Here is a 135,083-nt window from a genome sequence, read left to right as displayed (position 1 = left end):
GTTTCAGCTATTAATTATGAGAGCGGTGGATGTTGATGCCAACGGACTGCACATAAAAGTGGACATACCTTCCATTATGTCCTTTTTCTAAAGAAACTGCTGATGATGCTTGTAATTCCTGGGTAAAGCATGTGCAGAGGATAGGTGACAGCACTCTTTAGTTTAAAGCAGCACAATATTCATTTTAATTCATTTTTTTCATCCTAGTGAGGCTGATGGGTTGAGATGGGTGTCTACAGAGATTTTTACAATAAATACACTGTAGCCGAAGCTCAGAGTGGTGAAACAATCCGCTATCATCTATAGAACAATGCTGCTAGCATAGCTAAAAACAAATAAACTGGCTTCTATTTATCAGGTGAAAGCACAACTTGCTTTTTAGTCCCCTCGTGGGGAAAAACAGCCCATCTCAGCTGACCACAGCCATGAAATCCTTGATAAAGTCAAAATTTGTCTTTTCACAGTCACAGATAAAAGCAGGTTTATTTTCCCATGGACCCCCCTATGATGTTTATCAGTCTGTGGACTCCAATTTAAAAACTCAAGCTGAATATCCTTCCCAAACCTTCCTTATCAGACTCCTCCTGCACAGCTCAGTCGCACAAACACACACCGGACCTCTTAATTCCACAGGGAAATATGTGTGCATCCACCTGAAAACACATAATAGGAAAAATAAAACACTGCCTTTTAAAATATCAATAACTCCTATATAAGTCAATCTCTCACTGTTCTACTCTGATGTTATAAGGCATACATGATGCTGGTCCCAGGTGACAATTCACCCAGATAAAGACATGCACACACAAACCAACAAACTATATGAACGCTCACACATTTTAATTAGCAGCAGAAAGCACTAAACCGTAGGCTAATTAATCTGCACGGTCTGTGTTTTCATTGCTGAAGCACCTCAGGGAGGGGTCCAGGTTGGTCTCTACATTGTGGGGTTTATCTGCTGGGAAACAGGAAAACAATAATGTTGAGAATCTTAAGCAGTGTCAGGAGAAAAGAGGTCAGATTAATATGCTGTTGAAGACTTTTGCTTATGCAGTACACTGATGGTCAATTCCTGCTCCATGAATGTGGAATGCCAACAATCTCTGTTGGCTTCCTGTGTGTGTGTGTGAATGCAATTTGTGTGTGTTTAGCTTGGTCACACACCGCCTCTCATTACAAATCCTCTCATGACTGTATGCAATTTGCTGCTGTGCTCTGTAGCCTTTTGTTAGCAGGCAGGCCAAGTACCATCTTTCCGTCTCTCTCTGTCTCCATCACCCCTCTCTGTCAATCGCTTCGTCTCCCTCCCTCTACCATTTCTTTGGACATCTGCAAATTGTATTAATTAGCCAAGAACATCTATAATCATGCATTTCCTGTGCAGATGACGTCGGCTCTGGCCGTTCGAGGATAAGATGACTGGGCTCTCTGTTCTTGTCAGAGCTGCTTGGAATAGCAGAGAAGAGAAGAGAAACTCAAGAATGCAGAATCAGAGCGTGAACCCACAAAGGTACTTCTAATCCTCCTGGCGTCTCGGCAGTAAAGGGCAAATGGCTGATCAGATTGCTGAAATTGAGGCTAGACATCCTGCAATAATAAACCAGCCTGTGAGTGGGAGTAGATTGTCGAGATAAACTCCGATTCCAGTCTCATTTCACAAACAAAGCTGCAGCTGATTTGTCTTCATCGCATCTGGCTGCATTATTTGATGGATATGCAGGCTGATGGGGGAAGGCAGGGGAGTGCAATAGAGATGATGCTGTCCACTGCCCCTCATGTGGAACACACACACACACATAAACTGGCACCATAAGACTAATCCTCTTAAGTGTCACTCTGAACTGTAGGGGCACAGCAGGTCTTGCGCCCCCACTGCTCATTTCCTGCCCTGGGCAGCACCTCCTGTGTAGCTCCTGTGTCCGTCCAAAAATTCCACACCTCTCTTTTACTGCTCTGTTATCTACTATCATATCATACCTTGTAGGCCTGAAAAAGTTTGGAGCAAACTTTTTTTTGCAACAGCATGTTCAAAATAATTGCAAAAGATTCCAGTGTGAAGTGTCAAACTATTGATCCAGATCTCTAGGTTTCATTTCTCATACAGAGATTATTGTGCCAAAACTTTAGAAATAGTGTCAATTTGATGATTAATTTACAGTGTAGCAGGCCACAAAACACTATCCTTGTGAACCTTAGCTAAGTGGGTTGCACCAGTGTCATCTATCATCCTATAATTAGCTCTAAAGCTGCAACAGTTAGTCAGTGCATGAGAGTTTGGAACCATTTTTCCACTGGTTTGTCTTTTTCATTGATCAGTTATGGGCAACCAGTCAACAATGCAAGCAATCATGAGATTTAGAAGTGAGTTGCAATAAGATTTCACACCTTAAGAACTAAAAATTCTTAAGGTGTCTATTTACTTTTGGTTATATTGTGTATCCTGAAAGAAAAGTATTTTTTTTCCTTCCTTTTTCTTGTATTCTCCATCTGAGTTTGTTCTTCTCTTCATCCATCATCTTAACTCATCTATGTCGTTGGTGTTATGTCAAACAGTAGCGATGTTTTCACACATCACTGACAGTTATAAAGGTAAAGCTGCTTTGGCATAGAGCAGACAAGCTTATCAACGGCACCTTAAATGCTGTCAGGGTGTAGCAGAATGCCAAGCTCAAAGCAGTTTAGACAGAAAGCGCTGCTGCCTGTGAGGAACTGTCTGCACAGTGAGACTGACCAGTGGACTGTTTTTTATAGTAAATAACTCTGGAGTCCTGCTGGACAGCAAAATTGCTCTCTGGCCATTAAAGAGCTCACGTAGCATCTCTCCTAAAGCTACTGAAACAGTATGGAGTTAGTAATTTCATTTTCAGTGTTGCTGCTGTTGCTGCAGTGCAGTTCAATTTAGCTTTTGCCAGCTGCATAGTGTGCACATTACCTTGAAAGATTGACCTGTTCCTCAGGCTGCAGTGACTTGCAAGAAAGCACAAAGGTTGAGATAATACAACAAAAAATGGGCAGGTATAATTTAGCCTGAAGCAAGCACATGAAATTTACACTTGCTCAATCACTCTTGACATCTCATTTGAAGTGAATATATATAATTTTGAAACCAAAGATCAGGATTTTCTTATACGATCAAGCTGTTGCTTTATTTTAGAGTTTAGTGAAGTACAACAAAATAGCCCTAACATTTTACCACTTTATATTTTACACAAAGAAACGTCTTTAGAATCGCAACAACAGCAGTAATTTCAGTGACACAACTGGAGCTGATGAGAAAATAGTGTTAAATGAGCAAAATAAAATCATATATATTGTGACTTTTTTTCCTCTAAAAATGCACTTGCGGTAGTAATGCTCACACACACCTTCACGATATTCTAGTCTGCCTCGCAAAATCTCATTTCCAGCTCTTAATGAGCAACAAATCATCTAGTATCCCTTTTCAGCATTACTGTACATACAGGTTTTTTCCTTTCAAATATGGCTACAGGAAGAAGCTTCAGACAGTGCAGCCAGACAATTAGTCCTCATGTCTGCTAATCAACACTATCTTTTAAAATCAAGTTTCATCTCCAGACATCCTGCCTCAATGTGGCTCGGCTCGATTGAATGGCCTCCATCGCCGCGCTGCCGTGCCATCCTCTTATTAGAGCAGTTTCAGGAAATTAATTCCACTCGAATTCCGGGTGGCACTTCCCGCTGTCACAGCTTCCCCGTGTCCAGAAGGTTAGTCCAATTTGCCATCATTTCAAAACAACACATCTATGTAAACAACTTTAAAATATGCACACAAAAAAAAATCCAAAGCATTTGTTTCCACAGTGCAGTGTTCTTTTCTTGCCCTTTCTGCAGTGCAAAAAAATGAAAATACAAAGAAAAAACATCACATAATAATAAATAACTTCCTCTTTTATATATTTCTGTTTTTATGTATATACATATATATATATTTATATTTATAGGTCTCTACATGAGCACACAGCTCTTGGCCCGGTCCTTCCTCATGGCCGGGGCCTCGTCCATTTGCTCAGTCCGACCCGGCAGAGGTGGCAGGGGGAGCTGCGACACTCGCTTCAGGCCTCTGCGGGAACTGCTCCGTTTTATCTGTGGCTTCAGCGGCCGCTGTACCGATGCTAAGGTGGTGACATGGAACACGTCCCGAACGCTGTTCTCTGAAACCTTGGAGGTGCACTCTATGTAGGCCACGGCCCCTATCTGTCGAGCTATCGTGCTGCCCTGGAACACAGAGAGAGGCAATTAGAAATGTAATAGCATTTTTTAAATTAAAAGCTTCAAATTGATTGATTGTAACAATGATTTTCTAATTTAGGTCTCAGACCCTAAGGGACTCCCCCACTGTCACCATGTTGGAGAGCATCTTAGGCCACCTAAACTGCCAGTACACAGCACATAGCTGGCCCATGCCCATAATTATGCAAAAGTTAAATATAATTGAAACGAGTGACTTATGTTAAAAATTCACCCTATGACACGAAGCCGTGTTTGTACCAGGTTGTAAACATCTCTGCTTTTACTGTGAAGTTGACCATTATAATATGGCAGATCGGGTGGGATTGTGTCACTTTTGGTGCCAGCCACCAAGAGGCCATGGAGGGAACTGCAGCTCCTCATAACCATCATGTTATCCATGTTTATGTCTGCTATGTTAGCAAGGGAGCCAGGTAGCTGTAGATTGTCAGTATATATAGAGATTAATGGCACAATGTTGTTGGCCTGCGCCCATTATTATCTAGCTCATTGTCTCCTTCCAGTGTTTTTCAGTTATTTGCTTCTTTGGTAACAGACATCATGACTATGACACAACAATCTAAGTCTGTGTTTTCTCTTGTATTCTTGGGCTTTGTGTTAGGCATCTTTCACATCAAAGTGCTGCTGAAGTTGTACCAGATGCATTCCATCTTTCATTGTACCCTGACAGGAGCCTGACTGTATCCCACGAGCAGAAAACCGAATGTCCCCCTCAAAGAGGCGGCAGTTGATCCAAACCATAGACTGAATGTCAATGATCTAAACATGTCTGGAGACAAATGAAGCTCTTCCATCTGAGGCATGAATAATGTAGATGCTGACTCCTCAGTCTGTGGTAAAAGAGAAGGATCAGAGCAGCACAGAGCCCAGTGGGCCCGTGTTGACATGGTCTCTGCAGCTATTTAAAAAGATGAGACTAAACTCTGAACAGCACTGAAGCTTCCTCCTGAGTAATGTTACAATATACCCAGTTAATTAAGACTGCAAATTGTTTGCTTGAGATCAAATCAGAGACAAATTTAATTTTAAAATCCCTCGGCCCTTGTCTTTGCTACAGTACAGCGCCTCGCCTCTTGTTTCATGATCATCCTTTCAATCTACACTCACAAGAGATCAACACATGCAAAAGGTTGTAACACATGAGACGGGACCGCATTTCCCATGACCTTGAAATGACATGCTCTCCAAAACAGAGAGCACTTTTCATCCCCGTGTGGCTGAGGTTTGATTTTTATCACAGCCGTGCACTGAGGTCCGTATAAGAAGCAATGAAGCCTTCATTAGGTGGAACAGCAGATTTAGATTCAGGGGTGGCTGCTGTGAGTGGGTGGTGGTGATGAGGGGAAGGGGGGAGGGGGGGGTAGAGATTGTCGTGATCAAATCTCAGGCAGATTAGTGCGGAAATGTCTGGAGTTCACCCAGTGGTCACTCTCGCCGGCAACTCCTTCAGCTCTGTTGGAATTCAATTTAAGATCAACAACAGGATAACGGCACAGGCGATTGGATTAGAGCACCCAAATGTTTATTGTGTGCAGCTTGGGCATCTGTTGTGTGACACATATTTTCTGGGTATATTAGACAAACAGACGGTAGCTGCCTCAAACCAAAAATTTATACTGAGAAGGAGGAAAAACAATAGCTTAGTGTAGGCTTGGCCATAAATGGTCCCCAGCTATTTTACATTAGCTCAATGGTTTTTCACTCTATCTTTTGTTTACGTACATGAACTGTCTGTTTTTCAGTGCAGCAGCATGCAGCTCTCAGACAGTAGCGGGGGTGTGGGGTGGGGTGGGGGGGGGGTGCTCCTTTGTTTTTAAGGGCTTTTGTGTGGTGGTGAAAAAGCCCCTCCACTTTGTGTATGTCCAACACGGGGGTGGCACAAAATGAACACAGTGAAAGCTGATTAAATTTCACAGATTTACAGAACAGTTTATCATCCCCCCCTCTCCCTCCAACTTCCCCTTGGCTTAGAGGTCATGGCAGCATACGAAAAAATGGCTCACTCATTTATCAATGTCCATTTTTATTCATCCTGCGCTTTAAAAAATCCCTAAATCTGCATGAATATTTCATTTCAGATAAAAAAAAAATGGTGTCCCTCGACATAGACTCCGCTAAATGCTTGTGCCTCTCCTGCAGCCCTTGCCAAAAGCAACCTTTACATCGCTTGTCAGCAAATTTCGGTCAAAATGCCGACCCCAGCAACATGTCCCTGAGGGATTTTACACGCTGCTCTTGTAGTGGTTGTGCGCCATTTGATTATATTGCGTGAGCTTTCTCTCACACTCCTGTGGGTTTTCAGACTGAAAGGAAAACAACATTGCCGATCCAAGACGGGGGGAACAAAAAACAATTATTGCTGGATTGCTTTTTCTAATTTCTTTTTGTCGTTGTTTTCCAATCTGTCTTTCTTCCCAAGACACCATCCCAAGTCTCTGTTTCATTATTCATCCCAACCCGTTCTTCCACATCCATCACCTTCCAGCTCTCACCTGCTCGTGTGTGACAGGGATGAGGCGCTGTTTGGAGAGTTCCCTCAGGGTGTTGACGTCCGTCCTCATGTCCAGCTTGCAGCCCACCAGCACCACCTTGGCATTCGGGCAGAATTCTTGCGTCTCTCCCTGCCACTAATAGAGAACACACATGGCATGCATGAGCTGGAGCGATGACAAAACAAAAGGTTAATGCTCAAAGCTTTTAAAAGTTTGGCCTAACTTATAGCAGCATATTTTGTATTTCATATTTTATATTCACTTGTCAAAAGAAAGGACATCACTTTTTTAATTAGAATTGACAGAGAGAATAATTAAAATACACAGTTATACAGTTATACACAGTTATTTTCACTGGGGAATAATCTAGTAATTATTTTCCCAATTAACTGTTTGGTCATTACATTGTCACAGCATAGTAAATAATCATTGTTGTCTTGCCAGCAATCCAAAAAGCAAAGATATCGAATTTACTTTCAAAGAGAAATAAATAAAAAGAAGTTGCACATCTGATTAACAGATCATTAAAATAGTAGCCAATTAGCTTTCTGTCAAACTCACAGGATTAATCTGCTAATTATTTCAGCTCCAAGCAACAGCATGACACCCCCCCCCCCATGTTCGCTATAGAAACGTATTATTTTTATGCCAGCTTGGTTCTGCACTACCTGAAGTTTACCTGCTTCAACAAATCTATTTCTGCACAGAAAAGGTTGAGCAGTCGTCCTTCTGAAATTAAATGTCACTTCTTAAACTCTAAACCAACACGGTCTCTCCTCCGTGCGACACAAATACACGACAACCCTGAAATGTTCCGCACGCCGTGTGCAGAATGTCAAGGCTTGTCCTCCACGCTGACGATGTCCTTTGACCTTTGTGGAGCCTGTCTCCACACTGCCAACAACATCCAATCAGAAGCTTTGATTGTTTAACCCTCTCTCCTCCCCCCAGCTGTCATCTTGTGACCTTGGTGACCTTCTCGTTCTTGGAGGTCAAGAGTCTAATTTGGGATGGTGATTGTGCAACAGGTTTTCCATGTGCCCCCGAATTGCAGGGATTACCAGGATGACAACTAGAGGCCAGGGGTCATGGCTGCCCCCTGCCAAGAGATGCATGGGAAAAGCTAAAGGTAGATGCTCACCCCCCTTCACCCAAATGTTGACAGCGTCCACTGAGGCTTTTGGGATATTTGTAGGGTTAAAAAAATGGTGTCGGGTTAGAGCTACCAAGTCTGTAAGGGCATTTTAGCTGCTCCCTTTAGACCGCTAAACACGTCAACAGGCCAGCCGTGGGAACTGTCTTTGTGTGCAGTTCAAAGTCGAACACACGTACACACACATGGCTTCAAGATGAGAGACTACTGAAAGGACTGTTTTACATGACACACATGCAAAGAAACCATATAAATACCACAAATATTTCACTCTGTGTGGGCACACGGTCTGCCACTGGCTGTAAAAACACATCCAAGACCACATTTTAAAAACTCCACCCGACTTGCTACACCCAACTTTGACTGCCTCAGCATTTTAAATTCCAAATGCCTACAGAAAGTTAATTTCTCTTGGGCAGGCTCTTGCAGCAGCTACTCTGGTGTTGCGGGTGTGGCGAATATGCGTATCTGATGTTCCTCTTGAACCCACCCGGCAGCGCAGCCTCTCCTCTAATTCTTCACCGTGACCTTTCATTCCATCATGAAACGAGGGTCAAGTATCCACGGACGTTTTGATGAGATAAAGGAATGGGAGGCTTTAACCTCTGTGCTGATTTGCTCTATTGTTGAGGCATGAAAAAGCTGCACGCTGACACAGAAATCTGAGTCCATACAAGATGCTGATCAAGAAAAAGTAAATGGTTTTCTGGTTGGTGCTCCAGTACCACAGCAGATATTTAATGCTGATTCAAAGTGTTGAGAGCGGGAAAGAAAGGAAAAAAAACACACTGACCTTTTTTATGACACTGTCCAGAGTTTCTGGGCGGCTGATGTCGAAACAGATTAGAACCGCATCTGAATCTGGATATGCCAGTGGCCTCACATTGTCGTAATAGGAGGAACCTGTGGACGCACAATAACATATGGCATAAGGTCATGGTGTCTTCTAAGCAATTCCTGTGTGCACTTCTTATTAACCTGATTTAACCCCATGAGAGTCTTTACCCCATCCATATGGCTTCTCCTGTCAATTAGAAACACCCTGCGCATCCCAGGAAGGTGATCTAAAGGTCATTAATACATGGATAGCACATTAAATCAGGCACTGTGACATGCATTTGGACATGCTGCAGCTTTAACGCTTATGCAAATGAGTTTTGATCTCAACAGATATGTGTGCATATTTGCCTATTTTTTTCCACCTGGGATTCCACACAGCTGTGGCCTCCCTTTATCACAGTGTTTCATGAGGGGCAAACACACACACTTGGAAGTGAATTATAGTGGTCTGAGGACCAGAGGACCAGAGCACGCAATCCATAATCGTCTTGGTACGACAGCGAATGCCAGCACAAAGGCCAAACCAAAGGTTGAACCCCTTAATTCTCTCCACTCGTCGCTCTTTTTTGCCTCTGTTGCAAGTGGCTCTTGTTTTAAAATCTTCCATTTTCTTTGTAACATATGTGATTCGTGGACCTCTACTTGCACTTGCTTTTCATTTTTGCACCTTGATCAAATTTGAAGGCTGAGTGGCGCCTCTGTACTTCCACAAGCCGTTCAGTTACACGGCTCCTGCTCTCCTACAGCTCTCATTAGGAGGCTTGTAAAAATATCTGGGCTCTCTGGGAAATGTGGCTGTGGCCGTGGGCACCCTCCCTCCCTCCTGCCTGCCTGCACACGGAGCTGCTGTGGACCTGATCTGCACACTGCCTGCATAAATTTAGTCATGAAAACTCACAGGTTCTCTGACAAATTGGCTGCTAGTGACTAGTGAATCCCTGCATATTGTAAATAAGTGATCCACATTTTGGTATATTTATCATCACCGATGTTACATTTAAGGTAGTTTAACCTGACTGCAATTGCTAGATTATATTTACATGTGGTGTAGTTGTGCTTTATACCAGACCTGACACAATGAACAGCCTGTTAAAGTGCTGCATGCCTTTGTCTGGTGGGCAAATGGAGTCTGCACAATAGCACTACAGCCTGTTTTAGCATCACTATGTTCTCTTTGTTAATGATGGAATGAGACCATGACAATAGCTGCACGCGGCCCGTAGCCCCCGTCATTCAGCTTGCCGACCTATGGTGACCTGCTCCCTCTCCACTGAGAACAATGCAACAGGCTGCGTGTCGTGGCATCACAGCCAGCACATTAAAGACGGGTGCGGTCTGTGCCTCCAAGGGAGTTGTTTACATCTCACCAAAATGCACTTTGTCGTCAACAAAAATCGGAATGTCTGCTCAGTCTTTAAACACACATTGTTTACTTTGGCTTCAGACTTTTATTCATATCACACATCATTGCCCTCTGCAGCCTGCAGATATATGCATCACTCCTTCCTTATTGTGTGGAAAAATCTTTGCTGATTTTTATGAATCATTTTTTATAATGGGTATTATGTGTAAATGTGCAATGTTTCCCTCTCCCTAGGCTTATGGCTCCCAGAGCTGCTCATTCGCTTACCAGCCACTTACAGTAGTGACCTCTCAGTTGTTCCAATCAATGTTTGCTTTAAAATGATTCATACTTGAGAAGACATGGAGACAGGATTGATCACAATCCAGCAGCAAATGATGTGTCAACATTTACATTACACTATAGCTGCAGCATCAGACAGCAGTCTGACCCTTCAGGGCCCTATAGCCAGGCTGGAGTGTCCATGTTATCATTACACTGTACTAACAGCTACTAATAAATATTGACTATACCAGCAATTGTATTCACTGATGGCCAAAAGTTAGCTTATCGACAAAACGACCAAAGTGTTTCTCCAAAGGCGTATGCCAAAATTTAAAGCTTAATTCTGGACTTTATAGGCTGCTTATAGAAGAAGACAACAATGCAGGGGATTAAGGCATATGGACAAGAAAGAGGCCAACAAATCATAAATCGCCACAGATGAGAATCCCTGGCTGCCAATTTGTGTTAGGAGCTTAATGGTACCAGGCAGGGACAGCTGGCGGAATCATCATCTGCAATGGCCAGTTTCTTTAGGCATTAATAGGAAAGCTTGGCGCATCATGTAAATAGGGAAAATGCTAAATATAAATGTTAGGATCCTGACAAAGAAAAGTAAAGAATACACAACTCAGTCTAGCAGGGAAAATGAATGCAGCACTTAGAGCCTTAGGATTCATGACAAACTCATCTTTTGTGAAGTGTCACTTTAGGGTGACTGTAGTAAACAATTGCATATTTGTACATTATACATGATGCAGATTCTGCACAAACTCTTCAGTTAGATTAAAAAGATTGTGATACAATACCCTAGTTCCAAAAGAAAAAGTAGCCTCTTCATCCTTACACATGATTAGAACTGTTCTGTTCTCCTGATAGTGTAAGACTAACACACACTCTCACACATACTCCAAAAAAATGCCCAATCACACGGGATGCCAAGTCCGGCAGCCAGCAAAGCTCACATTGTACGACAGCTAGCTCTGATTGGTAGCGGTCACACATGAGGTGCTGTGGCTGCTGGAGTTGGTCTTTAGTATGTATCACAGTGCAGCAGACCTGTGCTAAGGTTAGAGCTGGAGAAGAAAAGAGACAGAGCATGGTGTGGTGGAGGTGGAGGACAAAAAAGATTTAATGACTTTGACGGTAGGGTGAGGGTAAAGCGTGGGAGCTGGCGATGAGGAGAATTAAAGCAGGATCCAGATGAAGGGGTTGAGATGTCATGGCAGTTTAGACAATGGTACCTATTTGGCTTAAGATGTAATTAGACACAGAGATGAGGCTGTTGGGATCAATTTGTCAATCTTAAAGATCACAATGATTGGCAAGTCACGGTCAGCGTCAGCCCTTGTCACAGCACGATTCAGAGCACTTTGGCTTTGAGTGACAGGGACGCTGCCTCAGCATTTTCTCAAAGTTAGACAAAATGTCCTCTGAGAGAGAAGAGAAAAGCGCTGTGTTTGAATCAAGCGAGCATGCACAAATAAAAGCCGATCGCTGTAGCAATCTAGAACATAAGGAGGAAGAGGAGACAAAAGGGAACGAGGTGAAAGCAAAACAAAACCAAAGAGGATGTAGCTGTAGCACGGTGGTGGGAGGGTGGGTGTTTGGGCAGGTAATGAAAGCACAGGACAGATCAAATAAAGAGGTATGAGAGCTCTGGGTTGGCTATTGGTAGAGCTGGCCTGTGCCCATTCACTGTGAGGTGGAACAAAAGGTCAATTGAATTTTAGACAGCGGCAGGGTGAGATGGATGGGGCAGGAGGGTGAGGGAGGGGAGCGCAGCCTGGCAGAAACCACTAAACGCCATCGCTCCTGGCAAAGAGCGGGACCCGGCCACGCCGTGCCAAGGACGGGCATAAAACACGGCTCACAAAAACATCCTTGAGCATTAGCATTAGCCTGATTTAGCGCTTGCCATCCCTTACAGAGGAAAGTGGATTTTTGTCTTTATTTCCACAGGGCTAATTAGTGCTAAGCCACACTGCAGCACCACGCAGCTGAGCAGAGGTGACAGAGGTGGGAGGAAAAAGTTCCTCGCCAGCCATCAGTTGAGCTTCATCAAAGGCCAGAAATATCCCAGAGGATGTTGAGGCGGACAGGAACTTAGTGGAGCACTAATGTACAGTAATAAGGCTTGAAGGTGTTGTGGTATGACTTCATTTGTGCATCCCGTCCCCTGACACATCAACTCCTCCATGGGGACAACCTGTCTGAAGCATGACAGCTCTCAATCTGCTCTTTTAATTAGAGAACAGACAGAAACTACACAAACAGTGCAGTGTGATGGAGAGGATTCTTCAGGAATCTTGTGAAACTGAGTGTCTTCCAGCCTCCCAGTATTCACTGCATTAATCCTTACCATCACAGCAGGAATGTTCTTCTTCTCTCTCTGTTTGTTGCATACTCATTGCAGGCATAGTTAAAAAAGCAAACCATTATGAGTGAGGGGAGAAGAATAGTCTGCGCCTCGAGGCTCTCTGATGTGTTCATGCACATATGGCAGGGAGTCAACAGCAACTAACAGCCTCATTAGGCCATAGACTCTCTGAAAAACACCCGTGCACACAAAAGCACAGTAACAAACACCCTCTCAAATGTCACCAAATCACCAAATTAGCAAAAACGGTTAGCGTCTGTGTCTTTTTCTTTTCTTCTGCAGCTGTTTTCCTCTTAAATGCACCTTCATAGTAAAGGCAAAACATTTCAAGTTGGGGTGGCAGAGTATCGTAGCAACCTGGAGGGATGCAAATGGCTTCATTGTGAAGCCCTGAAAAGAAGCAAGGAGGAAGAGAGCAGGCGAGTGCGAGGGTTGTGGAGGCACTTTGGCGCATTGATGATTAGAGGTGACTAAAAGGAGGCGAAGAGGGTTAGTGCTCCATCCTTTAAGAGGGGGAGCAGACTTTACGTCGGGTTTCTGCGCTGTGTTAACACAAGATGCTGTAAAAAAAAACAGAGAGGTGGTGGACATGCTTTATTGCATCAGACAACACTTCACGTTCAGACACTCGTATAGTCCAAAACAAGAGCAACTCGCACTCCAGATGACCTGATAGATTAGCATAAAGGGAGAGTTGTACGTAAAGTGCTATACTATAGCATCAGCTGGCCCACGCAGCAGGTTTAAAAGGTTTAGCTTCAAACCATGTTTATCTAATAATTTCTGCAGGCAGTCATTTGTTCCCATTCATTTTCTTATGATGTGATGGCAAATGTTAGCATCACTCCCTTTTTTCCTATTCCTCCAGAGTCAGAGTCGGGGACACAGAGGCGTGCATTTTCCTATAGTTGTTCTTTATGAGATAAGCTGTGGGTATTTCTTCCTTTGGGCAGCACATCATGTCTATCATGCCTTTAAATCTAAATTAGACCTGACACATATACGCAATTAAAACACTCAGATTGTCTTTAATGACATAAGATCTTGGCCTGATATTGTGCAATATGTCAAAGCTTTATATAAGGAGCTGAAGGCAATGAATCTGTAAGTGAGAAATAAACTCCATTCAGTGAAACGGGCCATTAATAAGACTGCAATGAAGCAACCGCAGCTGGCCTCAGCTTTATGCTGTAGTGGTGTGTATACCACACACACTCATATGTACATGTACACACAGATAGAGCTGTTGATCTGTAATAGAGATGGCAGTGTTAAGTTTTCAAAAGCATTAGCACAGAGCCGGGACAGTGGAGGTGACACTGGGTTAAATGGCCATTAACCTTCCATGTCTGCAGCCTTAAAACGGGAGATATTGATCAAAGCCCCCCTGCACGTTCCCTCTGGAGGAAGTGCTGCCTTTCAAAGGCTTCGATCACCTTCAGCGGCTCAGCTGCTGAGGAGTTAACGCCCACGTATGTCGACTTAGCACTGGTTGAAAAGCAGGGCAGGGGCCGCGGCACAGGCAGGGGGCATTACAGCCTGTCTCTCGGTCGCCCCGGGGATATAATGATGGAGTCTGCTTTCAGTTTCTCCTCTCAGCCTCATCTCACACGCAGACACGCACACTCACATTCCGCCAGAGTAAGAGCAATGCATTTCATCTCCTGTCGTTTGATGTCTGTCTAACACTCTGCTTCATTCTGTGCTTTTTAAAAATCACTCTGCCTCTTTGTCCCTCACTTCTGCTGTTGATCTGTGTGTTCCCTGTCTAGCCGCCGTGTCTGTACTTTGGTTTTTTTCCCCTGTGAACTGTGTGAGAAAAGTCTTCAGACTCATGTGGCAGTCTACATTGTGACAGTCTTGCTTCTTTGGGGATATTGTTGCGTGTGGATGCCATGACACAAACACTAGCCAGCCATTGTTTGTGTGAAGAAGTCAGGTAGCTGTGAACAGCTGATGGCTCTACACAGGGAGCATATACACAAACGGCAGACTGCTTGGACAAGATCAACAAAGAAAACATACAAGAGTTACATTATTAGTGTTTTTGTACAACTTCTTTCACTGCTGAGACCAATCAGCGTTGGTCCCCGTCTGTCTTGTTTTGTTTTTGTCTGGCTGCTCAACTTGAACATGTAGAAAGACGAGCGTCTCAGAGGAGGGCTGGGTCAGTTTTAGATGAGCCCTTCCTTGAAGAGGACATCAAGATAAATTAAACATCAGTACAGTTGGTGATGACCAAAGCATTACACTGGCTTTGGCACTGCTGCAGTGTCTGTCCAAAAATACTGTACATGAAAGTAGAAAGACTGAAACATCTTTTCAATAACTGGGAGGGTTTAAGGTCATGCACTAGCATTGCATTAGCATTGAATCAAAGATACAACCCATTTATTAATCAGTGCCCTAACGAGTTCATCCTACAAGGAAGTATGTTAGATTGGAGCTAAATGTATCTGTGTAATTTCTGTCTCCTTTATATTTTCCATTATAATTTTACAGTTTAAAAGTGTGTTCAGCTAAAATCATAGTAGTAGTGGGTTGCGGAGCCTGCAGCTTCCTAACGCTTCCTAACACCGTTTCCAGTTGTTTGAAGTCACCTGCCAACATTGCCACTCATTCCCCAATTCTTTAAGAAGTTGTGATTGCTCTGTCACAATGAATCCTGCTCTGAAAAGCCCTGCTCAAGATCACCTCACACACACAGTATTCAAATTCCTCTCATCACATTCGTTTTCACCCCTGAGGAGGACGAGATCCTTTATTACCCCTTCATCTTTCAGTCTCATGCACTCCTTTCAAAACTTGTACCCCACTTGAAGATTTCCATTAAAACTTGTAATAACACTGACTGCTGCTTGTCAGTCCTCGGCTGTCTGTCTGGAAATGAAAGGAGGGCTGAGAGTATTTGGTTCGGTTCTCAGCTACTCAGACATTTGAAAGGGAAAGTTGTGAGTGGAAAAGGACATCCTCTGCTCCATCGGCTCCACTTCCTCCGGTGCATATCCATCCAAACACAACCCTATCATGGTGCTATCTATACCCCAACCCACTCTGCGACCCCCAAGGGAGGTCACCAGGGACACATGGCAAGTACACTTTCACTTCTACAAAAGCAGCAGCAGTGAGAAAGAGAGCGCCCTGGATCTTGTTTATAAATAAAGTCATCCATAAATGATGGGATCTGTCGAGTGTGTGGAAGCGAGGTGCAGGTGGGGGGGTGACGGATAGAGGTGAAATACGGCCTCTCTTCCTGTATCCCCTTACGCTCGGATGGGTTGCAGACGGATGCTGAGAAGGGTTTTTTTTGTGTGTGCTCCTGTGGAGGTGGGTGGCCAGAGGGACTGAGCAGTAGCTTTGGGAGCAGCAGAGCCAGTCAGTGTGTCTGTTTGAAGTGAGCTGATCAAAGCTGGCGCTGCATCGGGTAGTGTTGCACTCGGCAGAGGGAGTGGACTGGGAGAAAACACACAGTGCCACAGCTCCCCGGGTGGGTTTCCTATCTGCCTGGATGACTGAGGCATTCACTGTTGCTGCTGCTGCTGCTGTAGCTGCTGAACAGGAACAAATGCCTGGTTTAGTGTCAGGGTGGATTACTTTGTGTCTCTTGTTAAATTGCGTGAACAGTGCTGGGGGGTGGTGTTACTGTAATCCAATTACTGCTCCAAGTATCACAGTAGTTTGTTTTTTTAGTTTAGTGATTACATTCCTGAAAAGTGTGTTTTATGGCAATAATGGTAGCATTTCATTGGAAATCTGTTCCGACACACTAAATTAGGACCTGCATGAGTATCTCAAATATAATGAATGCTCACAGCAACAAATCACGTTGAAATAGAACCGTAATTTGTTGTGTATTTGTTTGGGAAAATGATGAAGTTGCTGTATTCGAGCGCATTTAAGCAGCAGCCTCTCCATTGCTTGATGAAAAAGTAGAGAGAGCTGGATGTTTTGACAAGCAATTATAAGAATAAGAGGAGAAATACACAACCATCAAGATAGTGGCTGTTAATCTTTCTAAAGGAACAAAGCCTAATGTGGTCACACAGATGTGCCCTTCCTTCTGTATCAATGACTTCCTTTGCATTGCACCATAGATAGATAGTGTTACTGTGGGTCAATGACAACAGGCTGCATAATTGAAGCACACTTCCTCCTTTCTTAGTGCATTAGACAAAGCGGTGCATTAAATCCTCAATGACTGTTTTATATTGCTACATATATGTAGCTAAGCGTATAACAAGAGGCTGCAGAAAAATGTGACACAGGTGGCGTTTGTGTACGTGTTTTCCCAAAAGACCAGAGTGGGTCAGGTCCCAAGGGTGCCACCGACAACTCTTACTCACAACACAAAGCCTCGGAGGGTGGGGTGGTGGCATGGGGGTGGGAAAAGCACAGATGCACACTTCTCCTTCTGTGTACTCCTTCTGTTCCCCCTTTTTTTTCAATCTAGTGCTCTTCTGACATGTTCTTAGGGCAGCTTGCTACCCGTATTCTTGGGTGGGGGAAGCAGATGTGCTTTCCTTCCTCATTGTGCCCCAGCTCCCACCCCGGCACCCTCTCTCAACAGCCCAACATTACGCCTCCGGTCAGCTGAGAAACAATAGTAGAGGTCACAGGCTCAGAGCTGTAGGAATTCCCATACATTCTCCCATACACGTACATGCATGTACTCACACACATCCATCACAACTGTTGTTTGTATTTGTCTTTTGCTTTTAACCATGGGAGATTTGAGAGCTTAATCTGTTATGATTAATGATTTTATAGTAAACATACAAATGAGCAAGATTTACATCATTGTCCACTTTTGTTGTTGAGCAGAAATGCTGCTCAGCACCGACCAGTTAGCAACTGGCTAACTATGAGCTAAAGAAACAGATGTTTCCTATGGATGTTGCAGAGGCCTAGAAAAGTGATCTCAAGAGATCAAATTTTAGACTTTAAAGCACATTTCAGCCTGGTAAGACAGCTAGCGGTACACCCACCTGTCACTCAGGCAGGCTGCCCCTCCACGTCTGCATTGATTTCATTTTGCTGCTTGTATCAGATTGAGGGTAACCATGGAGAAGCAGTTAGATCTACATTCAGAGATCACAGTTATGTCAAAAACTATAATGTATTCCTAGCCTACTTTTTATGTTGGCCAACAAAACAGTACAAATATTAATTGTATCCGTTTATTCCCTGTCATTGTAATGACTCTCTGTTTGTACTGTGAAATGACAGGGCTTGTAATCTGAGTCAGTGTGAGTGAATCAGAAGTCCTCTTTTTCCTTTTACAATGTACCCAAAGACTCCTTTTTAACTCTGTCCATTTAATGTTCAGTCCTTAATAACTTATCACTTTGATTTGTACAATAGCACATTAACTAAGTAAAAGCTCAAACAAGAGCTATCAGCAGCGTGCAGCGCTGTTCTGCCATAGACATGCTATTTAAGCAGATTATACACTTTTGCCTGGTGCTTAGCATTAAGCTGACAGTGTAAGGAGGCTAAAATGTGGTGAAGGATTGTGTGGCTGTATCCACGGACAACATTTACAGGCTCCTCTGACTTAAATAAGAGGTCAGAGGGATGGGGGAGCCACAGTCTATGCTCTGGGGCCTCTCAGGAGTGCTTGTTTTATTGTTTATGGGCCGGTGGACATGTGGGATAAGCGTCTAAAAAAAAGTGGATGTGTATAGGTGTCTGCGTGCAAGTGCGTGTGCTTGACTGTGTCACTGAGGAGAGCAGATAGTCTGTGTCGTAATTACAGCCTCTGTGTTCTGTCAGTGTGTCTGGCTGGCTTTCATGCAGCACTTCTGCCCACCCCCCCTGCTTAACACGGCCCCTGACTGCTACTGACCTCCACACAGCGCCGCTGCATCAGCTGCCTTGACTAATGGGCTATCAGGGATGGAGAACAAGGGAATAGGAAGAGGGGAGGGTAAATAGCACAGAGAAAAAGATACCTGACAATCCACCTTCAAATGAGTCACATTTAACCCCTCGTGTTCTCTTTTTTTCTTTGGAAACACCATTATTATTCATGATATTTTACAGTGCTTCTTGCCACCAAGGAAAAAACCCAAAACATTTAGCCTGTTAGCCAGAACTGTCAGCTGTCTTCCAGCATTTCCATAATGCAACACTCAAACAGTCATGAGATCATTTTTCAGGAAAGGGCGAGGGATCATTTGCAAATAGGAAACATAGATTCCTCTTTGAAATGTCAAAAGGTACTCATGAATCTTTATTTCTGAAGGTACCATTTCATCATTTGCAGGTTGATTTCTCTGCACCCGCTTTAATCCCAGAGATTATACGGTGCAGCCTGCCAGAAAGTCTGCGGGCTCGCCTCAGACCTGATGCTACAGGGATGACAGGAAGGGGGCCGGAAGATATTACTCTGGTATTCTACTATCAATAAGTCCACAGGGACAGAATGGTAGCCCCCTTCCGTCCAAAAATACGCTCACAAGCATTCCAGTATCTGTCTATGTAGACTGGAGTCCTGGTACACAGACCTACATTTATTGCTAAACTTGTTAAACTAAGTACACTATGCTGTAGCCAGTGTGCAGCTGCTCTTATGTTCACACTTCAGCTAACAAATAGGGAACAGAAACTTTCATTAAATTTGTATAAAGGGTTCAGAATGATACACCTTACATGGTTTTTCATGCTTCAGCAGCCACAGCAAATGATTTACCCACATAACCAGTCAATACTGAATATCATTGGTGGGCGACGGGATGGGACACAGCAACTAAGAGTCCCCAAGATGGTTCATGGCTAATTAGCGTGTGTTTAATCACCATAAACTGTGTTCACATGCTTTATTTCTTTATATATATGCATATACACATTTACATTTCATTAGTTAGAGGCAGTAATGTTGCAGTTAGTAGCCAGTGTGGCAGCTAAGGTAAGCAAAAAGTCAATAGAGGGGTGTGATTGGGCAGAACAGCGACAATGTGGTTTTACCTCTCAACCTCTATTTCACATACTCTGGTTCTAAGATGGCGATGGCATCTTTTTCCAAGATGGCTGTGTCCTTAAGCAAGGTATTCAAGCCTATGTTTTGTACAATGTTGGAAGGCAGAACCGCGTCATCCTGCTTCAACACTTCCTGGTTGTATTTTATTATACAAATGCATCCTTTTGAAACTTGAAATACGGCATATCTGCAGCGTTAACTAAGGTGTGTTCTGAAATCGTCCATGGCAAAATAGTTTGATTTTAATCTGTAATATTTTGGGTGAACTAGGGAGGATAGGGAAACTTCCTTCATTTAATGTGTTTAATTGGAGACAAACAGCTGTGTTAACCTACAGTATTTCACCAAGCTTGCACTATCCTCTGTTTACTCATTACCAGAAACTGTCATGCAGTGACTGTTCCCCGGTGTAGGGGAGTGCCTTCCAGCCTCCTATGCATCATCAAAACAGGTTTGGATTAGGCAGTTATTGCCCTGGGCTGGTTAGGCAAAGAGAAAGAACAACTTTCAGCTTAGAGCATGCTTGTGAACACTAGTTGAAAGGATGTTGTCATCCATCCTTCTCATCAGGATGTTGAAAACAATCAACATAAAGTTATATTTACAAGAGTGGATCTCCTGTGAGTTCAACCACTTGAAGTGCAGCTATAATTTGACCTTATTCAGAGAAAAAGGGAGGATCTTCAATCATTCAGTGTTACAGTACTGATTCAACAACACCAAACACAGCAAGCTGAGAGCAGAAACAGTTATCTCCTGTGATCAGGATACTCGGATCATATCGCTTTCAGCTCCAGCAAACTGCGGGCAGAGGGGTGGAGGAGGAGGGTCTGTTGATTTTCTTTCTGGCCTGCGCTGTTGCTGTAGTTCACTCACTGTCCATTAAAGATTAATCAAGTGGAAAGTGTTGAGGAACAAAAAAGCCCGCTGAACTAGTGTGTGTTTTTATAGGCCGCTGGACGCCCTGCCGCTCTACTGCGCAGAGAATGTGAAGTTTAAAGAGCATAAAGGCACCAGGAATGTTGGAAAGTCAAGTATGAGGGGAGGGGAGACGGCCAGACTGCGACTCTGGAGAGCGGCGTTACGCGCTTGTAGCGTCTTGTTAAAAATGATCACACCTCTCACTGTAAAAAATACGAGGACGCTCTCAAAATAACAACAAATACTAGGGAAGAATTATGTTGATTTTTTTTGCTGATATGTGATATGCTAATATTTTTCAAGTTCTTTGAGTTGGCTACTGATATATTCACATAGTTTCCTACTTTATTAGAAAGAACATCCAGCATTTCCTATAAAGGAATTACCACATTAAGAATTTGTAGTGTTGAAGACATGCCAGCTGGCTCTTCCTCATATGACCAATACTGAGCTATCACTGCACATATCTCTCCCCCAACTAATAATGCCACACACTGAATATTAGACAATGTCAACATCTCTGCTGGAACAGTATCGCTCTTGCAGACTGATTTCACTTCAGGGCCTGTAGCTGCTGATAACAATGTCTTGCCGATAACATCCCTAACAAAACCCACTTTAACTGACTCAGCAGAGACAAGAGGTTCTTTAGAACTCGTCATAGGAGTGACAGACACAAAGTTGGAATGACAAGTGAGGATACTGCACCCCAATGTGAGCGATTAGTGTCAAAGATGGCAGCCAAAAAAGCAAGATGATGCCTGTAGATTCTGACTTGAAAGCACACTGAGGCATGACTAAACAGAAAGCAAGATTTCCATGCGAGTGCTAACTCCTATTTCAGAGACCCTTATCTCAGTCTAGAGCAATAATCTGTGACATTTTCAGACTAAAATGTTTCCATCACTGTCAGCTGTAGCCAGTTCAAGACAGCTTTTATGTTTTATTTTTTTGTGTGTGTTGTTGTGAACACCCGGTGCCAGGCAGGAGTGTTGCAGGAATAAAAAAAAATTAAAAAAAACCTCCACAGCACAGCAAGTGATGTGCTTCATGTTCCCAGCAGCAACAGCACTTTGTTTAGGGGGAAAAAGTAGACGTTAGGATTGTGGAGGTAATAGCTAACATTGCAGATCAGGGGGAAAAGGTCAACAGAAATTAAAGTGATACAAGCTACAGCACATTAGATGTCATTAGATGTCAGCAAAATAAGAAAGATTCTTGTGGACTGGTTCCTGAAAGCAGCATGACTAAACATAAAGCAAGATTTTCATGTGAGAATCAGGTCAGGCATAAGAGAGGCAGCTGAGAACAGAAAGAGAAAGAGACGTGAACGAACTGCTGTAGGAGCTTTGGGGAAACCCAGCCTGTCATGACTTGGACTTGTAAGAAACAGCATGCACACCTCTTAGTGGGGTATTAGTTTCAGGCCAAGCCTGCAGGGAATCTTTCCCAGGCACCCTTACCATATTGGGAAGAGAGTGCATTAATGCCTCAGGCTCGGTAAAAAACCCAGACTGGCTGACTACCAAAGGGTCCCGTGAGCACCGACAGTAATCGTTAATGGCCCTTAGACAAGTTATCACCCAGCCACATTGACATTTTGACCACTTGACAGCTTGACTTGTTTTAAAAGTCAATTAAGACGCGGACACACAGTGGTGAAACAGACCACACCATCTATCATTATGTGGCTGCTTACTTGTTTAACATAGATACATAAATAGACTGTGTGTTTTTTTCCTTCTCAATCACCTTCTAATTTATTTAATTCTCCAGATGGTCCTAGAGCTGAGTGTGAAGCAGAATACAAAGCACAGCTGAAAGTTGCCCTCCAAGTGCCAGAAGTCATAAGACCTCCCTGTTTCTTTTTAGTGTCTCTTAAAATACCCATTTGTTTAGGAAGTGTAGCCAAAACACACACATGCACAAACATACAGATTTATACCCTGTAATGACCTCAATTAGATCAACGGCTCATCCCTGTTGTCTTCCATCCTGCAAGGACTAGACCCCGTGGAAGAACCAGAATTAATGAGACCAAACAAATCGATATTTGACTTCCATGCAGCAACAATGGAGCATTTTTTAAATGGAAATGCACAATTTAGCCTATGCTGGAGAAATGTGAACCAAGTTGTTTAAATAGCCTGGCCTCCACTGCCGATCAATAATGTTTTGTGAACATTGCAAGAACCGCAGCAGGCAGACTTCACCAGCAATTAAAAGGGAGACAATACTCCCATGTGGAAGCAAGAAAACAGCGGTGTGTACGAGGTGAAAAGGGCTGTGGCTTGAAGAGCAAGTGGGAGATTGACTGATACAAATGTCAGGTCACAATAATAAAAACAAAAAGTGTGGGTTTTTGTCGTACAACTGGGGCAAACAAATAGGAGATACAGGAAGAGCGGGTAGCATCACTCCTCATATAAGTAGGGAGTCTCCTGTTCCCTCAAAGGTCAGCGCTGTCATGACTGCTTAGGGGCAACACAAAGCGAACCCGATGTTTAACACACTTTCATGTAGATTGTGCATGAAATCATCTGATGACATGATCCTATAGACAGAATTCAAAGGCTTGATACCTTTAATGTCTTCAGACAACATGAGACTAACAACAACAAAGTGGTATTGGACTAGCTGATTAGCATTTTTGCAATAACCCTTTTGAACTAATGATCCAGCAAATTTTGCTCTTGAGTCTCAAAAAACTTTTAATACTAGCGGGTTCACATGTAATTGCAGTTGGGGGAAATTTTTTTCTGATCTTTTTGGCTTGTGTTTGCACTTATCTCCTTGTTTACATTTCTTTTTACAGCGGCGGATATGGCCTAATCAGTTCTAACTTTGCTTATAAGACTTGTTTTCCCATAATGTAGCATCGCTCTTTGACTTCTCTCTCAGAAAGACTCCTGCTGCATAATCCCGACACGCCAGCCCGCCAGCCAGCAGGCTGATTGGACAACATGGCTTTAGGGTTAGGGTGATGTCAGCGTCTGTTAGCTTGGCATGCTCTTGATAGCTTCACAATGCTTGTGTCTGGTATTTATTTGAGCATGGAGGGGAAAAACCATGAATTAAAACATACCTTTAAACACAGCCTGAACCCCACCTGAACTGGTTGTGATGCTGATAGTGTGTATGAAAGAAAAATAGTAGGGGAGCTGAAGGAGGTTTTGGGTGAAGCAATAAAAACGGATTGTAGAAGAGGAATGATAGGAGACGTGCTATTTTCTTCAGATGAAAGCCTTTTTTCATCTAAGTGTGAGCCAATTATTTTTCTTGTTGAGAGAAATATGAACATCTGTGTTTGCTGTGAATCAGTGAATAATGGCACGCCACACAAGGACCTCTGAGCGCGCACACAGACAAACACACACACACATTTGCTTTGAGGGTTGGGTGACGTCATGTTTGCTGTGGTGTGGGCAGCTCCAGGCTTAAGATTAAAGTCTAAAACTGCCAAAGGTGGTTTAGGGTTTTTAAAGATGGACAGAAGCGCAGCATTCCCACTGCATCATTAGGCTCTTACAGAGATAAGCAACTCTTCTAAGTTGCGGCCTCTGGCCCCAGAGGACCCTGACCCCCTGACTGACAGGCTCAGGCAGATTTACTCCCCGGGTCGACGTAAGGTCCAAGAAAAAACAACATTCTTTCTCCAAGTGACTGTGCATATGAAAATACTCCCATCATCTTTCCCGGAAGATACTTTTAGCTTTTGGGAATGTTTACGGGAAAAGATTCCCTCTGGGAGGCTCCCATATTCTATGCCTCAATCTGACCAGCCATGTCGCCGGTCAGATGGCTGGCAGCATGACATGCGGAATCCCATAGCAGTAAATCCAACCAGACTGACAAGACCGGGTTGGAGCCTGGCTTTACACGCAAGGGGGGCTCACTGATGCCACTCTCTGCCTGATTTCCACAGCAGCGACTTAGCACAGTCCTCCAGAGAAGGTCTGATGGCACAACAATCCTGACACGGTTTCCTTACTGTGAAACAACAATGTTTTTACGCTGACGTCACCAGCAGTTCTTATTCAGAAACCTGTTTAACCTTTTCAATGCCTTACTCATAGCGGGAAAGCCCCTTTGTGTGACATTTATAGAGTTGCAACTCGTGATGAACGAAACCACATAATAAAAGCTGACATTAAAAAAATTTGGCAACTCAATCAGAACAGCAGACAGCAGGTCAAACATGTGACCTGACATCCATCTTAATCTGAAGAAAACACTTATAGTTAAAGCAGTCCCTGGTCCCTCAGGCCCATTCTGTGTGAATTATCCATGCCCTCCCCCTCTTTCTCCACCCCACAGTTGTCTGACCCCAGGCCGGAGCATGGGAAGGGCCATCCACACACACATACACACACACATATATACAGTGGACTACACTGGAAGGAATGCAAACCAGCTAGAGACAAGACTGGCACTGACGTTTTCAGCAAAGACAACAAAAAATAGCTGAGCTAAAAACAAAGAGCTGGCTAGGTCAGAGCAATTTATCAGTGAGGTGGCTACAAAAAAGTTAGAGAGGGGAGTCGGAGGCAGTCCTCCCACCATGGTCACAGCCAGGGACAGGCACCGAGCAGATTGATATGATGTGTCAAACATCTAGTGGCATTGTCTTACCTGATGTGTCCCACATGTTCAGCTCAATCCTGTGCTTGTCTATCTCAAAACTGGCTGTGTAGTTTTCAAACACTGTGGGCACATAGTTCTGGAAAAAAGGAGATTTATATTAGTCATCCAATTAATGATGTACACAGCCACAGTGAGCAGACCAGAGGGGAGATCACACCAGAAAAGATGAGGCTTACAAATTACAATGATGGCATACACAGTTCAGAGCTTAAGTACATTTCTTTGGTGATACCATAAAAGGCCAATTTAGTCATTGTCTCTCTCTCTCTCTCTCTCTCTCTCTCTTGTTTTTAATCTTACAGACAGGTGCACGCCGCCACCGGAACTGGAGTTCTATAGTGTTCTATTTCCATTCAAGTGCTTCTTCCTTCTTCACAGAAGAAAAAAAAGCTCAAGTTAAGACTTTTACCTCTGGAAAGCAGTCCTTGGCAAAAACATGCAGGAGCGCCGTTTTCCCACATTGCGTGTCTCCGACCACCACAATCTTACAACGGCTGACTAGACTGTCCATGGTTTGTCCGTCAGACATGTATTCTTGACACGGGGATGGGTTGCATCCAGCATCCGATAAGAGACGCGGCGGAATTTGGAAAGAAAAAGGAGTAAAAACATGCGCCGAGCCGGTGCGCTCTATCCAGATTCTCCTGTCCCGACGCGCAGCGCAGCCCCTGGTCCCGCGGACAGACTCTCTCTCTCTCTCTTTCTCTCTCTCTCTCTCTCTCTCTGTCTGACTGGTCGACTACCAAAAACCACAAGCGCGCAGCTTTCGCTGGAAACTCCGGTTTGATGACTGGCCACGCCTTCCTAATATCCACGTAGAGTCACATCACCTTAATGTAATAGGCTGCTCTAATAGGGAATGAAAGGTCAATGGGAGCAATGCTTTGGCTTGACCTTATCCTGTAATCTTTTTTATGATATTTCCAGGATATTAAGTGACTCGTGAAGTTATTATTCTGCAGTTTGAGGGACAGTATTTGAGAATAGAAAGTACATATTTTAATCTTTACAAATTATATTACAAGCCTATTGGAGCTTCTAGAGCGTGATGAAATGAGAATATCTGGTCACGTTTTCTATTTCTACCCAGTCTTATTAAGTCTATAATAATGCAGCTCCCATTTTCAAAGAGAATTTTCAATCAGTCGTGGATCTTTTATATTTCTATTTTCATGATTAACTTGGTGTTAAATTGGTTCATGCAGTCTTTCACTTGTTGGGCTGTTTGGTGCATCTGGAATGGTTGTTTTTATTTGTGGAAATCAAAAGGTCAAGTTTTACACTTCTCGGTGGGCAGACAAGTTTAAGTATTTTTGAATCTTTTTAATCATTTTAAGAGCGATTTAGTCTAATATTAATAATCACATGCTGCTTGAATGAGCCACTCTCTCCCTCCCTGCTGGCACAGCAGCAGATATGCTCAGCACATTACACCTCCTGAGTTAATGCCAGCGTGACCTTTTAATGGAGATACAATAAATGCAGCATAGCCAGATAAAATAGTCCATCAAATTAAACAGTAAGAGATGACTGCAGGCTTTATGGGTCTCATTTAGTTGTTGATATTTGATATTCTTCGGAGGTGCTCAACAGAGGAGTTATTTTTTTATTTTTTTTGTGAATGAGACGATGAAATGACGCTACACCATGTGCGACGACAGGCCAGCACCCAATCCTTATGTCCTCTGTTATTGTTTGAAGAGCGGCACTGCCTCCTGCTGGACATAAATGGTATCAAATAGAATGTAGAACAATAACTACTGGCTGCAACTATGCTGTGATTTTAAAGGTAAAGAAACATTTAGTGAAATATTACAAATATGAAACATAAAGCTGCAGGGTTATCACACCACATCACAGCTAAAGCAATAGTTAAAAAAAAAGTTTTTAATGCAGTTTTAATAATGAAATTACCTTACACACCTGTGTTCATAATACACACTGATTAGCCATAATATGATGCTCACTGACAGGTGAAGTGAGTAACACTGATTATCTGGTTGCCATGGTAGCCGTCAGTGGGATATATGACGGTGGACAGTGGATAAATATGCTGAGTGAGAACCCACAGATGAATGAGGCAGCAGAACCTGGGTGCAAAGCAGAGCATTTTATTACTTTCCTGGCTTTCTTTTCCTTTTTGTATATTTATTTATTGTCTTATATATGGTTAAAGATCTGCCATGAAACCAAAGAAAAAAAAATTAATTGCACGAATATTTCATCCACGTGTTGAAGGTAACAAAATGCTAAACATAAGTTACAAAATGTTGAAGTAATGAATAAATTCTAAACTTACATCACACACACTAATGGCTAGTGTAAAAAGACAGAACAACGGTTGTTTCAGGTAAAAGCTGCTGCAAACAGGAGCATTTTATTTTTACACTGACAAGTCATGTGACCCTTGGTGGAGAATTCTGACACTTCCATTGTAAAGAGGAAAGAAAAAAAGTGGTGATACTGGTCCTAAAACGTGTTGAAGGTTGCAGTAGGTGACAAAATATGACAGATTCGAATTTTGGTGAACTGTCCCTTTTAAGTAAATCCTCTATTGTGGATTCAAGAGAAGAGCAGGAGGCAGCTTTCAGTAGTAGAACAGGCTTTTGTATAGCCCAAACCTTGTGGGACACATATTACATTATCATTCTTCACAAGTAAATTGAATAAAAAAAGTATAGAAAAATGTTCTTTTATGATTCTCTTTTACAATGCCTGTGTCAAGCTACCTCTGGTGGGTTTTCTTGTATAATTCAAATAGCTGAACATTAAGGAAAAAATATTCCTTATTTCATGTAAGACGAAGAGACTCCAGGCATGGTTACAAAAGCATGTGTGTACATAAATGGATCAGTCTTTACAATAAACAGTGGGTGAATGACAGACACTCTCATGCTGACTATTCGGTCCAGTGTGCTCCAGCTGCCAGCAGGTGGGTGTAGTGTTCTGTATTACTGCTGCCTGTGCTGACGGCTGCCTTGTGCTAAGAGAGGCTCTGATGGACATTTTACTCAGCATTAATAGAGCAGAGATGCCAGCATCAGATCACTCAATGACAATAAGCAGCGGCTGAACCGATGAGGGTAGAATTGATTGAAGGTGCAGACTTCACTATGAAATGATTACATCCTCTATTTTAGAGTTTTAGCAATCAGTTTCTTTCTTTACTCTTTTTTTTTTACTCAGTAATACTTCCCCATTTTTTTCTTATCTGGAGAATTGTAGACCAGTGATTTAGCAAGAGAGCAGCACTGAAGGTGATTTAGCATCTTGGATACTGTAATAAAACCTGAAAGATTGATATTTACCTTTGTGTGTTAAAAAGTAACCGGGCTAAATATAGGCACCTTCACACTGTGGGTAATAAGCTCTACAGCCACCTGAAGGTATTCACATTCACAACATTAGCAGTAATAATTCATGCTGGGAGCCTTGTCCCCCACAAAGGGGAAAGAATGACTTCTCGTGTATTTTTACTTTAAATAAATGTGTTGTAAATCCATGTATTTTAATGCAAATATAAATGTGTGTGTTTCAGACATCATCCAGACTCCCTGCAGTCAGTTTCCCTGGCAGTGGTGACACAGTACTTTATCCAGGCCAAATTACACCACTGAGCAACACTAAGCGCGCAGTAACCTACTTAGACAATAGAGGACGTCTCTAAATTACACCAGGTGTCCCAGGCTGTACTGTACTCCTTGTTTTCTTTTAACTCTAGCCACTTCCTGTCATGGACAAATTTTTAAAACTGGTTTAGCATTTGCATTTTCTTCTCATGCTTTTCCCAGACTCCAAGCTGCAGCCCAAAGCTGACGTCCTCCTGACATGCTGGCCCTGTCAGAGAGAGAATGTGAAGAAGAGTTGCAGCATAGTGACGTAGAACGGCTCAGTGCGGTCCGTGGAGGAGAACAGACATCTGCCTTGTAACGTTTTGTCTGTGTCAAAGCGGCTGATCAATAATGCCTGCATCCTACATCATTAAGCCCCCCTGTGGGATATCGATTGGGACTTTGCTGACTTTGGCCTCAGAAGTGCTGAGTGGCACTTTACGGCCACAAGGTGTCTCACCACTCCTCTTGTGGTCACAGCTCTCTGAAAGAAGAATGCACACTGGGCCTCAGCTCTGATACTCTGTGCTGGTTAAATAGAAAAGTACTCTTACGTCTTTTTCTGAGAAATATGGATCAGGATCATAATAAAAACAATAAAGCTGTGTAAGTTTGCTATTGATGGAGAGGTCACCCTGCTCTGTGGCTCTGGATCCTCCTTACTGTCGCTGAATAATAGAACACAGATTATATTGATACTGAAAAAAAAACAGAAAGAAAAGAGAAAAAAAAAGTTGGCATGACCTCAACACAAGCTCATATTTTTCTGAGCTGCCTTCGCAGGGAAGTTACAACAATGAGCCATACGCAGGCCCAAAGTTCCTGCAAATCCTATTGTAGAATAGGCAGCATAAACAGACATTTCCTCCAGCTCCTAGAGGTCCACAAACCTAACCATGCTGCAGTAAACAGCCAAAGAAATATTCATATATTATGTAAGTCTGGGAGCAGCACAAAAACATTTTTTACAGTGACATATGTGTCCCCCAGGGGCCCAATGATCATCTTTATAGTTGTATTTGCTGTGTTTCTGTAGCTTTAATCTTCATGTTGTTGAGATTTCCAGAAATCAACATTTTTTGAGGGGGGGTTTAACTTTATTTGCCTCTCAGCCTTTTTGCAAATCACCTCTCTGCTTGATGCAATATAGGCTTATTTTATAGCCCTACCCAAACAGCCAAACCAAACCCACCCAATCACACAAGCCAATCCCTGGGTTTCATCAGCACTCCGTGTTTTCCACTCTGCCTCCGTCTCGTCCCACTCACACTCTGTCAGAGCGCGGCGTTGACAGCCACTGGCCACTGATCAGCCCACTTTGTCGGGGTTTGCGTCTCCATGCAAGACTGCTGAAAATAAAATAAAAAAGCTCTGACTCTCACATTTTCTTTCTTTTTTTTGCAAGGCAAGCGTTCACGCAGCAAGAAACCAACAAGCCTCTCCACGGCAGCAAAAGCACAAGAAGAAGTCAAAAAAGCCTCTTAAGTCGTTTTCTAGACTCATCACTGTCTCGCAGCCCCCTGCACAATGTCTGGAGAGGACGCACCTGCCCAGCAGCAAAACGCCGTGGACCAGAAGCAGGAGACCAAACCCGCCGAGGAGCCCAAAGCCGAGCCGCCCAAGACGGAGCCTGCACCTGAAGGTGCCGCAGAGGCAGCGGCCACCCCCGCGGCTGCCACCGAGAAGGTCCCTGAAGAGGAGACTTTTACCTACCGCGCTCTGGTGCTCACTGGCTACGGGGGTTATGATAAAGTCAAGCTGCAGGTGAAGAAGGGGAAGCCGGCTCTTAAGGCTGGCGAGGTCCTGGTGAGGGTCAAGGCTTGCGGGCTGAACTTCGCCGACTTGATGGCCAGACAGGGTCTGTACGACCGGCTGCCGTCCCCGCCGGTCACCCCGGGAATGGAGTGCTCCGGGGTGGTGGAGGCTGTGGGGGAAGAAGTAACAGACAGAAAAGTAAGAACACATGGCACTCAGTTTTTCCACTGATCACATGAATTTGCACGTTGTTTCATTGTTTAAATCTTGAATATTGTCATTTTTGGTGCTAAACAGCTACATCTGGATATGGGCGTGTCAGGCTCTGCTCGCCGCTCAGGCTGAGGTGGTAGCGCTGAAATAGTGTATCAGACAGTTTAAAGATTTCATTAATCAAAGGTAAATAAGTCAAAGGTTGAGATCGAAGACATAAAAAATAATAAAAATCGGCCTATGACTTATGATGGAGGTTATTCATCCATCCATTCATTCATTCATCTGTGCGCACAAAGGAGACGGCACTTGTTGTCTGGAAGTTGAAAGCAATGAAACCTGTTAGCGTGTCCATGTTGTATTTTATCTCTGTAGAAGAAGAAGGAAAAAGTGTGTAGTGTAAATGACACAAGTTGAGTACAATGCAGCCAGCAGCAGGCGTCGCCCCTCTTGTCTCCCTGCTTTTCAGATTGCGCCGCCGGTGCGCACTTTTTGATTGAGCAACTTCAAGTGAGGCTGCCACATAGCTGCTGAAGTGCTGATGGATTCATTGTTAACGCCATACGTGGGTGTGGAAAGTCTAAATCTGAATAAGCACATGTTAATCTGCGGGACGCCTTCCATCCTCGCTGCTGCACCTACGCTCTATACTGCGCTTTGATGTGCGCCACGGTGCCGAGCGTTTGCGTGAAGCCGGCCATAATCGCTTGTGATGAGACCGGAAGTGAGACCATTATGCTTTCAGAATTAAAGCTGTGAGAGTTTGGTTAAACAAAAGACTCAATAAGGGAGATATGTGGAAAATATGAGAAGCAGGACGCACAAAGAGCAATAAAATCAGCATTTAGGATAAAAAGGTGCTACTGTGGGTGCTGCAAGTACCTCCAAAAACTTGCTTGCAGAATGTTAATGAAAATGGACTTTTATTTTGAAAGCTATGGACAGGTGCCATGGTAATTAGTATGACTTGACACCGGTGGCGGAGACCGGAGTCACCGACGCCTTTTGTTACCGGTGGCGCACAGAACGCACCGAAAGGAAAGGGCGAGGCGCGACACAACAGACGGCGTGGGGTGAGAAACGGTTTCACACGCCCTCTTCGTCACGTCGCCACTTTCCGTTGTGCAGAAAATATTTACAGTCATAAATATAACCACGATTAAAGTTCAAACCAGTGCGCTGGGAAACAATGAAGTGAAGAGATTTAAAGAATCACAATGAAATCTTTAATCTTAAACAAGGAAGAATGATGCGCGGGATTGCTGGAGAATTACTGGTGTCTTTCTAACATTGCATGATGAGTCACAGTCCTCATGTCTGTGTCCTGGTCGCATGGCATCACCACGGTAACGCCTTTGAAAGGCAATTAAACTACAAAACCCAAATGTTACACACACCATCTAGCGATGACTCACGCTGTTTGTTGTACGAGTACCACATTTTCTCACATCGTCCACTCAATATCTGTGGATAACACAGAATCACGGCGATCAGACGTGTGATGCAAGTGCAGAGTCAGTGCATCTGGCTGGGAGTGGCACATATGTCTGTAAAGTGTGTCTGGATGGGAAATCTGTGGAAGGTGACAGGAATATAATAAATCAAATGACTGGTGATGGGTCAGTTAACAGTAGCACATCACAGAAGGTTAAGACTCTTGTGTTTCCACAATACTTTATTGCTTCTTTCCACATTGTCAGTAATGTTGATTGGATTTAAAGGTCACAAACTCTACACACACACACAAACACACACTGCTTGTCATCGCACTCCCACGTACCCCTGTGTGCAGTCTTTAGCTTATAGAATTAGGAGGCAATCTCCGTAATGGATGGAGATCTCTGAGATCTTTTGGCAGCTAGCTCAGAGAGAATGTGCTGACCCTGATGGCACAGACTTTTTTTTAAGGGTGGAGGTGGAGGGGGGGGAGGTCATCACTCACTGCTGCTCTATCTCTGTGCCTCTCAAAAACACATATGCACACAAAGAGGTACAATAGAGGGTGTGTCTGATTGTCTGCTTTCTATACAGCGTGCACAGGTATGAACACACAATGCCATTAACTTAATAATGTAACATCACCATTAGTGATATATATTTTCCAATGGACAAATAAGATCAGGGAGTTTCATATTTCTCATAATATAACACAAGGAGCAAAGGTGATATCAGTGAAGGCAGCTTTGTTCTCCACTGCATGCCTGGTGTTGCATCTCAATAACAGTTAGCAACAAGCTTCCCTTCAAGGGACAATAAAAGTGAGTGAGGTAATACTACAGTGAACTCACCCCAACTGACCTAAGAGCGAGTGTGGGGAACAGTGAGTAAGCGAAGGGAGAGCGGAAATATCACAAATCACGCTGATGCTCCCCTGACACCAAACATCAGCACTTTTTTTTGTTTCTTACAGAAAAACTCATGATGTCCTTTGGTGAGTTTTGGTAGAATCTGGCCCATATGTTCTCAATTATCTCCCTCTGGCGCACATTGTCACTCTGGTATTTCCTCCATTAATCCTTCCCTTCTCCCTATCTTATAGCTTTGCTCCTTTGTATAATCTCTTCCTTCGACGTTCACTGAATTCTTTTATTTAGTTTGAGTAAATGTGGATGCATTTTGTGATAGTGTGTTGACATAAAAACAGATATCTGTGTTAGTTCCTTTGCTCAGATTCCATAAATGTATGAAATACTTTTTGAGGTCAGCATGATGAAGCTAAATGCAGCTAAAGACCCTTCTGCCCAAGTTGGGTGTGGCCTTTATCCTAACATCATATAGATATTGTGTTTCATTTGATTACATTTACAGGAGCCTCGTGAGCTGCGTGGGTGTTAGTTAACCTTCATCTTTTGCCCCAATGAATCAGAAATTTAGCTCAGCTTTTTTTTTTGCCTGATTATTTTTTGCTGAGATCATCAAACCTCCAAGCCACAAAGCAGCTGACTTGGAGGCCTGCATGCCCTTAAAAATTGAATCACCATCTGATTAAGTCCATTCATATACAGCTAACTGGAAGTGTCTTTGTTCGGTGCCCCTGCTGTCATGACCCCGACTGTGAATACGTTTGATGCAGTACGAAAAGCTGAGAAATGAAAGCGCCGGCATGTGTGTGGCTTTTGTGTCTCACTGTAAAGATGTTGTAACAGAAGTGTCACAAGGCTTGTTTGGGCGGTCTTGAATGTTCCTAACCAGCTTCTGTGTGACTGACAGTAAGTCACATTTTCAACATGGGCACAGAGGAAGAGCTGCAGATGCACTTCAATGCTCGAGTCATGTTTGTTTCCTGTAAACTCCCCCGCGTATCGATTTGTACCACACTGTACCCCCAATTAAAGCAGTGAGGTTGATTGAGTTTGAAAGGGAAGAATGGAGATGCAATGACGCTAGTCGCCGTGAATAACAAAGAGAAGTACAGTGAAAAAGTGAAAGTTTGAAATAAACCAAATGACTCGGCCTCAGATAGAAAGATGAGGTTATGAAAAGAGAAAGAAAGAGAGAGAGAGAGAGGGAGATCTCTCTAATTGGAGTGGATAGACAGCGAGGCGCATGGCTCCCTCCAGACCATTAGAGAGGCCCGGGTGGAGAGGGTTTGTTCCCAGGAGGGGAGAGCTTGTCTTATGCTCAGCCATGGGGAAGAATCTGGCAGGGACTCTGATGAGTGGAGAGAAGCCAGGGGAGAAGATGGGCCCCATTGTCCTGTCTCACTGATGAGAAAGCGAGAATACAGGACACTCGTCATGAAAGAAAGAAGAAAAAAGACAGAATGAGACATCAGATGATGAAGAAGTGGGGAGGAAAGAAGACGCAGACAGGATGAGACGGGGAAGGAAGACGGGGGAGGATTGGAGAAGGGGAAGGAAGACGTTCTAAAGTTGTAAGAGGAAAAGGAGTCAGGAAGTGAAAGAGAAAGAAGGGAAGAGAAAAAAGTGAGTAGAAAGAGGGTGGGAGGGGGAGCTGTGGATAAGGGGGGAGGAAGAAAACAGGAAGAGGGTTATAATGCTACAGTCGTCTCTGTTTCCTGTGTCCCTCGATTGAGTTGTCCTGATTGGTTAGTTGGGGCGCTGGGAGGGGGGAAGTTTATATCATGGCTCATTCTTCTGGAGAGAGACAGTTGTGAATCGGAGGATCCTGCTTTGATAAGGAGGGACTGAGTGCAGATGAGGACAGGAGGTTGATCAGGCCATACAGGACGTTGCAACGTGTAGAACAGAGGGTCCACAATCTCAATCTTAATCACATATTGTATCATATTAAGAAGGTCTTGGATTACCCCGGTATCCATGTCTTCGACAGAGATGGCACAGCTTTGGTTACTCCCCTTATTCTGTCACTTTTTCTTGTTTGCTTGCGCCCTTTGAAATTCTTTGAGGTTAAGTGGACGAGGTGGTTACGTGTTTGTGTGGCTGTTGTTGTTGTGAAACAATAAATCTCAGTTGTGCTATTCCTGTAATCACACTGCACCAAAGAAAATCTAAGCTTCAGATAGCAGGACTGAATCCTGTTGCTCCCATTGATCCATATACTGTAATTTGTCTACTTTACTATAATACTGTCATTGTGTAGTGGATATTAAAGCCTTGGCTTGACAATATGCAGCTTAGAGGCCAGTTGCATAATAATCAGATACCTTGCTGCTTAGTGCATTATGGTGTTACCGCCCAACCATCTAATCGGCGGTGTAGCATTATGGGATAAGCTCAGCATCCCTGAACTGATGATACCCATCAAATAAATACACATTTAAATTGACTTTAAATAGCACATGAGGTAACTATAAAGCCATTAAAGCCATACATATGTTGATGCTTTAGTTCCAGTTACAGACTGAGAGCTGTGTCTTCTGCTGCTTTCTGTTTCAGGTTGGTGATAAGGTGATGGTGCTGAACCGCTTTGGGCTGTGGCAGGAGGTGGCGGTGGTACCAGCCAACCACACTTTTCTTATCCCAGAGGGGATGAGTTTTGAGGAGGCGGCGGCCCTTCCTGTCAACTACATCACTGCCTACATGATGCTGTTTGACTTCGGCAACCTGCGGCCCAACCAGAGCGTCCTCGTCCACTCGGCTGCAGGTATGAAGGGGGGAAGAACACACAGACCTCTTCCTCTCTGTTGGTCTTAAGCTGAAAATAGCTCCATGCATCATCATAGTCATAGATTTCAAAGGATTGTGTAATTTAATATTATAGGATTAATCATTAATTCGCTATGGCTATGGCTTTAAATGTGTTTCACTATAAGATAGTGTAGTAATCCTACAAGCACGGTTAATTATTGAACTAACAGCTCTGTAATTAGCAGCCTTACAACTGAATTTAGCATTATAACACCAACATGGTGATGAGAGCTATATAAAAACACACTTGAATATTTACATACTATTTTTTCCCTCTCTGCACTTCTTGTTTATGCTTTTCTTGTCTTTATAAATCATGGCTGTTAGAGACAGTCCCACAATGTTCATTTGTGTGAGATACGGCTGCAGTGTGTCTCCAAAATTGCATTAATACTGAAGCACCTGCCACCTGGAGTGTGAGGTCAAAGTTGAGAGTGAGTGGGTGGGAGAAGGATGGGGATTTGAGGGAGTAAAAGCACCTGTTTTGGGGCGTGATGCACCAGAGCCTGAGAGCATTTGATTTTGCTGTGTTTACACGATGAGGCCAGCTGGAGGGGATGGGAGAGAAGTAGCCAAAAGAAATTGTTCTCCCTCTCCCTATCTGCGGGTGTGCAGCTCTCACATTCCCGCTCATTCCCACTTTTGTTGTGCAGAGGGAAACCAGAAAGGGATCCCTGGACATTTGGGACAGCTTGTGGGCGTATGTGGCTCTGAGAATTATGCACATAATGAAACCTGGGCCTATGTTTCTCTCTGGGAGACAAAGAAATGACAAAGAGCTCTGGGATGCTGCCAGCACAGGTGGATCTATCCCTTGATATTAACACTGTGAAAGAAAGAATTTGGAAGATTAACAATAACTGTTTGCACTGGAGCTCATAGTTGTGGGTTTGGTGGTCTACAGAGGAATCCCAAATGTTTGTGTTCATCATAACATCCAGCTGATGTCACTCATATGTGAACATTTCCAGAGGTTTTGTATGTTTGCTATAGGAGGAATGCAGTGGAAGTATGCTGTAAGATGCTTTTCCCTGCTGGTTTGGTCGAGGAGGCGTCTCTGGTTTCTCAGGGCGGACTGCCAGTCTTGGCTCGCCAGCTGTCCGGACATCAGGATTGTAAAAAGCACATTACTGAGCCTATGAAAAAAAAAAACATTTGCTGAACCAGTCTCTTGCCTCCACTCTGTCATTCCTCACATGTGTAAATAATTATCTTACTGTACAACACGACTCTGCTGAGACCTTTCAAGTTTGGCTAATAGCCGTGTACATTTGTCAAGAAGGTGTTACCAGCATGAGAGATGTGCACATCCTCCCGTTGCATGACTCCCAGTGTGCGGAATGATGTGTGTGTATATGTAAGTGTGTGTGTGTGTGTGTCTGTCAAAAATTGTTCCTGATGTTCTCTGATTAGAGAGATCAAAGGTATCTGCTGTGACAGGGCCAGAGAGAGAGAGAGAGAGGGAGAGGTGGGAAGCAGGACTAGATTGTGTCTGTGCTGCTCTTTCCAGTCTGATATCTTTTCATATTATAAAGGAAACTACGGCCAGGGTTGCATACATTTACAATATTCCATATAAATGTACAAGAGGCATCATTGTGGAAAAACATATTTCTCAGCTGTACTTTACATGCATGCCCAGAATTATTCACGCCATTCTTAATAATCAATAGAAAAGCCTTTATTGGCTATTACAGCAATCAAAGGCTTCCTAAAATTGCTGGCCAGCTTTTTGCATGTCTCCACTGGTATTTTCTCCCATTTGTTGTAAGTGATGAGCTCAGCTCTTTCGGGTTGAAGGGTCTACTTGCTCACTCACCCTGATCTTTAGCTCCCTCCACTGCAAAACGTGAATCGTCTGCTAGTCATGTCTTCGACACTCTTGCTGTGTGTTTTGGGTCTGTGTCTGCAGACTACCTGATGTTGTGGTTGAGAATCCTGATGTGTTGCTCTTTTTTTCACAATGCTGTGTACTTAGGTTCTCTGGTCCACCTCCAAAGCATTAAGTTCCCATCACCATGTTTGACAGTGGGGATGGTGTTCTTAGGGTTGACGGCTTCTCCTTTTTTTTTACGCCAAATAAAGGATACATCATTGTGGCCAAACAATTTAATTTGTGTTTGATCAGACCATGAAATAGAAGAGCAGAAGTCTTCTTCTTTGTCCAGATGAGCATTTGCAAAGGCCAAGCAAGCTTTTAAATGCCTTATCTGGTTAAGCGGTGTCCTCCTTGGTCTGTGGAACCCAGCGGTGTGCAGTGTCTGTTGGACTGTCTGTATTGAGATGTCACCTCCAGCAGAGCCCAGATTCACCAGGACGGCCCTGGTGGTGATCCTTGGAAGTTGTTTCACCTCTCTCACAATCCTCCTGGCCAGCAGGTGTCACTTTTGGCTTCCGACCACATCCTCTAAGAACTTTGGATTCTCCCATAGATAACAGCTGAGAAATATTTATTCCCACAATGATGCCTTTTGTACATCATCTTGTTATCTCTGGCTCTGACCATCGCTATCACTCCAGGTAATCTAAATATGATGGTGGAGCATGAAGCTGATCTGAGCAAAGGCTTTAGCTGCGCTCTATATTACACTTACTCTAAGATCACTACCTCTTGTTTCACAGCATTAGACATCATGTAATGATTCTTAGTTACCAATTAAAATAGATTGTTTAACTTCCCTTCCAAAACCTGACCTCATTTTCACATACAAAATAAGTTCTAACATGCCTGTTGTGTGGGAATACCTCAGTTATGAAACAAGTGCAACAACCGTTACAACTCAGCCCTGTTTCAGTGTACACCTCGCTAAACCACATGCAGAATGTGGCTAAATAACTTCACCTCATTGGGCTTTGCAAGTGACAATCACATGTATATATACCAAACAACAGAGATTTTGTGTGCCAGGCATGCCTGCACAACTCTGCATTCCTGTCCACTTTATGTTGAGCAAAGATAAAATAGTAAGATTTTACATGAGATTAACTGAGCCTATTTGTGCAGCTGAGGAGCAGAAAGACAGGCAGTGCTTTGCTTGTCACACAGTATGGTTGTAATAATGATTCAAACCACATTTTTATTAGAGGCCTTGATCAACAGCTTCTTATCACAGCAGCCATACTGCTTTTGATGAGTCATTTTCTTCTTCTACTGTCATAAATCTTCTCACACTTTGCCTAGTAAATGCTTGAGGGGTTCACCCTCCCCTGACCTTTCTCATGGCTGACCTGTTTACTTTCGTAATAAGAATTTAATCAGCTGATTTAATTACTTTTGGAAAATAACCAGCTCTGTTTCAATTGCTTTTAGATTTCTGGGTGCTTGAGGTCCCGGGGGTTGCAGTTAAACAGATAATTTATTATAATAGTATTTGTGAATGAAATGAAAATCACCTTCATAGGCATTGCAGTCTTTGTACACAGTAGGCCCCAATAAATTGACTATAAAACTTCCACACCACCTATCAGGAGACAGGAGGTCTGTGTGTTTGCTTATGCAGCAAGTATAGTGATTAGTATAGCTTAATCAAGAATAATCTCAAATAATTTGCTTAACTGTCTTGGAGTGATATTTTGGTACCTTTGGCTAAGTTAACTGCTGGTTTCAGCTACATATTTACTATAATATTTAAAAAAAACATAAATGTGCAAATTTCTGTTAAAGGTAGATGCTAACCTGTTGAACTCTGCAGTGAAGGTGTTTACAGAGGGATGATGAGCAGACCCTGTCTTGCCATTTGGCTCATTGTTCCATAAAGGAATCAGAACATCTTAGGAATGCCTGCCTGGTGTTTTGGGCTCCATCAGTCAGTCATGCCTTTATGTCTGTATAAGTAAACTCATGGTGAATAGTCCTCAGCTGCCTCACTCGTGGGTACGCTCCTGTCCTTTCTCTCCAAACAATAGCTTGTTGTATTTCCTCCCATCGTGCCTCTCTTCTCCACCGCGCCGCACATCTGCATCCTCCACTGTCCTCCTCCCCCCCTAGGCCCTCCGCATGCTCCGATCCCGCTGCATGACCTCGCTACATCCGCGCTCTAAGTCCTTGTCATCGGGGGGAACGTGTGCACGTTTTGTTTTCCCCAGAGGGCCTGGGTGGGGAGGGAAGTCCAGCGACATTTGGATGTATCTCGTGGGTCTTCCAATGCACCCGGCCAAGTGCCTTTCCTCTAACCTCTCCATGAACTGGTCCTGATGTTTATGAACCATAGCCAGCCACCCCACCACCACACCCACTCTACACATTCCTGCATACATATGGGGCTCCACAGCTTCCAATGATGACGTCTACTTCTGTTTTATTTATGAGCTCTGGCATGACTGCAGGCCAGTATTAAGTGTCACGCTTTGTGTCGCAGATGTGGAATGCATGATATAAATTTGTTGTATATTGCATAGATTTATCAGTTTTTTTGCTTCTGGGTATTATTCAACTCCCTCAACATGACTTTGTGACAATTCTGTTCTGCCATCTGTTTCACAAATAACACTGTAAGGTGCTTTGGACTGCTTAATAACATGTGCTATCAATCAGCTTCTCATAAACTTCCTCAGTAGTGTGTTTGAGGTCTAGATTTTATTTTTCCCACCAGCCAATTACAGTGGCTTCCATACTTCTTGCAGCTGCTCCTTCCTGGAGTGTCTGCACATTGGATAGAGTTACACCAGGTTACACTAAGGATTAGGGTTGAAGTGAGAGGATTCCAGCTGTTGCATGTGGTTGCAGTGCGTCCTTGAAAGTGATGGACGAAGGCAGTCACAGCTGAGCAGTTAAATCCTTGTTAATGGTAATCCACAGAGCTGAGCCACTGGTTTTTGGAAGTCATTTTTTTTTACTCTTGTAAATTCTTGTTTGAAAGTTTTCTTTTAATCCTCATTGTTCAAAGCCTGACACTGAGAGGATGCACTCTTGTGGTTGGCTTGGAAGGCAGCTGGAGATTTGTATGATAACACCAAGTGTTACCTTTCCAGACTCGGGGCTCGTACTGTAGTGGGGAGCTTTCCTATTCTAGCAAGGCTTGTAGATAACTTCTTACTTTCTGGCTCAATCTCCATAGTGAAAAGGAAAGACAAAACAAAACACTGTTCTTGCTTACAGGTGTACAGCAACTGTCAGCAGTAGACACAGCTAACGGCATAGCTCACACACCTGGAAGGACCGCCATGGTTTCCATGTAACTCAATCTTCGAGCTGGATTTTCCTGTTTTACAGAAATATAACTCAAACAGTCTAAAAAAAGGAAATTGATTTATGCTTGTTTTTGCAAATCAAAATGTGAAATTAATCACATTTGAGGTGTCCAGAGGCTGAGTGGATATGTGCTAATAGTGGGGGTTTCGATGTGAAAATAGGTTTATATCCATTATTCTTATTACTGTTCAGCTACGAGAGTGATAACAGCTTGTTTTTAAGACAAGCATAGACATATGCTGCCATATATCTAATTGCCTTGCTGTATTGTTTTGAAAGAGTTCCAGTGGTTTAAAGGGTTGTCAACCAATCAAAAGGTTCAATCCCTGGCCCCTCCACGTACCAGTGTGCCCCTGCATGAACGTATGAGTGATTGAGTGCGCGACTGGGTGAACGTGAAGAACTCTGAGTACCACTCAAAGGACTATATACACCATTTGCCATTTCAGTTTCCACAGGTATCTCTAGGATTTTTCATGAAACGACTAGATGCATGTTTTAAGTTCTCATATTCTGTAAAATAATAATCAGACGTGCAAAATGATGATCTGAATATTTGTGCTGTCATGCTCTTCTGGGTTTGGTGAATATGACCACATCCTGGTGTAGATCTTCATGACTGCTGTCAAACCTGCAGGCAGAGCCTTAGGCATTATGAGCCCTCAGTGCACAGTGGGTTGTAGATTGGATTGAAACATGACAAAAATTATATATGAAAAAAGTTTTGATGTTAGATGATAGAAAGAAATGTCTGATCTATAAGGATAGAAAAACAATATTTCTCCCAGGACTGCCTCCCATATTACTGTTCTCATCCATTATTTACCAGCTAACAAAGTCCCTTGCTGTTTAAGCATCAGCTCATGTATTCTTGCATATCTCTTGCTTTAATAGATCAGTTGTTCCTGGGAGCCATGATAAAATGTTTCCCCTCCACCACACCACCCCTCGAGTCTGTCTGCTCGGGAGGTCTTACCCTAGTTTAGAGAATGTTAATTCACTGTGACCACTAAGCGGGAGTCTGGGCTGCGTGGTTGAACCGTCTCTGCGTTCCCCAGGCCTGGCATCGCCGGCGGCAGATCAGCTAAACTGATAGGAGAGGGAAACCAGGGCAACCTCCAACCTAACCCGCCAATCGCATTCGTTTGTTCGCACTCTGCAGCCGTTGACAAATGACCCCACCTTACCCCCCTACCTCATCCTAACCACCACAAACAGTCACAGGTGTACGTAAGACCTCCGTCAGGACACCTGTTTGTACGTCTATTTATACATATATGTGCATATGGCGTTGCAAGATGATTGTGCAAACAGATTGTGTTTCATTTTGCAACCAATGGGAAATGTTTTGTCTGTACATGTAGCTGCATAATTATGTTATGCTCTGCGTGTGTGTGAACCCTTACTCAGGAAATCACACACACACACACACACACTCAAGGAAAGGATGTTTTTTTTCTAATTCACTCACCCACTAAACTAAAAATGGGCTTCCTCTATGCAACAAAAAATCTCCATCAGAGAGAGAGAGAGAGCACATTAAACTGCTCTTCAAGCCCACAGTGCACACACACACACACACTTCAACAGCCATCCCAGAAAAAAACACCAAGGTTACATAATGCAGCGTAATACCTCAAGAGTTCAGAAACAGCCAACCACAGCTCCTATTGTCGTATCTGAACTCAAAGGGTAGCAATAAAACGTTCATTTATTTAGTCCAGCTTGTTGGTGTTGTAACACTGCCACAGCGAATTTGGGTTAAAAAAGAAATGCTTGTATTTCATTCTTTGTTAACCACTACCACCACAGGCTAATGATAGGTTAAGAAAGACACTAGTCCTTGAGGAAATCACAGAAAAAAAACACATCATTGAGCTCAGAGACAAGAGACCAATCCTGTCATGGTGCTGACAGCAACCATGTGTCCACCATCAGTCCCCCTGAGCAACACCTGAGATCACAGCCTGGCTCATGCCCTGATCATCATGTAGAAGAGGTGTATAAATAAAGAGGACATCCTGTTAAATCTGTAAAACATTTCTAAATGTCCCCACCCCGCCCCTGCTGTTGAACTCTGGGTGTGGAGAAATAATAGTGGCCTCAGTGTCAGCCTGGATTCCTCTGTGTTTTGGGGAAAATTCCTCTTCGCTCCTAACAGTCATGTCATGGAAGCCGAGTGCAATTTGTGCCAGAATGTAAAGATTCAGGGAAAGACAAAACCCTACTGTGTATCTCCAGAGACAGAGAGAGAGACAGAGAGAGGAAAACAGAATAGAGAGGTGGATGTTTTTTGACATTCCCTAATTTCCAAGTGTAAACAGTTCAATTGAATCTCGAGCAGAACAAATGCAATTAGCAGCAAGAATTTGCTTAAGCTGCTTTTTCTTCCCCAGGCAATGGATAAGTGTTTCTGGCTGGTCTTAAATTACACTCTACTCTTACTGAGGCACAGTCCTAAAGATATAGAGAAAGAAAAATGAAAAAAAAAACACAGGGACTAAAACACTCACTAATGAGAGGTTAATGTTTTAATCTTTGAATATTTGTGCAGATTAGCAGATACCAGGAGCCATTTAGGTCTGTTCAAGGCTGTGGCCCCGCTCCTCTCCCCTTTGTGATCTGTGTATGTATGGATGTGTGTGTGGGTGTGTGTGTATTTGTGAAGTGAGGTGAGGAGCGGTAAGGGGTTCTTGGCACAGCTAAGCAGTCTTGTGATGGGAGATCAGCAGTTTGTTCTCATGGGATTCAGAAACAGGTACCTTCTTCCTCTTTGGCCCAGATATGTATTTTAGTAAAAGAAAATGTCTAAATAATATAAAATAATTTGTTTTGTCATCACTAAAAGGACCTTTTGTGATAAATAAAGCCTGATTTTCTGCTGTTTCCTTAGCTACAACAGAAGGGGAGTCTGTTTATAACAGCAGCTTTAGTTAAATATTAATATGTGTCAGCCTGCCTGTAAGTATGTAGGCTTAATGGATGGGTGCTTTTTAACACCTGTACGAGAAGGTTGCTACTACAGAGCCATTAAGTATAAACAGTGCTTAAACCTCCCACTGAGATGGTGCATATTCAACATTTTCTCGCTGTAAAACTCGTATCAGATGCACACAGACACACATTTTCTGGTAGCGTTTGCATATTTTTGACGAATGGAGACACCAACCTAAATAAATAAAAATATCACACACTGTCCAAAGCGTGGTGTCTACAAAGAGGAAGTGATCTGATGACCAACTTCTCCATCGCCATTGAGTGACTCTTTCATGTCCAAAAGGAAGAGCAGTCAATGAAACAAAATGGCTCCCTTTGCTCAGTCATTGCCGGCAATTTGGCTGAGGTTTCCTTGGCAACGCAAACTTGGTTTCTCACTGAGTACAAGGGGAGATGGTGCTGTTATAAAGCAGCCGTGACAGCGCTCACATCCAACAGCAACAGCCTTGATTTTGTTTTCTCATCAGATCCACCCTTGGTGTCAGCAGGCATGATTATAGCAATGCAGAGGGGTCTATTCAGCTCAATCTGTTGTACACTTAATATGTTTTTTAAATAACAAAATAAAGAAACCTGTTTCCCAGTCAGAGGTTATTTGAATTGGCCTTGTTTTTATCATTAGAGCTCATGCTTTTGGCGGGTTTTATGTAATAGTGCAGCATCAGAGAAGATATTGTTGGGTATGTTGTGGTATTAGACTGGTTTATGTTTAAATGAAGGATCCAGAAGTGCATCAGTAACAGACACAGCTCACAAGTTGTGCAAAACACATTGATACAATGTTCTAGGCAAAAAAAATCTCACCAATCCTCACACTCGTTCTACACTCTATTCTAATGCTTGATTTCCTTTTTTCTGATTACCACAGTGTGCAAGCTCATTACTTTCGTGTTACTTCGGTCAGCTCAGGCACGCCTTTCAAAATGTATGTTATTTGTACCCATGTGTTGCTTTATTCTCAGCTATCAGATAAGATGTACTCTTTATGCAGTCAGGCATGAATGACCTTTATGGAAACCTTTCAGTTCAAGTCCTCAAGTCAGCCTCCATTTCAAACAAACCACTGCTTATCAGTAACCTATTACTTGGTGCACTGGCTGCCTCAGCAAACATTGGCTGAGGCATTTGCCACAACTATGTACACATTCTCAAATACAGTGGACAAAAACACAGATATCCCAAACATCCACTGACTTTAAAGTCTTGGACAATGCAGCAGGTCTTGTTTGGGTTGGTTGTAATTTGCAATAGAATGTTATCCAGCTCTCCTTTCCTAACAAAACAGATACATTTCTGACATTTTGTCCTGTGGAATTTTAGGCAGGTTGTTTTGAAGAGAACCAAAAAATTAGATGTGTCATTTGAGCCACAATGGCTATTTTCTCCAGTCTAATGTGTATGTGTGTGTGCATCTGTGTGTGGGTGTCTATTCTCTCTGGGTAATGAAATTGCGTTTAATGCGCTCCTTACATATCCCTGAGCAAAACACATTTACCTTGTTATAGCTTGTTTTGGACATAATGCACATCATATTTACCTGCCACTGAAAACATAGATATATGTCTTGAATTGTGTGTGTGTCTAATATATGTATTAAAGCCGGTCTGTTCATCCCTCAGGTGGTGTTGGCATTGCAGCCACTCAGATGTGCAAGACGGTGAAGGACGTGATCGTGTTCGGCACTGCGTCGGCCAGCAAGCACGAGACCATCACCCAGGGTGGAGTCACACACGCCATTGACTATCGCACCAAGGACTACGTGGAGGAAGTCCGCAAGATCAGTCCAAAAGGTGAGAAATGTTGCCATCTGCTGCATCTCTCATAGGGCTCTAAATTTGGATTTTGGCCACACAGGGATGAACATTGCATTTATAGTTCATAGTATTATGTTCTCTGGTGAGAATGTCTCATAAATAGTCCAAATCGATATATTCCCACTGGCACAAAGCAATACTGTGTGACTGTACCAGTGTTAAACAAACTGCAGACAGTGAGATGATACATTTTCATTCACTTTGTTTTTTTTTCTCAGTAGTGCTGGCTGCCATGTGCACTAGACTGACAGTATGTAGAGTCATTTGCCCTCCAAAGCAAATTCATTTAGTTAAAAGGAGACATTCGCTGCCAACCAGTAGTGTACCCAGAGTTTCATAGAGATGCACAAAAGCTGCTCCTTTTTCTGAGAAATGAAACAATGTCCGGTTACTGTTTATCATCCTACCTATTGCTGTGTTCCAAAGGCTCATTTCATAGTCCACCCTCTACCCCTCCTCTGCTCCTTATAGCATGGAGTGAGGCAGACAGACATTACAGAGACAGATAAGAAGACAGCAGGAACTGACACTTTAGACAGAATGTATCTAATTAGAAGCCCAGATCAATGTGCAGCTCTGCTTACTACCTTTGCCTCTGCCTTCGGCTCTCTGTCAATTCATCTGTGCTGTGGTCAAGGCAGAGTCCTGCTGTGAGCCTCCCAGAATCAATAGAGCCAGGGTTTAACAAAGTAAGGAGGGGTAGCCCAATTTGAGGAGTCCCCTCTGGCACAAAGGAGCATCATTAAAGCAGAGCCTAGTACATGCTCAGACATTAATAAGCCACAATGAAACTGTCATTGTTATGTTGCCATGCCCCAGCATCTGTTCAGAGGTTGGTTTGTTGTGAGAGAGGCATTTCATCCCTCTTGTCTTATCAGTGACAAGACTGAAAAAAACACAAACCTCCTCTCCCGTCTCTGAATACGTATGGGCTCCTCTTGGTGTAAACATGGCACACTTGCTGCTCCTAGTGAACTCATGCAGAGTGCAGGCGTGCTGAGGTGAATTGGCACACTGAATTCACACCAGCAATAACTGTCTCCTTTTCCTCTATTCCGCTTCAGGCTTGGACATAATCCTGGACCCTCTTGGAGGATCAGACACCCATAAGGCCTACAACCTGCTGAAGCCTATGGGAAAACTTATTACCTATGGTGAGTAAAAATCAGCTGCACCTGAGAGTCAGTTATTAGTTCGAGAAATGAATACATGCAGTACTGGGTATTGAACTACCAACCTTTGGAATAATTGGGAATTACATCATCTTGGTAGAAAGCTCTACCCTAATTTTCAATAATCCTCAGATTTACTGCAAAATATCATTACATTTCATACTTGTCACAGAATAAAGCTGCTTTCTAATGAGCTGTGTGGCCTCCCTGCAGAGGTCCGTGTCCTCAGTGCGCTGCGTATCACCCGTGGGAAGCCTTTTAGCCTCGCTCTGTTGCGGTGCCAGTCTGGAACTGGCTTACATGCAGTGGGCAGGGTTGGCATCCATGGAGAACAGGGCCTTGCCTTTGCATGTTGCTCAGAAACGTACTACCCAATAGAGTGCCCTCCACCCTCACCCATTCACCCCGCACCACCTCACCCTCCTGGTCCCTCTGTGCGGGCTTGCTTCTCTTCCAGCTTATCAGAAGTATGCCTGATGGAACAATGGACGTTCTATCCACACGAAACCTGGAATGTGTCTGAATGTAGCAGCCTGGATCCCTCTCTTCTCTCTGAGAATGCTTTGTGTCCCCTGTTTCCCCCTGAGAGAGAAAGACAGACAGTGAGAGCATGAAAGGAAGGGGGATAGCGAGGCGATGTGGTGACAGTGACAGCTCAAGTGCTAAAGAGGTTTTTAGAGTGAAAGATATAGGTGGGAGTGTGAGTAGACAGAGACAGAGGTGCAAGAAACAAATAGAACAGAAATAACAAGTGGAGGTACTTGACATAACTTAAAGGTACAATAGTGTGATATCTCACCCAAGAGAGATTTGCAAATGCTGTCATATTTTCATTAGTTTGTACGACACATCAAGGTGGTTTTAGGTATCAACTCCAGTGCTTAGCATGGTAAATAAGCATGGATGTCTTCAATCTAAAGATGCTATTCTTTGCAATGCGTTTAATTATTTCTTATAATTATTGGATGTCTTTCTCTTCCAGTAGTGATTTAGACTCTTTCTGTCCTTTCGCTTTCCTGCCCTACCAGGCGCGGCTAACATGCTGGCAGGCCAGAAGAAGAACCTGCTCGCTGTGGCCAAGAACTGGTACCACCAGTTTTCCATCCACACGCTCAGCTTGATCCAGGGCAACAAGTCTGTGTGCGGCTTCCACCTGGGGTACCTGGACGGGGAGACGGAGCTCATCACCCAGGCCATGGACACCATTCTGGATCTCTACAAGCAGGGCAAGATCAAGCCACGCATTGACTCCACCTGGCACCTCGAGCAGGTTTGTGTCTGTCTGGTTTGCTTTCTATGCTTGGAATATGTCCAGGTTGACCAACAGATGGCTTGTGTTCCGGTCAAAACATTCATTTGACCTGCATCAAATTGCACATGCTATTGTTAATTAATGTTGTTTCTGGCTGAAAAGAGAGTTTCCAGTAAACAACCTCTGTATTTGCAGTCAGGTCCATTTTACCCTGGTTGATAGTGTGACTAATTCCACCTTAGTTTAACTGACTGCATGATTCATTGTGACATGAGTGCATTTACACCTGAATTACGTGCATTTTCGCTCTCCAACACATTCACCCAGAATGCATGCGAATGCCAGGTGGGTCTGTGTCAGTTCATGTGGTATCTGCAGGGTGTGGCCTTAACTCAATAAGCCTCACATTCAACAGGCGAAGTTTGTCCACAAGAATCACTTGTGTGTCTTCTAGCATCAGCCAGACAGACTCGGATTGTTACTGACAACATTAACACTGCTAACAGATATGAATAGAGAGAGTGTGACACACACAGATAGATAGAGAGAGTCAGAGGCTGACATCTTCTGTTGTCAAAGTCAGAGCTGGTCAGTATTTCGGCTGTGGTCAGAGAGAAACACCCGCTGTCTTTCTCCGCCATCTGACGCTCTTTCCCTGCCTCTCCATCTGTCCGCTCGCAACATCAGATTCTTTTTCTCTGTCTTTAGGTAATTGACTTCCCTCTCTGTCTCTCTCCATCTCGCTGTATTCTCTCCTTCTCCTTCCTCACAGTGTATCTTTTTTGCTCTTTCTCTCTTGTTGCTATGGTGACATCCTTTAGTCAGCATGTGCGTCTGTCTTAGGGAGGGGCCCTGATGTATGAGAAAGAGACATGGACAGGAAACAGAGAAGATAACAGAAGGTACATCTCAGTCTGACTGAAGGATTTTTTTTTGTTCCTGCTGCTGCTTATAGTGGCATCAAAGACCAAACAGCTTTTGGGTGGTGGTTCATTCAAGCAGCTGATCGATTATTACAACCAGAGTACAAAAACCACACCCTGACCCCATTCATCATTCTCCCACCCCCACTGTCCCTCCACGTTTTTGCTCCAGTAATCAATAAACATGCTTGACCAATATTCAGAAATTAGCATGAATGTTTCCTCCTGTGGTTTCTCATGATTTATTATCTACATCTGCCGATAACCAAGAAGATAATGGGCGTGCTACAAATAGCCACACTCTTGTCTGATGATGCCCAGCAGCCAGAGAGGCTGTCACATCGTAAAGAGTGAAGGGTGGAAGTGGGTGGAGTTGCCAAAAGAGCCTCATTCGCTCTTACTGTGACTTTCATTCACATTGAAGATGATTCTCATAATTCCTGGACTCACCCCTCCCTCCCTTCCTCCCTCCCTCTTAGTGCATGTTCTCTATGTGAGGGATACCAGTTGCTCTCTCCTCCCCCCCTCCTCCGCTGCAGACTCCCACACTCACTCTCCTCCCCTCCGCTCTTTCCCATGTGTCTGAGTCGTCAGGACCACGTTTCAGCCAGGCTTTACGTTGCTAGGAGATGGCCCTGTTGCCGTGGCATTGGTCGTTAGGTGGTCTGCCTGCCTCACACAAACGGGGGCAGTGGAGGAAGGAGGGGAGTGGGAAGTGATGGAGACAGGAACAGACACTGGACAGAGCACAGTGGTCAAGAGGAGGGTGGGGCAGATCTGGCTGGGATTCTCCACTCATCATTATGATGGAAAAGCAGTTGGAACAAGTGGCTTGATCCATAACTGCGAAGGGAGTTGTTCATCACAGGAATGTCTGTCCCCAAGAGGAAAATGCTTGGATGAAAAATGTTTGACTTTAGGCAGTGATCTGCTGTGATTCCGTCCAGATGAGCCACAATGGAGGCTCTCTTTATAAACATATATTTAATGGATAAGTTCACATCATGAACGCATAAAGATGGATGAATCCTTTGTGACATCACTCCAAGGCTTGACTCCTACCTGTCAGTCAGAGTGCCTAATTATTCACAGGCATTTCTTTAAGTCTATCTTTAAACAAGACTAACATGTCCATCGCCGTGTTTTTTTAATCATTCTAATCCTGTTCATACTCTGAAGTAATTCCTTCTGAAAGCCATTTCAATGACTATGCATCAACCCAATATCAATAGAAGATATAGAACAATAAATTCTTAAGTTTATTTTCTATGCTTCAGCTATAACAAAAGGTTAAGTAAACTGTGAAGGAAAGAAAAAAAACATAATATTGTTATTGTTGATTCAGAAAACATTGAATTTCTGTCCTTTAAAATATACTGTTTAATATAGACGTGATATATTTTTCCAATAACCTCTGTGTTGTTAAGCAGCTTTTGGGACATGTTTTCTTATAATTTAAAAACATTTTATTACATTTATGCTGATGTTGAAAATATCCGTGTGTGTTTTTTTGTGCTGCTGCTACAGTTTCATTTCCCCTTGAAGGTTATTAAAGTTTCATCTAAACAGTGTAATTTCTCACACACTGCATATTAAAATATGACGCGTAGATTTGTTTCTAAGCTGTGCTGTCAAAAAAGATTAGAGTGCATCGAAGCAGAAAAGAAACATGCTACTACTCCTCGGCCTTCATAGATATTTCCTTCTTCTCTGCTCCTTCTTCTTCTTCTTCTTTCCTTCATCTTGTATTAAATAATTGCAACACTTGCTTTCTTCCAGGTGGGTGATGCCATGAGAAAGATGCAGGAGAGGAACAATATCGGCAAAGTGATCCTTACCACGGAGCCCATGCCCGAGGAGGAGAAGAAGGAGGAGACCAAGAAGGAGGACAAGAAAGAGGACAAGAAGAAAGAGGACAAGAAGAAGGATGACAAGAAGAAGGACGATGGAAAGAAGGAGGAGAAGAAGGATGACAAGAAGAAGGAGGAGGCCAAGAAGGAAGAGAAGAAGGAGGAGGAGAAGAAGGAAGAAGCTAAGAAGGAGGAGAAGTGAGAGGGAGGGATGGAGAGTCAAGCAGACCAGCAGGGAGTTTGTGTCCTGGGAGCAGGGGGCATGGTGTGAGATGGAGGGGTGGGGGTAAAGATGGAGGTGGTGATGTAGATGGTCAGGTTGGGGGTGGGGTGGGGTGGGGGTCAGCAGGGGTGGGAAGAAGTTGGAATAGAAAATGATCATGCCATTGTCAGTCTTTCACCTCCCCTCTGCCTCATCTCTAAAGTCCACCGTGGCAGTAATTACCCAAGGCCTGGCTCCGCCCACTTCCACCTTCCTTGTCCTTTCTTACATTTATGTCTAAAAACCACCATCTAAGCTCCACCTTTATCTCCATCCCCCAGAATATTGAGCCACACTACTTTAAAGATTTTTTTTCCTATTGGGAGTGACAGAGACAGGAAAGCCTCGGAGGATCGTGGGTATGGTCCAGGCCTCGGGCAAATTGCCGTTTCCTTGACAACCGTAATCCCCGGTTGCTCGCACTCTGGCCCCGCCCCTCGACACCCGTGCCCCTCCGCACCTCAACTCCCACTGTGCTATATTGTTCTGCTTTGACTTCCACCTGCCACCTCCACTTCCCCCCTCACTGTGCTGAGTCCCCTCCCCAACCTTTCCACCTCCCACACCACCCACTCCCACACCACCCACCCACGGGCCCGGACCCACAGACAGGCACAAAGACAGGCAGGGAAACAAAAAACCACACCCACCCACACGTTGCTCTCTCGGTGCCCAACACTTTTAGTTATGTCACAGAGGATGAGTCAGAGATGCTTGTGATTGGCTAATGCACCACTGGAGATGTTTGCATCGTGGTTGTGAACATGATGTTTGACTGTGTGAGACAAAGCCAGACATCCTCAATCACTCATGCAGTCTTAACCTGGATGAAGCTTGTTCTAGTCTCAATCCCAGGCAAGGGAAACCATAATCCATGTGTTCCCACCAAATTTCACTCAAGTCAGTCTAGCGGCTGCAGTTTAGCACTTGCTTGAATATGAATAACTCCATAATGAGCCTTTATGTGCAGTGTTGAATAGGGAGGCAGAAATCATTGCTCAGCTTCCTTCTCCTTAGTTACAGATTTTTCTAGCTGACCAACTGTTGGCAAGAAGAGCACAGTGCCAATTAAGAGAGTATTTGTTTCTGTTCGCACACACACACACACAAACATACACACTCTGAATGTGATGAAAGAGGCACTGTCATGCTGAGACAGTGAAGCTCCTGAAATGAGCAAGTTAAGAAGGTGAATTCCAGCTCTTTTTCCCTGTGTATCAAGCTTCCTTCCTCCCCAAACCTCCTCGAGGCATTCCATGGCATTCTGCTCCTTTCACAGTGAACATTTGCCTGTCGATCACCCTGACCTGAGAGAGAGAGAGAGAGCGAGAGAATTCAGTTCAAGCTGGCTTCCATACTTCGCCTCCCCTCCTCTCTTTTTTTTTTCTTTGCTCTCTCCCTCCTCTTTCCACTTCCCTCTCTATGGTCGGCATAGCAACAGGCGTCAGGCTCGTCAGAGATGGCACTGTGGTCTGTTTCTCTGACTCCCTCTCCCCGCGTCTCTCTCTTTTTTTTTCTGCTTTCCTAACTCTGCAATTGCCAACAGTCGGTGCTGTCGAACAGTATTTAAACAGGTGTAAAATGTGGGAATACCTGATGATAAAAATGAAGGAGATGAAGCAAACTGTTGCTTCAAGAAATTTCAAATTAAATACTGACAATGTGTGCTGTTAGCCGTACACTGGCTATAGTAGTGCACCGCTCCCCCTAATGGACAGTATGAATTTTGTCATATCTGTAAGGATAATCCTTAATGTGTCTTACCAATCCACTTTAAGCATTAGATATTCACCCCTCTCTGCCTGCCTCGCTGCCTGTCCGTGAGTCCGGCCTAAGTGTTGAGACTCAGATGGTGACTAGTGACTTTGTAAAAAACGAAAACAAAATGTTTAAAAAAAAACAAAAAAAAAGGAAAGAAAAATGTTGTTGTGTTAGCATGAGTGGCCTCCCTCATGTGCTGTGTGTGGTGTGCCATTGTGTGTGAAGATGTGTGTGTCCTCAGGTCGTTTGTCAGGTTTTAAAAGCATCCTTCTCTCCTGTCACATTTCCTCCCCCTCCTTTACACTACTCAGCTACAGTATGATGTAGCTCCCCTCTCACTCTATCTCTCCCTCCTGTCTGATAAGAGGCCTGTGTTATGAGGACAGTTGATATTAGTATTTTGCACTCTGCTCGCTGATCTTAATGCACTTGCAGGCATGGCAGTCGCACTCCGGTCCCAAACAGGCTTTGATTTTGCTCCAGGTTTGCAGCCTGTTCCCCATCATCAATCCAATAGTATCTGCTAAAGCACAGGTGGCACACACACACACACACGCACACACATATAGAAACACACACTCATGTTAAAAGGTCCGCTCATTTTCAGCCTGCCAGTCCATGCCCGGGCCAACTTCTCCTGGGTGGCAGCTAAAATCAAAGTATTCATCCATCCTTGACTGTGGGAAGTAAAACGTGGAGCAGCAGGGCGGAGCGATCCGGGCTGGAGTGCGACCGCCACACTGGTGTGGGGAGTGATTGTGTCCTGTCAGCCTCTGGTTAGTGTTCTGTTCTAATCTGCTGGGCTCCCTTTGTGAACCTGTGGATGGTGCTTCTGTTCCGAGTGCCATGTGAGAAACAAACGCTTCAAGTGAAAAAAAAAATGTTATTTTAATTTACCTTTATATATATATTTTTTTGTTTGTTTGTTTGTTTTGTTATCCAAGGGTTTAAAAGTTCAAAGCTCATACTCTTTTTATGTGGGGACCTGCCAACCTGCACTCCTTAAATGTGACAAAGTCTTTCTGTTGGTCCAAACCATGTGTGCCAAAATTGTATGTATATTCCTCTGTCTATGCTTTGAATATTAACAGTGCATAAAAAAATATATATAAAGAAAATTCTGTTCTTGGATGCATTGCCGTCAACCTTGAAGAAAAAAAAATGAAAACACAAATGATTTGTGTCAGTTTTGTATCCCAAATGGGTGCTGACAGAATTTTTTGCTGCAGTTTACAAAAAAGGTTTAACACAATTTGTAGTTCTGCTTGCGCATAGGCCCGCACTGTGCCTGTCTCCTTGCACACACCTTACCTCAATCTGAGGCCCTTTGTCCTGTATTTGCAGCGTGTCCTTTTCACTGTGTTTTACCAGCTCTCACACAGGTTGATTCCTCATATGTGTTTACAAGAATATCACAGTGAAAAGTGACTCCACCAAAAAAAAACATACAGAATAGAAATCTCCAAATCCAAAGCTCTATGGTATCCCTCTATGGATTTTTCTGTGTTTTTTTATCCATATAACAAGCGAGTGTGCAGATGTTTTCACACAGCTGTGCAAAGATGCCAACACTTGTAACACAGCTGAACAAAATCCCTTCCGTTCATTGGCTGAACGTATCTCAGCCCTGGCCTGTCCCAGACACAACATTTCCGCTTTACAGCTGATCTCGGTTCACTCAAGGATTGTTAGTCGTTCCCTCTTTTCCTGTCCTGCATCTGCAAGAGCCTCTTGGCCCGGTGCAGCAATGCAGCAGCTAAAGCCAAAACTCCTCTTCCATTATCAGCCCCTGTTCCCATTCTGCACACACATTCATAGAAAATAAAACGTCACTTTGACATCTGGAATTTGAAATTGCATGCATTCATCTGCATGTGGAAAACACATTACTTTTTTCTTTTTTTTCAACATTTTCCCCCTCGGTTTCTTTGAGCTAAGATGCCTTTGAGATGAACTCAATCAAGTGGGGCGGGTGTTTCATGTCTGGGGGTTGGGGTTTATGGGGTTTATGTGGATCTGTTGGTTAAACTGCAGCCCACCCCTTCCTACTTTCGCCCTGCTGTCTGAATGCTTTTCCACCGTGGAGAAGCTAAATCTTGAAATGGTTTCCCAGTCATTCCAGACACTTATGCAAGAGTACTTAGCAACTCTAGGGGAAGAAAAAAAACAGTGTTTCAAAGTAAAACGAAATTTTCTGAGCATTTGCAGTCTTAGATTTAATAGCACATGAGTGTAGTATTTCCAGTAGCTTCTGTCTGTCTGTCTTGACTTGTAGTGGCTCACAGGCACCCACCGTTCAGCTTTTATATGGTTTCTCAGGTCATTCCAAACAGCAGTTTTTCCTCATGTAAGAAACCACTATACTTTTGCATTTACTAACGTCATTGTTTCACTGCGCAAACACACAGATTTTCCTTCGCACCATGTTTGATGTAAGCTTTAGAGTCAAAAAAAAAAAAAAGGAGAGGATCTGTCCTCACTGAGAACCCAAACTACCGCATCCTCAGCAGTCACTGCAGAGATGCCACAGAAGTACAACCTGGCTGGGCTTGTCATGTACAGAACTAGGATGCATGTTTTAGTTGAACAGAAAATAAGGCATGTGCGTATGTACAGCTCACTGTCTCTTAGTTTAGAAGTCATGTAGTGGTGTGGTGTGAGGGAGGAGAATTCCAGTCTGCTGCCTGCCCTCCTGAGTCCCTGTCCTCACTGTCACCATGGGCACCGTCACGGCCAGCTGGTTCCTTAATCTTTACCTATCTCTGGGAATGCTTCACTCACATCCATCCCACCACACATACACACACATACACACCTCCTGTAAGAGTTGAGTCACCACTGGAGATTTTCTACAAGGCATACCCAACAGGTTGATTTCTAGGCCTTCTTTACTCTGTCCTTCCTTCCTGGTGTTCTTTCTTTTTTTTATTCCCGGTTGCAAACACACTTCTCGTCTCGACTTTGTTTTTTAAACCCTTTGAATTGATGCTGCTTCTGTGCTTGACTCTGGGTTTACTGCGTGGTGCCATGTTGTCCACATGGCCTTTAGAGCTTGTAACGCTTCAGTGTGTAATGTTACCATATGCCTTACATGTTTTCCAGGACTAATAAAAAAGCATAACAAAAAAAGACAGATAATGTTTTTTTATTTCTGTGCCTATTCTAAAAAAATGCAAAATTATTCATTTATGGTCCAATAGTATACAAATACATTCTATGTTTTCAACTGCTACAAAACATTTCTATATGTGCATACTACAGAATGAGATGCATTTCTGAAACGGTAAAAACAAAATGACATAAAATGGTGGCTAACATTCTGCACCTAACCCTAATATCTGGAGTAAAGAACTCTATCACCTGATGCTTGAACTGCAAACACAGTGCAAATATGTATTTATTTATGTATTTATTTATATATAAAACCATCTCTGCAAGATGTTATTATTGAGGCCTGGCTGGCTGCTCCTCAATCCCATGCGAGGACAAGATTTGAGATAACCGCGTCAGGTAAGAGGAATCTGGGTAACCGTTCCTGAGAAAAACAAAAGGAAGATATTTCATCTCCAGTGCATGTGACCTTTAATTGTGCAGCTCTCTGAGACCTCCTCACTCACCCTGATTTTCCTCCCTGCAAGCTGGTCTTGTGTGGGATGCAGTCCCAGGTGACCCTGGCCTCTTCCTCTTTGCCCGTCACTGTGAAGGTGAGTCCGCACCTGAAGGCTTTCTCCAGCCTGGGCAGCAGCTTCCTCGCCATCTCACAGTCAGGGAGGAAAGCTTCGAATTTCCCACCGTGAAATGGTTGTCCGGGAGATGGGTGACCCTCCTGGTAAGGTAGAATAGTCATGATTATATGTCAAACATTAGCACAACAGCAGTCTGTTTTACTTTTGGTCTTACTGAGTGGTTGCTGAACAACTAGCTCCTACGCTAATGTAGCTAAAATATGTGATAAGCATCAGTAACATGATGGTTATTTAAGTAGCGTACATATATGCTGAGCTGTACACTCGGCTTTGAGGTTCTGATGAAGCTGCAGTCGAGCTGCTGTCCTGGCCTCATTTGTTGTCTCTCCTGAGATTAAAGCCTGATAGGCACTCCAGTAGATTAAGTAAAAGGCTTCTATCAGATTCAACAGTTATCAGTGAGAATATGTTTTAAGTAAGCCACTTACCCCTTGAATACCATCAGGAATGCAGTAAGTTATCTTGATAACACCGGCCTTGCTGTGACCTGGCACGCTCATGTGTAGTTTAGATTTGTTGATTTTGCCCTGGATGCCTCGTGGCATCTGCTCCGTTTCATGGCAAACTCTGCAATGGGAATGCACTGTATCCAGGCACTTTGAACACATGGTAACCCCACATTTGGTTCTCAACCTCCCACTCTCCCCACATATGCAGATGCACCCCTGGTCCCCCTGGTCTGACTTGGAATCCTCTGGTTTGTTCTGAATCTCTGCTTGTTCTTGCTCTTTACTTTCTATTGGGGTAGAATGTGCAGATCCGCCTTGCTCAGTGTAATTTGTCGCTGACCCAACACCATTCACATGTGACTCCGTTTTCTGTGCGTCCGTCTCCACTGCATCTGTAATCTTCAATTTCTCCTTGATGACATGGTCTTTCTTCACTGGTTGGCTCATGGATCCGTTCACAACCTCTTTCCCACCAAAGTCAGTGCTATAGGTTGTCCTCCATTCCTGACTCCTGCTAGTCCCATCAGCTTTTCCAGTTTGGCTCTGTAGCATCATCAGAGAATTACCGTAACTGCTGCCTTGGTCCTCATTCTTTTGTAAAGAGCTCCACATAGAAGGGTTAGCTGTGTGCTGTTGCTCAAGTTGTTTTGTCAAATTTCCAGAAAATACCTCCCGCAGTGTGGCATCAACCTGAGAACACAACTGTTGTGTACCTAAAAGATATATACTCTTCTTCACTATGTGGATGTTGACCTTCTTGAAGCGGCTCCGCACCTCAGAACAACAAGCCTGTAAGGTTTCATCTGTTTCAGTGACACCCAGCTCTGACAGGGGCAGCTCCAGAACAGAGAAGTTCGAACTGACTGAGTCAACCAGCTTCTGTAAACCGAGCTGACATGAACTCACACTGGATGAGTCTGCCCCTCTTAAGGTAAGAGTCAGATCCCTCTTCTCCTTCGAGCGGCTCTCTTTCATCTGTACTTCAGAAGTCAGGTCCTCCACTTTGGTGCCGTATGCTTCTTTTATATACTGCCACATCACAAATGGAACTGTAATCTCTGCTTCAGAGACTTCCAGTTTGTCACTTTCTGTTTGGATACTGAAGCTGGAAGACCTGCCCCTGGCCCTGACTGCCGTGGACTCGTCTTGACTCTTCTGACTCATCACTTGAGCCTTCTGCTGAGGCATTCCTGAGAAACTACTGGCTCGCTTCAAGGTGGATCCTGACCCAGCAGGTGGAGGTGCAGAGCTTCCTGACTTAGAAGTGCCAAAGGGGGATATTGAACTCCTGGGTCGAGATTCCGTTAAATCTGGGGTTAAAGAGATTTTATCCTCCAGAGATCCAGATGAAGGCGAAGCAGTCTTAAACAGAATGTCCCCTCCAGTGTTCTGAGCAGCTTGAGCAGAAATGCCAGCCCTTTCTGACAGTACATCATGCCCTAACATTGGTCCAGGGCGTGTTTGCTTACTGGGAGATGGGTTGGCTCGTAAGGTGAAGTCATTTCGAAGGCCTAATGGAGTCAGACCTGAATCCTTAAACCGAGCAGCTAGTTTATACCTTCTGGCTCCTTCAGCTCTACTTCCGTCTTCCTCTGACCTCAGCATCTGATCTACACTGTCATCCAGATACCCTGCAGGAGAGGACGTAGTTATGGGGATTTTATCCTCTTCTGAATTGTATGACGGGCGTTGAAGAAGACTGGCTACATCCTCCCTTTTATCTCTCTCTTTATAGTTGTCCAGGAGAAAAAAAGTCTTAGCCTCAGACACGTCACTACTGCTACCAATGATGTAAACATTTTGCTCATCTTCCATCAAAAGAAGCTTAGGAAGTCTGGTACTTATAATGTCCATTGCCTTTTTCAGTCCGTCCCTAGGAGTCAGGATAGACTTGGGGAGCTGGGATCGACGGACTTTGGCCTCATTCTCCTGGTAGAGCCTGCTTATTGCTTTGTTTGCCTTTTTTAAGCGCTCCTGCTCTCGGCCGCCTTGTCTCGATGCTGCTGCAACCTGCAGGTACAAAGTTGTCAAACCGTGATTCGTCATATCCACCGCTTCAACACCATAGTGACTGAGGATGTTCTGGTATTCCTCTCTGCAGTGTTTCTGCAGATACAGGAACATGTCCGCATCCAGAATGAGAGAATAGTCCTCTACTGATGTGGGTGGAAGCTGCAGAGCTGCACCATCTGTTTGGCTGGTATCCTCCCAACCATAACTACCAGGAGGTCCATCTGTATTTGAACTTGAGTTAAACTTATCTTTCTTAATATTCATTTTTCTTCTCTGTTCTTCTGGCTCTTGATTGTGATACTTCTGGGCTGTTTGATCAGACCTGGAGCCACTGGGCGCAGGTAGACCTGAGAAGTTGTTTTCTGCTGACTGTGAGCTTACAGACTGATCAAGCAGTTGCTCCAAGGCAGCCTGCACTTTGGAGTAGTCACCATACACTGTACAGTATCCCACAGTATCAGTGTAGTTTATCTGCACATCAGGGTGGCTCTTTCGAAGGCTTGCTAATGCCATGACTCCCTTAGGAAGCTGGCCGTAGTCAACAGTTGCTGCTAAACTTAAGATGACCTGTGATGATGGAGAAAGAGAGAATAGTGAACTGTACTGAATATTTAAAATGTTGATTGTGGTCAGAGCTGAATATACCTGATCTGGGTTTAAGGTGTCACGGTGCTCAGTTGCAGTGAGTGTATATTTCTTCCCGTCCACTTCCAGAATGTGCCGTCTGCGTTGAATAACTCTCTGTGCCACTGTGGGAGAGGGGTCAGCAAAGGGAAATCAATCACAGTCTATGGAGCAGCCTGACTAAGCGTTTTTTTTACCATTGACTTGCATGCCAACCTTCCAGCTCAGTGTAAATCATGCGCAGAGCAATAGCTTACTAATACTTCGTAAATGATTGCATGAGTTTTCATAGTGAAAGTTAAAGATGTATTGTGCAGCCAGTGTTATTAGAAACGCAGTTAGATGAACACATCGTGACCCCCCCCCCCCTGACCTTTGCTGTCCTCGAAGGTGATCAGGGCAGAGGCAGGCGTCGCCTTGACAATGATGACAGAGTCTATTTCCCCTCCTCCATTGCTGGCTCTCAGGAAGTGGATGAATAGCTTGTCTTTCAGCCTGTCATCCTCAATGTCTGTGGGCAGACCCCTCACCCTCACAGCCCTGCCTGGCTCTGCCATCTGCTGGAGGAAACACAATCAAGACAAACTGCCTAGGTGAGACACAAGACACAAAAGAAATGTTGTGATTCAGCAAAAGGGCTTAAAAAAACTGACATGAAGATAATAAGAAAACAACAAAACCCTATTTAGGAAGCTGTTAGTGTTTTTTTGAGGCAACCATGCAAAGACCCCACCCTTGTAAATAGGAAGATAGCCATCTTTGATTATCTAACACCCTCTATTGGGCGTTACTGGGACACTACATCAACATACTGAAAACTTTCCATTACATTTAACATGGAGACATTTAGAGAGATTTATTATTATTATTATTATTATTATTATTATTATTATTATTATTCATATGGAGCTAGTTATTTTAAACAATAAATGTCTAGGCTATAACACCAAAGTCATAGCAATGAGATTGGCTCTTTGAAGGAAAGCCACTTTTTGATGGGAATGTGACAATGTTAAGAATATATCGATGGTCAATGCACCTCTTCTTCCGACTTTAAAACTACTTCGATTGTACGACTAAATAAAGTCAAAACATACACAGTAGCAACAGGGAAGCCACATTGCCCAGTCAAGGAAGTAACAAAAAAATCAAACACATCTGAACTGACAATCTGCTTATCGCACCCTCGATGGATCTTGCTTGCGGCGCCACAAAAAGCCACAAATTACATTAGGTCTGAATAGATCTGAATTCTAATCATAACTGACCTTACATGTGTTTCACTGCAGTTTCTATCAAAGATCGTCACTCTTTACATGCCGTGGAAGTGAAAAGTGAAACTACTCGACTATTATGTGATTCGTTTTCTTCCCACCGGGGGGAGACCAAAAGCAGATGCGTAGATGTATTAGATGTAAGCAGATGCCCCGTCTGGTTCTAAATAATAAGAACCAAGAATTTGTGGATGATACAAGTTAAATACGGCACAAATAATCTTCTGCATTATGAGGGCGACGCGATGGTCGAACTCAGTAGGCTTACTGGCCATGATTGAATAACCTGCTGAGAAAAGTCTCTGACCCGTCCTAATAGTCGCAGAATCAGTTGAATATATCTGATAGATCTATGTATACATCTATAGATAGCTAGATTAATTTAAATTAAATTATTTAAAAACCGAAAAATAATAAATCCAAAAACAAACCAATTGATCCTAAAACGGCTGTTGTTTATGGGTACATCCAAACACTGGGTGGCAGTTAGAAGTCGCTAAATGTAATTCCTGTCGTAGAAGAAGAAGTCTGACTCTTTGTCCAATCAGAATCTACGTTGCCGAAGCCAGCGCGCATGCGCAGTGAAGCTGGTATTTCATGTGTTGTGCGTCGTGTCCGGTGGAGGTCACAGAAATCTGAGGAAACTAAGGTGAGTTATGACATACAGCGTGTTCGTGACATTTAAAATGCGTAATTGTTTTGCTACACGTTAGTAAAGCAATTATACCACGGTTATTTCGAGAGTAATCAGATGTATCGTCGTTAATTCAGGAGTCTTTAGTAAGACCAACCACGAAACTACACTTTGCACGTCCATCAGCCTCAGACAACATGCGTACAGTCAGCCGGTGTGTTAGTGGCACTTTACCTCCACAAACTCGTTTATACTTTTAAGACATCTCTGCTGCTTTATTCGTATTCTTGTACATATCATAAACCCCAAGCTAGAGTGCACAGTTTAGATTAGCTTAGTTTAGTTTAACAACTATCAGACTTTACAGATAATAGATAAGCTAATGCTAGCTAGCTTCATTAGCTAACACCCACAGCCTTGGCATCACTCAACCAAAGGCCAAGGCCAACTGTTGTTGGAAAAAGGGGATTTATTTTGGCATTCCAAGGACCGTCACAAACATTTAAGAGGTTTACTTTGCGTGGGAGTTAAGTTGGGGGTGTGTTTGACGGATTTCACTGTCTCACTGCTCTTTTCCATTACCTGTAGGTTGCTGTCATGGCCAAGCTATTTGAGTCTATTGGAAAATTGGGGCTCGCCCTCGCTATTGGTGGAGGTGTTGTGAACTCTGCCCTTTTTAATGGTGAGTGCTGGTCAGACACACAAACTTACAACATTGCACTCTTTTGTTTCACAGCTTAATGTAAATGAGATACTGACTGTCTTTTTTATATGCAGTTGATGCAGGTCATGGGGCTGTAATATTTGACAGGTTCCGAGGTGTACAAGACGCAGTTGTTGGTGAAGGTACCCACTTCCTTATTCCCTGGGTTCAGAAGCCTATTCTCTTCGATTGCCGCTCCCGTCCACGCAATGTGCCTGTCATCACGGGCAGCAAAGGTACATGAATAAAAAAGCATGCTAAATGTCTCTTAAATATAACTAAGTTATACATACATTATACATTACATTACATACATTTATGTGGCTCCTTCATTAAGAATGAATTCAATTTTCTATTTTTTTGCTTTTGTAACAATAAATAATGCTTAAGACTTAAGAAACCTTTATTAGTCCCACAATGGGGAAATTGCTGATTGTATTTCTTCACATGCTATAAGCTATTCAAACATTACTTGGGTGGGATCTTGTAATGTACATAAGAGGTTTTAAACTAAAACTAGAAAAGGGCATTTCCTGAAGAAAATGCAAGTTTTATTGCTGCAGCTGAAGGATTGCTCTGAAGGATTTTTGTATGCCTCTGTGTGTCAGCCTGTCACCATGGTAACAGCAGAGGAGACCTCAAAAACCACTCCAACTTTGAGAGCCTAGTGTGTGGAAACAATTAGGAATTAGAAAATTCTGAATACAAGTTTAATAGAGCAGCATCTAATGAGCGTTTTAAGACTAAAATGGAGTCTGTAGCTTGAAATTTGTAGGAGGAGATACATTTGGCAGATGACCCTTGTTGAAGGGCTCTCCCATAGACTCCCATGATAAAACTGACACCGAAATTGCTTAGTATTTGAAAAGGTGTAATTTTTTTTTAAAGTTGCCCCAGAATGTCCTCTGTGAGATGAACATTTTGATAGTTGAATGGCTGAAGTCAGTCAATGTATGCTGAAGATACGCTGCACCAAAAAACGTACGGAAGAATAAGAAAGAAAGATAGAAGAAAGAGGGTGAAGAACAAGCTAACTAATAATTTTCCACAATTCAGTATGAGTTACATTTGAACCCTTCAATCCATAGATCTGCAGAATGTCAACATCACATTGCGTATCCTCTTCCGGCCAATGTCGAGCCAGCTGCCACGCATCTTCACCAGTATTGGTGAGGACTATGACGAAAGGGTGCTACCATCCATCACCACAGAGGTCTTAAAGTCTGTAGTGGTGAGCATCACCCATCATACAGAATCATGTCATGTCATAAATAATGAACTGACTCGTAATCTACTGCATGTCTCTGCCTTGTAGGCCAGGTTTGATGCTGGTGAGCTCATTACTCAGAGAGAGCTAGTGTCTCGGCAGGTCAGTGAGGACCTCACAGAAAGAGCCTCCACCTTTGGCCTCATTTTGGATGATGTTTCACTGGTATGAAGCGTCTGGAAAAGTTTGCAACATTTTCTATGTTATCTCTAGGGTTGTATCTTAATGTGCACTTGTTTTTTTAGACACACTTGACTTTTGGCAAAGAATTCACAGAGGCTGTGGAGATGAAACAAGTGGCCCAGCAGGAGGCAGAGAGGGCCCGCTTTGTTGTAGAAAAGGTATTACTTTTAACATGCATTTCCTTCCTATTATCCTTGTGCATTTAAAAGCTTGTATAGAAAATTGAATTCAATGTTCTATTTCTACTTATAGGCAGAGCAGCAGAAGCAGGCAGCCATCATTTCAGCAGAGGGAGACTCCCAGGCTGCCTTGCTCATTGCCAACTCCCTGATGGAGGCTGGCGATGGTCTGGTTGAGCTCCGTAAACTGGAGGCAGCTGAGGACATTGCCCTCCAGCTCTCACGCTCCCGCAATGTCACTTACCTGCCCTCAGGACAGGGTACACTACTCCAGTTGCCCCAGTGATAGCATCTCACCATCATGAATACCCTCTCTCCCTCTCCCATCAGCTGTTGTGTGGGCCATGGAAGAGGCTGCAGGAGGATTCAACACAGGAATTCTCCCAACTTTACATACATTCCTCCCACTCTTTCTCTAACCAACTCTGGACTGGGCTCTGCTAATAGCAGCATGGTGGGAGACAAAGTGAGAGGTCTGCAATTATGAAGTCCACCCTAGTATAAAGAAGTGAGGGGGTTAACTACTCTGTCTGTGGTAACCTATACAAATATAACTTTGTTTTGCGAAGAACTGCCAATGCAGTAAATTCTCTGAAATTCATGTTTCCAAATGATAGCGCTGCATGTGTGGAAAACACCAGTTATTTTACAAAATAATAATTGAAATGTCTAATTCCTCTAAATATAAGACCATAAAATTGTGAATGATAAATGCCATTGTTCTGTTGTTGTGTGAAAGCCAGTCATTCAGATTTGCTCTTACTTAAGATGGGTTATTCATTCTGACCTGTTAGATTCATTTTCTGGAAGACATCTACATTCTGGCAAATTATTTCTTGATAATGTGCCTAATGGTCAGTAGAGAATGACCCTTCATTCTTTACAAGTTGTTGCTGTATGTTTAGTGGAGGAAGTATATGCCCCATGTTTCAGAAGTGGCTGAATATTAAAAAAAACATTTGTACCTCTGAGCTGTCGATTTGTTGGTTAAATTCATAGAATGTCCAGTCATATATATACTAATCGGTAATTTATAAATATGTTTCCTAAAATATTGCATTAATTGCTGTGTGTCAAATAACATTATTTGAATAGGCAGTGTAGTGACATGAGAAATAAAAACTACTACCAAAGGATGAAGGTATAGACAAGGCAGTGGTAATCTCAGTTTAATTAGGTGAATTTTAGAAGTAGGGATGATTAAATTGCTGCATTTTGGCAATCGGCGTCTTATATCCATTATCACATGGACAGTACATCAAAATCCTCAAATTTAAGAGTTGTATTATTAAAGATTGAGCGCTGATGATAAATTTATGATTTAATCGGTTTTAGAATTTAGTCCTATGAGGGGGTAAAATGATCCTCTGGGTCTTCTCATTATGATTTAATCAATCAAGGGTTTGAGCTCAGCGTGTGCGCGCCCCGTGCCCTGTCTGCTTTGGAGGGGAGACGAAAAAGGATCCAGACCCAGACACGCTGCCGCGCGCCTGCCCAGACAGCGGCCTGAATGCCTGGGATGAGCGCGGGACGGTGGTGGTGGTACGCGCGAGAGCTTGGCTGGGCCACGTAGCGCGGCTGAGGACGCCGGTGCGCAGGTATCTCCGTAAAACCCCATAACGCGCATCAACAAATAATCTCCCACATTTTGCACACAAAGACCACTGGCGCTGTCTTTTCTAAATGTACATCCGCGAATGTAGAGGGAGGGCGAGCGAGAGAAGTGCGCGTGCAACCCTGAATCTGTGCAACTCTGATTGCACGAACGCAAGAGGGAGGTCGCTGTCGACGGAGGTAAGCCAGCAAACCGACAACAAAATGTCGCTGTATTAGTTAATTCTATGCACTTACACGTATGACAGGCATGACAGCTACCGGGGAAAAGAACACGCGGGTCGCCGGTAGCCGGTGTCCGAAGCTACGGTGAGAATCGTCCGTAAGCTCAGCTAGCAGGGAGTTTGTGACAGTGTCGAGTTCAGTGGGTTTGCCTGAACAGCAGTCTGGGTTTTGTTAGGAAAGCGGCGCTTTTCATCTTGCACGACAAGAGAGATACATTGATAACAAAGCATGACATCGGCTTTTCACACGGCTTCATGTGGGTCCGATAACTGTCACACTTTCGCTTCAAAGAGCAGCATCGAGATTGCAATGTAACATTAATGCTAAATATCTGACGTTAATGTTAGCTTTAAGCTAACTAGCCCCAATCTGGGCGGTTTTGGGTTAAAAAAAGTGAGAGTACTATATCTGTCGGTAGCTAATGCATGTCAACAATTGCTAGCCTTTAGATAGTACAGCCCGTGCAACGGTAGTGTTCACTGTTCTTCAGACAGAGCACCTCTAACTGCACTAAACATCTAATGGCTGCACCTTTAGCTAATGTAGCCAAGTTAGCTTGTCATGTGTGTGCAGGTTAGTACCTATGGACTACTGCTAGCTTGCTAAGTAGCCTAAGTTGGCCAGGCCTGCACAACGTTACAGCTCTTCGTTGTACAGTGTTGCCTTTTTGTTTTAACCCTTTCTTTGCTTCATACACACTGTAGCGCCAATTCCATGTCTTGTAGCTGAGAAGGTGGCATTCAGCGTGATGAAATACTAACATGATCTATTGTGTACTTGTAACGTAATTGATCAAAAATAGGAAGCAGATTGGAGGCAGTGCTTTAATTTGTATTTTGATCACTCTTCAGTTAAAATCGGATTTCATGTAATTGTCACAATTGCTTTCATGTTATTTCAAGTTAAGTTAAAAATAGATATATCCCACTAAGCATATGGAGACAATTTTCTACTGTCCTGACACCTTTCTATGATGCCTACGATGACTTGTTCCAGACCAAAAAACTTTGGTATTGCTCTATGACCTGATTATGGGCTTGAGGGTCAAATACCTACAGAAGCATGTAGTGCACCACACAGTGAGCTGGTTAAGGTCTTATGAGTTTGGACTGAGTGAGGAATGTGAACCCTCACACAGTCCACTACAAGCTGCAAAAGGAAAAGCTCATTAAAGTCTAGACTTTAGAGGGTGCATGGATTTTAAGGTGCATAATAAAAGGTAAATGTGATGCATTTTGACTTCAGAGGTCTCATCTTTATTGTCAGCTGAGTACCTGTTAATAACATAACCTCCACAAAAGCAGCATTTAGTGCTGTTGCTGGAGCACATTTGCAATAAGCCTTCCATCCTGTGTCATACAAACCTTTAGCCCCAGTAGCACCTATCCGTTATATGGATGGTTTTGTGGTTTAGGCTATATGAATTAGTTTTGCTTTCTCGTCATGCATCTGAAGCATGACTGAGTAAGGCAGTGTATAGGAAACCGTGATTTCTCTGAAAGTTTTGCTGTGCATTAGTAATATCGTTACAGGGCTGCAGAAATGGGCTGTTGAAGAGACTCATTGGTGTATGTTTTGCATCAGGGTGCAAAGGTCACATTTGAAAGCTGGTCGAGCTATTATAACAGGCAGTCAGCAGTGATCATCATTCCAATCGATTTGACGTTCCTGATCTGACAAGGGGATTGTGTTTGCTAATTACCAGTGATATTGAGAAGTGTGAGCTCTACTTCATTCCCACATCAAAGGACTGCATTATTTCACAGTGAGCGAAACCCCAAAATGACTCATCACTGATAATGATAAGTGTGGGTAAGAATTATACATAGTATCCAAGGCACATCAACTGTGTGTTTGCTTTTTATTGGTTTTAATGTTTGTGAGTTTTACAGTGCTTTGAAGAATAAATTAATGCATTCTGTTTGATTTTCTCTTCACTACTCAAATTTGTATTTTAATAACTTTACAGAGAATAAAACAAACCCACTGCATGTGGAACAAGCCGATTGCATGTGAAGTCAGGTTCAGGCTGTGGTTTCTCATGCAGTTTATATTGCTCTGTCATCTAGACACGGGATAATCTATTAGGCTTTGTGTCTAGGACAACCATGTGAGTTGAGTTGCTCTGTCAGTGCTGAGTTCACCCTCCCCTTGAGGTCTTAATGCTCTCAGAGCTGCTGTCCAATTCTTAGAACGGATCAGAGTCAGCATGCACAGGAAGACAGGTGTGTCATATATGTGTGAATAGTCAAAGTATAGATAAACAGCTTTTATTTGTGCTTGCATATTAAGCTAGAACTGATTGATGCACAGTATATTTACACCTTTTGTTCCATTTTCAGCTGCATGTATTGTGGTTGGATAACTCAGAATCAGTTTTAATAGATGCATGATTGGGATAGAACTGATGTTTTCACCATAATATATTTTTATTTGAGTTATATTTAGCTTTTAAATTCAGTTCTGTCATTTGAGATTTTTATCATATTGTTTAGCTTTGGCAGTATTTTTCGGTGGCAGTAGTGATTGGAACAAAGTAAAAAGAGAAGGTTCATGTCATTATATAAATTATTACAATGACAGTTCTTAAAATAATCAGTTTTATCCGGTTTGCTTTAATTACCATAGCTCTTCACTCATCGCATTGCATTTAATCTCCTTCAGATACTTAGGCAGGCACTCTGTGCCCTTCATGTTAATCATGAATATAAATCATTAGAACAAAGTATCTTTATGGGCATTTGAATTTCTTAATAGACTGTGGAGTGTCAGTAGTTAAAAAGTAAAGAAGCAGGTGTTTGTGATGAGGTGAGGATGTTTGCTGTCTCCCTCCAAAAAAGGAAATGTGTTTTTGTTTATCGCTCAGGGAGGTTTTCTCGTGAGCAAACCGCCCTGGTGCACAAACAAAATAGCTAGTTGGGTGCAAGGTTGTTTCAGGTCATTTAGCTGTTACCCGAGGATGCTCCAGCATAGATATACAGTAAGGATTAAAGAAATGCATTAAAACACATTAATGTGTTTTAATGCATTTCTTCTTTTAAAGTTGTCTTTAACCAAAATAAACATGATGATATTACTGTAGGTTTTAAAGAGCATGGCACTATGGCTTTACTAAGAACTTGAAATACAGTTTCCTGTGGTTATATTTGCAATACACGCTCCTAAACTGTGGTTACACTATACAAGCAGTCAATGAGAGGTGTTAAAGACAAAGGCAGTCTTGTGTTGAATCTGTGCTTCACCATCAGTTTGGTCTAAGTTCTTTATTTCCAGACAGTATACAAACTGTTGTAAATGATTCCTGAAGTTACACTTTTAAAACTTGAAAGATAACTGAGTGAGTAAAACGTGACCATTATTTGAAGAATCAGATAATAGATGACAATACAGTGATTGCATCGATGTTTGTGCATAGTTCATTGCAAATGCTACCTGCACTCATTCTTTTTCTGTTTTTGAGACGTAGGTATGCTTTTTTATCTCTGGATTATTTTATGAGGCGTTTCAGTTGTGGTCTAGAAATATTTAGACTGCTCAGTTGGTGAAATTGAGTTCACTCACATTCATTTGTGAAAGCTGTGGTTTCAACTCCTACGTATGACACTGAAACGTTTGTGGGTAAATGTGGCACTCGTTGTTATAAACTTGACAATGTGTCTGTAGTTTCAGGTCACCAGCTCTCTAGTGACAGCAGAGGAGCACATTTTCTAATCGACAGTTTATTTCTTTTCTGTGTCTTCTGTCTGTCTCTTAGGTAATGCACGGTAAATGGCTGTTGAAGAAAGACGCAGAGGTCCTTACAGCAGTTCAGTGTCTGGCATTCAGCTCATCTTTTCCTGCTCTGCAGTCTGAAGACCCTGGTATTTGAAAGCACTGTGGAATTCGCTCGATAGTTGGAGGGGAATTTGGCTTCAATGTTCAGCATCGACGATACTGTGCCTGGGATTTTGCAGTGTGATTTTTAAACACATGGAAGAGAATTCAGAGCAGATTATATGTCTTTCCAACTGCAGTTCTTACCTCAGACAGCATGGATGCTCTGTTTGAATCAGGTTGACTGTCTCTCGCCGCATCCCCTCCTTCCTGTCTCTCCACTAGAAGGAGGGTGGGGGATTGGTGTAGCATCCCCTGCCTCTCCTCCTAGAGCAGGCTAGGCATTATAGCAGTTACTTTTGCATTGCCTTGTTTCCTCCTTAACTCCATCCTTCTCCCATACAAGCTCCCTTATGAAATCCTGCCAGAGCCTCAAGGAAGAGGTTTCCGTCCCTAGCCTTGGCGGGATGTCACAGGAGGAAGGACGTAGGGTTCCCGTGTCCCAGTCCTATTTTAACTCTCCTAACCCAGATCTGGACCTGACAGGAAAGCTTTTTAAGAGAGAAGTTGGTGGTAAGCCTTACTCTGTGTTAGTGGACAGCAAAATGGCAGCCAAGACATCCATTGGAGATCAGAACATTGGCCAGCTGCCCAGTCAACACGTGACTCCACAGCAGCATCAGCAGTATTTCAGAGAGGGAGTAGCTGGGCAGGAGGTTGGCACACAGGGTTCCCAGGCAGGTAATGAAGAAACCACTGATGACAGTGAAGACGATGATGACGATGATGAGGAAGAGGAGGGTGAGGATGTTGAAGACGGCTTCAAGCGTGAGCAGATCATTGTGGAGGTTAACCTGAACAACCAGACGCTTCATGTATCCAAGGGAGACAACAAAACTGGTACCACAGCCGATGACTCTGACAGAGGTGGAAGTGATGATGAAGAGGATGACGAGGATGAAGAGGAGGAGGAGGAAGAAGAAGAGGATGAAGAAAGCCCTGATGAAGAAGAAGAGGAGGAAGAAGAGGAAGATGAGATTGAAAGTCAAAGAACACGTTCAAAGAGAAGTCGTCGAGGTGCTAGTAGCATCGCAACTCCAAGCCAGCCACGGAGGAAAAGTCTCAGAACAGCCCTGAGCACTGCCACTGCTGGGATGACCACCAGAGGAAGGCGGAAGCGCTTGGAGCCTCCAAAGAGCAAGCGCAGGTCAGCCAGGTCAGCAGCTCCCTCCGCTGCTGGTACCACAACAACAGGAGGGAAAGCTGAGGTGGAAGAGAAGGAGATGCTGGCATGTGAAAAGTGCCCTCGAGTGTTCAACACCCGCTGGTACTTGGAGAAGCACATGAATGTCACACACAGACGGATGCAGATTTGTGACAAGTGTGGCAAGAAATTTGTTTTGGAGAGTGAGCTAGCCTTGCACCAGCAAACTGATTGTGAAAAGAACATTCAGGTAAAATAAAACCCTATTACATTATATCTGTATAATCAATCCTCGAAAAAGTTTTAAATAGAGGAATGTAGTCTAATGTCCTCTGCTAGAATGTTAATATTTCAGTATAGTGGTTTTAGTTCTCTAAAATTTAAGCACATCAATCCCCATGGGTCATGCAGCCAGTTTGAATAGCTTAATTTAGCCCATTTTGCAGAGCTTCATTTGCAGAAGAAAATATTGTTTAAGCTGCTGCTTGCTCCAGCTGCTCAGTTTAGCAGAGGCCGGTTCAGGCTGTGAGGAAACAAGTTCTTTTGTAAATATTTTTGTGTCAATGAGACAAAAATAGCATTTATGTTGTCCAGGAGGCACTACTCGAATGAAAGGCCTTTTTCCGTTATGAAACACACAGTAGCTGTCAGCATTTGTTACAATAGGAGACATACATAAATAGACTGTCCAGAGTGCAGTGAGTTTATTTAACAATGGGTGAAAAAAACAAAAATATTCTAGCAAGGTGTAAATCTGTCTGACTTCAGAAACTGAAAGTCTGTTTTCTAAAAGTACACATGAGGCCACCAACAAGCCAGTGGCAGCTGTGAAGGAGCTCCAGGGTCCATGGCTTAGATACAAGACAAGGGTTACACAACTGGTTCCACTGTACTTGTAAGTTTAATGGAAGTGAAAAAGGGAGATGCTGTTCAAAAACTGCTCACATGATAACTTGATTAACATTTGCCAGAAGGCCTGTGGGACATTCTGAATCAAAAGGGGTCTAATTCTGTTCAACCTGACTAAAATCAAGCTTTCTGGCAATGCTAAGAACTGCTTTGGTATTTTTGCTATTGTGCATGCACTTCTCTGCAGTGACCAAGATAATTACCATCACACAACTAGATTATTTTCCAGAAATTGCAGAATATTTGTTTTATTATTTCTGTCATTCAATTCCATAAAAACAGAATGACAAGGTCTGAGTAATAGTGAGGACTTACCATTATAGTTTACATGACTATATAACTTATTGAAAATACAAAAAAAAACAATTTCATCTGTTTGTTCATCACAAGTTTCAAAGAGATTTGCGCAGTTTCCCCAACAGGGGGCGCTGTAGTATAATAAAACTCTCCAAGTAACTGAGAAATGCAGCATATTGGCAGCAATCAAATATAATATATAATATTTAAATATGCTTTGTCTTGTTTTATATGTTTTACAGTGTGTCTCCTGCAACAAGTCCTTTAAGAAGCTGTGGTCACTGCATGAGCACATAAAGATTGTTCATGGCTATGCAGAGAAGAAATTCTCATGTGAAATCTGTGAGAAGAAATTCTACACTATGGCTCATGTCCGTAAGCACATGGTTGGTAAGTTGAGGAGGTTCCCGTTGCCTTTTTTTGCCATTTCACACAACACACAGCTTTCAGTTCAATATAATTGAACTACAGAATATTAATACAGACAATACACAGCTGTCCTCAGGCAGTGAATAAACAAGCAAAAGTGAACATGAGGAGTGACAATATGCAAACTAAAATGTCTAAAACTATAGATAACATAAGTAGAAAAAGGAAAAGACAGTAGGCAGTATGTTAGACATGTATAAATTATAGATATGCGCTCCTTATCATTCACTGTTTTTTCTTTATCTTGATCTGAGTTGCCTGATCACTTGTGTCTGTGTTGTTTTTCCCTCTCTGATTCATCCAGCTCATACAAAGGACATGCCATTCACCTGTGAGACTTGTGGGAAGTCATTTAAACGCAGCATGTCCTTAAAAGTTCACTCTCTCCAGCATTCTGGAGAAAAACCTTTCCGTTGTGAGGTAAGATGCACATATTGTAGTGCTGCGGTTGTGGCGTGAGATCTGTAGTGTGTATTTCACATGCTGCTGCTGCTGGTGAAATGGTTGGTCTCCAAGATTTTTAAGAATGACAGTTCACAATCAGTACAGTAAATTCCACTGTAGAATAAAAGCTTTGTACTCTGTGACTACACCACAGCTTAGTCATGAGTATGTTGGAAAGTTTGGCATAAATGCACACCTACAGCTAATTACATTATTTTGATTTCTTTTGCCTTATATTTGTGATGAGTCAACTTCAATACGGAGGAGTGATTGGATGTTTTTAACAGATTAACTGGGGGTTACAGGCTTTTTTCCGTTTTGCCTCAAAAGCAGCCTCAGGTTAGTTTTTGCTCATCAGGTAGCACATCATTGCCATGCAGTGCATGACTTGAGTTGGTGTCTTTCAGAGTGTTAAAGTTTAAAGAGAGACCACACATACAGAAGAACAAGTAGAATTAATTTAGCTTCTGTCAAAGTTTATTTCAGCTCGAAGTGTTTGTTGCAGTTGATTTTCTCTGACTCATTAATTTAGAGGGAGCAGACAAACGGGTACATCCACCCAAGGTCTTTTTTCATGTCAAGCCACTTAAATGTATGGCACAGGGAACATGTGTATGGGTGGAGTTGCTTTAATGAAATGTCTGAAGTTATCCTACAATGCAGTGTGTAATTATATGCTTATTAAGTGTATATAATATGTAGGCCATTTTCCTTTGTACTTGTAAGTGCCATATGGAGACTGCTGGTTTTCCCCCCGCAGACCTTTATTTGTTCAAGTGGTGCCTTTAGCATTACAAATACCTCACCCCTGGAAATGACTGGACCAAGAGAGCCTCATAGTGCAAATTTACAGTACAGTGGTACATGCACATAAATAATCTGGTAATTTTAGCTTGTTTATTTAACATTGTCTATTTACAAAAAACAAAGAAGCTTCTTGTGCAAAGAATTTCATTCAGTCAAATAATCTGTTGTATGTTCTTAGTTAAGTGAAAATCTGACGAATAGTTTCTCAGGTGGACCAAATAAGTCAACTGAAAGAATTTTAGTGCAGCAGAAGTTGACATTAGAACCTGTAATGATTGGTGTATAAAAAAAAAAAAAAAAAAAAAACTTCCCTTTAAATTTTTTTTAGAATTAGGCGTGTGTGACAGATGTTTAGTCTGAAGGTTTCTGTCTGTCTGCACGGTAATGTTTTTGTGTGCATACCTCTGTACTGGCCTGATATGTACGTGTTGTCTAAATGTCTCTGTGGCAGAACTGTGATGAACGGTTCCAATACAAGTACCAGCTGCGCTCCCACATGAGCATTCACATCGGACACAAGCAGTTCATGTGCCAATGGTGTGGCAAAGACTTCAACATGAAACAGTATTTTGATGAGCACATGAAGACACACACAGGTGAGAAATGTGCCGATTGTGCTGTGTTATTTGGGTCAGTTACATCCCTCACAGGCTTCTGCAGGAGCTTTAGTGGGAAATGAAGGGGGGAAAAAATTAGGTTAAGTTCCTCACTTACGACCAAGACTCCTGAAATTCTAGTTTTAAAGCCTCTTTTGATTGCAAAAGCTTTAAAGGGAATGAGAGACTTGTGCTAGGTTATATTGTAGTTCCCAGTTAGAGAATGAAGTTCAGAATTGAGTTTTGAGTAAATACGCCTTAAGATTGATGCCTTTTTGGAGAATTTGGTGCCAGTTGTTCCTAAAAATAGACGCAGACTTATGTAGGCACATTCATTTCTTGTAATGGCTTCCGTTGTGATGGGCTTCCCTTTTATTATAGCATGTTTCAGCTTCTATTTAAATACCGTCAGAAAAATATTCCAGTTCATTCTTTTATCAGTCAGTACATTTGAATCACTTTCTAGAGATCATGTCCCTGTTTTCCAAGTCAGTCCACACACTTCATTCTGTGCAGCTTAGTGAAGAATACTGGAATGTTTTTTTCTGCCTGTTACAGAAACCTTAAATATCTGTAATGTTCAGGGCTCGTTCAACCGACCAGTCACCATACGCTTCCTAAAAAAGGAAAGAAATGGGGTGTTCCAAGATGAACATTATAGCGGTAGGAGCTGGAGACTTCGCCCAGTTTTTGTAATGAGAGGGATGTTTTACATCAGAGACCAGCCTTGCATATATTGCGGCTTATAATGACTACCTAGAAACATGCTGTAAAACATCCCTCTGATTTTCTGTCCCTGTTGCAGGGCTGTTTCTAAGACTGAAACTGAGCTGTGATGCCTGTGTGTCCTTCACTGTTTTTCTCAAGTGGTGCCTGTCGTGGGTGGACAGACCGCACTACGTCGGCTCTCACAGTTCTATTTGTGATGTGTAATTATGCTACGTTCTCCTCTCCCTGCTGCTACCAACCAATTTAGCCTCATCCAAGAGTAGGCACACCCAGCCATGCTCTGCAATAGGCAGTACACATGATAAACACTCCAAAGTTTGGTTCTGTGTGCGCACAGATTTTTCACGAATTCTGTTGAGTGAATGTAATGTAACAGTTACAAAAGACTAGCACATTAGCTGTCACCTTTTGATATTCATTTAGTGTGGTGAAGCTTCACACATAACATGCCAGAATACGGCATTTAGAGAGCCCTTCAGCAGCCTGTTAATAGATGGCTGTGTGGGTGGTAGCAGGCACATTCAGTGGCTCCATGGAGGGAGGTTAATGAGAGCGGCATTCCAACGGAGCTGCTGTTCACTTTCACATCTCTCCTCCAAGTGTGAATTGTAATAGCTTCCTGTGGAGTGGGTGGGTTGACAGCAAAGACCCTCAATTCAAGATGGCAACTTATTTGCATTTTTAAAAGAAAACTGTTGCTCACTGCAGAGAGAAATGGTTAAAGGGAAAGTTAACTTTGTTGTATGGAGAGCTTTAATCTGTAGATTATTGAAAACGGACATCATTTGCTAATTGATAGTCTGTCTTCCTCACATATTGGTCTTTTATTATGTGAATCTGTGCAGGAGAGAAGCCTTTCATTTGTGAGATCTGTGGGAAGAGCTTCACCAGCCGACCCAACATGAAACGCCACCGCCGCACCCACACAGGAGAGAAGCCCTACCCCTGTGAGGTGTGTGGCCAGCGCTTCCGCTTCTCCAACATGCTCAAAGCACACAAAGAGAAGTGTTTCCGGGTCACCAGCCCTGTTGTTCTGCAGACTAGTGGCCCGGCTGTGCCTGTCCGCATATTTGCCAACACCTTCTCCTCCTCATCTTCCACCTCTGGTCCCGGACCTTCAGCCGCCACCCCAGCCACCACAGCGTCCTCCCTCGGCCTCAACACGACAGCAGGGTCCATTCCTCCACAAGCCCCCCTGGGACACACTTTCACCCACGTGCAGCTCCACTCAACACCCTCTCACCATCATACCCACCCCTCAACAACCCAGCAGCACCTCTCAAACACACAGCAACATGGCCCACCTAACGCCCACCACCACTTGGCTGTGCCCCCGGTCTCCCACCTTCCCCCTCCCCCAGCACTTTTCAAGAGCGAGCCCCTGAACCACTGTGGGCATGAAGACAGCAGCTTCCTGCACCACATGGCCCCATCTGACAAGGCCCACGGACCCTCCCAGCACCACTGAACTGTGCTCGAGGTCTGCAGGCCAGCACCAAACCGCGCCTTGTTCCTTGTCTTCTCATAGTCCTGCCTCAGTTTCTTAGTTGCAAAGCCCCTAAAGCCGTGTCTACAGAGAAGGCACAGAAGCAGGTTAGCTGCCAGTACTCACTCTGTGTCTGCACATGAGGCTTTCAGAGTCCATACCTCCCAATATGAGGCTAATGGTTGTCATTGGCCCCTTATGGAAAAGTCTGTTTCAACAAGTAGGGGCTGAAATTCTGTCAGCGCAACTGAAGTGAGATTTGTCTGGATTTGCACGCCAGGAAAAAGTACAACAATATATAGCAAAGGTTAAGCAGCTGAATGTGTTTTGTGCAGAGAGTATGAGGTGGACAACACAGCTAAAGTGCTTTCTTTGTAGGCATGTCAAAATACAGGGGTGCTTCTGTCAAACAGGTTTAAATATTTTAAGCTAAGCATACCTACCGTAGATGTGTGAAAGGTTCAGACTATGGCATCCTCAGTGCACACACGATTTAAACAAGACTCAACTGACAGATTTTACAACCTCTATAGAAAACAATTTGTGCAGGTTCTCCATGTGTACATTGATGGGTGTAAACTATCTCATTTTCATCAAAAGCTGCTGATGGAAGTCAACATGTGATAGCTGGCTTCAGAGATCAGTGTCATTGAACGTTCCTCTTTGTCAAGTTGACTTAAAAGTCACACGTTGGTCAGGACTTGAGGTGGTTCTGTGCAGGTCCTCCCCATAGCAATACACCACCTGTCCTCCTAGTTGTACTGCAGAGCCTCGGGCAACACGGAAACATTTAATGAATGTTGTAACTGGTTCTACCTGAGCCTTTCTCTGCCCTAAGGCCAAGACTGAGGCTTTCTGTCAGAGGGGCAACAGCAGTAATACATGATGCAGTGCCATAGGTCACAGTAAGAATAAGGGGAGGAGTTTTTTGTAAAGGACTGTAGACAAAAAAAAAAGATTTTGTAAATGGTTAGTTGAATCTAGGCGTAGTCTAAGATTCCTATCATGGTAAAATGGTGCTTTCCATTCCAGTACATAAATATTTCTTAATTTTAGTTTTGATTTTCCGAAGTATGGAATACAAACGTATTGTGTCATACAGGGCATGTCTTGCCAGCCTGGCTTTTCTACAGTGGATTTGAGGTTTGATTTGACATTTTGTGATCAAGACAACTCAAGTTATGCAGGACATGCCTTAGGCACCCTCACATGTATTCAAGCACACACACACACACACACAAGACAAAGACCACATGGTCACTGATTTACTTACTACGATCAGTGCCACCTCAGCTTTCAGTACTGTTGGTCAACAGATGCTTTTAGATAATGGATGACTGTCAAATACTGCCACTGTGAGGGGCCAGACACATGGCCCCATCAGGATTTACCCCCCACCTCCCTTCGCTGCTGTTGAAACGATACGGGTTACCATGTTAAAGGTCATTTGACACAAACAGTATACACAACTGGGACCTTTTTCATCAGGTCTCTTAGCAGGAAAATATGCATATTCCTCTCAGCCTATATTCCACGGTTTGGTGTGAGGTGTTGTTGTAATGTAAAGGTTTGTTTTTGACATTCATCGTACTGACATACTTTGATCCACACAGGCGAGAGCATATCTAAACCTGTTGAATGTTGCCTACGCAGAATGGTGGCTGGTGAGTCATTCATGTATTTTTTTTTGTGTTCTCTGATAATTTGCTCAGTTTTAAGCTAATGAATGATTCTGTCATGTAGATAAACTGTTAGCACATGATAGGAAGGGTCAGGATAAGAGGCAGTGGTCATACAACTTCTAATACTTCTTGTATAGATAGACATATGTGTGATCAAAACAGCGCAAGAAATTACATTTATTAATGCAATAGCCAATAGTGTGAATGTTATTTGTTTACGCAGAAATGGTTTGGCATGGATTTGGGTTGCTAGGTTGTTACCTCTTTACCCAGTCTGCTGGTGTGTTTAGGGGGGAGTGTGTGAATGCGTGCATGCATTAGTCTCTACCAGTCTGTCTGTCTGGCTGTCCCCAGTGCTCTTGTACCAAAAGCTGCTTTTACACAGTGTGCCCCAAAAGATGTGTGTTTGGGGATACCTGAGATGGACAGTAGCAGTAAATTGAACCTGACTCTCTCTTACCACTAACGGTATTCACTCTGAAGTGGGTAAACTCAGTAGTATAGTCCCTTTTTTTTTGGATTTGAAACCTTCGATTATCCTGCCATTTCTGTGGATCTTCATACTGCTGCGATGTTTGCTTCTCATCCTGTCCCCTCGGGTTCACTGCTGTGATTCAGCATTTTGCAGTCTGGACTTTTGTTGTCTCTCTTTTTTTAAGCCTTTTATTTGTGTGTATTCTCTGCACTTTACTGCTGCGTGGGTGAGGCGCAGGGAAAGATGGGGGACTGACAATGCATTGTGGAACAGAGTGCAGTTGTAACTGCATGAGAACGGGGTGGAGGTTATTACTCTGAGTGGATGTTTTTTAGGCAAGGAAAGGAGGAGAATCCCGGGTGGAGGCGGGTAGTGTGGAAGGGACCATCGCAAGGAAAGGACATTTCTTTTCGCGCGTGCTTCAATTTTAATTTCCTACCTTTTTTCCATGAAATTTCAGAAATACAATTTTGCTCCAATATGGACCTCCTTCTAAGTGAAAGCGATGTTCCTCCTGCTTTGGCAACTTCACACTAGCCTCTCCACACACTGTCTGACATACATTCTTCATTCATGTCTGTATTCTTCCCTCTGTCATGTCCTGTTTCTTTTCCAGATTCTCCTCCTCCTTTCTTTGTTATATAGAATGCACTTTCTACTAAATTTCTTGGGTAGTTAATAAAAATAACATTGTATATTCTTTAAAGATGTTTTAAAAAAAATCAATATACTTTTCCCCTTTGTATTTTTAACCACTTAATGTAGCATTGCGTATTTTATTATTGTATCTGGTACAAAATGTGCAGCTTTATGTCCTGGTTTGTCCTTTTTTGTATGTTATCTGGAGACTGAGGAGAAGTGGAAAAAGTTGGGCCTTTTTTGATAATGTACATTTAACTGACTGCTAACTTTGAGAAGTAAAAACAAGTAGCCATGATTACCGCATTTTTGGAGTGTTTTCTGTTCAATCTTCAATTCCAATACTGAGGACAGTGACGTGGGTCCAATTGAAGCCACTGAGCTCTGCTGATAAATGTAGATCCTGGCTGATTGTTACAGAGACAAGAGATGGAGTGAGTGCTGTTCTGCTGTTTTAGGGTCACTGGGTTGTTGGCAGCATCTTACCTAACAATGTCTGCTGGCTATGACAACAACAGCTTTGCTTTTCAGATCTTTGACAAGGGAAGATTTAGATCTTATTCTTTGACCACTTCCTGATGTAATTGTGAAAACCAGCGTCTACACTACAGGGATTTTATAAATACCGTAGGTGAAGCCTCCAGTCTTAAGTCTGTGGATTCTACAAGGTGACATGTATATTCTTATGCATCTGCTGTTTCTATTCAACCAGAATTATTTATCAAACTGTGCCTCCTCTAAGGAAAAACTTCAGACATTTTCTGTTCCTCGAATGCTTCCTGAAATGCCATGTGCCCTCCACCACCATTGGTGGGTTTAAGTGGCGCACCATTGAGTCACATAGTCCTGTAAAGTACAGCAGAGCAGCAAAGTGTGTGTGTGTGTGTGTGTGTGTGTGTGTGTGTGTGTGTGTGTGTGTGTGTGTGTGTGTGTGTGTGTGTGTGTGTGTGTGTGTGTGTGTGTGTGTGTGTGTGTGTGTGTGTGTGTGTGTGTGTGTGTGTGTGTGTGTGTGTGTGTGTGTGTGTGTGTGTGTGTGTGTGTGTGTGTGTGTGTGTGTGTGTGTGTGTGTGTGTGTGTGTGTGTGTGTGTGTGTGTGTGTGTGTGTGTGTGTGTGTGTGTGTGACTCACTGTTGGTGAGTGGGTGGTCAGGTACCAAAGCTCACTTCATGAGCAGAGGAGATAATAACACACCATCTGTACATCTCCATCCCCATTTGGGATTGAAAATAGTCAGCCACCCCAGCTGTTAGTCATTACGCCTTGTGGTGTAGAGGAGGGAGGGAGGGAGGAAGGAGGCTGCGTCTGTCAGCGGGCAGATAAAGAGAGGAGGGCTTCATGTCGTGTTCTTCAGCAATGTGTTCATTGCTGTGAAAGTTGCGGTGCGCCTCATTAATCACAGCGTACTTGCAGGGTTTTATCTAGACCTCTGTCTTGTGGAGAAACAAGAAAGTACCTCACTGTGAAGTTAATGTTTCAATGTAGTTAATACAAATGTTCAGATAATTAGAACATATTGCAATCACTCCATAAGTGACATGTGAATCACTTTTATTCCTATTGGCAGTATAACAGCAGAAACCTGAGGTCTGTTCCTGTCACACTGACCTAAACGCAGACCTTCCTGTTTGAGACAGTGTCAGGAAACTGCAAAATCACATGGTGAAGGCTTCAGGCTACAGCTGACCGTGTCTGGGTTATGACTTTGTAATTTGCCTTGAGACACAGTAGCCCACTTCACAAACATACTTTTCAGGCTGCAGGAAAGGAGATATGTACTCTCAGCAGTCGTTTCTTTTTTTTTCTTTCCTCCCACAGCTCTCTCTGTGCCCTTTTTTCTTGAAAGTGTCGTGAACGCGCACAGTGTAGCCTGCTATTAAAGGGGCGGGTTTAGAGGCGCGGTCACGTCCTCGGCAGCTCCGGTGGTTTGTGCGCTGCACATAAAAGTGCACGAACCGCCGGCCGACCGGCGGAACTCTGCCTCTACTCTCTGAGAGACCGGATCGGACGCGGCTGACACACCGGGGATCAGAACCAGCGCCGGTGACACATTTATGCTTTTATTTTAAAAGCTCAGGTTTTACTGCATGTCGGTGCTTTGTTCTCGATTGTTTTCGGTATGAGGAACGGGTTAGTGTGGGAATATAGACGGCTTCCTGGCAGCTTGACAAGTTGTTTTAACCTGATAACCAATCAGCATTGGACATTTATCTCTATAACCTAGAAATAAACCAAATCATGTGTTTCTAGGGAAACGCGTTTTATAACCTGGTGGCTTTAGACGTGCCATTTTTTAAGTAGTGCTCAGGGACTGCCACAATTACGCACGACGCTTTTACGCACGGCTCTCTCACGCAGCTCCTCATTCATTACCCCCGTACAGGTACGATCAGCAGCTCGAAGGCGCCTGGCTGGTTCGGGATACTCGGACATCCACTCCCGGCCTAAACAACAATCGGAGGTATGCAGGTATTCTGTAAAGGTGTAAAGGGCATTTCTTGTCCACTTGTGTTGATAAGGCTGCTCGCCTGCTTGCTCTGCATGGAGCCGTGATAGTATGAGTCCACATAATAAACACGTACTCAGCAGGAGCAGCTTCTTGTTTTCCACTTGTAAAAAAAAAAAAAAAAAAAAGTAGACTTGTTTTTCAGAGACCGCACTGCTGGCGGATGCTGCCAACTCATGGGCAGAAAACGCTGCTGGTTGGCTGCTTTGCTTTCTTTGTTCCATTTATTTAGACCATATCGCCACTGTGTAAATGTCTGTAGTTGTCTCTGGGTTTGGTACATCTTCAATGTATCCATTGATGTTTCCCAGAACGCCTCCACCTCCGTGGGATGACTGAGAGTAGAAGAACAGGCGTGGAGATTTGATGCCACTTGGCAACATTAAGTGGTGTGACACAGTCAATCATGGGGGAATCAGTCTTCAACTGCTGTTATGTCCCACCTCCTCCCCCAGGCGAGGAGGATCCCCGCATCTCCAGGCGCACAGAGATCATGGCCTCCCACTCAGCTCAGATCTCACCGGACAAGCGCTTCATCATCTTCTTCGACTTTGACGAGACCATCGTGGATGAAACCAGCGATGACATGGTGGTGCAGGCGGCCCCGGGTCAGCACCTGCCCGGCTGGCTGAAGGACACCTACCAGCCCGGCCGCTACAACGAGTACATGCAGCGGGTGTTGGCCTACCTGGCAGAGCAAGGCGTCACGGAGAGCGACATACGAGGCGTCATGGAGAAGATACCGGCCACCCCCGGCATGCTCACCCTCCTCCAGTTCCTCCGCACCCGGCCCGTGCATGATTTTGAGGTGGTGCTGGTGTCTGACGCAAACGCCTTCTTCATCGAGTCGTGGCTCAGACGCACAGGGTCCCGCCAGCTCTTCCACCGGATCTTCACCAACCCGGCCACGTTCAACAGAGATGGCCGCCTGGTGATGAGGCCCTTCCACTCCCACGACTGCCCGCGGTGTCCCGACAACATGTGCAAGCAGGTGATCGTCAGGGACTATGTGAGCCGCAGAACGCAGGAGCGGGGCCGCCCATACCAGAGGGTCTTCTACGTAGGGGACGGAGCGAACGACTTTTGCCCGGCACTCTCTCTTGGTCCTCAGGATGTGGCCTTCCCGCGACGGGACTTCCCCATGCACCGGCTGATCACCGAGACCCACGAAGCCATGCCAGGGGAGTTCAAGGCGGTCACAGTGCCTTGGGTCAGTGCGGAGGAGGTGGTGCAGAGGCTGAGGAAACTGGTGGCAGAATAGGGGGAAAGGGGGACACGGAGGGGGCCATGAGGGGGAAAGCTGACACTTAAAGTCATGCTCAGGTGAAATAGTAATGTTCAAGGCAATAACAGTGTCTGCAGTGTCTGTCAAAACAAGGTCATTTGTGTCTGTGACGATGTGTCTGCACGCCCCAGAGGTCACTGAGAAACAAGGGGCCCACTTTACGCTCAGCAGGTTAATGATTATCTGGACTTCAGCTGTCAACAAAAGTGAAAAGTGATGATAAATGTCACACCAACTCATGTTAGTATTTGCATCATGAAACATGAAGGAGTGGCATTTTATGTGTGTGTATTCACTCCAGCAATAGGCCTGCATAGGCTGCCATTGTTCTGGTGGCTCTTGATTAACAATAAGTGTGTTTTCTTACAACGTGAACTTTTTGAATATGATATATTAAACAATAATTGGAGTCAGAGTAATACTGCCATCTGATGGTTATACGGGCATTGAAGAAGACCAAAATGTTATTTTTATCAACGTGTTTCTCAAGAGTTTAATTTACAAATATATGATTATATGTTGAAGCTGTGTCTATTTGTTTACTTTGTTGTTCTGTCTTTACTGTGTAGGCTTGGCCTACAAAAATATTATTATCACCAGCAGGAATAAAGCCATCAACTGAAACTGAGCGTGTCTGAGTGTAACTTTAAACCATCAACACCTATTGTTAAAAAAACAATACAATAAGGGCGCTAGACAATTAAACAATCAATTATAAATCTAAAACAATGGATGAAAATAAAAAGCATTTATATTTAGAACAGTGGCTTAAAAGCCAGCAATCATGGGGTTAAGATTAATAGACCAGTTTGAAAAGGTGAGTCTTGAGACCTGATTTGAAAATGAGGAGGGAGTCAATGGTCTGGAGGTTTTAGAGCGGCTGAATGCTCTATAGAGGACATAGGGCATGAGAGGTGGGGAGGAGGAGGGCTGAGGAAGATCTGAGATGCTGGAAAGGTTTGGAGATCCTAGGTTATGGAGGGCCTTGTAGGTGAGAAGTAGAGTTTTGAAATCGGGTGCCAGTGGAGCTGCTTGAGGATGGGAGTGATGTACTCAGATGAGGAGGTTCTGGTGATGATACGGGCAGCAGAGTTCTGAACCAGCTGTAGTCTATTTATAACTGATCCAAAGGGATGTGTTATGTCATTTTATTCCACAAATCTTGAATTCCATCTAGTCACGAACGCCCGACGCCCTCTACTGGTGGCAAAGCGAAAACGATGACTACATTATAATATACCGTAGTGTAAATTAGTATCATATTGACCTTATTGATTATTTACCTTTTAGGTAGTAGCCTATACTCAAAATATTTTTAAAAATGCAATGTCCTACTCATGCATACAAAACAAGAATTCAGAGACGGTCAAAATAAAATGAAACCTGATACAGAACAGCACTGAGCACTATTTATATACTGAAGTATATACTGTTAAATATATATCAATAAATTTGAATCAGATGTAAGCATTTTGTGCTCTTGGTGAAAGGTTAAATATTGTAGTGTGCCCGTAGTCTCGCATGGCGGCGGTAATTAGCCGTGACGCTTCAACCGTGATCGCCTTCAGCTCAAAGAAAAGAAGAAGAAAGCCGGAAGTAGCATCTCGTGCGCATGGCGCTATTTGAAAGAATATTTTTCTTCTGATTACGTTCCCAACTTTTGTCTTGTTTGGAAATTTCTATTTACTCACTGCATTATAACAGGATACAGGTATGTGATTTTTCGAAAGCTGCAAGTTTCATGAAACTATGGTTAGCTAAAACTCTTAACGTAACAAGAACGTTGCTTACGATCCATTCATTTCTTTGATGGGTAACCGGTTAGCATGCTAGGCTAACCTGTAATGTAACTAACACTAGAAGTGTTGTTTATCAGGACTGGAAACTTTTCATTTCGGTCAACTTCTGTGCTTCCTTTCGAGGGAAAGCATATGTAAGGTTCCTGCATAGCTAACAGATTGTAATGTAATTCTAGTGCTATACGCTTGGCATTTACCCTTGTGGCAACATACAGATGTGTTTACATGGTAATACATGTTAACTGCCACCAGCAAACTAAAAGGCCCGATTAGTATTGCAAGGAACCATTTCTGTTCCAAGTAAACCCGGTCATGAGGGACCATAACGAAGTATATTAGGTTACAGCAACACGTTGGAGTAGCTACTCAGAAGTGGCTGATGCCGCATCTTCCTCCATATTAGAGAAAGACTCTAAATCCATTTAGGTTTCTTGTAAAATGTGATTTGTCTGCACCTGTGCGTACACTGAGTGTACAATCAAATGATGGCTACCAACATGTGATAGCTACTAATATATGATCCCTCAATCAGTTCTCTACAGGATGGAGGCTGATCTGTATGATGAGTTTGGTAACTACATCGGCCCAGAACTGGACTCTGATGATGATGAAGATGACCTGGAGGCAGAGGACAGGGATGTTGATGAGGTACTTTGCAAAAGCTGGCCAATAAACCACAAAATGCTTTACTTTTTTTTTCTGCAATCTGTGTGCACTAATGTCATGGTGTGAACCTCGTGCAGGGTGATGAAGATGACGATGATGAGCCTGCAGATGCTGATGACGATGTCCCAGGCATGGAGGTGGTCCTGCATGAGGACAAGAAGTACTATCCAACAGCAGAAGAGGTTTATGGGCCTGAGGTAGAAACTATTGTCCAAGAAGAAGACACACAACCTCTGACGGGTAAATAACATTTTTAAAGAAATGTTAGATTTACAATGTAGGACAAATGTTTCAGCGAGTTAAAAGACACAGTAAAATTTAATATGTTTGTAAAATCCGATTCATCAAATTCCTGCTAACTTTTTTTTGTTTAATCCATTTCCCTTTTACATGTTCATATTTTCATTCTACTCTCTCTAGAGCCCATCATCAAGCCTGTGAAGAGCAAGCAGTTCACCCTGATGGAACAGGAATTACCTGCCACTGTCTACGATATGGAGTGAGTAACTATAATTTTCTATTTAAATGGATAGTTGTTTTAATCTGTTGCTAATGTTATTCACAAATGCAACATAATGTACAGCATGTGAGTACATATCTGATATTAAGTTGTCGTTTTTTGTCAGATTTCTTGCAGACCTGATGGATAGTCCAGAGCTGATCCGTAACGTCACCCTCTGTGGTCACCTTCACCACGGAAAGGTCAGAACCTGCATGATGACCGATTCTGTCTCAGTTGATGTTTCTCATCAGAGCTCTTCTACGCTGTGTTAAAGAAAATATTAAAATGTTTGTTGTGAAGCATATGTTAATAGCACGGCTGCACTTCACTCATCTGTGCCACCCAGGGATCTAATAAATGTGTTTGTTTTCTTCAGACCTGTTTTGTAGATTGCCTGATTGAACAGACACACCCAGAAATCAGGAAGAGAGATGATCTGGACGTGAGTGTTCCTTACAATATTTGTAATATCTTTGAAATTTGTTGCATGTTCTGTAGATGCTAACATTATTTTTCTTTTCTTTTTTTCTTTTTTAGCTCCGGTACACAGACATCCTCTTCACAGAGCAGGAGGTGAGTGGTGTGGCTGTTGATAACAAGACCTTATATATATTTTACATGTGACTAGTCTTTCAAAGAGAGGATGTGGCAGGACCTGGTTACATAATCATATCTTTTTTTATTCTGTGTGGTATTTTTCATACAGAGAGGAGTTGGCATCAAAAGTACCCCTGTCACCATGGTCCTGCCTGACTCCAGAGGAAAATCATACCTGTTTAACATCATGGATACACCAGGTATTTTGTTTGCTGAGTGAATAATATCTTAAGTTGGAAACTTACTGTTACTGTTAATACTGTTTCTAAGTAATGTCAAATTTTATGTGTCTCTTAAAGGCCATGTGAACTTTTCTGACGAGGTCACATCCAGCATCCGGATCTCAGACGGGGTTGTCCTTTTCATAGATGCAGCAGAAGGAGTGAGTCACCTTCTCCTAGTTGTTCTTCCTCTACATACACACTCTCACACACACTCACACTCTCACACACACTCACACTTTTTAACCATCCATTTGTATCTCTGCCTAGGTAATGCTGAACACAGAGCGTCTGATCAAACATGCAGTTCAGGAGCGGATGGCCATCACCATCTGCATCAACAAGGTGGATCGGTTGATTTTGGAGCTCAAACTGCCACCTACAGATGCTTATTATAAACTTCGCCACATTGTGGATGAGGTGAATGGTTTGCTGAGGTAATAACTGGAAGTCACACCAGATTTTTTTTTTCAAAAAGACTGTATGTCTGTGAACTTTACCTTATGTCAGATATCTGAATATTGTCATGTTATAATGTCTCCTGTTAGTCAAGAACTACACATGTGATGCTTAGGTAGTTGATTGGCCATCCCTCTTCCCTTTCAGCACATATTCCACAGATGAAAACTTGGTGGTGTCTCCTCTCCTTGGAAACGTGTGCTTCGCCAGCCCTCAGTACAGCACCTGCTTCACCCTGGGGTCCTTTGCCAAGATCTACTCAGACACTTATGGTAAGATGTGACTTTTGAATTATATTTTATGCAGATTGTACGGTATCAACTCATTCCTTTCTCTGTGTTTGTAGGTGATATCAACTATAATGAGTTTGCCAAGAGGCTTTGGGGAGACATTTATTTCAACCCTAAAACGTGAGTAGCAGATGTGGATTTCAGTGGTTGTGAAGGCCTTTTCATTTTCCTTATCTATAATGCATAATGATTTTCTTTTCTTCTATGTTTAGTCGCAAGTTCACAAAGAAAGCTCCTAGTAGTAACTCTCAACGCAGCTTCGTTGAATTTGTCCTGGAGCCTCTCTACAAGATCCTCTCACAGGTTGAACATGTCTTTTTTTAATGTATGCAGCTCAATACCTTCAGCCTCCTGAAGGCTCTGGTTAAATTTGCAAAGCTCAGTGTGTAATCCGTACAAAATCCTTTTGGTGTCTAGGTGGTTGGAGATGTGGACACATCCCTCCCACGAGTTTTGGATGAGCTGGGGATCCACCTGACTAAGGAGGAACTGAAACTAAACATCAGACCACTGCTGAGGCTGGTCTGCAACCGCTTTTTTGGAGAGTTCACTGGTATGGCTATAATGTTTTTTTTATGTCTTTTTTTATTGTGTTTACTGTAGAAGCAGTTTTATTTGCAAATATTTGACATTTAAAATACTGCACAGGTTAAAACTATTATTAAAAAAAGTAATAATGATGCTGCAGAAACAGGTGGCTGCATCTGTATTATTTATCTGCTCATGATCTTATTTGCTTAAGAAAATGTGATTAATCCATTTTATGTGGTATTATTGACCTTTTGATGATTTCACTGCAGGTCTTGTGGACATGTGTGTGCAGCACGTCCCCTCACCACAAGAGGGTGCTAGGACCAAGATAGAGCACACCTACACTGGTGGTCTGGACTCGAACTTGGGGGAGACCATGGCAGAGTGCGATCCTGATGTGAGTTTAATGGAACGTCTACTTTATTGAGTGGTGGGATGAGACGCCAGTTACATGCAGTCTCTTTGTAGTGGAAATCAATAGAGTTCTTTCTGCAACTGCTAGAAATAAACAAGCTGGTAAATACAGTCTATTACCTTTTAAGACATTCTTGTCTGCTTCCATCTCAGGGTCCTCTGATGTGCCACACAACTAAGATGTACAGCACAGAGGATGGGGTTCAGTTCCATGCATTTGGCAGAGTGCTGAGTGGAACCATTCAGGCCGGTCAGCCTGTCAAGGTCTTAGGAGAGAACTACACACTTGAAGATGAGGAGGACTCACAGGTCTGCACCGTGGGCCGGCTCTGGATTTCTGTTGCCAGGTATATGTTTTGTTCATGCCGTTATTATGTTCGTGGAATCAATGCTCATTAAAATCACGTTTTCGCCCTTTATAGATACCAGATTGAAGTGAATCGAGTTCCTGCTGGTAACTGGGTTCTAATTGAGGGTTGTGATCAGCCAATTGTCAAGACTGCCACAATCACAGAGCCCAGAGGGAACGAAGAGGTGAGAGACAAATGGAAAATACACCTCTGCGATCTAAAATGCCTCCTCAGATCAGTTAAAGTGTACATTTGTCATTATTTCTGACAGGCTCAGATTTTCAGACCATTGAAGTTCAACACAGCTTCAGTCATCAAGATTGCAGTGGAGCCGGTCAACCCGTCAGAGCTGCCCAAAATGCTGGATGGACTGAGGAAAGTCAACAAGAGCTACCCCTCTCTCACCACAAAGGTACAACACTACACAGCTGTTTTCTCAGTGAATAAGTACTCAGAGTATTTTACTGGTAGAAAAACAATTAATTTAACTTGTGTTTCAGGTCGAGGAGTCTGGAGAGCATGTTATCCTGGGCACAGGAGAGCTGTACCTGGATTGTGTCATGCATGACTTGCGGAAGATGTACTCCGAGATCGACATTAAAGTAATTTTTCTCACTGTTGATTTACTGGTGCTGTTAAACAATAGCTGTTGCCCTTGCAGTGTGGAGCATAGTTGTTTCATTGGGTATGGTTGGTTGTGTTTACCCACAGGTCGCTGACCCAGTTGTGACTTTCTGTGAGACAGTTGTGGAGACATCATCTCTCAAGTGCTTTGCTGAGACACCGAACAAGAAGTGTGTAATAAACCTTATATTGTTATATCTTTGTTAAACATACAATGACATTTGTGCACACATAGTGGAGGCCTACTGTCCTAAATCATTAATATCACACAGCTCTGTTTATTTGTTTTGAAGCTGCTTATTTACTGTTTGGGCTGTTAGTCTGTAGTGCTTTATGTTAAGGAGATAAATTTGTGTGCTGTTTGGAATCTGTGTTTAAATCAGTCCTTCCCTTTGGCTGAGTGTCTCCCCACTGCACAAGGAGTGATTGACAGCTGTGTGATGTGATTGACAGGAATAAGATTACCATGATTGCTGAGCCCTTGGAGAAGGGGCTGGCTGAGGACATAGAGAACGAAGTGGTGCAGATCACATGGAACAGGTATGATGTCAAAGCTGCTACCATTATACTCGCACGTTAAGAAGTGACCTCTTAATTAACTGAAGTGATTTGATGTGTCTTTGATGTAGGACGTGCCTGTAGATATCACTCTGGAAAGGCACAAGGCTTATTAATTTCTCCATAATTCAATTCACTGCCATTTTGACAAATCATTCATTCTCATTTATACTTGAGCAGACATTTCAGGATGATGATTGCTTCTTTAATTATATGCTGTCATTGAATAAGGTAAAGGAATATAGGAGCACCCAGGGCTGGAAAAGCCAATTAAAAATAAAGTTATTGGTTTTGTGACATTGCTCTTAAACGCATAGGTGTGTGATAGCTACGTATGTGCTGCATGGAGTGTGGTATGGAAATTATCAAAACTGCAGTGTGTCACAATATAAAGTTACAAGACCTGCATTGACCCATTTAGGCCACTTGTCAAAGCTATTCTGCAGCAGTAGTGGGTGTAAGAAATACAAAAATATTAACAGATTATTATTGATATATTTGTATTTAAAAATAAGTAAATGAATTTCTGCATTTCAATATTTGAGCTAAGTAAAGGACAGCTTTATGTGTACTGTGAGAAGTGTGTCTTTATTAAAACAGTCCCCCTTGGTGTATCGATCAGTTCACTCTCAGTAATTGAATCATACACTAAAAGCATGCATAAATTTCCCACTGCCTCTGACACAAGGAGCATGCATGAGCGCGTGTTGAGCTCGAGAGGCACTTCCTGTCGGTGCTCGTGTCATCTGTGAGGCCATCTGGACCCAGCGGTGCCAGCTTTATAGCAGCAATGCCAGAAGAGTGACATACTTCACACGCCATTATGCTAAACCTTCCTCATACTCCTCCTCATCCATTAACCCCTCCACCCGCGCAATCAACCAATCTCCTTAATGTTCCAGTTGAAATATTGTGCAAATCTGCAGTGGATGTTCTCTGTTCTAATGACAGGAAGAAGCTGGGAGAGTTTTTCCAGACAAAGTACGACTGGGATCTGCTGGCAGCTAGGTCTATCTGGGCCTTCGGACCGGACACCACAGGACCAAACATTCTTGTAGATGACACGCTGCCTTCTGAGGTGGGTTTTGGCAAAATTGAAGCCACCATTTTAACAAGAAATTTAAAAAAGAGCGTGCACCTACACCACCTAATTCTTTTGTTTGTAGGTGGACAAGGCATTGCTTGGTTCAGTCAAAGACAGCATCGTACAGGGTTTCCAGTGGGGCACCAGGGAAGGACCTCTGTGTGACGAACGTAAGTCTCTTTCCACCCCGAAACCTGTTACTCATAAAATACACCTACAGACTTAATCCACCATTAGAGTTTCCTCTCACCAATATGTTTGGCCTTATGGACATTGCACAGTGCGCACAAGGAAAATGGATTTTTCCCTCATCACCGTTGCATTACCATAACAGAGTCTTATTGCTGCCCTCAGCCATCAGGAATGTCAAGTTTAAGATCCTGGATGCCGTCATCGCTCAGGAGCCCCTCCACAGAGGAGGCGGCCAGGTCATCCCCACAGCCAGGAGAGTGGTGTACTCTGCTTTCCTCATGGTGAGATCACTCTCCCCAGCCCCATTCTTCTCCTCATCAGCCTCTAGACTTCCCTTTCATCTGCACTTTCTTTAATGTTCCATTATCTTGATTACAGTTTGGAATTTTGCTGACATGTGTCATTTTTAATTGCAGCGTGATAACATCCCTCTTTCACGATTTTGACTTCTTTCCTTGTCTTCTTTGGCTTTTGCGCTGCTTTTGTCATAAATCCATGGGTCAGCTACACATGGCATTGCCATATTGTTTCACCAGACTGTGGTCGCTTCTTTAATAAATAGTCTCCTTTGTGTTCCAGGCTACTCCAAGGTTAATGGAGCCATATTACTTTGTTGAAGTTCAGGCTCCAGCTGATTGTGTATCAGCTGTGTACACAGTGCTGGCTCGAAGAAGGTTGGTCAGATTACTTTATTCCGATTATAATGTTAATCCATCACTAAATCACTAAATTTCTTTTGGAAAATGAATCCTGTGTTTGTCATCTATCAGAGGTCATGTCACCCAGGACGCACCTATTCCCGGCTCTCCTCTCTACACAATCAAGGCTTTCATCCCAGCCATCGACTCCTTTGGTTTTGAGACAGACCTTCGCACGCACACACAGGGTCAGGCCTTCGCTCTTTCTGTCTTCCACCACTGGCAGGTAAGAATTACACGCACACATGATTTTCCTCTGACATTATGGCAGTGTAATCAATAAAAACCCAGAGATGAAAAACGCAAGACCATATGAAGTGGCCTTGGAGACCTAAGAAAGATCTCCTCATGTCTCATATTCGTGAACTAAAATGAAGATTTGTGTCCTCCTGTCACCCACACACTCTGACACACATAAAATAGCAGCAGCCTGTGCAGCAGAGTGACCAGCCGCATGCACAAATCTGCCACTCCTGCTAAACTGCTTTTGATGCGGAGTGGAGCGGAGTGTCGAGTCATTATGTTTTAAGTGTAATGTTGCTGCCCCTGTCTCTGTCCTCCATGTCTGACATGTGTTTGTGTCGGCACTCTGTGGAGCTGTGTCAGTGAAAATTAACTCCACTTAGACTAGATTAATACTTCACCACCAATCTGTAAAAAAAAGGTTGACATTTTTAGTCAGTAAAACTAGACACAAATTCTTTATTTACAGGCTTGTGCAAAAAAAGATGTATTATAGCTGTAGTGTTTATTTGGGGACATGAAAAATAAATGAAAGGCACCGATTGAGGGGAAAAAAAAAAAAAAAAAAAAACAGTAGGAGACTCCTTCATTTGTTTAAACATTTTTTTTACCTCAGTTTGAATTATCTGTCGTAATATACAGCAGGTTGGACCTCAGATTTCCCCTGGGATGATACCTGTTTTTTTTGTTAACTTCAGCAAAAATATGTCATTCAGTTTAGGCACCGTGTCATCGTGCGGTCCTGTCTGATGATTTATTTCCGTGGCTTGGCTTTACATCGTCTGCAAAATGTACCCCTTTTCCCAGAAGACTCCTCTGGCATACAGTACCAACACCATGACCATATAACCTCAAATTATTCTATAAAGAGCAGCAACAGTGCCGGCACCTGCTTCAGTCGACACCCTGGATCTCCCCCCACTGCTCTGCTGTTTGACAGAAATTGTTCCTGCCTTCACGTATCGATTCGGCCGCCCTAGAAAATCAGAATAACATAGAAGTCCCTGAACTCCGTTGTTTGCCCTATTAAACTCAGTACAGTGTATTGTGCCTCTCATTAGTTTGATTTTGTACCCGCAGTATTGGCATGCTAACAGCACAGTGTTGAGTTACTCTAGTCCATCTGTTGATTGGGCTTCAGCCACTCTATTGATTATTTTTTCCCTTTTCCTTCAGTTTGATCTCTCCCTGCAGCTGGGAAAGTCTCGCTCTGTCCCACTTATTTCAGATTCCTAACCAGTCTTCTGCAGTATATCATATATCCATGAAGGTCATGCTCTGAGCTCCTTAAGTGAATCATTTTAAAAGCCTGTGGACACTTAATTCTTCTAACTCAACCTGCTCACACTGCATTGTTGGTCACAGAGTGAAGGGGTGACAGTCTTTGCTTTTCCCATCATGTTGATGGACACGCTCCTGACTCAGTAACAACACGACAGACAGATTTGCAGCTGAATCAGATATTTAATGAAAGGGTGAGGCCACTATCAGAAGTGTCCACTCAGCTTGTTAACGGTTGAAATTTGATGTGTCTCACGTTGTCAGTTTGTCTTGGAGCGTGCACGACTGCCGTTTGCTCCATCTCTCTAATTTTCCCCGCCATTCTTTCCCTCTCAGATTGTTCCCGGTGATCCCCTGGACAAGAGCATTGTGATTAGGCCTCTAGAGCCTCAGCCTGCTCCACATCTGGCCAGAGAGTTCATGATCAAGACCCGAAGGCGCAAGGTGAGCCTTTCGGTCCACATGTTTATTCTCTTTTTGTAGATTTTTTTTATATAACTAGTATTTTGTGTTGCTCTCTAGGGTCTGAGTGAAGATGTAAGTATCAGCAAGTTCTTCGACGATCCTATGTTGTTGGAGCTGGCAAAACAAGACGTGATGCTCAACTATCCCATGTGAGAAGGCAACATTCACTGCAGACCACAACTGTATCCACCTCCACTAGTCTGTCAAATATGGCAAAAAAACTTTTTTTTTTAAAGAATATTGGTGTTTAATCTTTCCACAACAAGACAATTATAGATCCAGGTTACATAGTCATCAGTTTAGATGGGATTTTATTAGTTTGTTTTCTCACGTTCCAATTCAAAAAACACATTTTTAAAAAATTGGATTGATGAAAACAATGAAACTATGCTTTGCTCTTGCCTTTATAGAGCAGCTGTAACTGTCAAACACTGCAAATGTTTGTTCCTTTGGTCCTTCTTTTGTTTTTTTATATGTACAAATTGTCATTGTTTTTGTAGAAAACAAAGGAAAAAGGATGATGGATGTTTTATCTGGTGTATTTCTGAATAAAAAAGTGTAATTCAAAGCCTTGCGCTTTCCAGCAATGTTGATCATGATGTTAATTCTGATGGATGTAATTGGTGTGAAAGTAACAGTTCTGTGTCTGTGGGTTGAGACTAAGTAGGATCTTTGCTGATGGATCGGTGTGTCTGTTTGGGTCTCTGTGTGGGCGCTGACTGATGGACAGGTTGTGGGATGGTTGGAGGCAGTCAGGGAGGAGGCAAAGGTTAGGGTCATGTGGCTGAATTAAAAAAAAAAAAAGAAGAAATGCTACAGAGTATTCAAGAAGACAGATGTCATTAAATTAAATGCTGTCCTTGTCTTCAAGTCAGAGCAAAAAAGTTCCTGAAAGACAAAAACCGGCTCAGCAGGTTTCCTGTTCTTGAAGATACATAGTGTTCAAAAGTTAGTTCACCCTCTTTCAATTGTTTGTTTTTTGTGTAAATAGTAGCATAGTGGGTCTTAGACAAAAACAACTTAAACATGTAACGTGCCTTGCTTTTATTTAGCAAGAATTATTCCAAAAAGAAAAAAACATGGGTATACTATAGTACTCTTCATCTTCTTAAAGTCCCACGGCAGCATTCTTCATAGGTTGTTATTTTCAGCCATTCTGATGTAGATTAACTGCTGTGCTTTCAATCATTAACCTGTTTCACGACTTAAATTTCAATCAAGCTTTAATTGTTAGATGACTGAGGAATAATCTGGTATACAAAGAAGTTCATGATACACTCAATGACTGCAAGATGCCCAGGTCCTGTGTGGTTGTAAAACAGGCCCAAATCATCAGCCCTCCACCATGCTTGAGGTTTGTGTAATGCTGGGTTTGATTTTCACCAGGCGTGGCAGTGACCAAACAACTCTACTTTGGTCTCATCTGTCCATGGGACATTGTGCTGAGGTTTGTTCAGATGCATTTGTGTGAACCTCTCTGGTGCTTCCATGTGCTTTTTAGGCAGAAGAATCTTTCTCCTGGTATTCCTTTTAAACCAACTACTTGTTCAGTCATCCTTAACATTGAGAATGCTCGGTACGGTCTGTAGGCTCCAACATATAGCTCTTGGGGTTTTTATGGTATTTCTCTGAGCATTGCTGTTTTCCCCAACCATGTTTTCCCCAACCATGTTTTAATCTCAGCAGCCAGCTTTTGCTCCAAGCTGTCACCATGTCCTCATGGACCTGCTTCAGACAGAGGTAGTGTATGACTTCATTTTCAATGTCAACATTCAAAAATGTTGTTGAGGAGGTTACACACACAGTGATACTATTTTTTATTTATGCTGCAGGAGCTGTTGGAGACGAATCTGTTGTGGAACTTGACAAGATCCTACACACAGGCTCTTGTTCTTGAAGAAAATGCCTGTAGGGGGTAAGTATTGGAGCAATAAATTGCTAGGTATTGAGTACATAATCTCTCTAAATCAACAGTTGTGGAAAGATTGATGTGTGAGGCTTGTCACACCTTTATTGTCTAAACAGCTCAGTCCTTCATCACTCACCGCTGACAACCCCCCGAACAGTCCTGGAGGAAGAGGAGACGGGGAAGGTTAGAACGTCAACGGCAAGAGTGGAAAATGTCTTGAGCTACTTTTGACATTTTGGACTGAATGTCAGTCCTGTCCAGCAAGACGAGTGATTTTATTTTTTAGATCTTGAAGAGGGGGTGCTCTGCCCTTTTCAAATGCTCAAAGCGAGGAGAAATGAAGAACAACATGAAGTACAGTGATGGTATTTTCACGCAGGTGCTCCCAGGGTTTGTGTGCTGTCACCTCTGCTATGAAGGCTCAAACAGATTGCGATCAACTCTGCACATGTGTTAAGTAAGCGTGCTCTCCCATCCCCTTGTGCTGGCATGAGCAGAGATCGTGCCTGACCCCGGGCGCTGAGACGGATGGCAGCAGTTCTTGCCGGTCTGAACACAAGGCCCCGGAGCACTCGTTACAATCTGTGGTCCCTGTGCTAAATATAGATGGGAGCGAGACTTGGCCGCGGTGCATGGCCGGCCAGGGTCACCCTCCTTTTCCTTTGCAAGCTCCATCTGCTCTCAACAACCTCCTCGGTCACCTTTTCCCCCTACTGTGTCTGTCCTCTGCTCTTACTTCTTGTTCGTCTTGTACCTACACACCTCCCTGACTCTGCCATGTGTCCCTGATTCAATCACACTTGTCTCTTCCTGCTAACATCACGGGCAAATGATTCTTTCTAGAATATCCAGTCCAGCTATAGGCATGAAGAGCCAACGGCTCGTAGTACTTATAGCGACAAATTATTAATAGACCAAAAAAAGGCTGAATGAAGAGGATGGAGGTTGAGTCAGCCTTCAGACAATGTCATGGCTGCCACAGCTAAGGGGGGAACAAAATGATTATTCAAAAATACATCCACAGCTTTGTCATTTGTTGCTATTTTGTGTCACTGTCAGTCTGGGCCCTTTACACGTCTGAGTCCAGGGGCCTGTTTACCCATGATCCATCTGTAGTTTGAGGCGTTTTGGAGTTACAAATAGCAGCTGGTTGTTGTGAACATAAACCATTTAGAGATTTGATGGATGCCTCTGTGTTTTCTCTATTTACAGCACTCTGATCTCTACCTCTATAAGCAGGTTCGTGACAATTTGAGGTCTGGCAAGGTCAGAGCTGTGTGAGCAGACAGAAAAATAACACACACACCCACATGACTCCTGCCGCCTACGGCACCTGGAGGACCTACAATACTGAATCACTTCCTAATCATAGAGGATCAGGAGGTTAGTCCATTCCAGAGTTTAGCTAACAGAACGATTGAAGCAAGCACATGCACAGGCGCCTGCAGAGTCAGAGTACAGAACAATCAAGCTGCAAAGCAACTAGCTGCTTCAATTTGCCAAATGAGCCATATGTGTTCCGTCGCTGCGGGCCCTGTAGAAAAGCAGATTGGGACCAGACGAGGGCCCTCAGCACAGAAAGAGCTGGTAACAAATGGTAAAGCACCTTTGGAATGATCCAAATCGTTCCACTAATTTGGTCAAAGTAAAGTCTTGTTGTTAGTATGGAATCATAGATCTCATCTAGTGAAGGATAAAGTAATTTCCTTGGAATATGCTTGCAGGCCTGGTGGTCAAATCTTCAGTCAGGGGTGGTTAAACTGTGTCACTTCCTGTTCCATCCAACAGGCTAGAGTCACCAAATGTGCACTTTATGAACTTAAGACTACATTGTCATGCTTCTTTTAGCTGTACTTTTCCATTTCTACAGCTTGTGCATGCATGGCAGACGGCCTTTCAAATTAAAAGCATCTATAGAAAAACATTTGTGTAAAAATGCCAATTTTAATATGAACTAAAGGGATAAGCATGTAAATGTTAATGTATCCCTTATTAACAAACCCTATAAGTCATCTTTGAGGAAATAATACACAAATCTAAGTTTAAAGTTCTCTCGCTATAGCCTTTAATAATCCTGTTAACTCTGATTATGCGGTTATAAAGTGTGTACATAGCCTAAAAGGGAGGAAAATTTCTGATTGGCTGCACAATATATATACAAACTGAGGCTTTGTTTAAAATTGGCTTTATGTGCTTTCTTTCAGGCAGATGTTTATATGGACCCGAGATGTGTGACCTGCCGGGTGCGCGCACTGCCTTTGACGCGTACGCGCAACATCCTGCTTTAACTGCTTCCCCTGCGAAGACGAGTCGCCAAGCTTTCACTCAGAGAATCCAGCTGTCACTCACCGAGATCAGCGTCTGATTGCGCGTGGCACACGGCGAAGAGACCGGTCCCGATAAATACGGACAGAAAGGTCACTGCGGGATGGAGGTGGACCTCCGGTGATCAACAGATCGGCAACTCTACTGTCCACCCTTACTGCGAAGAAGAACGAGATGAGGGACCCGAAAGGCAACGCCGGAGCCCACCGGCACATGTGAGCGACTGACATATTTATCACCGTAATATACGAGCCGGGGACAGAGATATGAACAACCCAGCTCTCAGGGCTTTGTTTTAATCAACCGATACAAGTGTTCTGGGGCACTGGAGTGGAATCGGTCCGTGCCAAAATGATCAGACTATTGTCTAGCATCGCTGTAACGGAATGGGCCCGCAGGAATTTTGGCACCGGTTTTACGCAGCAGACCACATAGTTTAATCGACGTTAGCTCCACCGAAGACAGAAACAAGGTGGCTGACATGGACAAAGACTGCTTCCACATCTCGTAGTGATGCTATGAGATAAACAGTGAAACCCATCAGTGAACCATCCTGCTGGTTCCTCCCGTGAAGTGGAGCAGATAAACAACAACGGCGGCGGGATTCAAGTTTGGACCACACCAAGTCCAAAACGAGCATCCCTTCCCCCCTCAAAAAAAGGATCATCTTACATCTTAAAGCATCTTCACAGACTCGCATAGCGGTAAGAATGTGTCTGTTGATTCATTAATGGGATTTATTCTTTTGTTTGTAAATGTGGCTAATTTAACCCAGAGGGAGCCCTGGTGACAGGAGAGGTCACAGGCGCACCATTTGGCACCATAACGCACAGATAACGGTTGCACACTCGTGGTTCATTTCTGTTTTAATTGGACTGAATCCTTTATTTTTTTTACACTGTTTGTATCTGTGACACGATGGTCAAGGCCAAATAAGAAACAATAAGAGCTCAACTTCTCAGAGGCAGCGTGCTTCTGGGAAGGAGCTGCAGACTGAGCGCGTGTAATTGGCACCGTCTCCTAATTTGGTGTAAAAAATTCAGAAGCAAATACAGTTAACAAATCCACGCACCGTGCCTGTTTCAGCCTGTCTGGAAATCTTTTGTTCTGAAATTATTTGAACAAACATGGTGTAGGTGGGCGGTGCAGGGAGTCTCCTCAGGGTTTGGTTAAATCCGGCAGGAGCTGTTCAGATTAGAGGAAGCGCAACTGGCCAACTCTTGAGATTAATTAATAATGAATATATTTCACTATAATGCGTTGTTATTGATTTAATTGACAGCATCCAGGCTAACATGAACAAAAACCACACTAATAAATTATTTAAATTAGGTGACAAAAACTCTAATTGTAGCACTAGAATCAGCTTATTTCTTCATAAACAGCCTTTTCCAAAACAAATTAACAGTAGTGCACAAGAGTTGGTAGTATAAAGTATAAATAATTGCCTAATTGTGCATGCAAAAACTGAAAATTAAGCACCCCCTAGGATTTTATTTATCCTTTTGAGCCCTAAAAACCTTTCACCTCTCAGCTAATTGTTGCTTCTGGCTGTCCATCCGACACACACATTCCCTGATTCAGTGATTATCGCATCATTTCAGAAGTCAGCATATCAAAAGAAACCTTCCCCTTCAAGCGGTTAACCTTAGGAGCAGCCAGCATTATTCACCGTGATGAGAAAGCCTTTCATTGTGCTGCTGGATGTCTTTGAAATATGCCACACCGGCTTCACTATGGAGCGTTTGTCAATGCCACACACCAGCAAAGGCTCAAATATGAGCCACCATAATGTGTTTCTCACCTCTATGCGTCACATAATCAGCTCTAAATGTAAAGTCATGATGGATTTTTTTTTTTTTGGGTGTTGCCAGTACAAAAAAAGCGTATGAGTGATGTCCGCTTTCAACATACAGTAACATATGGGTGGATTTATTCCGAATTTATTGGCTGGTAAGCTGCCAGCAGAATCATATCAACCTCCATTCGCCCTCCATTCCTTCATCTTTATTTCCATCAAGCAAATGCATTTTTGGCATCTCCCACTCGTGCATGCTGTACATTTAATGAACACTTTCTGTATGTGAAACTCTTCTGTGAGGCCCTTCATCTCTTGCTATCTCCCAACTTGTTATCCTTCTAGCCAAACCTCCACCCCAAACCATTATTTCTCTCCCTATGTTCACTTAGGAGGAGGAGGAGGAACATATAGGAGGAAGGGGACCCTTGTGGTTTTTTAGCTCTGAGCGAAGAGAGATGAGGAGCAGATTCTGTTTGGCAGCAAAGAAATGCCCCATCACCTCAGCTAGTATCATAAAGAATGTGCACCACTCAGCCTTTCCTTTAAAATACAGCCCTTTATGTATTAGTTCACCACTAAAGCCGCTGCTGAGCAAAAAAAAAAAAGGCCTGACCTGGCAGATATAAGTGATAAATTGTGCATGGATGTTTATTAAATGATCAGAAGGCGTCCTAGAAAAGTCTGTTAGGCCGTCTGGCGAGTTGATTTATATACACATCAATAAATATATATATGTAGAAACAGAAAATTTAAGTCCATCTCAGAAAAAGGCAAAAAAATGAAAATCAATCAAATAATAAACTGTTAAAATTACGGTAAATAAGAACATAATCGTAATCTAATCACTGGGGATATGGACATTAGAAAAAAAATACAAAGACAATGAAATGGAACAATAAAAATGATAAAACAGGAAAAAGAGCACCACACAAAAATCACTCTTCATTTCAGAATAAAAGCCTCAGTGTGGGGTGCAATTATGTGCAAGTAGCTTTTTGCTATTGAAGCTTATCTTTACAGGTAATTTAATCTTGAACCATCACATTTTATACATCTTTTTTTTTTTTAAATCAGCATGAAGTCCATTTTATGGCCATCATCATGTGACAACGGTACCATAGTTTTGGCTAATAGGAACCTTTTACCAGCAGGTAAAGACTGGCCCTGTTGTGATGAGTCATAAACATGTGTAGCAAAGAAGGGCACCTACTAGCCACATGAATGGGATGATAACACACGATGATGCTCATTTGTTAAGATGACATTCATGCAGTGTCGAACAAATGGGAATTAAAAAATGACTGTATCTCCTCTCGGCTGTAGCACAGAGCCAAAAGATTTAAATGTGCAGTACTCGCATCAAAATAATTGTTCTCTAATGCTGGATGATTGTTAGTCTGCGCCAGCTTTACTGCTCAGCACAAAGATATAAATCGCCTAAATACGTAAGTGAGTCCATAACATCTTATAACAAATCAATATTGTTCTAATGTCGAATTCATCAGCCTGTTTCTCTTTCATTTTACAGATAAAGGCTAGAAAATACTCCTGGGGTTACTGTGTATGAAAGTGAATTTTCTCGTAACCTTTTGAAATACTTTTGAAGTCTTATCTTACGTACATGGTGCATGCTGCTGTTACACAAACAGTGCACAATGTTGTGATACAATTATGTAACATTCAGTCAGAAGCAGCAAAGATAACGGGCAACATGAAAGCTCCGCCTCAGCCATAGTTTTATTTCCATCTTTAAAAACACCCTTTAATATGTTGCTGTGTGTTTTTTTTCATAATACTAATGACTTGCAGGTTATCAGCTATTTGCACTCATCATAATTGTAGAGTGAGATGTGTGCAGGATGTATTTAGTCAATGACAGGCAGCTACTTGGAATAAATGGAGTAATTCACTTCCTGTTTTTCCTCAGTTCTAGCCTTCAGAATGTGTGATGTGGAGCCAGTACAGTAAGAGGTAAATTTTATGCTTTCATCAAAAACAAATTACACATTATGAGCAGCATAAACCACCAACATGTGCTCAGAAAGTTGTAGAGCTGCAGCCCAGGTGTGTGCGGAGATGATGGCACAGCTCCTTCAGCATCACGGCGTCTCCTCACTGGCTCCTCGCGACGCAAAAAAAAAATCAAGGTATTATGGATAAATCTTGTTTAGCAGACGTGAGCGCACTGCCAGGCTTAATCCTCAGAGTGCGGCACGTTGAGGGAAAACTGTGTCTTTATGCTTGCCAACTAGTCTGGATTCCCTCTGCCTGACACTGTGTACTCTGCTCTGCACTTTCTGCTCGCCAGTTCCTGTCAACGACTTAAAAGCGTGAGCAGAAGGGAAGGTGCTTTGCTGTGTTTGTGATTACAGGTGTTTAGGATTCTTAGAGGTCAAGAAATTTAAAAATGGTGGATGCAGCGGAGGGCAGCCAGTGTACTCGGTGTACTTTAACCTCTAAGCTCCACTGACGGTGCCATTTTAAAGTACAGTAAGTCATGTCATTTGTGGATTTAGTTGATGGTGCTGGAACTATTTCTGGAATGAGTAAATGATCATTTTCTGGGAGAATAGTTTTATCAACTAGATGATTGAATGAATATAGTGAAATTAGGTCCGTAATGTTGATATGAAAATAATTGGCTGCTGAGATGTGCTCGGGTGTCTTTAGATAATTGTAATGATTAGGAGTTGATTGTAGTTAAATTTTAAAAAAAAATCACAAACTTTACGGTGTGAGCGGAGGAGATCACATGGCCTTCACGTGCTTCCATATGATTTAGTGTTTGTAGCGTGCAGCACTGATATTTGAGGGGAGACCTCAAATATTAGACTGGCGGAGAGAAGGGGGGGAGCGTTGGTTTGTGCTGTGCTCTTTCTGTGACTCAGGATGACTCCTCTGGAAAGCGAGCCCTGCAGTCGGCCCTGACCCTTCACGAGCAGGCCGTTGTGTCGGTGCACGTGTCGTGTCACTGTGATGCCACGCAGCAGATCTCAGTGCAAACATGGATATGGGAGGATTTAGTCTGAGAAACAGAATCCTGAGACAGACATGTTCACAAGTCCAAGTCACGTCTCAAGTGACTGAAATGAACGTTCTTTCATTAGATTGAAAGCATCCTGTACCATCATCTATTATTATACAGTAACAACTCAGCTAGCTCATAACATCGACTGCCTCCTAGGCTCCTACGAATGAATCAAGGGGGGGGCAATAAAGCTGTAACCTGCATTTAGTCTGTATAGCCTACATCTGTGCTTTGATTAGTTTGCCAGAGGTTATCAGTCTATACAGGCCAAGCTTCCCTTCAACCTAACCAAGTGATGGACTGACCCATCCTTGTGCTTGGTGATGTGCCTGATGAAGTTGGATGTTGTTTAGCTGGCATCGTTTCTCCTAACGCCACACACTCTGCAGGTTGCCGTTCTTGTTGTGTTTTTTTTTTTATCTGAAACCTGTGGCTGCACGTGTGCATTACATTGCGCGTAATAACACATTGTAAAAACTGAAATGAAATAATAAATAAATAATTCCATGAAATGAACATTTGTTCATGGGTCAACACCCAATTCCAAGTCAAGTCTCAAGTCATTGAGGGAAAGTCTATGTCAAGTCAGAAGTCTTTGTGCAACTGAAGTACCGACTCTAGTCCTAGTCTCTGACTGGAGTCCCCATCTCTGTCCTGAGAGATGTAAAACATACATTTATGTGGTGCAACACATGAGCAAAATAACTGCAATGCAGTGGTGCCTTAAAGTTTATACTATAGAGCTGAAAATGAGTGTAGACCCAAATGGTTAAGTTTGTTTGTCAAGAGTTGATTTTATCCTTTTATTGAGTCAAAGATTTGCTTAGTCAAAGAAAAACAGATTTAAAGATGAACATATAATTTATGACTTTTATGACACTTCTTTCCACATTAATCTGGATAAATCGCATATCCATACTGTATCATTTGTTCTCCAAGCCCGCAGCTATGTCTGTAAACTTCTTACTTTGCCTGACCAACCACCAAGCAGAATAACTTACAGTGATATGAACCAGAGCAGTAAAGCAGTAAATCTTCCCCTCCAGAAGGTGTAGGCAGGAGGGGGAGGGGGGTAAGGAGGGGGAGATACAGACAGAGAGAATTGATGAAATCAGATGCCACGTTCACCTAAGCCTGTACTCATGAAGAGATACGGGCAGTCTAACAAATGAAAACAGTCGTGGCTCCTTCCCACTGGGAATGTCACTATAACATGCCAGGATCAGCTCAGACATACATACTGTGTGCCTGTAACACACACACAGACACACACTGTACCGAGGCCTGCATGTACAGAGCTGTTTACGCTCCAGTCAGCGTTGCACATGCATATTCAGAGTGATATGTCAGACTCGTGAGTCTGTGCATGCTGACACATTTACATATGAGCGTGGCTGTCGTGGCCCGGGCTGTGATTCGGGGTGACAGGTCTTATGCCACTTCCCTCAGGTCAGCGGTGGGGCGGAGCCACAACGTGACAGCGATGAAGGCAGAGAGATGCCTTTCATTCACTGTCACTCTGCAGTGACACAGCCTTTTCTTGCTGTGGTCAGTGATGAGGTAACCTTTGGAGGACTGTGGCTGTGCGCTCATGTGACTCATACCTGTTGTTTTGGCTGTTTTCTTCTCAGTTGGAAAAATTCAAAACATTAGTCTGACAGTGCTGCTCCAGCCATGTGACCCATGATTTGCTGAACCAATTTAGCTTAATTGAAAATTCTGTAAATGGTCAGCCATTTTTGTAGTCAGAATTTGCTGTTTTTATTGCGTTTTTATTGCTGTACTTTATATTGCAACTTTGAATAATGGCACTAACTTTTCAGCTTTCAACATTTTTCTTACATATTTCTATCAAATTTGGAAGAAGTGCGGGTTAAGTTAACATCAGCATCGATGACACAGGTCAGCAGGTCTTTGAAGGCATCGTGGGCAGTCAGGGTTGATCTGAGCTCTGTTGGATGTGGCAGTCCAGCTCATGGTGTTTTTTTTTTTTTGCATCACTGTGGACAGCTGGATTTTGATACTTGAAACCCTCAGCTGTGAATGATTTATTTGTAAAAGTTCTATTGAGAAAGTTAAAAATATTTTATGTTGGTTATACAGGTTGTTGTAGGAAGTCACAAGATTTTGAAAGATCCTGAAACCTTCTTTTCTCTAGTTGTGAAGAATTCAAAGGCGGCCATGTTTGATGGATATATTAGAGATGAGAGACTTATTGCATTATATGTTCTGAAAGAATCTACAGCTTCTGAAATATAGAGGTTTAATTAAGCAGCAATGGAATTTTTATTTTTTTATTTTTTATTTTTTAAATCTCTCTTGTCCAAAGAATAGTACCGGGTGCTCTTTTGTATTTCAAAATTCTCCTAAGTGTTATAAAGCCCCCAAGTTGTTTAGGTTGGTCTTATATTATTATATATGTTTATAATAAAAACTGCACTTCAGATGTTGTCCACTGTTATTCCACATGTCAAAGTTGATAAAAGATGATTTTTAGACCTTTCTTTGCCCTTTTTGGCTGCTCTGAGCTCCCATACCGTAATACCTGGTATAGACATGCATCTAAAAATGCATCAGTAGAAGTGAATCTTTGTATTATGATAGACAATCTTTGCAGCAACCAAGTAGTACACTTATGACAGAACAGACACACATACACAAGTCTGTTTTTAAGCCTAGGCCCTGTGTGTAATCCTGTGAAACACTATCTACACAGGTGCAGTGAAGGAGGGCACACATGTTTTCATTAAACCCACCGAGTTTCCTTCATTATCTGAGCAAACAGACACACACAAGAGATCAGCAGAGCACCGCTGACACTGCGGAGAACATATTAGAATCCATAAGGGGATCTGTGCCACAGCGCTGCACATAGCGGAAGGCATGCGCTGATCCGACCACGAGCGCTCACGCCTGATTGGCCCAGCCAGGGCAGCCACTGCCGGGTTATGTCCCCCTCGCTATCCATCACAGGCAGAGCTGAACGGAGCAGCCAGGTTCATGGACCGCGGCCGGCACCCTGTCACCGCCTTGCCTGGCACACTCCTCCATGCACTGAAGCAGACACACACACACACACACACACACACATATATATACACACACAGGAGGAGGCAGAAATGTGTGGATAGCTGGACCACAGAGCAGAGAAAACCCAAAAAAATTGAGGACACGGGAAAGATAGCGTGAGGCCTAAAATCTGAGGAGGACATGTTTTTGTGTTGCCTGCATGTAGAAATGATTCATCATAGCAATAACCAAATTCAATTATTGCTCCTATTCCATCAGTGCTGTGTTGGCTGTAGCACAGAGGTGTGGCCATTTACTTTGCTATAAGGACATCCATCATGGAGTCACTTTACATCCACCTTCACTAATGCCAATACTGAATGTATTGAATTTCTTGCTTTGTCTTTGGTGGCTCTTTCATTCAACTGGAGGGGTTTCACCAATAAAAAAACAGGAAGACACAAGCTAACACTGGGTTATTTTTAGCCGCTGTTCCATATACATGTTCCTCCAGACGCTGGACGCTCTGGGGTCGTGCTCAGTGTTTATACTGCTTCCTATGGAGACCACTTGCTTTAGATTACATTAAACTAGAGCATGATTTTCAAGATATGTTGCAGATGAACTAGATTAAGAGGTAATACCCATGTGCAAAATGGCCATGATGGCAAGAGTTAAGATGTCAAGTCATGATGTATTTTTAGGTCTGTCTGGCTCAGATGGCCAACAGTGAAGACAGTGACATCCCACTCATGATCATCAAGAAATAGATCCCTTCTTTGTAGAAGTTTGTGTTTGATGACATTTTATCAATGACATCATCACCACAAGGCAACCCACAAGGTGCCAAACCAGGTGAACAAAGCAGATGTTGGACCATGGCAGCCATAATCACTGTGCATTGTAATGTTGTAAAGAGCACTCCCGACACTGGGTATGTCTGTTTTGATTTGAGATCCACGGTTAAAGGTTGTGGTAAAGATTTCTCAGGCCCTCATTGATATTTGATGTTGATTCAACTTCTCACTACTCCTCTGTGGCTGCATGAGCACTGTCCTGGAAGTCTCTCAGCTCTTATTTGTTGAATAGGGATGTACTGTTGTGATGTAATGTCAAGATCAGGTCACGGCACTTGTCAGAGGTCTTGTGGGTTGCGATTGAGACCACTTTTCTAGAACAGGGTTCCTCTTGCAGGCTCTCTGTGACGCATGCTGTAGTAAGAAACACCCCTCTCTAGTGGTGCCAACACATACTCATGGAAGGCCTTAGGTGCAACCAAGATAGCAGTTTACCTGCTTTCTATAAATGCTGAATTCTAACTCAGTCACAGATGAATTTCTCTTCATTTTTTTGAGCTATTGATTGAGGACATACTCAGCAAGACATTTTTCTTCCTTGTTACATCACTGACACGTGACGTGTCTCCCAGGACAGCCCTGTCCTGTGCTGTCCTTTCCCCTCTGTGTCTTCTCCTGAAGTCATGTTTAAACAAAGTAACATTCATACATGAGTGGGTTTCCATGACCACAAGGCCTCAGGATCATCTGAGCCACAACCCACCATGGTGTGATGGGTAGGAAAAAGCCCAAAGGCCGGCACAGATGCTCTCGTGCTACTAGTGTAGCCATGATGATAGCCTTACGGGCTACCACTTTGAGACTCTATGTCTAAAACAAAACAAGAAAAGAAAAAAATCACATTCATTTGACAGAAGTGCTTAAGGCCTGACTTTAAATAGCTCTGTGCTGCTTTATTTCTTGTTTGCGTTCTTGTGTATTATTGGTTTGGGCCTCTGTTGCCCAGAACTGCCTTGGATTGCAAGAATGAGTCAAGGGAACTGAGCCTCTCTCCTAAAGAAGCCTTAAGACAGACCGTTTACATAAAGATTAGCTCAGATGCAGAGCGTGTTTGTTCAGAGAATGATAACGACTTATGTGCAGGCCGTAGGGGAGAGCGGCAGCATCGGCCCTCCTCTGCTTCCACGGCGCAGTTGTTTTCTGGATTTTATCAGGGGTCCTGTCTCCAGGTTGGCAGGGGAGCACAGGAACAGTCAAGACCCCTCAGCTTCATCCAACCGCTGCATCCAGATACAGGATTCCCCCAGAGGGCCGTTAATCTGTATCAGCATGATTTTGTCCTTTCGGTACATATTTACTTTGTTGCTAAGATTTCTGATTTGGCACACCCTCAGTAACCATGGTAACAGTAACAGTAACCATAGTGGAAACGATCAGATCGTGGTGCAATCAAAATATATCAACCCATTAAAATGCAACGACTGTACATGTTCATTATTAATTAACAGTTTTATATTAAGAAGAAGTAAAGAGTTTAAAGCAGCTGCTCCCTCCAATCTTCGGCATTGTGTGTGAGGGTTAAAGCTGGTCGACTCTCCTCTTCATGCAGATACAATACAGAGGCAATGGACTAAGATGAGATTTAGTGGATGTAAATACCCTAAATGACTATTGCTAACCATAATTAGTGGTACAAATCTTAAACTGTAAACACAATATGTGCTGGCTGGATACTAAGTCAGCCTTTGTATGTTATAATGTAGCAATATTTCTCCTCCTTTATGTTTATTTTATGTTAACAAAGGCGGTACAAAGCCCTAAACAAGAAGAGACTTGATGTTTGGCGGTTGTACACAAAGCACTGTGTGGTCTTCAATGTGATGTAGGAGATTTCATTAGGTGGTTATATACATCGGCTGGCTGAGGCCATCTAAAGGATCTTGCCTCAGGCACTAATGTATTTATGGAGTTTCTATTCCTTAGCCGATCTCTGATCAGACCCGTGTTTTGTAGGTACATTTTGTTGACCTACTGCCTTCACAGCAGGCCGCTTTATGTTCTTAGTGCCTTCTCACTGTGGCTCCATTCATTTCTGTGTTTTAAGCTCCCATTTCAGTGTGAACAAAATCCAATTTTTGCACAACCAGACCTGTCAGTTGAATATGGCAAGCATGATTTGATGATTAAAGATGTATTGAAACAAGTGTAACCGCAGGCGGGAACATATTGCTGCAATAGGGCTCTTTTTGTTCTCCTTTCATTTAGCGTGTTTCCATCTCAGCTCTCTTACCCCTCTTTGGGCTTCTCAATCTTTTCTTTTTTTCTTCTTTCCTCTTTTCTGCATCCTTGAAGCGCCTTGTCGGAAAATTTGATTGCTCAGTTCCGTGTACATTCACTCGCCATCTGCTGATTTTGGCTGCGACTGTGAATCAATTCTTAATGTTGGCAGCTTTTTCATTGACCCGCCTCTTCTGTTTCTTTGTGTATCAATTTCATCTTCTCCTGGCATGTTTTGATCTGTAATCATCAAACAAAACAGCAGTCTAATCCATAACTCTCAATAAAAGACACAGTAAAGCACCTACACAAGTAAATGGTAACAGATCTCATATCTGAAACATTCTTAGGTGTCAAAACTTTGTGCTTCTTCTTCAGTAACAGCGTTAGTTTTGCAGGAATGATGCCGGGCAATATTGTAACCCCATCTTGTCATTCCTAGATGTATACTGGCTAAAAATACTGCCACCGACTGTTTTCCACTTACCTCTTGACTTTGGCCTGTTAATATGTTGTTTATTGCGACCTAAGTGTCACTGACTCTCTAAAGCATTTTAATGAATTCGGGCTGAACTCCATTTCAACTCTGTCTCTGAGTAATGTGCTTTTATAAACCTTGGCCTTTTCTTGCAGCCGGGATCTTCCCTCAGCCTGCTTTGCTCCTTAAGGCAAATACAGTGACATTAGAGTGATAGTGTCCATGGTGCAGTCAGATGAAAGTGAATGATGGCTGATGAATGTTGCGTGCTGACAGAGACTTATTACCCAGACATGAAAGTATAATAGCTTGGGAGATCCTTGTCCCCTGCCATGCATGTCCCAGCAGCGGTCAGATATAAATATGAATGATGTCCTGTGGATTTGTCAAATAAAACAGGGTCAGGGTCGGTGTTTGCCAAAACCTTTATATGTTTTTTTTTCTGCCTGGGTGTCCCACAACCAGAGGGATCATGTTTAAGTATCCTTGAGCATCATGTTTAACCCCTAAGAGCTCAAACAAACAATCAAATACAAACAGCGCATTTACATTTCTACAAAATCATCATATTTCATTAAAAGGGCGTTATTCTACATGTTTTAATTAAAAATGTAATCCAAATCAACCATTTACAATAACAGCATTCTGTAAAAATAAAAAAATTCTGCACTCTCCTGTGCAATTAGGGAGCCATGATTGACTTTATTACAGCCAGTAGTCATGTGGCAAAAATTCAGCAAGTTTTTAGCTGATCTTTGTGCTTTCTACATTTTGTATAACTGAGCAAATTTAGTTTTTGATTGTCTCTTTATTGTAATTCACGACACAAGTGTGTTAGTGTTTACAAGTGTGCTCTTTACTTCTCACTGTGATTTTGCTCTTTGTATGTAGGTGATTAAAAATGCCTAACGGTTTCTTGGGTTCGAAGGGTTAAGTTCTTTTGACTGAAAATGGATAAATCTAGCTGCAGTTCAGACACCACAGGTGGGCAGGATCATTGCTGTCAACTAAATTATTCATCATGTACGAGGAGATTCAGTCACAGATTACCCAGGTTCATGTCATCAGCTTAACCCGAATAAAATTTTAATTAGAAAATCCTTCATACTCCCCACGTGTGCGAGTGCAGACTCATTCCACACAGACAGCCCTCCTGCTTCCTCCACATGCACTCAGCCAAAATCTTCTCAGTCACTGTGATGGCAAGGATGTCTCTACTTATCTAGAGTAAACAAATTCAACTGCGGCTGGCGCTGGCATTTGGCCTTGGTGTTCTCTCCTTCCTGGCAGTGTGTGTGTGCAGTGCAGCTAACAGAGAGTCCTGAACATGACGGTTGCTCCTCTAAAGATGGCTGATTTAAACAGCTCCAGTGCCGTGGGGCGAAAGCCACATTTCATTACACAATGCTAATTAATTTCTGCGGGAAGTCATGCATGTTTCTAACTGATTGACTCATTGTCACACCCTAAATAGATGTCCGCGACTTATGATGCTTTAAGTGGCAATTTCACGCCAGCTACATTAACTTGTTTAAAGTGAAATGCCAGGTGTTCTGAAAGGGACGCCTTTAATGGGACAGCTGTTAATCAGTTTCTCATTAGTGTTGGTGCATTGTTCTGCGTCCTCAGGGACCTGTTTGTGATTTATGTTCTATTAATACCAGAGTCTGTGTGTCATCTGTGTGCCTGTGTGTTGACAGAGTCAACTCTGACAAAGCAGGCAGGGATGAGCGCATTTGGCAGGTCTCAGGTTTGCTTTGGCCCGAGACAATGGGCGTCACAGTGAATCCGGGCTCCCGTACAGGAGCAGCCTAATGCTCTTATGTCCTCCTTCATCTCGTTCCCTCCGTCCCGCTTTACCTTGCTTAACCCATTTGTCTTTTCGCCATGCATCCCCAGCGTCTCTCCTCTAAGGTCAATCTAGCTAAGCCCAGAGAGCCATTATTCACAGGCAGACATAAATCACAGCTCTAATCAGCTCTGGTACGCATCAGCTGGTGGGGAAGCACCCCTAAGCACCAAAAAATCAATCACATCAATAAGTTGAGAAACACAGCATTTGTGTGTGTGTGTGTGTGTGTGTAATTGACCCTTATGTTGAAGTCTTTCTGCTGTGTGTTCCTGCCTTCCAGTGCTTGCTTGTGGCTTGTTTCACATCAGTGCACTGAAAGCACACCAAGCCCTGTTTGGATAAATGCACCACACACAAACACACAAAATGTGTGTGCAACATTTTATAGTCACAGCTAATTGACATTAAACATCATTAAAAGCATTAAAGTTTGCTTCAGGAAGACCTAACGCCTCACTGTCTCCGGCAGAAAATAAAAATCGACCATTAAACAGACATTAATTGCTGCTTTTATATGATTTCGGCTTATCTGAAGGCTTTAAGTCATTTCTGCTTTTTAGAGCTGCCCTTCAAAATAAGAGCTTGTTGTAAAAATGTTCTTCGGCCGGTTGAACTTTTATCACCCTCCATTTAGGTACAAGTATTTTATCATCTATTGGCTACTCGTGTCATTGCAGCTTAACTATGTGTGCTGCCATGGACACTCAAAACGGACCTGTGTACATAAAGACCAGAGAGATACAGGACAATGTAAAAGTGGTACTTAAGTCGTGTATACAGTTTCAGGGGGCAACTGGAGGTAACACAGGAAGCTCGGGAGCCACTGCTGCTGAATGCTCCTCTCTGCACCACATTCCAGCACATTTTAAGGCTAGTGTTTAAAATGTGGCTTCAGCAAGTGGAAAGCAGGTGGAACCTAGAAGTGGGGATTTCTTACAGTATAATAAGTGTAATAAGTGTAACAGACATGATGACTGTTGTGTAACCATGATTGTTTTTATGAAATTATAGTGAATATATGACACAAATAACTGCATCCCCTCATCAGTGATAAAGGTCAACACCGGGATATGGTTGGGTTGCTCAAGCGTCATATTGGCATTACATGACCTCCAAACCTTTATGAAAAAAATAATAAGCACATCCAGTGGCATGCAGAGTATGTGATCTGTAAAGAGAGAGAGTCACATTATGGTCCTTGATGGATGATGATGTTGGAGGAGGAAGTGGATGTTTCAGAGAGAGGGGGATGGGGAGCAGTAAGGGGTTAGTGGAAGGGTGAGGCGGTGTGGGGATTTGTAGGGGGCGGGTACAGTCAGGGCCCACGGGGAGCGAGGCTGGGGGATGGGACTGAGTCCCCCGTTTTTTTTTTTTTGGGTTAATATAATACCTCTGTACTGTGAACTGCCTTTTGAGCAAGCTCCATTTTCTGGCCTCATTGCCAAGCTATGAATGGGACGTTGCATGAGAGCTTTGTCTCCGCTCAGCGCTCGGTGCCATGGGCTCAAACAGGGTACTCCATTCATGCACTCTCTCTCTGATTTTGCCTCATTAGACTGTGGGTGCCTGGCATGTTGAGCTGCCTTTGTGTGTTTATGTGTACATGCATGACTGTTCCTATGAGTGTGATAATTGATTGCATCGCTCACAGGGTTTTCCCTCTGTAACACATGTGTGCATGGGGTGTCGATCAGCTTCTGTAAACAGAGGATAGCATAGGATCATGGAAAGGAGGAGAAGGGAAGAGGAGGAGGACCGCTCTCATCAAATTTAGTCAAGATTCACCCACCCTCTGGTCAAGAGTTGTGAAACTGACACACGCTTTAATGACTGCGTTAGCCTTGTGATCCCCTCGTCCAAAAACAGCTCCTAACAGAGCCAGAACTGCTCTAACGCTTGACCCGGCATCATGTTTTTTTTCTTTTGGCTTCATACAAATGTTGAATTGCAGCAGCAGAGTGCATCTGAAATGCACCATCAGCGCTAACTTCTGAGTCACCTCTTATCACCATCCTGCTCTTTGTGTCTATCAGTCTTTCAGACAGCAGAATGGCCCCTACAGTGTAGACTGAGGCTGAAAGCTGCAGCTGCTGCACACACTGTGCAGAGGCGAGGGACAGCGCTCCCCCTGCTCCTCTGCACACACACACTACACACACATATACACACAGATAGAGCTGCTCCTCCCTGTTTGTCTGATGTTTTGCTTTGCTTTAATAGCAAGACTGATGCCATTTAAATCTTCTGCTTCAATTCACTCAATGCAAATCCAGCTGCATAAGTGGGTTACCAAAGTCCTTTACTGACACATAGGCGAGGACAGTGAATGCAGCGGGCCTATACAGCCCCATTTATCCTAATGTCAGATTAATAAATTAACTGAATGTGAGAGCTAAAAATGCAGCTAAGAGAAGATTTCCAAATTAGCATTTTAAAAATGCATATGCAGTCATTTTTGCTTCCAGAATTTCAATGAACATGTTCTTTTCTTCTGAACATTTTGTATCTCAGACATCCTTTATTGAGAAGCTTTGACTGACTTTACATTCTAATTATTGCAATTCTTCAAAATATGTATGAAATAGGAATATTGATTGTTCTGGTTGTCCCCCTGGTGTGTAGTTTTTGTAATGAGGCTCGGGTTCTTTTATAGCAGCCTCCTGTGTCCTGCAAGTTGTCACTACATGCACTCAGTCGGTGTCTCACTTTAGCCCTCATAGAATAGTCAAACATGTAGGATAGTCCTTCAGGAGCAAATGTCATGATACCTTGACAGTGGCTTCTTTTCAAGCAGCCAATCATATTGCAGATGAGGCAGCAACTGATACCCAAACTGTGACTTTTCTATACAACAATAATCCAGACTCTGCTAAATTATACATCAGTCAGTCAGTTATTATGAGCACTGACAGGGGAAGTGAATCACAGTGTATCTGGTTACCATGGCACCTGTTAGTCAGGCAGCAGATAAGCATTTTGTCCTCAAAGCTGTTAAAAGCAAAAAAAAGTTAGACCAAACTGTGAGTGCTATATGACTCGTGGGGTGTTCCTGGACACACAGGAACACACAGTGATTCTTCACACTAGTTAGAGTGCCCTGCTGATCATAATGTTGCCTGATTATTGTATAAATTACTTTTTTTTAATTTTGTAAATTAACAGCATCCTAATTTCTGCCTACATTCTTAGTTCGAAATCTAGCAGCAACCTCTACGGCTGAGAGACGAAGACTATGTGGAAGTTTAAAACAAAAAAACAAAAAAACTGCAGTTTTCCCCATGGCCTCTAGGGTCTGGCTCCAAAAAGTCATTCCCTATAGACCTCACTGTTAAATGGTCTGTTTACAGTCTGGTACATAAGGGTAGTTTTGGTCTCTTGATAAATTTCAAAGGGTGAGGCAGCACTTCTTTGCCTGTATTTGGAGTTTAGGTGGACTATGTCACTGCAAACAGTTGAAGACTCTTTGCGAAGATGCATACAGTACATATTATGAGCTATACAACATAAACATCATGTTAATGTAAAAAGTTGACATTTTATACAGCTCGTTAAACATCACGTTTAGTCTCACACTAACACCTTTTTTTGTGCACACTCACAGAAAGAGGCAATAACACACTAAACCCATTTTCCAATCCACTCCCCATTTCACAGCATAAACACACAGTGTCCAGTAATTTTGGAACCAGCTGTGGTATTTATAACATATTTGGAATGCTATTTAAAGAAACCTTCCTTCCCCTCATTCGTCCTCCCTCTGCCGGGCTTTCCAGCTCCTGCTGTATTGAAAGATCCGCCGCAGTAAATGAAGTCATGCCTAATCCCGTATATGCTATATGGCCCCTCTGACGAAGACTCATCAAGGTGAAAGTGCTGTGTGATTTGTTGGATATTATTAGTATGGTAATAAGGTCTTTGAAGACAGACTGAGAGGGAGCGGCACACACTGTGCATCCAGGTGTGTGAGCAGTCGCCTCAGGAACAGATCCGTCAGACTAGTGAACACACACTGTAATGAAAGACTCGCCACTTCCCCATGAATAAGACTAACACACATGTACAGTAGTTTGTGAGGCTGCGTACACACATTCAGGGGTTTACGCAAATCCAAACACACGTTCCCTCCTTCTGCCCTCCAAACCTGTCACCAATGGCATTGCTCTGCACACACACACGTTGAATATGCTCCATCCATGCCTGAAGACACAACAAGAAACATCTAATTCTGAGTCACTCTCAGTCTGACTCACACACATGAAAATACACACACACACACACACACATCCTCAGAGCAGCGTTCCCCTCAGGGAGCACATTTTGCTTTACCAATGCCCTTTAACTTGGTTACTGGGACACATTTTATCTAATTCATCATATATTGTATACTCTTGCTCAATGCACACTTATTTCATTCATACACAGACTTGCAGACTCCTCCTCCTCCTCCTTCAACTCCCTCTGCCGTCTTCGTCACTCCTACTACTGAGTCTGCAGGTAAGCCCATGCCTGAGGAGATGGGAGCTGTTTGCTTCCACGTGCGCCTTGGCACGCGTGATTATGTACGCTAACATACACACGAGGCGCTCGGGTGTCCACTTACCTCAGGTTACCTCCACGCTAATTACAGATGAACATCTAATCTCAGGCTGATGAGTTAAATGAGATGTTTTATAGTAAAGCATGAGATGAGCTGCTGATGGACATGTGATGCACAATTCTGCTAAAAGAACAGATTGTTTTTCTTCTGCAGCTAATTGTATGTGAGTCAAACCTGCGATACACGTGAGTGTATGGTTGCATATAAGGCAGACTAAAATTGTAAGCTGGCTGCACACAGTGCTTTTGTGTGATTGGAGCCTATAGGGAGCAATTTATAAGTTACACAAACAGTCTGTGGAGATCAAAAGAAACATGTAGCAATAAGTGGAGGATCTATGGAGCCTTTGTATTAGGGATCTGTGGTTTAAATTCCTCTCAAGCTTTTACACAGAGCTGTAAGCTTTTCTATTGTTTGCTACCGTGTTGGCTTTGACATGCAGCAAAACAAACATGCACAGAGTTTCTTTTTATTATACATCCACCTGTTTATGTGTGCGTATCTGTCATTTCAGCTCTGTTTGACAATGAATTATACCAACAATAGGCAGACAGCCTGAGTCAAGGAGGCAGCTTCTCTCAGAATCGCTAATATTTAGCAGCCCAAATGTGTTTGTTCACTGGTGAGCCTCTGAATGTCTTAGCCACATGTTTGTGTATGATAATGAACATGTGCTCATAGCCTCCATTTGCCCTCTGTTAATTAATCTGCTCTATGCTGCAGATAAAAATCAACAAGGATTCACCGTTTCCAGGAGCTTTCGAGCTATTCAGAGTCCAGGGTATATCAGTGTTACTGTGTATTTCAGATTCACTTGAACATGACGTTGTTTATACAAATGCTAGAGTAAGCAGATAAGATATGTTTGGTTGGATGGTTTGCTTATTATTGTGCAACACTATGCTTAAATGTATGCTGTAAGACACTAAACAAAGCATATACATGTGCAGGGGGGTATAGCTCAGTGGTAGAGCATTTGACTGCAGATCAAGAGGTCCCCAGTTCAAATCTGGGTGCCCTAGCACTGTTGCATAATTCAGCCATATGCAGATTCTCTGTCCTCCCCTGCAGACAGGCTGGATTGCTTTAAATGTGACGAGCAGCACTGACTCCTGACACAGATCGAGAACCACTGGCATACAGCACAGGACATTGTGTAACATCTCCGCCACAGGTGTCAAACGTCTGAGAGTCCGCAGGTTTCCTCTCCAGACAGACATCACAAAATACACACGGCAGGTAGTGCTGCAAAAATAAATTCCCTCCTCTCACTGAAGCTTTTACAATGAGACATCAGTATGGGTCAATACTGACTCTGTGAAATTGTTTCGCTCTGAGCCAACAGATTTAGTAGATGTTCTGATTAGATAAGATGCCTTTAATGGTCTAGGGCAGTGGTCCCCAACCACCGGGCCGGGGACCGGTACCGGTCCGTGGGTCATTTGGTACCGGGCCGCACAGAAAGACTGAGCAAAACATATATTATTCATTATCTGAGTCTGACAGCTGTTTCATTTATAAATCGATCAGATTCATCCGCTTGTGCCTTTAAGCACCTGCCCAGACGCTTGTCTCGGTCAACGGATACGGCCCCAAAATTAAGCCTAAAAGCTAGCAAAAATGAATAAAAAACAAACGTCTTTGGAGAGCTTCTTCGGAAAGGGGAAAAGGCCTAACGAGGAGACAGAAGAAGAGGAGCCTACCCCTTCAAAGAAAAAGAAACCTGCATTTAAAAGACTATATCAGGAGTCCTATTTAAAATACGGATTTATTGCAACAGGTGATTCTCACACACCAAGTCCGCTCTGAGTGATATGTGGCGACAGACTCGCAAATGAGGCAACGAAGCCTTCAGAACTGCGAGACCGAGCACCCTGCATTAAAAGACAAGCCATGGAAGAAAACATGAACAAGAACGACTGAAGTTCTGAAATTAATGACGGCCAAAACAAAATTACGGATTGGACTGGACATAAGAAACACACTTCGGGTGTCATGTCTCCCATTATCCCCAGATGGGACCGCCTCATTGCTGGGAAAGCTCAAAGGCTCCCACTAATTAAGCATAAGAGTAAGAGTCTGTTTATGCACTTTTTTTTTTTTGTTTTTTCTTTTTTCTGTGCCGGTCCGTGAAAGTATTGTTTTACATGATACCGGTCCGTGGTGCAAAAAAGGTTGGGGACCGCTGGTCTAGGGCACACCTTTTTCACACAAATGGCCCAGCTGCTTGATCGTTTGTATGTATTATGTCTGCCTGTGTGATAATGTCATATTTAAATGGAGTATACCCTCTGTTCCTGTAAACCATGCTAATAGCTCTGAACTAGCTAATGTTTACACCTTTTCTGTCCTTCAACAGACGAGAGTTGTAGTTCACTGAAATTTCCCTCATTTAAAGGTAGGGTAGGAGATTTTGAAAACTCAGTGAGAGTCAGCCAGATATTGAAAGTAAACACACGCGCTTTTCTCTCGGAGCTCACCCCAAAGCCACGCCTCCAACCAGTCTGTCTACGGCCATCGTGCACGTACCTCTCTGGTGCGCGCAGAGCAGGAAGAGAGCAGCCAACCAGCCAATACTCCGCGCAGGTGCGCCTCGTAGGATTGGCTGATGTTTTTAGAGTTTTATAGCTTCCACAGATGCTTCATATTCTTCGTTTTGAAGCAAAACTGCCGAACTAATCGATGGCTATCGGATTGTAAAGTGAAGTTACACTAATTTAACAAAAAGTGCATCAGAATGAAATCTCCTACCCTACTTTTAAACCGTAAGGCTTTTGTGATTATTTAGCTGTTGTCATGCAAAGGCACAGGTTCTCTGGCATGCTACATACTTGGGGACTGGATGCATTTAATAATGCACATGTAATGCGAACTAGGGACTTTTTGATCTGCTCACAAATGTTCTCGCTCCTCACTCGACATGCCCATAAAGGCAAGACCACAGGCACACTTTAATATTCACACACTCTTTACAGTAACAACTTCTCCTCTAGTCTTTGGCTCTGTTTTGTAATGTGCACAGTCAGTCACAGTGTTTTACTCATGGGATTTGATGTGATGTACCTAACAGGATGCTGAGTTGGGACATAGCTTGATAGTGTTTGAAAAAAATAGCAGCAGTCTATTTTTTTTGGATTTGAAACAGTGGAAAGTTTACTACCAGGAAGTTATCATTCAAACTCGTCTTTCTTCCTCTAAACTCACAAATTACAGCCTTGAGTCATTTTAAGAGGTGCTTTTTTTTCTCCACGAAGTGAAACTTTTCCTTTCTATAAAGTCTTCAGTTAACGATGACACGGCTGTCTAAGGCTTAGTAGCCACTTGTCAGTCTGCAGCTCTGGAATACAGAGATTTCTGTAATGGCCTGAGTGGAAGCATCTTGTGACAATATGAACAAGAAGCCAGCTGACAAATTTGTCACTCAAGCCTCTTCTTAAAGTGCTTTGATGTTTACATGGACGATGCTCTGTAAAATGAGCCAAATTAGCTTGGATTATGCAGTCAGAATAAGGGATTATGGGAGTTAAGCATCCACAATCTCCTCAATCCATCTATGAGCAGTCTGTGTTAAAACATGCTCATACATACATATTATTACACATACAGTATTTAAAATGCAGGCAGAAGGCAGTGTTGATAAGTTGCTTCAAAAACATGACACATGTTGTTCTTTTGTGGTGATGTAACATGAGAAATCATCATCATGGCGCCAACCAAATGCAAGTGTTTATATCATTTAGTCTGCAGTGTCCAGCATCTGTAGCACTAGAAGCTCTCTGTGTTGTCATATTTGTGACTTTTGTCTTGTTTAACAGGCCCAGCAACACTAAAATAAATATAGTTATGTGTTTGTGAAGAAGACATTTACTTTTGACTTAGAAAATAATGACTAATTTCAAATTCTGCTCTGATTGTGTGTAGTCCTTGTTTAAGCATAATAAGCAGCACAGACTGAGGCTGATTAGTTGTTTACAGAGGAGTTCATTTTTCATGGAACATAATAAGAATTCGGGTAATTTACTCTGTACAGTGTATTTGCTCTCATTTATTTACTTATAACACACATGTGCACGTGTGTGTGTGTGCCGTTCTCTCTTCTGTGCCTTTGCCTCCAATCTAGCAAGTGATCAGAGTGCAGCTGACTCCACTCAGGCCTCATTGTGGGTGTCTTTCAATTGGCTGCAGAAATGTGGCCCCTACATCAACAGGATGTGTGTTGCACAATTTCTTGAGCCGCAACATATGTCTGGTTGCCCTGTCGTATCTTTTGGTAACTTGATTTGAGGAGAATGTTTCATTGTGTCGCCTAGTGTAGCCTTCTTAGCGTTAGCACAGGTCTGCAGCGCAGCTTACTCACCTGAACAGGTGAGTGTCGAGCTGTGTTCTTTGATCCTTCCATTTTTTTAAATTTTTTTTTTATTTTCCGGAGCAGTCCTTAATGGGGATGAAGTGTCCTGTTGGGGGCAGGTGTTTCAGGGCCTTGTCCTCTGAAGTTCAGCCTTTAAAGTTGCCTCGAGTCCGGCATGCTCCAAAAGATAAGTAGGTTTTTTACAGGAGCTGGGGGAGTTTAGTTTGTTGTGACAACAGTCTCACCTGTGTGAAGGTATGGGTCCATAAAATACTGGCAGCATACAAATCCAGTAGCAGCGTCATAACACTGAACATAACACTCTCAAGCTGTGGAGAATCTTAGTTGGGTTTCAGTAAGAAGCGCGTCACTCTGGTTCTAGCAGAACAGAATGTTTTATTTCAGAGATGGAATGATGTAGGAGAGGGAAAATCTGAAAATGCCTTTACTGCTGATATGAAGCATGTGTGGAATTCTGGACGCACAGTGAAAAAGTGCAGTTCCAGGGCTGCTAAAGTTGGAGGCCGAGACAGACATCTAATTATGCCAGCTGCAGTCTCCATCTCTGGTGTCGACCTAATGGTGCATATATCATGCCAGTCATTCTGCATTTAATTTCATGTCAATGAAATCAGGTCTGTAAAGCAGTCAGAATGATGGACAGTACCTGCAACAAAAGCAAACCACCACCACTACCTCAACACTTGCTTTGCACATTGCCCTAAAAACTCATGCTGGCTCTGGTTTTGAATTGGAGTATTGAATATTCACCAGCAAAAAAAAAATAGCATGTAGTATGGATTTAGAAAGCTTAGCAAGCAACAGCAATTGGACACTTTGATGAATTAATGGAAGGATTTCTATTGATGAGCCCATTCATGCAAAGCACTGATGTATCACAAAAGAGTGGTATTGTACACTCAGAGGCCTCTTTCAAAGGGGGCACCCAGAGTTGAACTGGGGACCTCTTGATCTGCAGTCAAATGCTCTACCACTGAGCTATACCCCCTTCTCTGTGTGTAGCAAGCAGGGACAGCATCAGGGAGTTATTCTACTTTATGTCAGCGGAAAATTAAAGCTATAAATCATCTCTACCTCTGTGCTGGCCAAGTCTGCTAAGACAACCTCCACTGCTGCACAAACACAGATTACAAAGCGATTTGTTGTGTATTACTTGTGAGTTTGACCACATGCTAACCAGAAGCAAACTGTCCAACGCATTCATTCCTAATTGTACGATGCTATAGGCTGCTGTTTATGAGGTCATGAAAAAGTTTGTTCTTCTTATGGTTAATGATTTGAGTGATCATTATAGTCACATTAGCATGAAGATCTCATCTACAGATCACATTAAAAAACATTCAAATGATCATTTTTTCAAGGTCAATGTCAACATGATGACATCCAAATCAACGCGTGTCGCTACCGATTAGCGTCACTTCTAAGTAAAGTGTGATAGCTGCACATTAAAGAAAACATATTTAGCAGAGTCTGTGGACTTGAAGTGACATGATATGAATTTAAAGAGGATTTATGCTCTCTGATTTCTCAGCGCATGATCTGTGAAATTTGGTGATAGCAATTGGTCCGCTCAGAAGACAGAGATAAGAAAAGAGGCTGAGATAGCGTGCAGTCCTAATTTGAGCAAACCACCACTGGTGAGTGGATTTGGACAATATCAAAAGAACATCTTTCATTGTTCATAGCGCTGCACGATTATGACGCTACGAGAAGGCATGAGGGAGCGGAGAGAGTGAAGGAGTTTAGGAGGAGGGCATGCAGAGGCTGGAAGTGATGGAGGATTATGATCCTGCAGACATATTTCTGTAACAGACAGAGTATGATAGCTTGGCATCTCGCACTGAAGAGAACCAGGGTCAGATGATTGTATAGATACTCCCTAACTTTCATCTCAAAGTTGACGGTATCCTCCTCTGACCTTCTCGGGGAGTTTCTTCTCTTAGAATCCCAGTAATATTCATAAATTGCAGCATAAATTATTTGTAATACACAGCAGACTGTGTGTGATCTGAAGATGCTGAGTGCAGCCACAGTGATGGATGATGGAGACTGTGTGAGGCAAAGACAGGCACACATCTGTTTGTCACTCAGGCTTTTTGTCCTGATGCAATAACAATTATATATTCAGCGATTATGACCATAATGTGTGTATTTGATTAAGCTAAGTGATCACCAATGGATAGCTGATATTTTTCCAAAAACAGGAACGGCGATTGAATCACTGATGTTTACATAGTTGTCTGCCCTTTTATGGTCATATATATAAAAATCTTAAAGCACGGCTACATTTGTCACCATTGTAGACATGCACAATGAAATCATATCAAATAGTTTTGATGCCAAAAATACAATAAAAAAAATCTCAAATGGAAAAAAGCCTTATGGCTGACACAAACCCCAGTACTGCATGCTAGTGATAGAGACTTAGTTCATATGATCATAAAACTACAGTATAGACAGAGGTAGATATAGCTGCTAAAAGTGTGGGTGAAAACTCCACAGAGGGCAAAGATGAAGTACCATTTAAATAAGGGGATAAAAGTGCACATTTCTCATCTCTCCTGGAAGGCATCCACTCCCCTGTGCTCACAAAATGTGAGGGGGTTGAGGGAAAATTTGAATCTGACTCATTTCCGTACATTTCCCATGTTTGTTGTTTTTTAATTATAAAAAGGTTACAGAAACATTTTTCAGGCTGTGTCATAGTTCTCGTTTAAGGATTCTCAGTGACATTCTTACATGCATGCTTTCTATGTTAAAAAACAATCAAATGCTACACATAGGGCTAGTTTAAAGTGTCCTTTAATTGCGTTACAAAAGCACATTATTCTTCTTACTCTTTGCTGAAATCCTTGTCCTCTCCTGCTCCTCTCCGGTGGCCATAGATCGCTGAAAGTCAGTGAGTTGAGTGTGATTTACCTCCAACAGCCTCCCTTGCTTTCTCTGTCTGTCAGCCCCAGACTTCCCCTCCCTTTACCCCTACAAGGGGGGTATTAAAACCCCACCACCACCACCACCACCACCACCACCATTTCCTCCTCATCCTCACCATCACACATACCCCCACCCCCATCTATGACCCACTTTGGAAGGGATGAGGGGGTAAGTGAGGACCATTGTTGAGTACCACAGGGAGAGAGGCAAGATGCTCTGCCTCCCTCATTCCTCTCCCTTTCAGGAAGAGCTCACACTTGGTTAAGCACACACACTGAGGCTCTTCATAAGAGAACGGCCACGGAGTTGTGTGTTTTGTTTTGAGTTTTCTTTTTGTTTGTTGTAGTCGGGATGCTGCCGATGGTTTTAGGTCAGGGCTGTTTGATGTCAGCTGAGGTTAAGAGTATGTAAAGAAGACCGAGATGAGGAGACAGACAGAGATGGGGGGCCTCAGGTTGAGAGTCAAAGGACACAGTGCCTGGCATCTGTGAGAGACGGAGTAGAGTGAGTATGCTGCTTTATCACATTACTTTGCTCCTTGTGTTGACTGTGTGCGATTTTACCTTGTTTTATGTGACAAAGAGTTGGAAAAGTAATGCGGCAGCGCAGAGACTTTCTGAACTTGTTCAGAACATTACCAGCTATCGCTAACAAGCTCGTTTTCATGTATTATTTTCACTGCATGAAGTTGGATAAAAGGCACAGATGCACTCAGAGAGGCTGCTGCCGCCTCAGAGATTCCTCCTGTAACATATGGAACTGGTTTACCGTTGTGTTTCTTCCCTTCGGACACTATTAATGAGGGAATTGTTAGTTTCCCACGAACACAGGGAGAGACATCCTCCTTGAGAATCTGCCTTACTAGCTCATTCATCCATCTCAGCAAAGACTTCCTCATCTCCAGCTTCCATTTACAGTCAGAGGTTAATGTTTGACCGCGCTACGAAAACTTCTATTTTTATCTCTGAGTGATATTTTCTTTTTTGAATTCCTGTACGTCTTCGGCTACAATGTTTTATGAGCCAGAGGCCCAAATTGGGGGTGCACCCGTCTACTCAACTCTTTGGAATCTCTAGTTTATTTGTGTTTCATGGCTGCGTGCATTGATCACTCTGCAAGTAAGTTTTATGTCCGTCTTTGTGTGTCTGTTTAAAATACATGCAGCGTACAGTCCAATGGACATTAGTCTGTGAGGTGGGTGTGATTAACAAACGTCTGTGGTTAATGCAAAGTGACTCTTGGCATGTTTTTAATGAGTTCAGGGACTTTTTTCGGAGGATAGTTGCTGCTCAATAAAAAGAACAGACAACCAGAAAATGTTGATAAAAGTTCCATTTTTAGCTTTGCCGGATTTTTTTCCCCTGATATTTAAATATCTCTGCGTGTCTAACAAAGGAGCTTATCCAACCCCTTCAGAGACAGGAGAGAATGAAACACAATATAAGGAACCCCCTGTGCTTTTTAAGCCAGTGGTCAGACCTCAGCAGCGCTCTTACACAGGGTTATCTCTGTTCATATCCTGAATTCACAATGCAGAGACACGGTGACCTTTTTTATGGCATAATTCTGTTGGTTTTTATGAGGGGGTCTCTCAGTAGTAAAACAGTCACGGTTTAACCCACATATGACAATCCTGGAGGAGAGAGGGGTAGGTAGGTAGCTGGCCAGATGTGTGGCCAGCTACTGTGAGCAGATTAATTTGATCTGAGCAGTCTGACTATAGGTGGGAGCTCAGAGAAGCCGGAGGATGACAGAACACACAGAGAGAGAGAGAGAGAGAGAGAGAGAGAGGGCATCGAGGTGCTGACCCTCAAACAAGGACAGACAGAGGCGCTAACAGAACACACTCAGAGGTCTTAAAGTCTTGTTCTTCTTAGTTTTAATATTTTAAAGACGTCGTTAACTTTAGTGAGAATTATAGAGACATCAAAATCAATCATTTAGCTCAGTGTGCTTTGTGGTTATAATGTTATCAAGCCCTTTTTTATGGCAAAAGCTGACGACGTGCTCACACAATAAAGCTATTGTGTCCTTCTCATCCTAATTAATTATTAGTTGCATTGTCCTTTTAGTTAAAAAAAGGTGAGACAGCTGCATAGAAGGCAGCTTCAGACTTGGAAAAGGCTTCACTGATTAGACTCTTGTTCAGAATGTGACTTCTTCACTGTAGGTAGAGCCGTGTTTTTGAAGCAGGCAGCACAATTAGCCCTGAAGAATAGTCCTCTGTCTCTCTGTATTTGAATTTCTCTCTGTCAGCGACAAAGCAGTAAAGACTGCTGAATATTTTGAGCTTTAACAGCAGTTAAGCAGAATCTTTTCATTGTGTTAACATGTGTGAAGATGATAAACAACCAGCTCAGCTCTAATGATATGTGCGGCAGATTGTTTACTTTATTGAATAAAACATAAATGTGATCATATAAGAACATGTATGAGATATTAAAGTCGCAATCCACAGAGTGCAGTTGTAACGAAAGGTCAAATGAGGGGAGTGTTTTAAAGGCAGCCGTCCAATAACAGATCAGCAGGATCAGGAGCCAAATAAATCTTGGCTGAAGAAAGCGCTGACGGTGTCGTATACTGCGTCCGCCTTTAGATCTTTACGATCACTTTTAAAACACTCAGAGAGATCTAATTGATAATTAGCCTTATAATGTAACAGGGGAGGGAAATGTGTATCCTTACTCTGATTGACGGATAATGGGCTTCTGCATGTGCATAAATGTGTGTGTGTGAATGAATACTAATAATGAATGCTAATTATAGAGAAATGTTTGCTTATACCATGCACCATTACAGTAATGGTTCAACAATGCAGCTATCCTGTGTGTTTCATTTGTCTATAAAACTTACGCTTCACTTAATTAAAGTTCAACCAGCGGCTAATAAAGCTATTACGCTTACATACACTCATTAAACCTTTTTTTTAACATACAATACATTTGGTATCCAAAGTCCCCTTGGCCTGGGCTTATTAATTTAAATGCAGCTTCCTGTGTGTGTGTGTGTGTTTATAGATGGATTTGCATGTTCAAAGCCAGAGAGAAATATGTTTTATGTAGACAGTTTAGAGGCAAAAACAGAGGACACACAAGTCTTTACCCAGCAAAGTCTATGCGAACGGTGACCTCTGACCTCCGTGTGACATAAAACATCACTGGATAATGCTGGAATAATCAGTCATTTGTGTTTCCGTCCCACATGACATGACATGGCACCTTTTCTTCTTTGCAGGACTTGCGTCCTTGTTTTTATGTGAAATGTTTGTGTTCTGCAGGAAAAGCTGCACACCTGCCTGCCCCAGGCGTTTATGTAACCAGTGACTTAAATGTTATGTTTGATGTTCACATGCACCACTTGCCACAAAAAGAAGTCCAACTTAGTATGTGTTAAGTGACCGACAGAGCCTCTGCTGTGTACCTGTTGCAGTCCCCTCAGATGATGCATGCACTTTACAACACACGTCTCTGTTATGCAAGTCTGCACCCACCTGCAGTGGTCCCGTGCAGAGGTCGTGGTGTGTCCCGTATTGGGCTCATCCTCCCCCCTGGTGTCCCTCCCCACTCTTGGGGGCCCTGTAGCCGGAGCGCCGTGTCCACATGATGAGTCACAGCGGTGAATAAGGAGCACCTTGGCTAACCCTAATGCTGTGTTCCTTGTGCAGCGGGGACATTGTGGTTTCATGCTTTTAGAGTTTGCTGCACGTGTAAGAGCGTCTGTCTCTGCGTACGCAAGCCTCTGTGGATTCTTAGGGATGAAAGCTGGTGACTGAGGGGATCCCTGCAGTGATGCTCACTGTGGTTGTAACTGTCTGTTTGAGTCAGTGTGAAAGGTTGTGATGTGGGGAGTTCATCATGTCGACCTTTGACCTTGTGCATTTCTGGTAGCGCTCTGAGCTGTGTCATGAGATCAGACTAATACATGTAAGTTTGTTGATTACACAGTCATGACCTTTTGAGCTAATAACTGTGGAGTCATTGATCCTGAAAGTGATTCCCTTTCAAAGCTCATTAGTAATCTCCTGTTACATAAACCCACTGTGACTTTACACTGGAGGGGGCTTTCCTTGTGACTGTTCTTAACTTCTAAACCAAAGTCTTTTTTTTTTTTGCTTTTTGATGGTTTTTTCATGTGACGTGATTTCCACCAATTTGCTGTTCATTTTGTATGTCAAAGTATCAGACAGGAAATCAGCGCACTGCATCAGTTTGGTGCTATTCGGGAGGCTGACTCACACTGGTAAATTAATGCACAGAGTCAGCTTCTTACCCCTAACTGCCCCACTAGCTCCTGTAGACATAAATTGGATGAGAAAGCACAATGCCAGGTTATATGTGGCTGAGGTAGCAGGAGTAGTAAAACCCAGGCAGCTGTGTGCCCGCATGGGATGGAGCATCTCTCCTGGTTAGTGGGGAGCCTGACAAACTGCCCGAGCAGACACACTTAACAACTACGGCCTCACACATGGTCCCTTTAAAATACACTCTACAGGCGTTTACATGTATATATTTATATATGTATATATATATATATATATATATATATATATATATATATATATGGTTTACAGGTTGTAAAAACAAATACAACATTGTTTTATTTCCAAATAGGCAAATATATGAATAAAATGAAAATATTATATATTATATAAAATCCTAGATAAATAAAATAGCCAATAAACCTTTTTGGAATTAATGTATTTTTTATTTGTGAATATAAAGAATACAAAGGATGCTAATGCTTGTTCCCATGTATCTTTGCCTCACTGTGCTAAACTTGCTAGCTACTTGCTATTGTCTTGATGATATCTAATTCATCCAAGGCTAATGTGGTCGATAAATTCCTTATTTAATCTGTTACACAAAAACTGTTTTATGTTTTAAACCATGTGGGGTTTAGTTAACTCTGCAGTTATGCAAAGCAGTTGTGTATAATGCTAACTTTCTAAGAGACAATGAAATGTGGGGGGTTATCATAGTGAAACACTATATGAGTGAATATTGCTGGTGAAAGCAACAGGCAGGGTGATGGATTTTTCCTGTTTATCTGCCTGGATATTATTATTTAAAAGAAAGATGAGCAGCACAGTAACAGTCATACAGAGAAATACAGTGATGTCATGCAGGAAAAGTCCGACTGAGCTCAGTAATGGAAGGACACGGCTATGACTGTGTGTGTCTGTGGCAGCTTCCTGCACTTTTCCAGCCATGTGCTGCTTACTCATACATGTCGGTCACAGACGTTCTGAGCTCGCTGGACTGAACGTACACTGTTGTACTGTTGCACACTTACACAGTCTGTTAGTAACACACATTCTGGAGCGTGCACACAAAAGGATTCCCGACATCTTCCTCCTGTGTCTCAGGCATGTCCATATATGGTCAGAGTGATCAATACTCTACACATGTTTTATCGCAGCCCGACTCCAAAACATTCCCACCCTCTCCTGCTGGAGACACAAAGCAGAAGGCTGGGAGCTTCTGCTCCTCAGATCCGCCTTATCCCCCCCCCCCCCCTCTCGCTCCAGCTAAGCTCTCAACCTGCTTGGTAAGGATATCGTCTCTGGAAGCCCTTTAAACCCAAACCTAAGCTAGTATTCATGGTTGGATTTTCCTCTCCGTCAAGCTGACAATAAGCCATGTGCTATTGCAGCTTCATAAGGGGGGAAAAAGTTCTGTGGAGGTGTTATACGCATCCCCCAAAGCTGCCCTGAGGGACAGCAGTGTTTGGGTTCAGCTCCACTGCCTGAGCTAATGTGGGTCTGCTGTCTGAGATCCCGCTCCAACGGTTTGTGCCTGGCCACCTGCTGATTCTGCTGGTTTGGACGGACTGCCTGGAGCCCAGAGCTAACCTACATAGGCAACATGTCCTTCTTACCAAACTGCACAGACACACACTCATAGAGTGTGTCACAATGCCATTTACCTCTCACCCAGAACAAACCAGCGAAGTTAATACAATCCTGAAAACTGCACCTCACACAGAAGAAGGCTCGCTAAGAGGATTTATTTCTTCTAAAAGAGATAGGCTGTTAAATAAAGTGTGTGTGTATTTGGTGAGAGCAAATTCCCCATTTGGATTATTTCGCCTCCTTCTCAGTGTTGCTTGATGGTATTTTTTAATGCTGATATCCTCTTTGGAGCCTGTTTGGTCGTCTAATTCCCTAAAAAGCCCAGACTTGACAGCAACCTCTCTGTAGCTCTGAGCTGCTTTCAGCATGTGTGTGTGTGTATTTGAAGTGCAAGGAGCAACAGATCAAATTAAGGTTGTATTGATTGCCTGAGCTCCAAGAGGAACATTCATTTTAATTAAGGCAATTATTATGTCACCCTCTTTCACATCTTGCCTCAGGACTAATACTGTTTCTGCAGGGATTAAAGTCTTACAAGTAAAAATTGGACAAATCTCACTTGATGCTTTGATCGTGCTTTAAAATGTTAAGATGTTTTAGTGGAGTGCATCTATTCTGAGTTTACACTGTCTTCCCTTGTGTCTCCTTCTGTTGTCCAGAGTCTGTGAACAGGTGAGAGAGGGACACTGTCTGCCCCACTGTCCAGCGACACCATGAGCTGGAGCTTCCTCACGCGGCTGCTGGAGGAGATCCACAACCACTCCACCTTCGTGGGGAAGCTGTGGCTCACCGTGCTCATCGTCTTCCGCATCGTTCTCACCGCTGTTGGGGGAGAATCCATCTACTACGACGAGCAGAGCAAGTTTGTTTGCAACTCGGGCCAGCCGGGCTGCGAGAATGTCTGTTACGACGCCTTTGCCCCTCTGTCTCACGTCCGCTTCTGGGTCTTCCAGATCATCTTGGTGGCAATGCCTTCTCTCATGTACATGGGCTATGCTGTCAACAAGATTGCACGATTAGAAGAAGCCAAAGGAGGAGGTGGATCTGCTGCTGTTAGAACAGGAGGAGGGGGATACACGCACAGGAAACCGAGGAAAATCTGCTTTGGAGCACGGCAGCACCGGGGCATTGAGGAGGCCGAGGAGGACCAGGAGGATGATCCCATGATTTATGAGGTGCCAGAAATTGAGCCCCCAAAAAGGCCCCGGGATCCACTGCAGCCCACACCCAGGCCCAAAATCCGGCACGATGGGCGCAAGCGCATCAGAGATGAGGGGCTGATGCGGGTCTACGTGCTGCAGCTGGTGACACGTACAGTGCTAGAAGCAGGCTTCCTCACAGGACAGTATTTGCTGTACGGATTCCGTGTCACACCTGTGTTTGTTTGTTCAGGGAAACCCTGTCCCCACAGCGTTGACTGCTTTGTGTCGCGCCCTACAGAGAAAACCATCTTCCTGCGCATCATGTACGGAGTCACTGTCCTTTGCCTCACCCTAAATGTCTGGGAGATGCTCCATTTGGGCATTGGTACAATCTGTGACATTCTTCGCCGTCGGCGCTGCCCCCCTCAGGAGGACGAGTACCAGTTGGGCTTGCTGGGCCCAAGCGGGGGCGGGGAGGGGTCAGTAGGGGGAACAGGACCCGAGGCGGGTTCTGAAGGAGGGGTGGGTGGAGATGGTGCAGCTGATTATGTTGGCTACCCCTTCTCATGGAACACACCCTCAGCTCCACCAGGCTACAACATCGTGGTAAAGCCGGAGCAGATGCCATACACGGACCTTAGCAATGCTAAGATAGCATGTAAGCAGAACCGAGCTAACATTGCCCAGGAGGAGCAGCAGCAGTTCGGTAGCAATGAAGACAATTTCCCCACTGGAGGAGAGGCCCGAGTGGCTCTGAACAAAGACATGATCCAGCAAGCTCACGAGCAACTGGAGGCTGCCATCCAGGCCTACAGCCAGCAGCACCGAGCGGAGGAGCAACTTGGGGACAACCAGGACGACAAGCCTCAAAGTAACATTATCCAAGCCCAACCTCAACTGCAGCCGCAGCCTCAGAAAGAGCGCAAGCATAGAGTCAAGCACGGCAAAGGAGGCAGCAGTGGAGGAGGCAGCAGCAGTAACAGCAGCAGCAGCAAATCAGGGGAGGGCAAACCCTCTGTATGGATTTAAGCCCGGAGTCGGTGTTTTAAAACCCTGTACATAAACTACAGACTGGACGAGCTGTTGCAATCTTCCTTGGATATTTACACACCACTGTGCCTTTGAGAATCCTGCAAGCTGGAGAAGATGTGTTTGTGTAAAAAAAAAAAAAAAAAGGTGTGTAAAGAGGAAAAAATATAAAAAATGTGATGTTGCAGCTGACAATTAGTTTTGTCTGGGCTATCATCGTCTAACTTGAAACAGTCACCAACACAAACTGTGATAGGCTACAGTCTGTCGTTTACATGTCTCATCCTCCTCAAATCCAGATCATTGACCTCTGTTGTCTTCCTGTTCATCCTTTCTTAGAGATCTCAGCTTTGTAGGGGGAAATTCACAAAATCACAGAATCATGAGTTCTTTTCGCAAATTAGATTGAGCCCAGATTTGGTTAAGCTATTTTTCCTTTGCAATTAATGCATTAGCATAATACTTCTTGGGACATTTACAGGGATGCTATGTCCTTAGCAAGCTAATGCAATGACTTCACACTGTTATGACGTAGTAAAGAAACGTCATTCCTACATAAATGCAATAAAATGAAAGATAATTCAGTGGCAGCGCCTAAAGCAGTGACTTTATAACATCACCTTCCTGAAGGCCGTGTCCTGTCAGTCATGTTCTGTGTCCGCTCCCTCTCGCTCTCTCTCCAGGTTCATTCACAGTGTTATATGGCCGTGACCTTGCATTCAACTGTGTGTTTGTATGATGTTTTTTCTGTGTATTTTTTTACAACAGTGCAACACCATGATTTCTATCCTTAAAAAAACGGTGCATATTAAGCAATCCACTTTCTCAGTTTCTCTCCGTAATGGCTATTGGATAAGGCTACTTATGCTGATGCTCCCTCTGCCTTGTAGTAGACTGCCCCCTAGTGGTATCTTCTGTATAAGGATACCAGTTGCCAATGCTACCTGCATCCAGCAACACTTTAACCAGCTTTTTTACCAACAAGACTTGTGTCACTTCTGTCTTTCCAAGTGCTACAAGTTCAGTGTCAGATGCACACAATGGCTGCAATATCACCAGGTTGTTATGAGGTTTAAAGCCATTACTATAATATTAGTGAGACCAAACACTGTTTGTGTGATGCAAGTGTCAGTGCCAAGATTTTTAATGCTGGGCTGCTATGAAGCCTGGTTGTTTGTAGCTTTGGAATACTGTGGCCATGCTACTCCAATTGTGGAAATATGCCTACGTGAGACCAACCCTTTTGTAAAAGTCATGATTTTTTTTATTGTATGTGTTTTGCCTTTTTTAAACAATGGGATTTAAAATAAGAAAACTGAATTTTTATGTTGAAGCCAGTGTTTTATATGAAAACACTCATTTTTAAAATGTTTGTAAAATAAAAGAAGGCAAGATCTTAAAAAAATAGCTGTATGAATATTTATGGTTATTGTGATTTACATTGCCTTCTAATGTAAAAGAAAAAAGAAAAAAACGATGTGAAATACGACAGTATATTTTTATAATATGTCAGCTACAGTGACTTAAAAGAAAAAAGTCTTTTCCTTGTGTGTTGCAGTGTCAGTATTTCATGTATGATGTATTTTAATAAACAGTGTTACTCTTTTCTCCAGCATTGTTCTGAGATCTGCTGAGCAGCTGTGTGTGGAGATGGGATCTGTTGGCAAAAGGAACACAAAGTGCCAAAATATTCAAATCAAGGCTTCCAGGATTTGCTTGATTACATTTCTTGGTCGTACAAATTGAACAGACAAACTGGCACTTTCTGTTCTTTGGTTTAAGTCTGAGCCAGCTGAACGAAGCTGAAAATGCTTCTCAATACAACAGTGTGCTGTTGTGATTTGTTTTCCCCACTGGGCTCCGGATGTCTGTGCAGAAAGCCCAGCCAGCAGCAGCAGACAGACATAAATCACCAGAAGTTCTTCATTCCATCAGCAACGATTGACACTGGCTCCAAACCGAGGCCGCCCTGATCACAATGAGCCACAGGTGATGTACTGAGAGGTTCACGCTCACTGTCAGTCTCTTCCCCTGAGAGCCAATCAACCCGCATTAACATCTTCCTCCGCTGCAGTAAGCAAAGTTTTCCTCTACTAAAGTATTTACTGCTGTTTGGGCAAACTGCAACATGAGTGGATTTACAGGCAGCTGGTGGCGCTCTGTTGTCAGATCCAGCTGGGAACCACAAGAGGGCGACTTCTTGTCAAGTGAGGGGGAGAAAGGGGGACATACTGGGTGAGGTGCCATGAGGCTATACTCAAAGACCTCCATCTGTTCAAGCCTGCATGACTGGCAGCTTGGTCACACATCTTCAAAACTGTTTTAGGTTTTAGGAGGAATTAAGGCAGCTATCCAGGTCAGAAGTTTCACCCTGTGGCACATGTTATGTATTGGTTCTATTTTCTCTATTGAATGACAAAGTTAGAAGAGGCTGGCTTTTATGAGTACTATTGTGCTCCTCTGTCCCTGTCCTGTGACAACCTCATGGCCCTAAAATGAAGTGTGTCAACAAGTTTGTGTGTGTGTAGCATAAAGACGGATTTTGGCCAAGTTTGCAAAGTGTGTAACCCTTCATGTCTGTGCTGGTTCTCTTATAGGAATGTTTATAAGAAAAGAGGCAAATATAGGATTGTAACAAGCACTGTACAGACAGTATATGAGATATTAACTTTTTTTTCTTCCCTCATATGAGGCAGCAGAAATCATCCCAAGTTATAGTGAGAAATGAATAAGTGTGAGGCCGCTGTTCACAGGTACAACAGGATCATCATCAGTTCAGGGTGTAGCAGCGCATATACACATATTCTTTGCGATCTCTTTACAGTGAGAGCATTACACCTGGAGTCCGATAGAGTCTTTTTATGATTCTTCTTCATCCCTGATGTGGTGTGTTCCCCACCCCTCACCTACATGTTTCTCATCATATAACTCATATGGGATGTGACAATAAAACCAGTGGTGTAACGAGTACAAAGTCTGATTCATACATGTGTGTTATCAGTGTTTTTCTATGCCTTTTGTAAATTTTTTTTTTTTTCTCGAGTGCCATTCTGGTATATCCCTGGGCAAAGATATTTTTTTTTCTTTGATGAATGCATTTGATTTGCATGTGAAAAGGGCCTATTTTCCTACAAAATAATAATTAATTAAAACACATATTGATTAAAATCTTTGCGTCTTTTCTTTTGTCTACGGCACAAAACAAAAAAAAACATCAAACCACAGTAGAAACATCCTGTTTGCCAGCTTACAATGTGTGTTTGATTGTGATTGGTGGGGAGCAGGAGG

General features: G+C 43.1%; 7 protein-coding genes and 2 non-coding genes across 24 annotated transcripts; 6 read left to right on the top strand and 3 right to left on the bottom strand.

Moving 5' to 3' along the window:
* Positions 1-3,187: 3,187 nt before the first annotated feature.
* rnd2 (Rho family GTPase 2) lies at positions 3,188-26,030 on the bottom strand. Its single transcript, XM_028412733.1, has 5 exons — positions 25,712-26,030; positions 25,291-25,378; positions 8,708-8,817; positions 6,762-6,896; positions 3,188-4,236 (listed from the first exon to the last, which is right to left on the bottom strand). Exons 1-5 carry the CDS (start codon positions 25,829-25,831, stop codon positions 3,967-3,969), a joined length of 723 nt encoding a protein of 240 aa, XP_028268534.1. The 5' UTR covers positions 25,832-26,030; the 3' UTR covers positions 3,188-3,966.
* A 4,145-nt stretch (positions 26,031-30,175) lies between these two features.
* vat1 (vesicle amine transport 1) lies at positions 30,176-55,710 on the top strand. Its single transcript, XM_028412723.1, has 6 exons — positions 30,176-30,866; positions 35,741-35,948; positions 45,800-45,970; positions 47,059-47,148; positions 48,195-48,436; positions 51,121-55,710. The coding sequence occupies exons 1-6, from the start codon at positions 30,441-30,443 to the stop codon at positions 51,391-51,393; spliced, it is 1,410 nt and encodes a 469-aa protein (XP_028268524.1). The 5' UTR covers positions 30,176-30,440; the 3' UTR covers positions 51,394-55,710.
* Positions 55,711-56,608: 898 nt separating this feature from the next.
* Positions 56,609-61,403, bottom strand: LOC114440315 (uncharacterized). 4 transcript variants are annotated; one of them, XM_028412692.1, is made up of 6 exons: positions 61,315-61,403; positions 60,420-60,603; positions 60,068-60,171; positions 57,389-59,989; positions 56,832-57,040; positions 56,609-56,749 (listed from the first exon to the last, which is right to left on the bottom strand). In XM_028412692.1, the coding sequence occupies exons 2-6, from the start codon at positions 60,601-60,603 to the stop codon at positions 56,659-56,661; spliced, it is 3,189 nt and encodes a 1,062-aa protein (XP_028268493.1). In that variant the 5' UTR covers positions 61,315-61,403; the 3' UTR covers positions 56,609-56,658. The 4 variants fall into 4 exon arrangements, with proteins under 4 accessions (XP_028268493.1, XP_028268494.1, XP_028268495.1 ...); XM_028412693.1 differs by having other exon boundaries at positions 60,420-60,606; positions 61,315-61,394; XM_028412694.1 differs by having other exon boundaries at positions 60,420-60,606; positions 61,320-61,394.
* Positions 61,404-61,887: 484 nt separating this feature from the next.
* phb (prohibitin) lies at positions 61,888-65,257 on the top strand. Its single transcript, XM_028412730.1, has 7 exons — positions 61,888-61,969; positions 62,543-62,636; positions 62,732-62,893; positions 63,746-63,888; positions 63,973-64,089; positions 64,170-64,265; positions 64,360-65,257. The coding sequence occupies exons 1-7, from the start codon at positions 61,895-61,897 to the stop codon at positions 64,570-64,572; spliced, it is 900 nt and encodes a 299-aa protein (XP_028268531.1). The 5' UTR covers positions 61,888-61,894; the 3' UTR covers positions 64,573-65,257.
* A 633-nt stretch (positions 65,258-65,890) lies between these two features.
* LOC114440318 (probable phosphatase phospho1) lies at positions 65,891-84,047 on the top strand. Of its 10 annotated transcripts, XM_028412701.1 has the most exons (10): positions 66,076-66,209; positions 69,880-71,392; positions 72,591-72,738; positions 73,082-73,197; positions 74,480-74,624; positions 76,199-78,382; positions 78,453-78,503; positions 81,451-81,675; positions 82,016-82,093; positions 82,450-82,520. In XM_028412701.1, exons 2-6 carry the CDS (start codon positions 70,352-70,354, stop codon positions 76,819-76,821), a joined length of 2,073 nt encoding a protein of 690 aa, XP_028268502.1. In that variant the 5' UTR covers positions 66,076-66,209; positions 69,880-70,351; the 3' UTR covers positions 76,822-78,382; positions 78,453-78,503; positions 81,451-81,675; positions 82,016-82,093; positions 82,450-82,520. The 10 variants fall into 10 exon arrangements, with proteins under 10 accessions (XP_028268501.1, XP_028268502.1, XP_028268507.1 ...); XM_028412700.1 differs by having other exon boundaries at positions 65,891-66,080; positions 76,199-78,503; XM_028412706.1 differs by lacking the exon at positions 81,451-81,675 and having other exon boundaries at positions 76,199-78,281.
* A 951-nt stretch (positions 84,048-84,998) lies between these two features.
* On the top strand, positions 84,999-94,984 carry eftud2 (elongation factor Tu GTP binding domain containing 2). 2 transcript variants are annotated; one of them, XM_028412697.1, is made up of 29 exons: positions 84,999-85,134; positions 85,755-85,870; positions 85,966-86,128; positions 86,309-86,387; positions 86,515-86,590; positions 86,767-86,832; positions 86,928-86,963; positions 87,097-87,187; positions 87,287-87,369; positions 87,479-87,645; positions 87,815-87,939; positions 88,014-88,077; positions 88,170-88,260; positions 88,375-88,510; positions 88,758-88,885; positions 89,056-89,249; positions 89,325-89,436; positions 89,524-89,664; positions 89,753-89,854; positions 89,964-90,046; positions 90,330-90,416; positions 91,386-91,512; positions 91,601-91,688; positions 91,873-91,991; positions 92,290-92,384; positions 92,481-92,634; positions 94,269-94,376; positions 94,455-94,595; positions 94,631-94,984. In XM_028412697.1, the coding sequence occupies exons 2-28, from the start codon at positions 85,766-85,768 to the stop codon at positions 94,548-94,550; spliced, it is 2,916 nt and encodes a 971-aa protein (XP_028268498.1). In that variant the 5' UTR covers positions 84,999-85,134; positions 85,755-85,765; the 3' UTR covers positions 94,551-94,595; positions 94,631-94,984. The 2 variants fall into 2 exon arrangements, with proteins under 2 accessions (XP_028268498.1, XP_028268497.1); XM_028412696.1 differs by having other exon boundaries at positions 94,455-94,984.
* A 3,599-nt stretch (positions 94,985-98,583) lies between these two features.
* gjc1 (gap junction protein gamma 1) lies at positions 98,584-133,118 on the top strand. Of its 3 annotated transcripts, none has more exons than XM_028412720.1 (2): positions 98,584-99,335; positions 130,284-133,118. In XM_028412720.1, exon 2 carries the CDS (start codon positions 130,338-130,340, stop codon positions 131,793-131,795), a length of 1,458 nt encoding a protein of 485 aa, XP_028268521.1. In that variant the 5' UTR covers positions 98,584-99,335; positions 130,284-130,337; the 3' UTR covers positions 131,796-133,118. The 3 variants fall into 3 exon arrangements, with proteins under 3 accessions (XP_028268521.1, XP_028268523.1, XP_028268522.1); XM_028412722.1 differs by lacking the exon at positions 98,584-99,335 and adding an exon at positions 124,203-124,277; XM_028412721.1 differs by lacking the exon at positions 98,584-99,335 and adding an exon at positions 124,875-124,891.
* trnac-gca (transfer RNA cysteine (anticodon GCA)) lies at positions 117,421-117,492 on the top strand. The gene has a single exon. It is a non-coding gene; the product is annotated as a tRNA-Cys (tRNA).
* On the bottom strand, positions 121,756-121,827 carry trnac-gca (transfer RNA cysteine (anticodon GCA)). Its single transcript has one exon. It is a non-coding gene; the product is annotated as a tRNA-Cys (tRNA).
* Positions 133,119-135,083: the final 1,965 nt, after the last annotated feature.

The sequence above is a fragment of the Parambassis ranga genome, chromosome 8 (genome assembly GCF_900634625.1).
Source record: "Parambassis ranga chromosome 8, fParRan2.1, whole genome shotgun sequence".
NCBI classification, from domain to species: domain Eukaryota; kingdom Metazoa; phylum Chordata; class Actinopteri; family Ambassidae; genus Parambassis; species Parambassis ranga.
This window is presented reverse-complemented; position numbering and strand designations above follow the sequence as displayed.

Bases quoted from the DNA above. Each gene is read 5' to 3' on its own strand.
- rnd2 (XM_028412733.1), bottom strand. From the start codon at position 25,831: ATGTCTGACGGACAAACCATGGACAGTCTAGTCAGCCGTTGTAAGATT. The intron at 8,818-25,290 runs GTAAGACAATGC...GTGCGTCCACAG, and splicing joins GAACATGTGGGACACATCAG to GTTCCTCCTATTACGACAAT. The intron at 4,237-6,761 runs GTGAGAGCTGGA...TCTGTGTTCCAG, and splicing joins TCCCTGTCACACACGAGCAG to GGCAGCACGATAGCTCGACA.
- vat1 (XM_028412723.1), top strand. From the start codon at position 30,441: ATGTCTGGAGAGGACGCACCTGCCCAGCAGCAAAACGCCGTGGACCAG. The intron at 47,149-48,194 runs GTGAGTAAAAAT...CTGCCCTACCAG, and splicing joins GGGAAAACTTATTACCTATG to GCGCGGCTAACATGCTGGCA. The intron at 48,437-51,120 runs GTTTGTGTCTGT...GCTTTCTTCCAG, and splicing joins CCACCTGGCACCTCGAGCAG to GTGGGTGATGCCATGAGAAA.
- LOC114440315 (XM_028412692.1), bottom strand. From the start codon at position 60,603: ATGGCAGAGCCAGGCAGGGCTGTGAGGGTGAGGGGTCTGCCCACAGAC. The intron at 60,172-60,419 runs GTCAGGGGGGGG...CCTCTCCCACAG, and splicing joins CACCTTCGAGGACAGCAAAG to TGGCACAGAGAGTTATTCAA. The intron at 59,990-60,067 runs GTATATTCAGCT...CCATCATCACAG, and splicing joins ACACCTTAAACCCAGATCAG to GTCATCTTAAGTTTAGCAGC.
- phb (XM_028412730.1), top strand. From the start codon at position 61,895: ATGCGCAGTGAAGCTGGTATTTCATGTGTTGTGCGTCGTGTCCGGTGG. The intron at 64,090-64,169 runs GTATGAAGCGTC...TTGTTTTTTTAG, and splicing joins TTTTGGATGATGTTTCACTG to ACACACTTGACTTTTGGCAA. The intron at 64,266-64,359 runs GTATTACTTTTA...TTCTACTTATAG, and splicing joins CCCGCTTTGTTGTAGAAAAG to GCAGAGCAGCAGAAGCAGGC.
- LOC114440318 (XM_028412703.1), top strand. From the start codon at position 70,352: ATGAAATCCTGCCAGAGCCTCAAGGAAGAGGTTTCCGTCCCTAGCCTT. The intron at 72,739-73,081 runs GTAAGTTGAGGA...TGATTCATCCAG, and splicing joins TGTCCGTAAGCACATGGTTG to CTCATACAAAGGACATGCCA. The intron at 73,198-74,479 runs GTAAGATGCACA...TCTCTGTGGCAG, and splicing joins AAAAACCTTTCCGTTGTGAG to AACTGTGATGAACGGTTCCA.
- eftud2 (XM_028412697.1), top strand. From the start codon at position 85,766: ATGGAGGCTGATCTGTATGATGAGTTTGGTAACTACATCGGCCCAGAA. The intron at 87,188-87,286 runs GTATTTTGTTTG...TGTCTCTTAAAG, and splicing joins TAACATCATGGATACACCAG to GCCATGTGAACTTTTCTGAC. The intron at 88,511-88,757 runs GTATGGCTATAA...ATTTCACTGCAG, and splicing joins CTTTTTTGGAGAGTTCACTG to GTCTTGTGGACATGTGTGTG.
- gjc1 (XM_028412720.1), top strand. From the start codon at position 130,338: ATGAGCTGGAGCTTCCTCACGCGGCTGCTGGAGGAGATCCACAACCAC.